We start from the raw sequence: 144,179 nt of genomic DNA on the forward strand, positions 1-144,179 counted from the left end.
GAACTTGGTTTTTCTATAACTTATTCCATATAAAAGTTGATATAGATTGTTCAAATTATAATTATACTGATTACTTTATAATCCAAGAAATGTAGTCCTGGAATATCCTGGTTTTGAACTATATAAATGGCCCCTACCTAGACCTAGTCAACTCTCAATATAGTCAATATGTATCTGACTAAACGTCACATTTGTTTTGTTTGTGTTTTGATGTTTATAATTGCAACAAATCGTTCAACATAGATCTATCTTGTTGATTCTTGATTTGTTAGGAATGAGGATCCATCATCAAAAGATTGCAAATTTTCATCAAAAAGTTGGTCGTTTTTTCTGTTTATATTTCATGATTCTTTGTCCATTTATGTATACGTTTAATTTGTACAATATACATGAAATGAGAAGGAATAATTCTAGTAGATGTATCCATTGTCGTTTTAGATTGTAGACAAGCATAACAAAGAGAATCTGACTTGTAGTTTTGTTCCGAAAACAATGTACTTCTACGGGGTGTGGTTCAGGAATTTTGGTTGTGAATTGTAATAACCTGACTTGCAAATTTAAAATTTAGTTATAGAGTATTACTTATGCATCCTCTAATTTGGATTATGCAACAATAATACTACCATTTATCCTCTTGGATAGAGTAATTTTATTTCATTCAATATTACAAAAGATAATATTCAAATGCAGGAAGGACAAGTCACGTTGCTTATTAGATAATCCTGTTATCAAGTAGAAATAAGGCTATAACTTGCAAGCTTTGGATACTGAATCTAATTACTATAAATAAATAGATCTCGTCGACTTACTATGTCACCCTAAGCCCATGGCACCTATTATCTGCTCTGGTTGTCCAACAAACCTCACAGATTTGTCCCTTAGGCCACATCATTATCGAGCTCAAAAGCATGTGTGCCATGCAATGTAGTCCTTCCGGATCAAAAAGAGTGTCCACTTAGCCATTTGCACACCCCTTCAGAAAATACTAATTTCTTTGAATAAGTTACCCCTCATTAAATCGGTGTTGGGGATTGGTCTCCTAACACTTAATAAGGGCAAATTTTAAAAAATAGAGTTAATTCTTTCTTGATTTGAACAATCTTTTTTAATCAAAAAATAAAGGCTAAGTGGACTTTTTTTTTTAATCCGGAGGGAGTAGTATTATGCCTTATAAAACTATTCATTTTTCTATCAGATCATCACGAAATGAGATCTGCTACCGCGCATGCCAACCTAAAAGTCTGTCAGTCATTCTTTATGACCCACCTTCGATCATGGGTGTCACAACTTATAATTGAGAAGATTTTTGTGGCATCTATGTCAACTGAATGTTGTAATTCGATTGATGGGAAAAGCGAGAATAAGCAAATTAAATAATATAAGCTGAAGATAGTAACTAAAATATAATTTAAGCGCGTGAAAATTCCACAATGATACTTTATACATCTAGAATTAAAATCTTGAATCATATGAAGAGGTGACAAATGTGCAAAGGCGTTTGTTCATATTCCAATAAGTGCTAATCTAAACTCCAAAGTGGTAGTATTACCTGTATTCCCATAGCAGTGGAATAACAATTCCCTTTTCAATTAATTCCGATTGACTAACTTTATATCGAAATAGGGATTGACTAACTTTATATCGAAATAGGGATTAAAAGATTCCATACATTATTTACCTAACCAAGGCCCTATAAAGTCCATAGGGGGAAGACATGGTATTTTTTTGACTAAGGAGGAGGAAGAAACTATATTATATACAAGTTCATGGACTTTGGAGCTAATTATTTGGACTTTTTTTATCTAGAAGTTACAAATTTGGTAGTTACTATTTCCTGCTGGTGAAATCTTGACGTGGGATGGTGACTTTTCTTAAACTAAATAATTAAAAAATTCACTAATTTCCTTATCCTCAAGAAAAGAAACAAAAGAAAGGTGGGTGAGAAGCACGTTATTGTTAGAGGATTTAGGCGATCTTCAGTAAAAAGGACAACAATGGTTAAATAATTAGTTAAAGTAGCTTTACAAAGTGCCTAACTTTGATTAGTAGTATATGATTAGGTTAACATTGGTAACAATAATTTAACTAGTTAGCAGTACTCCAAAGTCCAAAAGGTGAGTTTCTGAAATCGAGAAAAGGTCATAAATAGTCCCTTATCTATAAGACTAGGTTTAAAATGATCCATTAACTATATATTTACCGATTTTAGTTATTTAACTATTTAAAAACTTATTAAATTTGGTCTTCATCTATTTTTTTATACAAACAGCGTACAAATTCATAAACCTTCGTGAGATTAATCGTTAAATCATTCCTCAGACCTATATTTCTCTCTCCCTGTTTCTTTTTCCTCAAGTTCATTCTTTAACCTCAATTTTTTTCCTCAAGTTCTCTCTCGTGTTTCGTAACCAACGGACTGCGTCGGTTAAAACCGACCCAGTCCGTCCGATTTGTTAAAAAAAAAAAATTAAAACTCACGTCGATTTTTTTTTTTTTTTGAAAATTAAAGAATGAAATGTAGGAACTTGGAGTCAAACCCGGCTATATTCCTTGGCATTAAAGGGCTTTACCACTAGACCACTGATTTTTTTGTTCATATACTTACATTAATTTAATTTATACTGTTTTTTCACTCTAAAAACCGACGGACTCCGTCTCCGTCGGTTCTTTTATAAAAAAATTAAAAATAAAAATAAAAAACCGACGGACTCCATCAGTTTATTTTAAAAAATAATATAACAAATAATTATATTTTTTTGCGCATTTTTGTGCAAAAAATAATCGACGCAGTCCATCGGTTTTCTTAAAAAAAATATTTAAAAATATTACTGAAAAAACCGACAGAGTCTGTCCGTCTTTTCGTCGGTTTTTTCCATCGATTTTTTTTTCTGTCGATTTTTACCAGTTTTTTTTTTTGTTTTTTAAAAAAAACAAGAGGAGCTTGAGGAAAAAGAATCAGGGAGAGAGAAATATAGGCCTGAGGAATGGTTTAATGATTAATCTGACGAAGGTTTATGAGTTTGTACACTGTTTGTATAAAAAAAAGACGGAGACCAAATTTAATAAGTTTTTGGATAGTTAAAGGCCTAAAACCGTTAAGTGTATAGTTAAAGAATCATTTTAGACCTACTCTCATAGATAAGAGACTATTTATGGCGTTTTCTGTTCTGAAATCTGTCATTCACTCACATCTCCCTAAAATATCACATTCCAAAGATTTTGACATCAGCAAACGGCGATTGGAAACTGTGATTTTTTATTTTTCTTGTGATTTTCTGGAGTTTCTTGGAATGACCACACGTGACTGTCGTAACTTATTGACTCTTGCTTTGGTGATTTTTCAATTTTGGGTCTAAAATTTTATTTAAGGATAGTGCAAGGAAACTTTTCCCTATGAAATCACTTAGAAATAATTCTATGCAATTTTTTTTTTACAATAAGTGAAATTAAGTAACTAAAATCAGAGCAATAACATATTGCTACATGTTCATATACATCAATAATGTGAAAATTCTTTTATTGATAGTGTATACAGTTAAATTTTTTAGTGTTTAGGGAAAGTGGCAAGTATCTCGTAAAATTATTGAGTTGATTTCTCAGAAGGTCACTCAACTATCGTAATTGTAACACAAAGTCACTTAACTTTGTTTTTTAACTGAAAAGTCACTTAACTTTCATCTTTGTAACTAGAAAACCACTCAACTTTCATCTTTGTAACACAAAAGTCATTCAACTCATTTTAGTCAATATTTACTGACGTGACATTTTTTTAAAAGTTAAATTCTTATTTAATATAAACCCACCCATTTTTACCATTTAGTGATCCACTCCACTAAACTGACCGGCTATCCAATTTTTATAACAAAACACTAAGGACTGAAATTTTACTAGTAATTTTTTACTGGTAATGTGGCTGGATGCCTGGATTCCCCTCCCTACTAAGGCCTTCAAATTTTGCCTCAAGTTCATCTGGTTACTATGACACTGCTGCTAAGCGATCTGCAAGTAGTAACAGTTCTTCAAGGAAATTTATACATTCTATTCACAAAATATTACGCAAATCGACTGAGTCTAATTGTACCTTTGTTCTTCTTTTCATCTATGATATATTCAGAATACAATTTACACTACTGATTAGGTCTCAGATATCCTCACCAAGTCCTACACTAAATTCATTGGTTAGCGGGTCAAGTTAGTGGGCCGGGTCACTAAATGGTAAAAATGGGTTGGTGTATGTTAAACAAGGATTTAATTTTTTTAAAAATGTCACGTCCGCAAAAGTTGACTAAAATGAGTTGGATGACTTTTGTGTTACAAAGATGAAAGTTAAGTAACTTTTCAGTTACAAAAAAAAGTTAAATAATTTTTGTGTTACAATTGTGATAGTTGAGTGATTCTTTGAAAAATCTAACTCTAAAATTATTTGGTATATCCGCAAGTTGATCCGGATAGCAAGATTATAAGAAAAAAAGTTAATTTCAAATTTATTGTCTTTTTTTCTATTATTTTCTGTTTTCCACTGTCAAGTCTTGTAAAACTGCTCTTTTTGGGAAGGTACAATCCCACAAGACAGCTGCAGAGAAGTTGCGTGTCTAAGTTACTTGTCGGAGATGGTTACAAATTACACTTTTAATTATTAGTTAAAGGTTAAAAGGGATTAAGCAATGTTATTCCACTAGTAATTTTAGGTTTGCTTATTGACTTTGGATTGCATGCACAACGTAACTAGACAATTTTCTTCCATAACTTTTTCTCGATCAGTAGTCAATTTGCACTTTTTTTTTTTTGTAAATAATCTTTCTCTTTGCATTTCATTTCATTTTTGATAGAACGGTTTAGACTGACATGATTATTAAGAGGAATTTCGAAATTAAGTGTCGAATAAATTATTTAGTAGGTAACATGACGAAATACGAGCTTTAGTACTCTTTATGTTTTTGAACTATAAAAACATTTCTAAAATAAAAAATGTTTAAAAAAATGAAACCTATAAAAAAATATAAAGAAGATATTGACATAATATAAGCCAAATAAATAGGTGGAAGAAGTATTACTTTTAAAAAAAATATATTTAAACTACTTAAGCTATAATTGATTTGTCATTAAAATTAGTGAATGTCTATTCACCATATAAAATTTCCACGTAACTGCTGATGTAACTCAATGAGTTGCTTAATTATTCAGCAACAGAATCCCACAAATTAAACAATTTGAGCTGATATTTCTTCGAGACTTGAAATAAACCATGCACCTTCCAATCTCTTAACACGTCTGGAGCATTACTTAAAGGCTGCAGTTGCATTATTGCAAACAAAAATAGCACTAATGCAAATAAAAATAGCAGCATCAATCGAGACTTTCTTCCAGCACTAAACAATTTGTACTTCACAGATAAAATTGGCATGACCGAGACTAGGAAAATTAGGATAAATACAAAAGGGGGAACTACAATTTTTATAATAGACTTAATAAATTTTTTTACTTATAGGGGTAAGGTCTGCGTATACTCTACCCTCCCATAATCCACCCGATGGAATTATACTGGGTATGTTATTGTTATTAAACTTTTTTTGAAATTAAAATTAAAATTTGACATCATTAAATTATTTTGCAGACCTAAAATAAAAAGAAAGAAAGAGAGCATAGAGACAGGTTCAAGATTTGAAACGAGTTCTCAGATCCTAGTTCTCTAAAATTATTGAGTTTTAAGTTTATAATTTATACATATTAAATGATTTTTAAGACAAGTACAAAGAGAAAGAGGTTTTGTGGCACAAGAATAATCTTGACTTTCTTTAGACTTTATAATATAAGGCACTTCAAATGAATTGTTATGGAGGCGGCGATCAACCATCCACTCTCGAGATTTATATTGATCAATAGATCTCTGCGTCCTGCCAGTTCGGTAAGTAGACTCACTCTACCGAGGGGCAACAAAGGCTGGAACTCTATAGTTAAAGTTGGAAAGGAATTTTTATATTTTAGGCAAAGTTGAAGGGGGGGGGGGGGAATTATTTTCACCAAAATTTAGATAATTCTATTTGTCCATATATTTCTAAATAATTACATCTCAAGCTAGACTACGAACTCCAAGGGCTTTTTTGGTACGAGGGATAATGATAAATAATCCCGAGATTATATTTGAGATGAGTTTATCCCACGTTTGGTTGAGATAAAATCACGATATAAATAATTCCGGAATTAATTATCCCGAGATTGTAGTGTTATTTTATCCTTGTGGGAGGGTGAAACAACTAATCCCGGGATAAGATATCTTGGGAACACTTGTTTCCAACCAAACGACCCCTACGAATTTAATACTCCCTCCGTCTCATAATAAGTGTCACCTTAGTAAAAAAAAATTGTCCCATAATAAGTGTCACCTTAAGAAACCAAGACATAAATTGACTAGATTTTTTCAATTCTATCTTTAGACAATAAAGTAACATCTAAATGATGATTGGAAAAATCACATAGTAACTTGGTATTGTTGGATTCCCAATGTCAAATGGTTTACTTATTGTGTATGCTCTAATCAAAAGGTAAAAGTAATTTATTTTTATTATATAAGGGTAATTTGGTAAATTTCACATTGATTTATTAGTTTCTTAATAGGGAGAATAACCTATATATATGTGTATGAACAGGGTATATTTATAAAATATTACAATATTTTTCAGTTTACAAAACATAGCAATAGATTTCTTACAAAACATATACGAAAATTTTGTGTATGAAATGTGTATATCGCGCTCAAAGCTTAAAATTTTCGCTCAAACTTTTGTGTATGAAAAATATACTATGAAATATGTATAACTTGCTCAAAGCTTAGAATTCTCACATTTTTCGTGTATGAAAACTGTATAAAAACAGTATGAAATATTATATAACTGTATAAATTTTGCATAAAGTTCATGTTAGGTTTTGAAAATTTAATAGAACTGCAATAATATTTTGTACAACTTTCATACAAATTTAACACAGTTTTGTATCTCGCTCTGAGATTCGGATAATACAAACGGAAAATGAGCATCTTCATAAATGTAGATACATAAACCAATCAATGTCAAGACAGCCTCTTGAAAGAAAGATAATTCCAAAGAGTAGCTAAGGTATTTACATGGTTGGTTAGACTTATTTACATAGTACCGTTCGTCTGCATCTTCAGAAGGATCCAAACGTATTCTCGCTAATGTAGGTCATGTACAGGAAGCCATCCTCATTCTTGTGTTCTTCATAAATGGCGGATATCATGGCAGCGGTAACAATGAGGAAGAACAATTAGGAATTATTCGAAACATAGTAGCAGATACTCCTTGCGTGGTTTTTTTTTTTTTTTTTTAGATCTGAGCAGATTGTGATAGAGATGGGAAGGGAAGGATCGGTTGTTTTTTCCAGATCTGGGCAGATTAGAGAAGGAAAGGAGAAGGATGGGCTTTTAATTTTTTCAGATCTGTTATGTTTTGTAATTAAGTTGATATGTTTTGTAAATACAGAAAAATATTTTTACATTTTGTAATATAGAGTCTTAAGTAGTAGTATTAGGTCATTTTCCCTTCTTAATATGTATATTTTTGGTATGGTGATACTTATTATGAGACGGAGGGAATATTACAAATTATAGCTTTAAGGTTTGATAATAATTTTAAAAATTATAAGGTCTAGGTGCTACAAGTGAAACAGAACGATCAGAAAAGAACTGACACGTATTTCATAGACATACTTATTAGATAGTCTTAGTCTAGCTCTGGCTCTAATGCTAGGCCTATAGTAAATGCTATGAGTAATAAATATTTTAAAGACTAATTAATGACTCAAAGATCAAGATTTTTCACACAAATGACCATACTATTTCCCTACAATAGGGTCTCTTAGCTGTAAATTTTTCCTTTTTGTACATAAAAACATTTAAAATTGCTTTTTCATACTTGCAGTTGCAGCAGTTCCTATAAATCTACTTCCCCTACCTAAATCATAGCAAGAGGCCAGTATTGATTGGGATAATGATGCCAGATTTTTGTTAGAGTTGAGTTTTTTTTCCCGGTAGTTTTCAATAATTTTGACATGATAGGTAACAATTGCATTATGATTTTCAATTTCAGGCTTGTTTGTAACTTACCAATTGTTTTATTGTTACGTAAGTTATTTTTCCTATTGAACTTTTGTATAGTGTTGTTATTAGTATTAGTATTAGTACTATATAGAAGAGTGAGATGCAACTCACTTTTCGTCATCCGTTTCCAATTTATAATAAAAAAAAAATTATGAGCCCCACCTATATATCTTAAACAATAAATAATATAAAGAAAAATTATGGGCCCCATAATTCTATGATATATATATATATATATCCATTCCAACAAACAATATAAAAAAAAAAAGTGGAGACTTTGTATTCATAGCAAACAGTAATATTAATCGTATTTTGAACATAGTTTGAACATAGTATATATATATATACGGAGCACAAACTACAATGTTATATTAATCGTGTTTTGAACATAGTATATATATACATATTATATGCACAAAAATAGTACAAACTAATAATGTCCCAAAAAAAAAAAAGTGCACCCCATAAAGGGTGGACCTCACTTTTCGTCGTCCGTTTCCAATTTAATTAAAAAAAAAATTGTAGGCCCCACCCATATATCTTAAACAACAAATAATATAAAAAAAAATTGTGAGCCCCATAATTCTATGATATATATATATATCCATTCCAATTTTTTTTAAAAATGTGGGCCCCACCAATATATCTTAAACAACAACTAATATAAAAAAAAATTGTGGGCCCCATATATATTAAACAACAACTAATATTAAAAAAATAGTGCAAATTAATAATGTAAAAAAAAAAAAGTGCACCCCATATTAAAAAATCAAACAATATTCATATAATTTTCAAAGTATCTCATTAAGTCAATAATGATGGATTCATTGCCACGTGCGTATTAGTAGCAAACACTAACATAATAAAGTGTTAAATACGGAGCACAAACTACAATGTTATATTAATCGTGTTTTGAACACAATATCCCATATTGACAAAATCAAGCGATATATATATATAAAATAATTTAGCCCAACCGGCTCTTCTTAATAGTAGAAATATAATAAAGTTTTAAATACGGAGCACAAACTACAATGTTATATTAATCGTGTTTTGAACATAGTATCCCATATTGACAACATCAAACAATATATATATAATAAAAAAGTGAATCTCATATTAAAAAAATAAATAATGTCAAAAACAAAAAGTGCAAAAAACAAATTGTGGGCCCCATAATTCTAATATATATATATATAGTGCAAATTAATAACGTCAAAAATAAAAGTGCACCCCATATTAAATATATATATATATATATATATATATACGGAACACAAACTACAATGTTATATTAATCGTGTTTTGAACATAGTATATGTATATATATTATATGCATAAATATAATACAAATTAATAATGTCCAAAAAAAAAAAGTGCACCCCATAAAGGGCGGACCTCATACTAAACAACATCAAGCAATATTAAAACAAAAAACAAAAAAAAAAGTGAAACCCACCATCTCCAAACTCACTATAAAAAAAAAAGTGGACCGCATGTTAACAAAATCAAGCAATATAAAAAAAAAAAAATGAATCCCATATTAAAAAATAAATACTGTAAAAAAAAAGTGCAGACTTTATATTCGTTGTAAACACTAATATAATAAAGTTTTAAATACGGAGTACAAACTACAATGTTATATTAATCTTATTTTGAACATAGTATATATATATATATATATATATATATATATATATATGCATAAAAATAGTGCAAATTAATAATGTCAAAAAAAAAGTGCACTTCATATTAAAAAATCAAACAATATTCATGTAATTTCCAAAGTATCTCATTAAGTCAATAATGATGGATTCATTGCCACGTGCGTATCAATCCATTAGTGGGAGAAAATAAAATTACTTTCCTTCAAAAAGTTAAGTAGTCAAACCATACAGTTTTCTTTCTTTTTTATATTAGCCTAAGATCTAATCTAGATATTAAACTGTTGTATTTGCTATTCCACCATGTCATTTATTTGTTATGTTCACTAAAATAAATATACTTAAAATATTTATATTTTAAAATAAGATAGAATTTAATTACTTTTTTATTTTTATTCTTACTCTAATAAATGTGAAAATAAATTAATGTCGTAAAAAAAAATATAAAATGAAGATCAAATAATGAATAAAGTAAATTAGTTAAATTATAATTCTAATCAACGTTTTCTTAAAAAACCATCGAAAAGACAACATGACAAGTAAAATGAGCTAAACCGAGAACATTTACCAAAAATTAAAAAATAGTATTTCTTCGTTTAAATAGAAAATAAATTTCTATTTTATTTCGTTTTAAACATGTAAAATTAATTTAATAATTGGAATTAGAATTATCCAAATCAAAATTTAATAAAAAATAATAAGTATTTTACACCTTTAAATTAATCGAATTAAAATTGAAAGTATCAACTGATGCTTAAATATTGCTATTGTTTTATCTCAAAGAGAAAAAAATATTTTCCTTTTAAACAAGTCTTCTCTTTTAAAAAATATTAATAAATTTTCCGATTTTGTATTCGTAGCAAACATTAATGTAATAAAATTTTAGATACGGAGCACAAACTACAATATTATATTAATCGTGTTTTGAACATAATATATATATATTCACTATTGAAAGACAACTACATACATAGATGCACTATAATATAAAGTGTAGGGCCCGATAGGCCATCTAGTTATTATTATATTGAGTGATTTGTTGACTAGTAAAAAAGATTGTGCAGTTATTGGTGGCTATCATTCTAGAGCAACTAAAAATTAGATATGGATTAAAATTATAATAAAGAGGAAAAAATATTTCGGATTAATGTATACAAAAAGCAGCTCTTTCAGAGCCTAGCAACTTCTTAAACATCTTCAAAATATTTTGCGAAAACCTCGAGAAAAAAAAAAAGTAGCAAGATCTCTTGGAGTTTATAAGTCGATTTCTACAATCTTATCGGATTTAGAACCTTTTTTTTTTTTTTCTACTTCTGTTTTTATTCTTATTAACAAAATTCTATAAATAACAGTTGCCTGTTCATTGGTAGAGGCGAATATCGAAGCTGAGATCATTATTCCAAAAGAACTCGAGCTACATGATGATTGATGGAATAGTGTCCAATCCATACAAAAAGTACCAGAAAATTATTTTATTTTATGAATGAGATTCTAATGTACTTAGATCAATGTGACATCACAAGATGGAGTATCATTTAAGGACGAGCGTCTTACTAATAGCCTGTTTGGTCAAACTTCTAAAAACAGTTTATTTTAAAAAGTATTTTTTTTAAAAGTACTTTTCAAAAAAGTATTTTTCGCTAAAAGCAGTTTGTGTTTGGCCAATTAATTTAAAAAGTAATTTTAAACAGCAATTAGTGTTTGACTAAACTTTTAAAAAATGCTATTTTCCTCAAAAGTACTTTTCAAAAAAGTACTTTTGGTCAAAAATTATTTTTTTTAGCTTCTGAAAAACTGCTTCTGCTACTCCCCAAAAGTACTTATTTTCTCCTAAAAGCTTGGTCAAATACATCACTTTTTTAAAAATAAATACTTATTGATAAAATAAGTACTTTTGAGGGGAAAATAAGCTTGGCCAAACAGGCTATAAAACTCATCCAAAATCACTAGTGATTATTGTGTTAGTAATTTTTCACTCGCATCAAATGAGTTAGCAGTTTCCACCCACTTTCCATTTTTAACAAGCATATGTTATATCTGGATTGATGTTTTTGCCTAATATGTTGATCTATCCCTATGAATTTGTTTCTACACGAAAAAGAAGAAACGATTATGTGGCATTAATAAATATATTTAGTTAACTATTCCCTCTGTCCCAAAAAGATTGTCTCCTTTCTATATTTAGAAATAATTTAGCTTTATGAGATGATTTACAACCACACAAATATCTAAGGCTTGTTTTGGATCACACATTTCAAAAGTCTTCTTTTATTTCTTAAACTTTGTATCAAGTTAAAAGAGGACAATTTTTTTTGAAACGGAGGGAGTATAATTAAGAGCTACTTTGATCAAAGAAAATCTTATCCATTAAATTCTAATTGTGTATAGGGCACCTAAAAAGAGAATATAACAGGAGTAGCATAGCTTGCAAAAATAAGAAGGCATTCTTAATTAGCATTATTAATAAGGAAATTGCCGAAATTTGCCCCTATACTATTTGAATCGCTCATCTTTACTTGTCATCACACTTTTGATATATTCCAACTTTTACCGTAAGCAAATCGTCTCGAATTAGTTCTTTCCATTAACAAAGCTCCAACATAAAATAGGTGGAATCCATTTATCCGAATTCTTTGAAAAAGGTCTAAATTATCCTGTAACATTTGACTGTTGCTTAAAATTACTCTCAAGTTGGAACACAATGAGGATCAAGTAAACAAAGCGAGACTATTTCTTAACGATACGAGTAATATTATATCAAAAATTTAATGAAGGACAAAATTCAGGAGCAAATTTGACCCTTAAGTTGAGAAATATCGAGATATAAAGTAACATAATTCAAGTGTCTACTCTTTTTATTAAGATCGTTTTTAATCTTGTAATCTTAAATTAAAGATGGTTATGATGTATCAAATGTCTTGTAAACCTTGTGGTGTTAAACTTGACACGTGTGGTGAGCTTCAAAAAGTTAAGAAGATTAGGAGTGTGCAAAAACCGGTTTAACCGATAAACCGAACCAATAAAAATGCTATTGATTTATCATCATCGGGTTATTAGGTTAACGGTTTTGTAATTTTTTTTATCGGGTTATCGGTTCGGTTTCTCGTTTTAACGATTTAGTTAATGGTTAAACCGATAACCCAATAAGCTTATATTAATTTTTTTTATCCCTAATTATATAATAGTGACTTTAAATTCTAATTATTTAAAACAAGTTTGTTTTAGCAAATAGCAATAACGTATTTGAATTTGCTTCTACAACATCCATGTTGGCTACTTAAACGTGAAAGAAAAGAAGTTTGTTTTAGCAAATAGCAAAATTTGAATTTGCTTCTACAACATCCAAGTTTGCTACTTAAACGTGAAAGAAAAGAAGTTTGTTTTAGCAAATAGCAATAATATATTTGAATTTGCTTGTAATTTGTGTAGACTTTTACTCGGAAACAACCATCCTACCTTGGTAGGAGTAAGGTCTGCGTACATTCTATCCTCCCCAGACCCCACGATGTGGGATTTCACTGGGTTGTTGTTGTTGTGTAGACTTTTAATCTTTTATGTATGAAGGCAGTGTATATATGAACAAATGCAAAGAAGAGATAGCAAAAAAATTAGAGGGGCATTTTCTTATCGGTTAAACCGAAAACCGACCGTTAAGGACCAAAAATCGATAAACCGGAACCAATAACAAATATCTTATTGATTTGGTTATCAGTTTAGCATATTTAAAAATCGAAAATCAATAGACCGAATCGATAATATACAAAACTGAACCGAACCAACCGATAAGCACCCCTAGTTAAGATGCATAAATTGAAATAGAGAAAGTAACAATAATATGTTTCAATGTTACCTCAATTTCATAATAATAAATCCTGTCATAAATGTGAAATCAAGAATTTCATGTGTTTAATCATATGGACCTCTTAATCATGATAAGATTAGAATAAATTAAGTCATCTTGGAAGAAACCGTTGACCTTAGGATCCAAAATAATACTCCAATTCTGTTTTCACCGCTCTTTATTTAATGCATATTACTATTATTTTCAAATCCAGATGCCAAAAACCAACCAAGCACCAGGTAATTTTCTCCTCAAAAAATAATTTACCATATTCCAAGGAATATACTTGTATATATAATTCTTACAACAAGACTACTCAAAACTCTCCCATATGACACCAGACACATAGTGCAAGAGAAAGAAGAAACAGATCTCAAGCACTTTATAGATGCAGCTATCTTTTTGGGTCTGATAGAAGCAAAATATTACCATTCAGAGTTAAGAAAAGGCTCTGACTATAAGTCTGAGCTGAGATTTCTATATCTTCAATTCCACCTCTTAGTTTCTTTGTCTCTATCTTTATCCTTTTCATTGCCTTTCTCAATTGAATCTTCTTACTTCTTATTACCCTTTTGTCTTCTCTGTCAACTTATTCAGATCCATCCCTTATTTCACTTTATAACAATATATTACTATAGTTTCTTGAATCTTGAATTCTTGGAAACATTTTTTTGAGAAATGGGGACAGGTTGGAGGAGAGCATTTTGCACAGCAATCCCAAGAGATAGAGAACCTCAGTTTGTAGATAAGCATGCACAAGATTCACAACAAGAAGTCCCAAGTCCAAGTCCTAGTCCAAGAAGCTGTGCAAAGCTTAGTTTTTTATCTAGTAGTAATCCTTCTACTCCTCGTTTGCGTTGCAAAACTTATAATAAAGCATCCTCTAATGACATTAACAGCCTTATTAGTCCTAAACTCCATTGCAAAACTACACCAAAATCCAACACTAAAAGCCCAAAAACTCTTCTTGGTTCCAATCCATCTTCTCCAAGATCTCCATTTTCCATCCTCAAGAACACCCTCCGTCTCTCCAAAGTAAGAATCTTTTTCTGCATTTATATTCCATTTCTATGTTATTTTGTAATTATACGTATATTTGCATATTAAATGTATATTTTGTGTATATTATATGTTTATTTATAATAAGCTCCCGTCTGGCCAGAGATTTTGATATTAAAACTTCTAAGTTGTGATTTTTGGAAATTGAAGTTTTGTTTGGACATGCATTTTACGAGTGGAAGTGAAATTTCTCCTAAAAATTGAAATTTCAAAATATTGTGAAGATAAAATTTTTAAAATCTGATCAAATTTCATGGTTAAAAATCTAATCTTTTTTGTGTTTCTATTATTTGCAGCATAGCTGTGGAGTCTGTACACAAAGTGTAAAATCAGGTCAAGGAATGGCTATATACACAGCAGAATGTTCACATACTTTCCATTTCCCTTGCATTGCTTCTCATGTTAGAAAAAACAGCACTTTAGTTTGCCCTGTTTGTCACTCCACATGGAAAGATGTACCAATTTTAGCCATTCACAGACTTCAACAACAACAAGATTCGCAAAAAACCCACCAAAAACAAGAAGAAGAAGAAGAAGAAAAAGAACAAGAATCATATCCCAATACACCCAACAACAAAAAACAACAAGAAAAAAATGAAAAAACACGACAACCTTTGTTACCAAATGTGAAAACTTATTACAATGATGATGAACCCCTTGTGACTCCCAAAGCCGGAACTAAATTTGTTCCAATACCCGAAGAAGAAGAAGAAGAAGACGAAGAAGTTGAGGAATTTCGTGGGTTTTTCGTTAATCCAATCTCAAGTGACGACTCTTTTTCCAGAGATAATAACCGAACCGTTGAAGTCAGTTTAATGCCTGAAGCTGCCATTATCTCCGTTGGAAAAACACACGAGACATACGCTGTCGTTTTGAAGATCAAAGCTCCTCCTCCACCACCACCAAATACCGGGTCGGGTCAGTTTTTTGACCCGACCCGGCGTGCCCCGATTGATTTGGTGACTGTATTGGATGTGAGCGGTAGTATGAGTGGGGCAAAGATACAAATGTTGAAGCGAGCTATGAGGTTAGTTATTTCGTCGCTCGGCTCTGTTGATAGGCTTTCCATTGTGGCTTTTTCGGCTGCGCCGAAAAGGTTACTGCCTCTAAGGAGAATGACCCCACAAGGACAAAGATCGGCTCGGCGTATAATTGATCGGCTTGTTGTTAGCCAAGGGACATGTGTTGGTGAAGCTTTGAGGAAAGCACAAAAGGTGCTTGAAGAAAGGCGTGAGAGAAATCCAGTGGCTAGTATCATGTTATTATCCGACGGTCAGGATGAAAAGATCCAGGGAACTAGTAATAATAATAATAGCCACAATCGACGGTCTGAATCGCCTCATGTGAATTCGACCCGGTTTGGTCATATTGAAATTCCGGTTCATTCGTCCGGGTTCGGGAAAAGAGCCGGGTATAGTTATGAACCGGCTGAGGATGCTTTTTCGAAATGTGTTGGCGGTTTATTGAGTGTTGTGGTTCAAGATTTGAAAATCCAGCTGGATTTTTCATCTGGTTCGGACCCTGCTGAGGTGGCAGCTGTTTATTCGTATAATGGTAGGCCAGCTGTACTCGGCTCAAATTGTGTTCGGCTCGGGGATTTATACGCCGAGGAGGAAAGAGAGTTGTTGTTAGAAGTAAAGGTACCAAGAATGACTAATGGTGTGGGGTCACACCATGTGTTATCCGTTAGATGTTGTTACAAGGACCCCGCGACTCAAGAAGCAATATACGGGAGGGAACATTCTTTGTTGGTTCCAAGACCTCAAGCCGTTCGATCTTTTGTTCCGAAGATCGAACGGCTTAGGCATCTCTTTATAACTACTAGGGCGATCGCGGAGTCTAGGAGGTTAGTCGAGTATAACGAGCTATCTAGCGCGACGCATTTGTTATCGTCGGCTCGAGCTTTGTTGATACAGTCCGGCTCGACTTTTGTGGACGAGTATGTTAGAGGGTTAGAAGCCGAGCTGACCGAAGTGCAATGGAGGAAACAATATCAACAGCAGGTAGAGCAGCAAAAAATAATCCAACGGCAGAGAATGAACGAGAGGGAAATGAACTTGTTCGTCGATGAAAATGGCGAGCCGTTAACGCCTACATCGGCTTGGAGAGCAGCTGAGAAGCTAGCTAAAGTGGCTATGATGAAGAAGTCGATGAATAGAGTCAGTGATCTACATGGCTTTGAAAATGCTAGATTTTAAAATATATTTGTTTTCTCTTATATTTTGTAATAATTTGGATAGATTTTAAATGAAGGCAACGATATGGGGAGAGGCCCATGGGCCATGCATATAACAGTGACTGTTGGTCAGGCCCTTTCTGCAGAGTGTGTCTCTATAGGGTGGAGGCCCACTTAGGATGGATTAATTACTGGGCCATAGCTTTTGTCTAGTACTCTAGTTCTTTATTGAGAAAATTACTTGAAGGAGATTGCTTTTGCCTTTTGTATTGAACAACGTTGAAGGACAACTAATGTAAATGCAATTCTCATATGGCATATTTAATTTTCATGCATCATCCTTTCTCTTTCCATGCTATTATTTTCCTTTTTGCTTGAAGAACATTTTAATGTGCTACGGCCTATTAAGATAAGTTTAAGATCTGCGTACACTCTATCTTCCCAAGTCCACTTGATGAATTACACTGAGTATATTGTTGTTTTGTTGGTAGAAACTGAAAATAAAAATAAAATGAATTAAGAAAGAGTTTATTGAGTTCAAGACCAGAATAAGAAATTCAAAGACAGTCTAAACTTGAAAAAAAATTCTCTTACAACAATAACTAGTCTAAACTAATCAATTTTAGCAGAGAGTAATTTAAAAAATAAATTATGAATCTCGATTCCTGATCCTTTTTAAATAAAGAACAAGAAGAAGCGAAGACTTATCGCTTTTCTTGTGTGCCTAAAAGTAATGATCGAATAAAATTTAAGAGGTTTTTATTGCACTTATAGTGTGGCAGCTATGGACTTGTCTCAATCATCAAGTAAAGATTAAACTCTACTTTAAAAGTTAGGTTAAGGTTTCATTAGGTACTATTTTTGTTTCCTAGTTAAATTAAACCACCAAATTGCTCGTATATATTAATCTATTATTAGGTATTTGGTGACTCTTACGGATGGTATCATAAAATTTAATTCTAGGGGCACAAAAATTTCCACATCTTGAAATAGCAATTCATATCAAACTCATTTTTGCTATACGTGTTTAAGAACATGATCTTTTACTCATTCAAAGTTTTGGGGTAAAAGACGAAGGAGCTATCTATTTTATTTCTTTTATAAGGACAACAGGATAACTATTGAAATATATCTCAATAAACTCATTCCACGCCGGCATTGACATATCTAGCCAAAACTTATCGCGTTTCTTAAATACCTAAAAGTAATGATATATTTCTTGGTTAAAAATCTAACCAAGAAATAAATTTATCTTTTAACCTTCACGTCTATACTTTTAGGAGGGAAAATTACTTTGTGGATTAGGTTAAGGTTTCATTAGCTAGTAGCTACTAGTTTCGGTATTTAAATTGTAAACCACCAAATTGCTCGTATATATTTAAGGATGGTATCATATACTAATTTAATTTTAGGAGCACACAAAGTTCCACATCTTGAAATAGCAATTCATATCAAAGTCATTTTTGCTAAACGTACGTGTGAATGACATGACCTTTTATTCATTCAAAGTTTTGAGGTGAAAGATGAAGGAGCTATTTATTTTATTTCTTTACATATCGCAATAACCTCATTGCACGCTGGCACTCACGTCTCTAGCCAAGACTTATCGCCTTTCTTGAATACCAAAAAGTAATATAATGATAACTAGAATTTGAGAGATTTCTCTTGTATTTTTTGTATGGCAACTATGAATTTATCTTTCAACCTTCATCCGTCTACACTCGTAGAAGGTAAGATTAATTAAATTCTACTTTGAGGATCATGTTTATGTTTTTATTTTTATTTTTGAAAAGGAGGATTAGGTTATAGCGGCTACTATTTTCGATATTTAAATAGTAAACCACCAAGTTGCTCATATGTATCAATTTATTAGGTAGTCGATGACTTTTAAGGATTGTATCATATAATTTAATTGCAGGGGCACATAAAATTCCACATCTTGGAATGGCAATTCATATCAAAAGTCATTTTCGCTAAAGGCGTATAGAACATGACCTTTTTTTCTCATTCAAAGTTTGAGGTGAAAGTTGAAGGGAGCTGTCTGTTTTACTTCTTGTACAAGGACAAAGAGACATGAAAGATGCTTCTCAATTTACAGATAACCAATTGTGCAAATAGAAAGTGACAATGTGTCCTCAAACATAGGCTAAATAGGGGACCAAAGTCTACGTTTTGTTTTCAAAATCGGAAAATTTCATTTCCAGATTTCTTTTCAGTCTCTTCTATCTCTTGCACTACTTGAAATTGATGGGAAAAAAATCTCTTATTTTTTCTACTGCCTCCTTTTCTGTTTTCTTTGAGCTGAGGGTCTCTCGGAAACAACTTCTCTGCCTTCTCAAGGTAGAGGAAAGTTTGTGTACACTCTATCCTTCTCTGACCCCACTTTTGTGGATTACACTGAGTATGTTGTTAAAATTCATGAAAATATCACTTGATCGTTGGTGTATCTAGTAGGCATTTTTTTCATGTTTAGTATGTTATAAGGATTAAATCAAAGTTTTGGGAGTAGCAGAGCTTCTGATACAGAATACTTTTCTTTTTAGTGATCTACACAACGTGAATTCAAATTAATTCTCCCAGTAAACATTACACAATAGTGATAGGTATGATTGTTCGAGTTTCAGTTGTTGTGTAACAACATAAGGATGATAAACTGTTTAGCCTTGTCTTCCTTCCTTTTTGTGTTTTCAAGATTGTCAGTACAATTTTGTGTATTCTATTGACTCTTCTCCGATTCCCTAAATTTTCTTCCTGATTTGAGGGTAGTTAGTATGTGATTTGAGTGCCGTTACTAGCGTATTTTCCTCGAACATAGGATGATGCGGACCTCCTTGTGAAATATTTTACGCCAAGAACGTCGGCAGTACTTCGATGTTCGAGTTGATCATCTTGAGTAAGAACGCCTTTTGATCACTTCGACTTTGACAAACACAATAGTTGATGTCTTGATCTCTTTGTGAATGCCCAAGAGCTTATAGGATATTCGAGATGCCTCTTCAATGAAATATGTACCATTTTTATAGGTGTAAGCTATGATTTAGGATGGAATAGCCTCCAAGAAACTCTAACGGAACTTAGTATTGAAAAAAATGGATTGGACTTTTCAATATGGATTGGACTCGTCTTGTAAAAGCGCATCTTAAATCTAGCAAAATTTTGATGGCTATGGACATAAATATGGTAAATTATGTAATAGTTATTACTAGTTATAGCGTTTATCCTAAAGTTTTGAGGTATAGAATATGGGAAAAGAAATGCTCTTCCCTTAATATTATTGGACCAATTCCTAAGCCTTTTCTACTTATCCTTGTTGATGTTTATAGACTAAATTAATATTATCTTGAAAGAGATACATCTGAACTTAGTTTAAATAGTAGTAATGATTATAGCTAGAAGCAACTATAGAGAACTAGAATTAACCAAAGAAGGTGATATGATATATTTTAATTTTAGGGGCGGACAAAGCTCCAAATCTTGATATAACAGTTCATATCAAAAGTCATTTTTGCTAAACGTGTGAAGAACATGAACTTTTTCTCATTCAAATTTCAAAGTTTGAGATGAAAGTTGAAGGGAGCTATCTGTTTTATTTCTTGTACAAGGACAAAGGAGACATGAAAGATGCTTCTGAATTTACTACGTACCAACAAATAGTGGTAAACAGAAAATAACAATGTGACCTCAACCATAGGTACGAAACGGGGCCAAACTCTACGTTGCGTTTTCAAAATCGAAAAATTCCATACCCAACTTCTTTTCAATCTCTTCCATGTTTTGTACTACTTGAAATTGATGAAATATCACTTCATTCATTGAGGATCTATTAGGCATTGTTCCGTGTTTTAAGAAGTTTTTGTAGGGAACTTTTTTCCTTCAACAGGCCCTACGCGATGTGGACTCGAATTAAAATTTTACCGGATGGTTAAACTGGCAAAAGTGATTAGATCAAAGCCAATATTTGAAACTTTTCTACCCAGTACAAAATAAATAATGTGTTCCTTTTTCTTTTCTTTTTCTTTTTTGCGTAAAATAGCACCTACACCTTTCTGCCATGTACTTGAAAAAAAAAATCATTATCCTAGAGTTTCAAATTCTTGAAAATCGATCAAATTATCTATAGAGTTTTCTTTGTGTATTTTAATCTCCAGGGCAGTTTTTCTTTAGTCGTAAAAACTTAAAATTGAATATAGATGCCCAGAGCCGGCTCAAGGCCAAAGCCACTGAGGTAATGGACTTAAGCCCCCAAATTACTGGGGCCTCATTTTTGTAATACTGAATTTTATATTAAGTTTCTGAAAAGTAATGAATGTTTTAAAATAAAAATTATAGATCTTTATGTAAAAGTGACTAAATAGTGATCATTTAGTAACCTATATTTTGTCATCGATATACTTGTTCTTTTTTTTCTCCGATCTGATATTAAAATTTATACTTTTACTTTTTCATTCTTTCCCAAGTTTTTAAGCGTTAAAGCAATGGAATTTATTTTAATATCAAGTAACTCAGCTTCTAGAATGATGCTTTATTGTTTTCATTGTCTATTATCTTTTTCTTTTAATTTGACATTCGTTATTTTTACCTAATATAGGTATTGTTTCTATATTATATATTACTGTAGAATTTAAATTTGTCAACTTGAAAATATCGATGAGATTACTTAATCACACAATTGAAAAAAGAAAAAGAGAAAGAAGGATTGAAACGTTAATACAAACCTCAACATGGAGCTCTTTAAATAATGTTTCAAAAAAGGATTAAATATATTGACGGTATTGTCAATTGATAAAGAATTATTAGAAGAAATTAATTATAAAAATATTATTAACCACTTTGCATCTCGAACAAGTTAGAAAAATAGATTTTACATAAAAATATATATGATTCTTATTTCAGAAAAGATTAAACACCTCTAAATAATGTTTAGCTTTAGGTCCCCTAATGTATTAAGCCGCCTCTATTAAGATGCCATACATGATACATGTAACGACTTCAAAAGCATGCGAGTGAGGACCATTTACTATATACATAGTACATAATATTAAAGAACAATCACGCCCATAATGTCCGTAAAAAGGGATGTTGAAAACTTTGCACAAGTGATAGGTATGATTGGTAGAGTTTCAGTTATTGTGTAACAACATAAAGATGGTAAAGTATGTAAAAGTTATTATTAGCTCTAGGTTTATCCTCAAGTTAAGTACAATATGATTGAACCTATACTCTCGCCTTTTCTTCCTTTCCTTTTTGGTGTTTCTACTCTAAATTGTAAGAAAGAAAAAAATCATTATCATGAAAGAGGTACCTATGTACTTACTCTAAATAGTACTAATAATTATAGCTATCAGCAACTCTATTCGATTATTTTCTGAATGCTTGTTATAATTAAGGCACTCCTTGATCCTTATCGAACAAGAATTAAACAAAGGAGGTGATAATGTGTTGAAAGTATTTGCAAATCCAATGGTTAATTGTGTCCATTTAACTTTATCGAATCACAATAATTGAATATTTCCAGGAATTCAATTAAAAAAGTAACCAAGAAAAAGGGAATTCAATTAAAAAACCAAGGTAAATGTACCTCTAGTAGTAGATGATATAACAATAATTTTAAGGAATAATATGTGGAACGAAATAATTGCTCTTGAACAACTAAGCAAGGTGCTACATTCGCACAAGAAGTTAAAATTGTCAGTGGGTTTTAACCCCACCAGGGCATATACCAAAATTTTCCTATGGATTACTACTGTCCGAGCACTGTACCAAAAACGACATCTTTACCTAAGGTTTCACCAAAGAAGATAAATGACCTAAAATCTCAAAGTTCTATCATACCACAATTTTACCTAACGTTTCACCAATAATTGGTGCATGATACAAACAATGACAATGGATAAATCATAAGAGTTTGTGTAAAATACGGCTCATTGGCAAATGCATTCATGTGATTTATTTGGGACCACATACCTCATTAGTTTTCAAACAAGACCATGCAAGTTGAAGGATGGAAGCCCTAACTCCAACCTCCACTCCGAACCCATGGGCGGAGCCACGTGTTCGAAGGGTTCAATTGAATTCCCTTTAACGAAAAACTAACGCCGCAAACAAAAGTAAAAATAATTTTTTACATACATTACATTAATTGTTGAATTTTCTCGACACAAGTGAATCTTCTAGTGCAGCTTCAAATGTGGCTTGAGGTTGCATGTTCAAAACTCAGGTGTAGCATTTCATTACATTAAATTAGAATTCTTGGCTCCGCCATTACTCCATGCCCCCACACCCTACGCTTCTCCCTAGCCCTGACCCCCCTCTACTCAGTACGGATAAACATAGCTCTATTTTTAACTTATATAACCAACTAACATATTTGTTTTCTAGCAAATAGGGAATAATATAGAGCAATAAATGTAAAAGTTTTCCATATTTTCAATGATTACTGTCTTGTCAAGATTTCATTTGATCCTTCATACACATGAAGCCTTACAAGATCAAGCTCTTCCTATGCTTCATTTTTGCACTATAGTTGGATTAAATAGATGACACGTTGTTTTTTTCTCATTTTTATGGCATTAACTCTCAATTCTCACATGTTTCACAAATGTTCAGGTCTAATTACTGAAGCTATGGACTTATACATAAAGCTGGAGGTATGTTTATGGCCATCTGCACTTGCTTGTGAGTAAATGCGTGTGGGGCTAACTGGGATTTATTTAATGTTCATGAACTTGAAAGAGCAAGAAGCATGAATGCATTATACACATAACACAAGTATTCCCTAACTAGACTACAAAGATAAGGGGTGATATTATACGAACCAAGAAAGGACACAACTTAAATGAATAGACAAAATCACTGTACTGGCAGGAAGAGTGGGGTGGGTGGGGTTCATTATTGATGACTTTGGAACTGATGCTGTCTTTGAATTGCGTATTCTCTCTTATTCATGGCTTGGTAGCAGCTACCTTGTTTCCTCATAAAATAAAATTTTAGTACTTGTAAAGTCTGTTTTAAACATGAGTATTTGCAAATGTTGAACTTCAGTATCGATAGGTGTTATATTGAAAACTTGTTTGAAGAGTATTTCAAGTAAAATAATGGTTTCTACTCACGTATCTTGGATTTTTTTCATAAGTGAAATTCATGTACAGATACAACTTCAACTTCCAAAAGGTTTATAGGAGCCCAGTTTCATGTATAATCTGATCATTTTGTCGTAGCTAGAATAGTAAGTTTTGTGTTATAGTACAACAACTATGCTCCGTCTCAAACAAGTTGAGATCGCCTATATGACTCCCCACTTCTCCATTTAAGCTCATTTCGGACCCGTTTGGCCATAAGAATTATTCACTTTTTTCCGGATTTTTTTTTCACTTTTTTCAAAAATTAGTGTTTGGCCATGAAATTGAAAAACAAGAAAAACTTGTTTTTCGCAACCAAAACAAGTACATTTCAACAAAAAAAAATACTATTTCAAAAACTATGGCGAAACACGACTCCAACTCCAACTCCAAAATTCCCAAAAAAGTAAAAGTTTTTGGTTTCTATGGCCAAACGCCTACTTCATATCATCGTCATACTAAATAAAATAAAAGTGAAAAATAGGTTAAATATATATATAAATAATACTCCGTAATAATTAACATTAGACGTTCTCTAACTGTCTAACAGGTCTAAAACCTATTCTTAACTAGTAGTTCCATTGTTCCCAATCTTTAGCTAAGTCTGCACTGCTATGCTACCATAAACTCAGCCTCGCTTTACATGTTGAGGAAAGTTCGAAGAAAATCTATAATAACAGTACTGACTGGATAGAGCTTTGCAATTTCAGCTATGGGACTGACCTTCGGGAGGATCGCCCTCCCAGTTCGAAGTTTTTTCCTGGATTTTAGTTGTGTAGGTTTGATATGCAAAATACAGATGGTCATCGGCTAACAAATTTGACAGGTTCTGAAGTTTTTGGTACTCCAAAACCTAGTTGACCATTTTATGTTTCTACCTGCTTTGCAAAATCATTAGGGTATCACTAGTTATACCAACTACTTTTATATCTGAGGCAAATATAGCATACGAACTACAATGTGAGACCAAGCTGTCTCACAGAACACTATCTTGTTAGCATGATTCTGTTGAGTAGACGAGAACGGAGCAGCATTCCAGTAATCAACATTGTTGCATTTGACGATTACACTGCAGGGTTCCAAAGTGAAGGGAAAACAAGTCGAATGAAATTAATACATCAACACAATAATCATAATAGTAAATGAATCGGTGAATATGTTACAAGGCTAGAACTGTTTGTGGAAGCAGTATATGGATCTCTCCCATGAATAATTCATTACAAGGATCAAACTTCCAAGTAATAATGTCTAAATACAACAGCTACATACAAAATGTACTCTTAAGATACGAGAGGAATCCGCAATCAGAGTGTTTGCACATGTATTTTTCTAAATTAAATCAACAGGAAAGATCTCGATAAGGGATCATGTCATCCATTTCAATGAGAATTTACAGTACCGCCAACAGAAAATACAATTGAGGAATTCTTCCTCTTATTCAGTTGAGGCTCTGAGAGAATTTTCAAGGAAAGAAGTTTCAGACAGGCACCTTATTTTTGAGTTTGCTCCACTTTAGCTCGGATTTTCTGTTCCAATACAGATATATCTGTCTCAAGGCTGAACATCCTATTTAAAGCATGCATATTCTCAAGGGTCTCACTCAATGTGCGGCTGTCACTCCCATCACATCTTAGGTGTTGCATGGGACCATGAAGGAGCTTGTTAACTATACCACGACTAAGATCATCAACAGCCTTCTTTGTCTTCTTTGAGACATCATCGCCCATTTTTGACATGCACTTCTCCAGTTCAGCAAGCCTTATTCTTTCCACATAAGCCCTCAGTTTCTTGATGGTTGGAACAGTCTCCAGCGAATCCCTCCAAGCTTCAAATTGTTTGGATTCTTCAGAAATAATAGCTTGAGCTTCCATTGCTTTTCGAAGACGGTCCTCCTTATTAGCTTCCACAACCTCTTTCAGATCATCTACATTGTACACTCGCGCATTCCCTAGCTCATTTACACAAGCACCAACATTCCTAGGAACTGAGATGTCAACGAAAAGCCTTGAACCCCCAACACCTGGACCAACAGGTGGAAGATCCACCACATGCTCTTTCATAAACAGTGGGGTTTCTGAGGCGGTGCTTGTGAAAATAACATCAGCTTCAGCAGCACAGTTAAGCATTTCACTGAGGGGCTTGTAGATTATCTCGACATCTTTCATCTCTTCACGGATGGCAGAAACTCTATCCTCACTTCTGTTTACAACAACCATCTTTGTGCATCCCTTGGCTACCAAGTGCTTAATCACAAGCTTCCCCATCTTGCCTGCTCCAATAACTAGCATCCTAGCAGTAGCTTGGGAGGATTCCGGAAGCTTCATCAGAGCCAACTCCACAGCAGCTGAACTAACAGAAACTGCCCCTGCTGCAATGTTTGTTTCAGTTCTAACCCTCTTTCCGACTGTGATTGCATGCTTGAATAGTCCACTAATGTTTCTTCCAAAGCCTGTAACTCCTTGGCCGACCTTGACTACTTGCTTGACTTGAGCAAGGATTTGACCTTCTCCTAAGACCAAGGAGTCTAGCCCAGCTGATACTTCAAAGAGGTGCTGCGTGGCATCATTATTATACAGTAGAAAGCGGTGCTTACAAATTTCTGTAACAGGGACTCCACTTTTCTGCAAAAGAAAAGGACCACTGCTTATCAGTTTGATGGTTATACCCGTTGCGAAGAATGCAAATTTCATGATTGTTAGCAGAGAACCACAATGTTGATATACAGGGTGCGTTCGGTATGAGGAAAAATAAGTGGATCTCTTACTTATTTTCTTGTGTTCGGTATGTAAGCAAAAAATATTATCCTAAAAGCATTTATATATAATCTAGACAAATACTATGGGAAGTAGGGTGTGGAGTGGTGGGGGATGGGTGAAGATGAGGTGTGTTGGAGGGTGGGGAGGACACAATCAGTGTGGATTGCCACTTGTGGAACTTGTTTTCCCTAATTCCATTAAGGAACTTGCTTTCCCAGATAAAATGTTTTCCAAAAATTTGACCAACCGAACATGGGAAAATTGGAAAATGTTTTCCTCCATACGAACACACCCAATAATGTAAAAACACATGCTGCGATATTTTTCAAGGGGGAAATTCAGGAAGTATTCTATTATGTTTTATTAGAACCACGAGTAGGATGTACGACTCATAATATTATCCCCTTCTCACCAAGAAAATGACAATGGATAGTTGCCCTTTACTTTTTCTAATCATCATCCAAAGTAAAAGATAGCAGATGATAAAGCTACACAATCACATAGCAAAGTTCAAGGGAAAAGAAATACCTTTGACATCCATTCGGTAACTTCTTTAACACCACGATGTTGAGAAAGAGCTACAACATAAATCTCCATCCTATTACAGGTACTAAGAACTGCAGCTTCTTCAATATGATTCAAATTGCAGATGTCCCCAATGGCTCTCGGCCAATCTGCTTCAGGAATTGCCAATTTTTCACGTACTTCAACAGGTGTGGTGTGGATACTGAGCCCAATGACAACAATACTGCTCCTTTCCTTAGTATATCCTGAAGCATATTAAGATAAAAAAAAATTGGATATAAGGGAAAAAATTGATGTTCACTTCTTATTGAGTGTACATTGATTTATATTCAACAAGGGAATCCACGCGTTACAACTGACATTTGCAATAGTGAGTACCTTTTTTTTTCTTTTTCCCTTATATTTGCAACTAAGACCAGCACAATGATATTATACATTAATATAAGAAGATATCACGTTGTCTATATTGTCAAATCAACAAGAAAATTTAAAGGACTGATATGCCACCACATGCAAAGTAGAAATCAGGATAGGCCAAAATGCTATCAAATATTTGGTCAGGATGCAAAAACATAAGGTCCAACTCGCACACTAGCAGCCAATGAAAAAAGAAGCCAACTGATTTCTTCCATTTGCCTAACTCTTGATAGGCAGAATTATCGATAACCATTATATAAAAGAAACATGAGGTTCAACATCTTGTTGCAGTATTTAAATGATGATAATGTTCCAATCTATCATGTGACAGGTGAGCAGCATAAGCAAGAACAACTCCTGGCCTAAACCTCTACGAAAAACTAGTAAGATAACAATATCCTCAATAAACATAAAAATTGACTAAAGACCACAATTCCAACACACGCTTATCAACTATAAGACAAAGTAAAGTCTGCAATGCATAAAGAATAAGCCTTGATCAAACAGGAGAAATTACTCCAAGAAGAACAAAAGAGCAGAATAACAGAAAATAAGATTGATTAATATGGAGCTCATGAAGGAATGAATCAGCTTTGTCAAAGGCGAGGCGCAAAACATGTTGAGTGCTCCACGTTGCTTAACGTGCGCTTCAGTGTTGTCATCAAGGCTCTAAGACATACTTTTCCTTGCCAATAAGTGTCTCCTAAAGAGGCGATACTAAACAATTGACACTTAAATGTATCGTGATTTTTTTTTTTTCAATTCTTTGTCCATATATTTGTTATTCATGCTTATTATTATTATTATTAAGTCTTGGACTAACCATATATATTTGTTTAGAGATTTTTTGCGCTTTTCGCTTTTGATAACATTGGGATGCAAACAGCTAACATCTTCAGCTCATTGATCAAATAGAATCATTGAGCTGCTACATAATCACATCACCATAGCTAATATGAAACACAAAAATCAACCAATAAAAACAACAACAAACCACAAAAAAACCCAAGATTCTCAAAAGAATCATATCAAAGAGAACAAAAAGACAGAATCTTGAAAATACATACTGTCAGCAGCTGATGTCTTGAGTTGTTCAAGAGCAGAAAGACTGGAACTTGGAGTCACATTGTTCCCAGAACTTTGATCATCAGATGATGCTGCAACTTCACATCTGATCCCTGAAGAATTCAACAAACCCCTTTGGATTCCCAATCTCCTGACCCGACCCGGATTGCAGAACAACCCAACACACGCTGCAGAACCCGCTGTTACGGATGATGATAAAGATTCAAGCTTGGCACCTGAAAATGCGGTTGGAATTGCCATAATTTGAGCTCCCAAAAACCCTAACCCTAAATTTGGAATGTATATGAATTGGGGGTTTTAGGAGCTCTTGTGGTTAGAATTGGCAGAAAGGCGTGTGGTGTTTTCAAAGGAGAAAAGTTTCTACTTTTAGAGTTTTTTCTTCTGTTTGTAATTTTTCTAACTCTATTTCTTGGAAAAAGTTTGTAATTTTTGGGTTTGGTTGACCAGCGATGATATTAAGGCTTGTTTGGGATTTCTCTCTAATCTTATTGGCTGTGGTTTCCACGTTTTATCCACACTCACTAACTCCTATCCACCATCTTTTTTTTTTCTTTTTTGTGGGGTTTTATTTCTTTTCTTTGTTCTTTTTTATATTATATTTTTTTTTTGTATTTTAAAATATATTTTTTTTTGGTGGCATGAATTTGTATGGTGAGAAAGAAGGAGAGTACTTAAATAATGTAGAATGACTTTTCTAGACTTTTAGTCATAATTTACTAATATTTGCTTGAATTCCAAGTTCATTGCTTAGTGTAATCTTGCAAATTAGGACTTTTGAAGACTGATAATGTCAATGTTTATTGTATTTCGATACTTATTCGAAATTTTCTTTCCGTTTAGCAGTGAAATGAACTGAGCATAAGCGACGAAAAATTCAATTGTAGAATAGATGATTAAATTGTACGTAATCAATTTTATTCACGCTCTAATTAGAATGGAAAGTTTGATTAGAGCCATATTATGCAATCATAAAATTTTCTCATGATAGGGCATGCAATTTTTACTTCAAGGAATCTAAAATTAAACCGTGTTAAATCTTAGAGTAATGTTTAAATAACAAATTGAAATTTACAAAATTTCATAGAATACATCAAGCAAATTGTACTCGATGTTTCTAACTTTAGTAGATACAAAGAAGCAACCACCAAGTAAAGTTAAATGTGTATAAATCTTTGACCCAATCTATAAGATGAATATGAGAATCATTATCTTGGTTTTGGCCAATGAAAGGCTAAAGTGGAGATGCTTCTCATCGTAAATCATCTATTACCTATTTTATCGGGAAATTTTGGTTTGATAGGTTATTATAGATTATTGGTGACTAAGGTGATTCTTAATAGCTAAGTTGATTAGCTATCATGTGAAGGTCTTCCCCCGTCTTGTAATTCCCTCAACTGTTTCCCCTAATCCTTAGCCCCAATTTTTTTTAAAAAGTAGAATAAGGCGTTATTTTTTCTATTCAAGCTATAAATGGATATAAGAGATCATTTCGTCAGTATTTTTCTTCTCCTAGTTTTGAATTATTTGACGATTAAACAATTTTTTTTAGAAGATGACAAAAGAAGAAATAGTCCCAATAATATCTTAGCTCACATAGAAAAGGATAGTAAAATAAAAACGATTGGTGGAAAATGATAGAAGGAGATCTTGAAAGAAAAGGATAAGATGAGAGAGGGGACTGGTGATTGAGATTTGTTCATAGGATCTTCAGGGGTCTTTTTCTACCACAATTTTCATTACGATATAGTCGTGGAGAGTCTCTGTACTCTCATCATTAGATATGCACACATTTTGCATCTTGTGGCCTCCACAATTTTATACTCAACTCAATAAAAATGCAATTTACTAGTATTTGTTAGCATTCATTCGATAAAAGGTAAATTTGCAAAATGAAAGTTGGCAAACTTGATGTACCGAAAGAGATCACTTATTTCTCTCATAAGCCTTATTTCGTTTAGTTGAATAAAAAAAGCTGACGAGTGTCACTTTTTTTACAACATTATAATTACATTTTAGTATCCCTTTATGTTATTTGTAAATAATAATGTGCACTAGCTGGTGAAACTAATATAGTGCGCTAAGAGATCCGTGATCTATAATTTCGGAAAAGAAAGTTTTTTATAGAAAAGGAAACTAAGGGAGAGAGCGAGTGCAAGATTAGAAGCGTTATAACTTATATAGGATAAATTATTCTCCAATTGGTTATTCTCTTAATACAACTTGTAAATTATTCTAAAGACAATTATAATTTAAAATTTTAAGTCGTTAGAGATGAACATCTATATTTTTCAACATCGTGATACACAATTACGGTGTGCTAATGTTATAAGACGTAGAGTGTAAAGTACCAAAACGTTTTTTCTACTAAATAACTTGACATGATGATATAAATTTATTATTCCCACCATAGAATAGTGGGAGAAAAAAACTAATATACTCACACAAATCTAATGAGTCTTATAAGCGAGGATGCCTTGATCGTTCAAAAATGAGTCTTATATTCCCACCAAACTTATGCAATTTGCAAATCTTTTAGAGGAGCTCCAACCACTAACAAGTAACAAGTTGTAATACTTCACATTTTCCAGCAATCTCTTTCTTGTTTGGGTAAGGCTTTAACTTGAAAAGAGCTTCATTCCTTTTTTGGGCTGCGTCCAACTAAACCTATCTAGTGGGCTTACCGGCACGTTAAAGGCTTAGCCCATAGGCCACAACTTGGAAAAAATTAGTTGGGTTGGTCAATTTTTAAGCGATCAATTAAAGTTTGGCAACCGTTTCAAATGTCATTAGAGAGTAACCACTTTTTAATGCAAAAAATAATATCTAGAAAAATATCCCAAGCTAAAAGATGGAACATTCTTGTTAAAGTTCAAAACTTTGAAAGTTCCTGGAGTTTGAAACGATTCATGGAATTTGAACATATAAAGGTTCAAATCCAATGATTTTTTATGGGGTTTGAAATCGGTATCATGAGCAAATAATGGTAAAGTTTTAAAATAGATATCACGAATGAAATAATGATAAGATATACTTCCTTCGTTTCAGTTTAAGTGTCTTACTTTTTCTGCCTCTTTCTATATTTGGTAGCTTTTTAATTTTAAAATTCTATATGGCATATTTAAGACCACAAGATTGAAAGAACATTTTTGTATGTTACAGTTTCACACATCTTTAGTTTAAGACCACAAGATTCAAAAGTTTCTTTTATTTTCTTAAAATTTATGGCTAGTCAAACTAAGACATTAAATTGAAACAGAAGGAGCATAAGTTTTCAAATATGTAGCATGAGTGAAATATGCAAGTGAAATAATGTGAAAATGGTTAATTTTGTCATGGTACTTCTTTGGACTTTAGGATGATGTTTTGGAGTTAAATTGAAACTTCATGATTGTGTTTTCGCGTTCAAACAAACCTTGCTATAAAAATTGCAGCATAAAATTTTGTTTCAATAAATGGGTTGATGAGAACTCCAGCATAGTATGGTGAAGATTCATATAGCCGATCTCAATTTTTTTGGAACTACAGCGTCCTTGTTGTAACTTCCCTTATTCCAAGCGAAGCATAAGATTTGACTGGACCGACCCAGTTCAAAGACACTTCTGGCCCATTGCAGGGCCCAAATCGAAGAGAGCCAAGTATCCAACAGCTTCTTAACATGAGAATGAGATGGGCTACCGCAATACAGGTTTGCTTTACTACATGGCCCTGCTGCTCATCAGCCCTGTATCTGAGTTGATTACTTGGCTATATCATATTGGGCAATTTGTGGTCTTTGATTTTTGGCCCTCAAATTGCTGGTCTTTAATTTTTACCCTTCGCATAAAACTCCTGGGCTCCTGGTTAGAATTTCCGCTCAGTCAAAAAAATTTTAAAAAAAATCGCAAGGCAGAGTTTGACTGCAAACTCTACTTAAGGCAGAGTTTTGTCTTCGGGCATAAGGCAAAACTCTACCTTAAGGTAGAGATTACTTAGCTGAAATTTTGCAAAACTCTGCCTTAAGGCCTAACTTTTGCCCGAATAGGCCTAATTTTGCTACGAAACTCTGTCTTGCGATTTTTTTTTACTGAGCCGGGGTTCGAACCCTGAACCTCGGGGTATTAGGCGAAGGACAATTAAAGACCACCAATTTGAGGGCCAAAAATTAAAGACCACTGCCTTTGAAGGACAATCCGCGCAGAAAAAATGTTTCATCTTAGCCTATTATTATGAGGATCATTCGCACAAATGCCCCTACAATATCTATTGATCAAACTTTAGTTCAATAAAAAGGAAATTTAACATGCATAGTTATGTAACTACTCTTTAATATAATCCTCACACATGGTACGAACATAAATAATGGTTGGTAGAAATTAATGAGGTTAGTAAATGGTTGGTGGGAGTAATTGTTAAAAATATCTAACTTATGAGTTTTTTTTTTACAAAATATAAACTTATGGGTCAAGTTTTACATTTAAAATTTTTAAAATCATGATTTGAAGTTCCAAATCATGCCTTTTTGGATGATTTGAAATTTCATCTCATGGGATGAAATCGCATGTCCTAACACCTACTTAGGCAGATTTCATCTCATGATTTCAAATCATGAGATGAAATCGCATGTCCAAACGCCTACTTAGGCACCTTGTCTTGTCACATTTGAATTTTCTTGTCATGTTAGATAAGTTTGTTCAATGAATCAAGGTAACGGTTTGTCATAAGATTGAATATCATAGCCAACTTCACTCTGCTAGTCTGCTATCATGTGTCGCGCATGTCTGGCACTCACCCAATCTAATTTGATTTTTGTCTTATAACGTGTCAATATGACGTTTCAAACAAGGATAGGAGATATTAGGAATCCCTTAAATTTTAAGAACGTAACGGAAAAAAACACGACAAGTTTGAGGGATCCTTATGTATTATCACATATATGTTGTACTATATATCAATGAGCTCTATCGACTTTTGATTTGTTTCTACAATGCTCTTGTAATTTCAACTCAAATTAGTCAATAATACACAAGATCGAACAATAGCCAAGTGCATTTTTTCAACTATTGGGCTAGAGTTTGCAAATTGATAAAATTGACTAGTTATCCATCTCTAAGGATGAACAACTTAATTTCCTATTTGAAAAAGAAAAGTTTCATCTTTTTTGTGCATTGAATAGTGTGGCCTAGACCCCTAGTACAAACCTTTGAATTTAGAGTTCGAACAAAAAAAGAAGAAACTTTGTTTGAAACTTTTGGTTGTGAAACTATTAAATCTTATACAAAACTCAATATTGATTTTTTTGTACAACTCACAAAATCTAAGAAACTCGTGATGTAATATAACCGTTCAAAATTATTAAGGTTACATCACGAAATATTTTACTGCCCATATTATATTTATATGAAGTTATGTTATATGTGTATTATAAGAGAACCTAGTTGACCTTACCTATCGTTTTCTCAAATTATTTTGAAATTTGTTCAAGCCCTACATTGTGTTTTATTTTTAACACCCAATGTATGCAATATACTTCATTTTTGTCTATTATAAAATGAATGATAAATTTTTATATTTAAGAATAATTTAACTTTCAATTTGTACGATATATATTTTAAATCACAAGTTTCAATTTTTTTTTTTAACTTCGTGTTCAATCAAACATCATAAAAAAATAAGAAGGACTAGATATTGACTAACAAATAACCATGTACTTCTTTCTTGTATCTTTTATGGTGAATGGGGAAGACTCGATCTCCTATCTTTTGGGGGTCGTTTGGTTATGGGGATTAGGATATTAATCCTAACATAAAATTTTGAAATGACATTTATTTCGTATTTACTTATTTATAGTAAATAGTTGATATGAACTTTTTTACCAAAATCTTCGTATAATATATCTCAGAATATCTCTGTTCCCAACCAAACGACCCAATAGTGCAGCAGGTTAAGGACTGAATTAAATGACTGGAAAACCCTCTATTGTCTACAAAATCATTTTAAAGCTAAGACACATGGACGGCAATTGGCACCTGGTTAGTCCATTTATGCATGGTCATTCTCGAGCTCATCCTAGCCTTCGTTGCATCAGTTAAATTTTACTTATTAGCCATCTGATTTGGGATTTTCCTACGAAATGCTTCAAATTATTCCCTCGGTCACAAAATAGTTGTCATGTTTTATTTATTGAGGGTCCATTTAATCAATTTTTGAGTTAAATTAGAACACCAACAATAACATACACAGTGAAATCCCACAAAGTGGAGTCTGGAGAGGATCAGTGTACGCAAACCTTACCCCTACTTTGGGAGGTAGAGAGGTTGTTTCCGGTAGACACTTGGCACAAAGACAAGCAATTTAAAGTAGTGTAAAAAGCAATGTCAAAATACAAGGAAGAAAAAGCATGATAAAACTGTCTGAACTACCACAAACTAATTGTAACACCCCAAAATTTTCTTTTTTGAAAGTAACAACTCAAATTTTTTTAGAAGAAAAAAAATATTTTTTTTAGTTATGTTTCGGGTGACCTGACTTCGGGAGGTCGTAAACCCATCCGAATTTGGGAATTTGGGAAAACTCATAAAATGAAAGTTGTAGATAATTGAAATGCCTTTCCAACCATATATTATGGTATTATAGGTGACATCTGGATAAAGAGTTATGGACGTTTTAATGCAGAAAGGTCAAGCTGGACAGCAAAATTCGGCCCAACCCGATTCCAAGTCGGGTCAGGCCCAACCCCTTAGCCCATTAAGGGATATTTTCAGCTCCCTTCTTCATTTCCAGACCAAGAATTTCCAGAACCTCCTAGAGAAAGAGAGAGAAGAGAGTAGAGAGAAAAAAACCAAGATTTGACCAAAATCGGAGCCCCGAATTCCGAAGCTCGTGAAGAGAAAAGTGTTGTACGTTGCATTGCCTTCATTTTGAGCCAAAAATCAGCTAAGAAGGAGAGTGGTGACTTGGTTGCTGCATACTTAAGGTAAGATTGAGGTCCCCTTTTCATTGTTAACAAGTTTGTTTAGAGATTTAACGGATTAGAACGGAGAAAATAGCATTATAAACTCGTTTGTTGCCTTATTGCAATTTATGGATTGGGGGGCTGTTTTGTTGGATTTAGATGGGTGGAATTGGTTGAGTTATGATGTATAATGATTGTTGATGTTGTTGATAAGTTGCTGTTTTCGAAATTGGGAGAATAAAGTGTATGAAAATATCGTATACAAAGCGTATACTGGGCTGTTTTGTATGATTTTTATGGCTGTTTTGTGATAATATTTTGGGGCAGTTGATATGATATTTTTTGTGGCTGTTTATGATAATATTTTGGGACTGGTTGGTGGTTGTTTTGAATTGTTTTGTGGGCTGGAATATCAAGGGAGTTGCTGCCCAGATTTTTGTTTTGCAAACCCGTTTTTGGATTGGGACTGCTGTTAGTGTTTTTAGCATAACTCCTTGTATACTGCTCCGTTTTGAGCGATTCAAGATGTTCTGGAAAGCTATTTCATAGAACTAAAACTTTCATCAAGGCTGTAAAACCCAGTTTTGCCTTTAGCTACCCAAAAAGGGGTGATGAAGTGCAGGGGGGGTGCTGTCCAGATTTCTGTTTTGAACATTCTACATGGACTGCTGTTAGTATTTTGAGCATATCTTTTTGTACAAAATTGTTGTAGGGGTGATTCGAATTTCTATGAGACCCTAAGACATATATCTACAACTTTCATTGAGGACACAAAGTCCAGTTTTTCCATTTACCCCTTCGAAACTGAGCAACAATACAAGATAGTAGCGTTGTCCAAAATTTCTGTTTTGATAGTTTGGGCTGATTTTCGTTGATTTCGTGTTTAGTTGTGATGTGCTGGGACTTTTGAACTTAAGTAGATATTTATTTGTGTATTTAAGGTATATATGCTCTTGTACAAGCTAAGAGGAATTATTTGACGAAGTGGACTTTGATTGGTCTATGGCGTAGATGATTTGAACTCCTCGAGTTGTGGTAGAACTTGTTGTGTGGTAAAACGCCAAGGTTTGTGTATAAACTTGAACTTAAAATATCCTTATTTTTCTGGAATTTTGAAGTATCTTGATGAGTTATATCTTTACTCTCTATCTTATATTATGGTATGATTATTGTCTCAAGTATTGCAAGACTTTTGCTAAATCGCCCACTTGTACGAATTGCTTGATCATTTTGCATTCTTGTTGGGACCTTGTCCTTCTTGTTATGGTGACTAGTCATCGATATTGGCATGGCCCTCGATTCGGATCTTGCCCATCTTGACTTTGGATTTACATTTCGTCTTGACGATGGATTTTCGTCCATTTTCGAGTACGAGTGGAAAGCCACTTTCAACATGGTTCTTGATTCTCTTGATATTGGGTGACGACCCTTCTTGATATGGGCTTCGGTCCTTCTTGATTTCGGGGCTTCGGCCCGTCTTGATATTGATTGTGCGTAGTGTGATGGCATGACGTACATATTGGGCGAAATTGGTTATTTGACAAATTCTCTTGAATTGAATTATAAGCTTTCTTGATACTTGAGCCTTAGAATATTAGTATTGATATTTTGAAACTCTCCAAGGTTTGTATTCGATACTTTGATATACTTGTTCACTTGGGCTTATTGTTACCTTATTGAGCCACCTACGGCGAACAAGGGAATTGGAAAATTTAATGGCTCCAAGCCCAAAGTTTATACACCACTAAGCTTCATGCTTAGCGATAGGGGTGTACAAAGTAAACCGACAAACCGCACCAAACCGATAAACCGAGTCAAACCGAGAAAAAAACCCGACTAGTGGTTTGGTTTGACTTGGTTTGGTGTTGGAAAAAAAAACCCGACCATAATTGGTTTGGTTTGGTTTTAACTAAAAAAAGTCAAACCGAACCAAACCAACCCGACATTACATGTATTCAATTTTTAAAATATTTTATACATAAAAATATTTATTTGTAAAGTAATTTATAAATATTTCTTAAATGTTTTCGTAATTTTTTATCTATTATCATATTATTCAAGCTTGAACTTAGAATTTTGAATGTCAATAAGTTTTATATCCTATGGATGTTAGTAATTCAAATAAAGTCCAAACCAAAACCAACTCAACACTAATCCTAACAAAAGAAATTCAATTTACCACTAGAAATGACAATAATGTTGGATATCTATCCTTTAGTTTTGCATAATTGATTTAGAGAGTAAAAATACATAACTTAAGTTTTTTTCTTTGTCATATAATTAATACTTATTTTATCATGACTTAGTATTTTTAGATTATGGTCATTTTCTTTTATGGCTTGTTAATTAGCAATATTTATTTTAACCGATTATATTAGCTTTTGTTGAATATTTTAATACAATGTCATCACTCTTCTCACATTTTGTGTTATTTTCTTAAGAAACACTTTAATTACATAATTGTATCTTACTAGGACTAAAGAAATATTTAAAGTAAAAGTTATATGTTTTGTATCAAGACTATTCCGAAAAAAAAATCCGAAAAATCCGAGAAAACCGAACAACCCGAACAACCCGAGAAAACCCGAGGTTGAAAAACTCGAATTTTATTGGTTTGGTGTATAAATTTTAAAACCCGACGCAATTGGTTTGGTTTGGTGTTTAAAAAATCCGAACCAACCCGGTCCATGTACACCCCGACTTAGCGATAGTTGTTTTCTATCGTAGGTAATGCGCGAGATGAGGTATGAAGATGACCAATTGGAGTAGACTTTTTGGAAGCCCTTGTGAAGATCACATCTGCATATGCATCTAGTTTTTGTAAATTTTTGGGGGCTTGTACATGATACATGTGTGGCACTTACGTATGAAATTTTGAAGGCTTGTGGAAAACAAGACCATTTGCTTGTAACTTAAACTTGATGACTGGTTTTGCTATTTTAGGGTGTGTTTTTAACCCAAGTTATGTCATATACTGAATTTGTATTTTGTCTTGTAATTATGCACAAAGGATGATAATAGTTTTGTGAAAATCACTAGTTTGAGTTTTGTGCATATTATGGACCCGTAATGGTGTTGATTTGGAAATAAAATTTTAAAACGAAGCTTCTTAAATGTGTTGACTATTTGAGAAGGGAATTACCATTTTAAAATGATACTCTGCTATTGTATTTCATCTAAGAAATTTTTCGGGGAGCGCAATGAAAAATAATAAAAAAATAATAATAAAAAAAAATGTCGTACTTTCAAATATTTTCGCATGGGCCTTTTTCCGCTATTAAATATATTTGTGAATATCTTTTGGCATAAGTTTTTTTTTTATAAACGACGTAAGTGTAAAATTAGCTTTTGTTTCGTAAGTGGTATCCTCCCAAAGGGGATGCTACACTAATACGATAATTGAAGTACAACCTTTTTATTTTAGTTTAATTGATTTAAATTAATTCAATATTTAAAAATTAAAATTTATATATTCAAAGATCTCACCAGAAGTACTATAAGTTGTAATATTTCTCGTATCAATATGGTGAAAAAATGCATAATAAAAGTTCATAGAGCTTAACTCTCAAGAAATAAAACATAATAAGTATTTTGAGATGGAGGGAATAAGATTTTAAATGCGGAGACCAAAAGAAAAGAGGAGAAAAGAACTACAAGTACTACTTTTTCTCAATTTGGAAAATGATTGCTAATATAGGGTTTTTTTGGTATGACGAAAATTGTTTTCCAAGAAAATATTTTGTCGGAAAATAATTGGTTTTTCTATTCATTTTTTTGTGTTTGGTACGCAAGTTGGAAAATGTCATTTTAAGAACATTTGCATATACTCAAAGAAAAATCACTATGCAGTTTTTGATTTCGTAGTGCAACTTTTGGTGGCGGGGAGCACGGGGTGGGAGGTGGGGATAGAATGGGAGGGAGTGTGAGGGTGGGTAGCTTGGGGTGGGGTTGTGGGGGTGGGTGGTTTGGCGTGGGGTGGTGGCTTTGCTTTGTGGTTGTAGGGGAGGGAGTTGGGGGTGGTGGTGTGCGCAGGGGGATGGGTTGGGGAACAAGTTGGTGTGATTTTATTAATCCGGAAAAAAAAATTCATCAAATTATTATGAAAAATATTTTCTTCTATTTTGAGAAAAACATTTTTCCAGATCCTAAATGCAACCAAACAAGAAAAAATAGAAAAATATTTTCCGTCATACCAAACACACCCACAACTTGAAAAAGAGAAATCAGAAGATTCAAATTGTGAGCTTTCTCAATTCTAACTTAGATTACACATATTTTTGTTCTTTCCAGGCTCTAGCTAGTATCCAACGAGTGCATATATTGGCTTCAACTATATCTCGTGGAATTTTTATTTTTTTCAACTAGCCTTGCGTACCTTAGACTAATTCAGAGTAATATTCTCTCATGGTGTTACCAACTCGAGCATCACAGTTGACATCGAAAAAATGTTTATTTGAAAATTTAAACGATAACTCTGACCTGATTATTTTCTTTTTTGGGACCAAATATGATCATAGACTAACAAAAGCATTACTAAAAAAACGTAAAAAGAGGGACCAGGCCACTAGGGAAGGCAATGATAAAGATTGATGTCCAAAGTCCAAACCCTTTGGGAGAAACTATTCCTAGTAGTAGGGCCCCACATTAGCATTTAATTGGGTCTGTGATTGTGATGTCTACTTCAAAGCCAGTCACTCTCTCTTAATGGAGGAAAAACAATCTCCATTCTTGGCCATAACTCTGTTCCATATTTCTGCTATCTTTTTTCTCATGATCAATTGAAATAATAAAGAAGAGGAAGCACTCCACAATATCTTTATCTCCATATTTAAAACTCGCCACAATTTTTTTGCATGTCTTGTTCAATCATGTCCATGTATTGCCAGACTGATAAAAAACCTATTTCGGATCTAATTCAATCCGAAAAAACTAGCTTATGGAGTGGGGATTGTCAAGATTTTATAAAGAGACCAAATCTCCCATTAAGAACATACCGATATGGGAAATTCTGACACCCTTGTACGCCTTGGCTTGCAAGTACGGACAACATAATTTGAGAGTCTAACATCGAGTAAATCAAGAATTGTAATGAATCTAACTCCGATACCATTTTAAAAATAGACCTAATACCATGAATGAAGAATTGTAATGAATTTTTTTGGTGGATAGAGAAAAAGATTATGTTGCTTGTCCTTTTTATTCGACAAACATATACACCCTCCGTCCCAAAAAGATTGTCACGTTTCGAATTACGAGGGTAAAACTAATTAATGTTCATGGTGAGAATCTTTAATTTCTTAAAAATAAAAATTATATATTTAGGAATTAAATAAAAAGTACTATAAGGCACAATAGTTAACAATTCAAAAATACTTTTAAAAAAATATGATCAAAGAAAATATCATTTGACTATCCAAATTGTAACTATGACAATATTTTTGAGACAGGGGAGCAGTAAAAACTTGTTTATGGTTATTGAACAAAAAACTCTAACTGTTTGCAATAAATTTTCTCAAGTACGGGAAATAAACTGCAATCACAAAATAAACAAAAAGAGTGATTTCATTTATCAAGATTGTGAGTACCAATCTGTTTATTCCCTTGATTCTTCTGTTTATTCCCTTGATTCTTCTCTCCTGATATTTCTCCATGATTCGAGGGCCGTTAGTAGCGTATTTCTCGAACGTAAGAAGACCTCCTTGTCATGTATTTGATCTCCAAGAACAGACGAACAATTTGATAAAGGCGGTATTTGATGCCTTGATCTCATTGTGAATATCCCATGGTTTATGGGATTTTTGAGTTGCCTTTTCAAGGGAATATGTGGCTCTTTATATAGGCGCGAGCTAGGGTTTAGGGTAGAGTAGCCTCCAAAAAACCCAATAGACCTTAGAGTTTGAAGATGGGTTGGATTCTTCTTATAGAGTCCTACAAAATTTCTATTTCTACAAATGCCCCTTACTTCAAGGTTTGTCGGAGTGTAGACTGACCGAAACTCAAAGACGAGACTTGAAGTACCCATAAAAATGGAGCTTCCATCTTTGTATTTTTGTGGCTCTACATCTGGCATATCTGATTTGTGAGAGAAGAGATGAAGGCCAAATTTGGTCTCACTAGGTGTGCCAATTTGTTTGCAATAAATTTTCTCAAGTACGGAAAATAAACTGCAATCACAAACTAATAATAAGAGTGATTTCATTTATCAAGATTGTGAGTACAAATCTATTTATTCTCTTGATTTTTCTCTCCTAAGATTTCTCTGTGATTCGAGAGCTGTTAGTAGTGTATTTCGAGACCTCCCTGTGATGTATTTGATCACCAAGAAAGGCCGGACAGTTTGATAAGGCCGTATTTGATGCCTTGATCTCATTGTGAATATCTCAGGGTTTATGAGATTTTTTAGATGCCTTTTCAAGAAAATATGTGTCCCTTTATATAGGCGTGAACTAGGATCTAGATAGAGTAGCCTCCAAGAAACCAACAGACCTTGGCATTTCAAGGTGGGTTGAATTTGTCTTATAGAATCCTACAAAATTTCGACATCTACACTAACTAAAGGGTGGAAGAAGTGGAGCTTTGCCTACTTTGGGTCAACAGAAAATTATATTTCACCATGCGATGGGTCTATGTTGGTATTATTAGAATTTAGAAAGTAGATACATCAATAACTATTTTTGGTCAATCTACTTTAGTTTGTAACTCTGCTTTGTTCCTATTATTTTCTCTCAGCTCGTTGGTTTAAGCAAAAATGCTTAACGATCTGTTTGTGCAAGGAAATTAGTAGATATCTGCTGCTATTATCAACTTTTAGCAGTTCAGAAAACGACATTATTTTTAGAAAAATGTACATCTCTGACTCTGACCAAAGAAAAAAAGCAACTTTATAACAAAACATGATGAACCAACTTGTAGTATGACGCGGAAAATTATTTTCTAGAATTTCTAAATATAACGGCTCCCATCGCTCTCTAGCTTTCTTATTATTTGCAATTTTTGTTTTTATTTTTTGAGTTCTTTATGATATCTGCAAAGTACAGAGTAGAATTTGTATATATCCGTCAACGTCCATAGCAGCTAGGAGGAGGAAACTTCATAAAACTCCCCCTTTGCGTTAACCAATGGACGTCAAACGTGTTTAATTTAATTATTTAGGGATAATTATATAAGGCAGGGCCATTTAAGTAGTCCAATATCTTAACAATTATACTCCGTGGTGCGTAAATACATTATAGTCCTGGATGTGTCGACATTTTAATTTATCCAAAAACTTTGCAAATTTTCTTACAAAACCGACATTTCCGATTTTCTAACATGAGAAAACAACTATAAAAGACAAGGAGTATGTATATGTCTTTTCTGTATAACCCTATACCAAAAGCTCAGTGTGCAATTTGCATGAAATCGATTTTTCAACTTCAAACTAGTAAGTGAGGTTCCATAAATCCGTAGCCAGAAAAAGAAATTATTGCTTTTTCTTTTTTCTGGAAAGTATTTTCTTATATTCAATTTTGTATTGGACAAGAAAGGAATCTTATTGATTTTTGGAAGTCAAATCATTTCACGGGCCTGGTGAAATGAAAAACTACAAAGAGGAATTTACAAATTAGGAAGGGCCTGCTGTATTTGTGTACAAGCTAAAGTTTTTTAAAAAACGAATATCTTTGGTCACTTTCATTGTCAAATAGGCTTTTCCTTCTGACTCCATAAATTTTAATTTGTACCGTGTAGGGACTAAGGACGGGACCATAAAGGGAGAGTCGCTCCCTAAGTCCCTATCAGAGGCGGAACCTCCTTGTCCAAAGAGTGTCAATTAACATTCATTATGGTCGAATCGGACGCTTAACACCGCTCCCGACTATGGGGTTCGATTACATTACTTGATTTAATTGGGTGAACAAAAAGGATAAAAGCGAGTTAGTGTTTATTTCAGTCCTAGCTGTTCTTGAGTGACACTAAAACTTTCGGCTATTGGAGTTTTGCCATCTAGGGGTGCAGCATTCATGTTGCTTCAACGTCCTATAAGAGAATGTCACGCAATCAAAATAGCCTTTACTATACAAGGAGGACTCGCGGTGGTTGGGAGGAGTCTTCCCCTAGGGAATGAGTATTGACATTAATGATCAACATTTACACAGAAATGAAGAAGATGAAAGGAAAGGAAAAGAGAAGACGAAAGACGGAAAGGAAACGAAACGATGAAAGAGACGATGAAAGAAGATATGAGTTCGTTGTACTCGTTGTACTTTGTGTCTGAAGAAAATTAGGGATTTGGTCTGAAGAATTAGGGATCATTTTCTTCATATAGTTCCGGGCCTAATATTCTGGGCTTAATACACATTTGGGTCACAATGCATTTGGGCCAACTCTCATCAGATTTACAATGGACCAACATTACAATATTTAGGTCGCATCTCAACAACACAACACTAGGCCCAAGTGTATCAGATGAAAACAACAGCCCAAGCCTATCAGATAGGAAAACAACAAAATAGTAGTTGTACACAACCTGTATAGTATTTTGTATTTACATTTTATTTCTAGTAGACACTTGTAAATAATTCATTTGGTTTGTTAGACAATAGCACATAGAATAGAGACAGGTGTAGTAGTACATAGTACATTATCCTATTGGATATTTTTAGAGGCTCTTAGCTAGTCTACAAATACATAGCCTTGTACATATTTGAATTCAAGGAAAATACAACAAAATTTCTACTATCTTCTTTGTTTCTAATATGGTATCAGAGCAGTGAAGCTCCTGTGACCCGAATCATTTTCCCTCTTTCAAAAATCTCACTTCTTTGTTTCCTTCATACTCTCTGAAGCAATGGGAGACAACACTGGAAATGTTGCAGTTGCACAAACTGGAAATATTAACCAGATTGACCCTTGTAACCCACTCTATATCCATTCTTCTGATTCACCAGGTATGAGTTTGGTGAATTTTATATTTGATGGAAGTGGTTTTTAAGGATGGAGGAGGACCATCCTTATTGCTCTTTCTGCCAAGAATAAACTTGGCTTTATAAATGGTACCTGCAAAATGCCAGATGTAGATGCATCAGATTATCAAGCATGGAGTACATGTAATGATATGATAACTTCATGGTTACTTAATTCTCTATCAAAGGACATAGCAGATAGTGTCATTTACTCTAAGACTACTAAAGATCTTTACACAGATCTGGAACAAAGATTTGGACAGTCAAATGGTGCTAAACTCTTTCATTTGCAAAAAGAGTTAAGTGACATTGTTCAGGGAAACACAGATGTGGCAGGATACTTCACCAAAATCAAAAGGCTTTGGGATGAGCTAGATTCATTAAACACAGACAACAAATGCAATTGCAACTGCATCTGTGGGGGAAAGGAAAAGCTAACTAAATCTCTAGAAGATGAGAGATTGATTAAGTTCCTCATGGGGCTAAATGAAACCTATGGTCCAGCTAGGAGTAGTATCCTCATGATTAAGCCTTTGCCCAATCTCAACCATGCCTACTCATTACTTTTACAGGAAGAGAACCAAAGAGAATCATACATCAATGCTAATGTATCTACTGGCACTGTGTCTTTCATGGCAGGAAAACAAGCATATGGAACTAACCAAGTTTATGCAGAAAATCAGGACCATGTTACCAATCATGTCTATGCAGCCCAGAGAAACAAACCATCTAGTCAAGGGGTTTGGGAAAACAAATCACAAACAAGGTTTCAACAAAAAAAAAACAACCTGTTCTGTACCTACTGCAAGAAAACTAATCATACCAGGCAAGGTTGTTACAGATTGATTGGGTTTCCTCCTAATTTTAAATTCACAAACAACAAAGGAAAGAAGAACCAATCTGAAGCATGAATTAACTCAGTTTTAATTGAAGAGACAGAGATGATGAGTCAAGACACAAATATGGGAAATAATGTAGGAAACAACATGAATCAGCTAACCAAAGAGCAATACAATCAGGCTGTTCAGTACTACATAGGAAAGAAAATGGGAGAAGGTTCAATCTCTGGAATAGCACCTGAAGGGACAGGAAACATAAATGTTGTTGCTGGTATAACTTATACACTTTCACTTACCTTTCTAGCTTCTAAAAATTCTAGTTACTGGATCATAGATTCAGGAGCTTCTGAGCACATGTGCTTCAATCCTAAAGTTTTCAGTTTCTTGACTCCTCTCTCTGATCCTATGTTCATCATTTTACCAAATTCTTCTAAGATAAATATTACCCATAAAGGAAGTGTGTCTATTTTTGCTGATGTTGTTCTAGAAAATGTCCTATATGTTCCTTCTTTTAAATACAATTTAATGTCTGTTGATAAATTTGTTAAACAATTTCAATCAATCCTTTTATTCACTCCTACTGGATGTCTTTTGCAGGCCCCTTTTATGAAGAGGCCACAAGTTTTTGGTGAATCAAGGGATGGACTCTTTCTTCTCCAACCTCATAGTACAACTAGGAGTTTTTATTTTAAGGAAAACAAAAATGTAGTAGTTTCAGAGGCTACTCCTCAGTCTGTTGCAGTTTCTTTTTCTATTTAATCAAAGTCTAATGTAAATCTTTGGCACAAAAGATTGGGGCATTTGCCTATTCATGCAATGAAATACATTAGTTCTTTCATGTTTCCTTAAAATTCTACATGCACTTGTGATGTTTGTCCCATGGCAAGTCAGTCTAGGTTATCTTTTCCTACTAGTCATATCAAATCCAAAAGGATTTTTGAACTAATCCACATTGATACTTGGGGTCCCTATAAAGAACCCACACATGAAGGTTTCAAGTATTTCCTCACTGTTGTTGATGATTATAGTAGAGAACCTTGGACTCATTTATTGAAGACTAAAAGTAATGCTTTTCCAGTTCTACAAAATTTTATATCTATGGCGGAAAGACAATTTGATCTTAAGGTTAAAATAATAAGGTCTGACAATGCTTTTGAGTTGGGAAAAAGCACAATGAATTTTGATTATCTAGCTTCTAAAGGAATAATCCATCAGACTTCCTGTGTCTCTACTCCACAACAAAATGGAGTTGTAGAGAGAAAATACAGGCATTTATTAGAAGTGGCCAGGGGATTATTTTTTCAGTCTCATGTTCCTGTGAAATATTGGGGAGAATGTTTGTTGACAGCCACTTATTTGATCAATAGAATACCTTCCAACGTTCTACATGGGAAAACCCTTTTTGAGGTTCTGTTTCAAAGAAAACCTGAGTATGAAAGACTTAGAGTGTTTGGTTGTTTGGTTTATGTGTCTACTTTACCTTGCAACAGGGGAAAATTTGAACCTAGAGCTAAGTCTTGTGTCTTTCTAGGGTACTCAGATAATCGAAAAGGTTATAAGTGTTTGGATTTGGAAACCAAGAAAATCATTGTATCCAGAGATGTGAAATTTCAGGAGGAGTCTTTTCCTTTTGCTACTTTTTCATCAACTCCATCAACTATCTTTCCTCTTTCTCATCACTACAGGATACTTGATAGTTTACCAACACTTGACTCTACCTCTAGTCCACAAAACAACACTGAAGATAGCTCCCTTATTCCACCTAGACTACCTATCAGCCCCACATCTTCCACCTCACTTTTTAATCGTACTGATCCTACATCTCCCTCTCCTACATCTCCTTCCACTAATACTACAAGAACTTCTTATCCTATCCCTACTGTTTCTTCCACTTCTCTACCTAGGAGACCTGTGGGAGTTACTAAGATGCCTAGTTACTTAAATGACTATATATGTGATGACATTATTCTCACCAATGTCTCTAGGGCCTGTTTTACCACACCAGTACAGCCTCCTACTTTTTCTTTCTCAGCCTTGTCCCCACATAACCAACATATCCTCACCTCCATTTTTGAGATTTCAGAACCTCCAAGCTACTTTCAGGCTGCTAATCATCCTGGCTGGAAATTAGCTATGGACAAGGAAATTGAAGCCTTAGAAAACAATAAGACTTGGGACATAGTTGTTTTACCACGGGGAAAGAAGGCCCTACCTTGCAAGTGGGTTTATAAAGTTAAACATCAATCAGATGGCACTGTTGAAAGGTTGAAGGCCAGGCTTGTTGTTAGAGGTGACATTCAAAAGGAGGGAATCAACTATAATGAGACTTTTTCCCCATTTATTAAAATGACTACCATTAGATGTCTTATTGCAATAGCAGTTAAGAAGAACTTGCCTATTTTTCAATTAGACGTCAATAATGCCTTTTTACATGGGGACTTACAGGAAGAAGTCTACATGAGGTGTAACGACCCGTTTGGTCGTTTAGCACTTTTGGACTCTTTTTCGTTAAAATACCATTTTCGTAGCTTTAAATGGTATTCTTAACTTGTGGGGATAGGGGCACGGTTATATAATTGATGGGTAATTTTTGGAATATATTTATTTAATGTGTGAATAGCTTATTCATAGGAATTTTATTTGCACTTATATAGGTATAAGTTGGGGAGTAATGTAATTTACTAAATGGGTTAAAATTTTACCTTATACATATTGATCGAGTAAAAAGGTTACTTTGGACTATTATTTTAGTTGGTGATTAATGGGCCAAGCCCATAATTTATTTAATACCCCAGGTTACACGGCCATATAAAATGGATTAAAGTTAATAGGGTTTGCACTTTTAAATCATAAGATAGAAAAATTACCGGGCGTTTTCGGCAAAAAGACACAGGTACGAGCTTGCAAATTTTGTGATTCATTAATTTCTAGGAATTGACATTAACTATGGTATCTTTTTCCACCAATGTTAAGTTCACTCCATGATTCACCAACTAGACATGTAAATTATTCTAATAAAATAATCTGATAGATAGTTTATTCTTTATTTTCAAATTTCTTTGTAGTTCTCCATTTGTATTGACTATTGAGGGTCGGTAACAAAACAATATTTAAAGAAGAATTATGGGACACGAAGATACATCGATGTATTAGGTGGAAATGCACTTGATTTGTAATTTAGTTTCCACTGTTGGTGGTTAGCCGTATAACACTAGAATATAAAATTGGTGGTTCAATCAATTTAAGGATGGGTTAATCATTGGGTAATGATTACAAATAATGATAGAATTGTTGTTGGATAAATGGTCACTGTACGTTTTCTTGTTCAATTGGAATCACAGTGTCCGTATCTTTCTTTTAGGTTTGTAATACTCTTATGTTTATCATGTTCAACTTTAAGTCTAATATATAGGGTATATTGTAATTGGATATTTTGGTATCAAGTTATATGTACACCTTCAAATTCATGGTATTTGAGTGGTGAAAAGTGAGACGTTAATCATACGTGAAGATTTTGGGGTGATTAAAGGTTTTGAGCCCTAGTCTTAAAAGATGAGATTTATAATTTGAGAGTCCATTTGTGAATGCAATTGACTAATTTTCTAGATATATGACTTATGGGTAGATGGATATTTAAATAAAATTCCAATTTTGCCCTTGTGGGCCCAAGGCCACTTTTTGGGGTGCATTTTTGGGTTTCGAATATAAATATATCAATATGGGTGTTCTTAGATTCGTATTCTAACGTAGATCACATATTTGATAGGCTTCGATCGTTCAGAGGCTCTACGCAAAGGGAAGCCATTGGTTTGATCGTTCGTGTCAACCGCTCGACATCGAGGTAGGTTATGGTCTACTTTAATTAGACTCTGATTAGAGAATCGTATGTAGTTGTAGAAAGTGACGGGGATAGCATGATAGGCCTTCGGGCATGAAGTGGAGGTGAATTCCAATTAGGTGGGTTTTGTCAGCTGTTATGTGGGCTTGTCGCCAAATGTGTTATTTATGTGATTATCACTTGTTTGTATCTCCGTCACATACTAGTTCACTCATCACATGAAAAGGAATGGTAATATTGATAATTGGATAGTGGACAATAATATGACTTGTACTTGTTGATTTATATTGGTGATACTGTTGAGACTGATATCATGCATGGCATACTTTCCATATTATTGTTGTGTTGATTGGTGAGGTGAGTGATTGAGAGACTCCGAGGTTTTGGCCGGAGATGGAGAGTGACAGAGAGACTCCGAGGTCGTTGCCGGAGACTGAGAGTGATTAATAGCCTCCGAGGTTTCTGCCGGAGAGCACGAGTGGTACATGGACTTCGCGGGTCCCCCATGGGTCATGGCTTTGAGGCACTGCCCTTAGCATGTGTGTACGAGAGTGGAGTGAGAGAGGTGACTATTGCATTGTATTGCATTCATGCACTCATATATTTGATTGATCATTTGGTGAATTATATCTGTCTTGGTTGATTTCATGATTCCTTTACACTTTACCTGTATATGATTCGTGACCATACCTGTTTGCTCTATGTGCTACTTGTTGGTTTCAACTTCTTCATGCGTTATCTAATCATTGTCGGCCTATGATGCTTACCGGTACAAGTGTTGTACTGATACTACTCTTGCTGCACTTTTGTTGAGTGCAGAGTACGATCCAGGTTCCAGTTCTACACCCCGTGGCTGATACGCGAGGGTGACATCTTTCAGTTATTCAGGGTGAGCTACTTGATGATCCGTGGCCCCTGAAGGACCTCCTCTATTTATTTCTGTTTTTGTATTCGACAGACAATATGTAGCCTTTGGGTATTTTCAGACTTCTATTCTATACTATGTTAGCGCTCTTGTACCCTTTGACCAGATTTTGGGGTTGTCGTGACAATTCTAGTTTTGATAAGTATTTAAGACTTGATAACTTATTCTTATTTAATTTTCCACTTATTTAACTAGTTATTAGTAATGTGGTTCGCCTACTTGGAGGGATAGTGTAGGTACCACCGCGACTCGCGAATTGGGTCGTGACATGAGGTTTCCCAAAGGACTGCCTTCCCCAAGTCCACACCATGTTTGTAAGCTCAGAAAGTCCCTCTATGGTTTGAAGCAAGCTTCGCGGCAATGGTATGCTCGGCTTGCAGGTGCTCTTAGTTTCAAAGGGTACTCTTCTTCATTAAACGATTACTCATTTTTCAAGACTTCAGATGGGTATGTTACTCTAATTGCAGTTTATGTCCTTGACATTGTGATCACTGGCAATCATTCACAAGAAATTGCAACACTCAAACAGTTTCTAAATTCAGAGTTTTGCATCAAAGATCTAGGGAATCTACATTATTTCCTTGGTATTGAAATATTAAGAGAACAACATGGATTGATTATGAGTCAACGAAAGTTTACCTCTGAGTTGCTTTCGGAATTCGACTGCTCCCATCTTGCCAAAGTATCTTCCCCTTTGGAACCTTCTATCAAATTAGGGCTTGATTCTGGACCCCTACTAGATGATCCCACACTGTACCGACGTCTGGTGGGCAAACTCAACTACCTTACTCATACGCATCCAGATCTATCTTTTCCTGTGCTGATACTTAGTCAGTATATGCAAAAACCCCATCTTGCTCACTACTCTGTAGCCTTTAGAGTGCTTCGATACCTTAAAGACAACCCCAATCAAGGTCTTTTCATGAATTCCAAACCATCATTTGATCTACTTGCTTTTTGCGATGCCGACTGGGCCTCATGCCCAGACTCCCGTCGTTCAGTCAGTGGTTTTTTTATAAGTTTGGGGAGTTCACCTATTTCATGGAAGTCGAAAAAGCAAGACTCTGTTTCCCTTTCATCTGCTGAGGCAGAATACCGTTCCATGCGCCGAGTAACCGCCGAAATCACTTGGCTGACTCGTGTCCTTACCGATCTGTCAGTTTCGGCACCCTTACCAGTTCCCGTCCACTCCGACAGTCAAGCAGCCCTTCATATAGCCCGGAACCCCGTTTTCCACGAAAGAACCAAGCACGTCGATTTAGACTGCCATTTTGTGAGGCAACAACTCCTTTTTGGGTTGATTTCACTCACTTTCGTTCCATCCAAAGCTCAGCTTGCAGTTTTCTTCACCAAACCCCTATCTGGGGTATCACATCGATCTGTTTTGGACAAGTTGGGAGTCGTTTATCTCCCCTCCAACTTGAGGGGGGTATTGACATTAATGATCAACATTTACACAGAAATGAAGAAAACGAAATGAAAGGAAAAGAGAAGACGAAAAACGGAAAGGAAACGAAACGATGAAAGAGACGATGAAAGAAGATCTGAGTTCGTTGTACTCGTTGTACTTTGTGTCTGAAGCAAAATAGGGATTTGGTCTGAATAATTAGGGATCATTTTCTTTATATAGTTCTGGGCCTAATATTCTGGGCTTAATACACATTTGGGTCACAATGCATTTGGGCCAACTCTCATCAGATTTACAATGGACCAACATTACAATATTTGGGTCGCATCTCAACAACACAGTACTAGGCCCTAGTGTATCAGATGAAAATAACAGCCCAAGCCTATCAGATAGGAAAACAACAAAATAGTAGCTGTACAAAACAACAAAATAGTAGTTGTACACAACCTGTATAGTATTTTGTATTTACATTTTATTTCTAGTAGACACTTGTAAATAATTCATTTGATTTGTTAGACAATCGCATATAGAATAGAGACAGGTGTAGTAGTACATAGTACATTATCTTATTGGATATTTTTAGATGCTCTTAGCTAGTCTATAAATACATAGCCTTGTACAGATTTGAATTCAAGGAAAATACAACAAAATTTCTACTATCTTCTTTGTTTCTACTAATGAGACAGACCTTGGAAAGTTTTAGTATAAGCAAGAGGGACTCACATATATTCTAGACGTAGAGCATGCAGGGGTTCAAGTGTAGATAGGTAAATGGTATTCTTTTTTATGTGTATATATGTACTAGTATATGTATATCCATTAACTTTCTTGTATATTACTACTATAATATAAGGGAGAATCACTAACTTTTGTAGTCCTCACATGATTTTTTTTGTCCATTTTAATCCCAATTGAAGCTTTAATTACCTTAAAAGTTATCACTTATTAAGGTAAATATGAATAACTATATGGGCTTTTTAATACTACAAAGAGTGATGATGTGTAAGAGGTGATAGTGACACTACAAAAATCTATTTTTCAACCAAATTTAAATATTATTATCCATTTACCCCTAATCAAGGCTTTAATTACCTTGCAAGTTCTCACCTATTTTGGCAAATTTAAATAACTATGTGGGCTTTTTTATGCTACAGGAGTGATGATGTGGAAGAGGTGATAGCGACACTACAAAAAAAAAATCTATTTATTCAATCAAATTTAAAATTGATCAAAAAAATTGTCTTTCTTTTATGTGGAAATAATTATTAAACTTGTTTCAAGTTATTATATACCTATAACATTTATTATAGACAAGTAAAAAAATTATCGTGACATTCTTTTTCTACTTTAGTACATGCTAATTCTTAAATTAAAGATTATTTGTATATACAGCTAAAAATATTTGAAAAAAGTAATACATACACGTTTAAGAAATTATAATATAATGTTTTTAAAAAAATAAAAAAAATACGTCATTTCTTAACATGCTTTTTTGTAAGGAAAAGGAAATATTAAAGTAAGAAAAACAAATAATTTCATTAACTTTTCAATTCCTTTTGTATTATTTAATTTGAAGGAATATTTACAAAAGTATTTCATCACATCAAGATTTTTATTTATTTAATTTTAAATGCTATTTTTATTTATAAGTTAACTTCATTGACGTCATCATATAACAATTTGTAGAATCAAATATTTTTATACCCGAATCCATAAATAATTTATTTTCCCCCAAAATGGGTTAGCCAATATAAGTTTAATTGAGGAAAAAATAAATAAGTTACTCCAACATAAGGTAAAACTCAATTTGAATCATTAAAGACTTTAACCCAAATATTTCAGTATAATATATTGGAGAACTTTGGTGCATGCATTTGTTTGAAAACAAAAAGGAAGTCTAAATATACTCTAAGAAAAATGATGTTTTCGAACTTAGAAAAACTTTTATGTGATTCAATTTTTTGAAAACATTGAAAAATTATCAAATACCTTTATAGCTAATATAGTGTTAGAAAAAAAAAAAAAAAAAAAAAAAAGCAAGAGTAGCCAAAAAAAAAAAAACGCGAAAAAGATTGTAAATATACATTTTAAATGTGGTGACACTAGTTTACTTTTATATATCTTGATTTTCTTCAGTGAAAATCTCACTCTGCCATTACTTCATACCAGGAATTTCTTCATTTTTTGAGTTTGAATTCAAAACCTATTAAGGTTTGAACTCAAGAGCTCTAATGAAGAGGAGAGTGTACCATCTGTTTCATCGTAGTCCTTGGTGGTTAAGAGTATATTCTAGTCCAGTTCCCATTGAAAATTTGGCGTAAAAGTCAGTCTAGTAATTAATGTGGTGTTGCCAAGTCCTATCGTTCTCATGGCCGTCTGTGTAATGAGTTTGAGTCACAACTGTATTTTGCTGTGATGGAATAAGATTATTTACACCTTTTTTTTTTTTTAGCCTAAACGTTTTACCAAGTAGAGTGTGCAAATATCTCAAATGAATAGATGTATCCCAATATAATTGAATAACTTGCAACTTGTGCCTAAGGAAGGGGGAAAAAGGGCTTACAAATTGTGCCTTAATGATCAATTAATTCACTGGATTATTTGAGAACAAGTTCAAACAATTTGTAACAAAAATTCAGATTTGGTGGGGTCCAAAAATAGAAACAAATAATTTAAAAATATATCAGCTGAAATTGGAAGGTGTGCCCCTTTGGAGAAAAGTAAACAAAGCAATGGAGAGGCACAATCTTCAATTCTTAGATCAATCTTCTTCTTTGGAGAAAAGGTCATCAAATAGCACGTGTCTATTGCCTCACGGTCTGTCCCTTCGCGCTTCACGATTTAATCCTATGTTTCTCTTTGCGCTATCCTTTATAACATGATGTTTTTGTGATAATCTTTATTCGAACTTTATGGATCCCATTAATTCAATTTTCGTTATATATGACACATTGAAGCATTATTTATCATTACCTTTTTTGAATTCGAAAATTTATAACATATTCTTTTTCATTATAAGAGTTTTCAAATAAATTATTATCACGCTCGTCCACACACACACATATTCAGTGGCAAGATTAACCTAATATCGAATTAATGTTATTTTGGTTTCCTTCTTATTTCTCTACCATATCCGCATTCAGTGTACAATGTTTTTCTTTTTCTGTGCTTCTCTTATGAAAATCCTACACTAAGTAAATACAGTACTCCTGTTTTAGTAACATATATTCATGCGCTTGATCAAAGTTGAGGATGTGAGTGTAGACATTAAGCAACTACGTAAGGGACGTAGAGTTTCACTGTCTCAGCCAGTGGCGAATTTAGGACCTTTTTTTGGAGCACGTGAACACATAGTCTCGCCGAAAAGCTAGGTATTTTATGTATATATTTTCTAAAATTAGTATAATACTACCTACGGGAACACATACTACAAAAGACTAAATGGTGCACTTGGTTGAAAATTGAGTGGTGAACCCATGCTCCAGAAATCCTAAATTCGCCTCTGGTCTCAGCACTAGGTGCTTTTGCTGTTACCATCATCAATTTAGGTTTAATTTTATATAAACTATAAAGTAATAAATTGAAAAGATATATCTATAGTAATAAAGTCATGTCCATTATTAAAGAAAAGGAATGTACACATGCACAGTGATACTTCATTCCCATTGATCTAAACTCTTAAATGAGTCAATGAAGAAACAGATGCATATAGTAACTCTGTATAAAAGTTACATCGGCTTAAAGAAGCATTATAAGTGGAAAATTAACAATTCAAATTGCAACGGCATTTTGGTCCCACCAACACCAAAGTTCAATACCCTGTTTAAAGCATAGAAAGAGAGAATATCACCAGGCCAACTGTTATTTTAAAATAAGTAATTTAAGTACAATATTTTTAAAATTTATTATTAATAACTACATAATAATTTATTCAATATTAACTATTGCATATGTCAAATGGTTAAGTCCAGTTGGGGCTTTACGTTGTACCTCATGTAACTGATAATAGTTGTGTGAGAAGTTTTTTTATCTTACAAATAAGTGAATTCAAATCTTATACATTTTTCAGTCTATAGAAAAAATCTCACACAATAATCGTCAGTTGTGTGACGCGCAAAATAATTATTTTGCTGTGATGGACGTAGATTAAAAAAAATTACACAATTATCGTCAGTTGTGTAACATTAGTAAATTTTTATATTGGAGTATTTGAATAAATAGTGGGAACCTACTTAAGAAGTTTCTTGACCACTTTCTTCTGGGATTCGTGTGGTTAACAACCGTAACCAAGTAACATTTACCCCAGATATAGCTTTACCATATAGTCAAGTGTAGCTGCAACTAAAGAGAGCATTTCTTTTTTAAAAGAGTCTAATAAATGACTTGAAAATTTTACAAGTTCCCAGATTTGATTCCTTAAACTAAGGATTTTGAAAGCTCTGTCTCTTATTACCCTAGCGCTTTTTGGTTAACTTATTGGAGAAGTGGGGTAAGGTAAAAAAAAAAAGGTGTTTCCTAAGATGATAATCTGAGTTCCTGCTGAATACTACTTCCTACATTTTAATCCTTACTTTTCTTTTGTCCGTTTAAAAGAAAATATCATTTCTTATGTTTAGTAAGTTTTTAATTCTTACACGTCATTTTAAGAACATATCATTCAAAGAGTATTTGAATACATTAAAAACGTCTTTAATTTAAGATTACAAAATTTAAAAATTATTTTTGTTTTCTAAAATTTTTGTATCTAATCAAATATGAATACATATAAAATAAAATGGAGGAGTTGTTTTTTTACTCTTTTTTTCCCAGAGATCAACGACAATTAACGAAGGTTCAAAATTTGAAACTTATGAATTTCTACAGCAATCTTAAGATTCCACTATAATAATTGAGTCACAATCAAATAGTCATAAATATTTAACAACAACAACAATTCAGTGAAATCTCACAACGTGGGTCTGGGAAGAGTAGAGTTTACGCAGACCTTACTCCTATTAAGGTAGGACGGCTATTTCCGAAAGACCCTCGGCTCATAATTCATATTCAAGATCTAGATAAAAACTAGTGAAGTCAAGTGAACCAATATACTAACATGTTAGATCCGTCGTTGCTTCACTTAGGGGTGTCAAATAAGTGAGGATGACTCCAAGGTGTCGAATGATATTTAGGCAATTTAAAACGGGTCAAATTCAATAAATAGTTTGGATCATAATTCATCTATTATTTGGACGACTCTTGTTCAGTTGTACGTTATTCCTCTTATTCAATTTTTCCTTTTCCCTGTTTATTACTGTATTTAAAAGATAAACAGTGATTCTACAACTCATTGCTTAAAACATGGGCCTAATACGTACAATTTAAATTACAGTAAAATTTGCTGATCATGAGATGAGGATGCTAGTTGCAGCCACTGCTAATGCAGTGAATAACAGATATAATAAATAAAGAAAAACAAACGCCGATTGTCAAATTTTGGCTTTGTGATTACGCCTCTGACGTGTATCCTACCCACCCACCCCCACCCCCACCCCCAACCGGTCAATACGACCCATTTCTTCGATTTGCACCGCACACTTTCTTACGTAATATTTGTCTACCCCAATATGCCACTTTTATTAATTTCCCTAACTGACCTTTTCTATTCTTATCCCAATTTTATTTTAGTTTTTTGGTTTTCTCTTATTTTAATTTGATATTATAGGTGTTATTAAATGGACGAGTTAGACTGAATTTGAATAGGTTAAAATGGAATAATTTGTAAATGCGCGATTGATAATCCGTTAAAAAATTATTTGGGCGGAAATGTGCTAAACAATGAGTTATAGCTAACCTATACAACTCTTTCGATAACTTTTAATTTCTTTATTTATTTTCTTATAAATATTTAAATGTCTAATAAGCTTTTTTTTTCTATGATTATATATGACACATCAAAAAAAGTATTTTGTTAAAAATATTTTAATAAGGTTTCTCATGTGTCATTGAAAGGGAAATCAATTCCACTTTTATATAGACTGAATTAGGCGGATCAAAATAAATTTTATTATAAAAAAGTAGGTTAATGCCTAATTTATCACCCCTCTTTGATATAAGAGAATGGGAAAAGTAATTATCAAACCAGCTAATTTTGCTAGCAAAGTTCTACTTTATATGATTTGGAGTTGTAGTATAGTGATCGTAACTCTATTTTACTGAAAACGTGTATAAGCCACTAAATACTTTGTCCAGCTTCTATCTCCCCTCCATTTCTTACGGACCGAATTCAGAGAAATTATAGAAAAAGTACCTATATTATAGTTGTCCACGTAAGATACAACTAGATATGATATACGCTAAAAAATTGTATGATCATTTTTTAGTCATTTGACTGGATCTTTACTAAAAAATTAATTTAAAAAAATGAATTCAATTAAGTGCAATTAACTCTGTTTCCAGTGTTGGTTCCTCCTTTGAAATTTCCGATTAGCAAGTAATTCATCATGCATGTACTTGAGTATTCATATGGGCAAATTAACTAATTGCATTACTTGTCCATATTGTCTTTTCCCAGCTATTTAAAATTATTTCCTTTTAAGTTACCAAAAACCTTATCTTGACAACTTCTTGGGTTTATCCATTAACCATGGTTAGCTGTACCATAGTTGGAAGCGTGTGACAAACCAAACGAGGACACTATAAATTCTGCAGCTCAGTTGCCCAAAAGAACACATCCTTTCATTTCGTGGGTTTTTCACATTAGTTCACTTCAATTACGTTGTATGGTTGAATCCCTTGCTTAGGGTTTATTTCTTCAAATTCAGCTTTTCGTCAATTTCATCATCATCTTCCTCTCTGATTCTGGTAATTATTTCTCTTTTTCATAAGTGCTCTGTTTTTGTTATAGGCTAAATTTCGTCCTGAGTTCCCTTTCCACTTTAATATTAAAATGTATGCATATTCGTCGTTCATGAATGTGATTTTTTTTCTTCCTAACAGAATGTTGTTATTCTCAAATGATATTAAAAAGCAATCAAAATTGCTTACAACGAGCAAAAAATTTGGGAACAATAAACCCAAATTTTGGAACTACTCATCCAGAGCGAGAAGCTAGATTTTGCTTAAGACAGTTCTTATTTCTTGGTTTCCGGTGTTATGCCTAATTGCGCTGTTAAAAAAATCACTATTTTTTCAGTGAAATCGCACAGATATTTTAATTGAATCAATGAGAAAAGAAGAAAAAGTAGTAGTTTCACGCAAAAAAACTAGAAAGTTTGTCAGCATTTGATCAATGGACCTATTACCCACCATGTAGTTGGTTGGGTGAAAATGAGATGAAAAAAATCGTATTTTATAATATAAATTTTCTACTTACTAGAGAGTCACGCTAAAAATAGAAATTTAATGATTAATTATTTATTTTGCAGGGATCTTAAGATGGCGTCGAACGGAGGGGGAAATGGAGAATTCAGTTTTGATAGCAAGAGGAAAAGTGGATTACCTAAGATCCAGACACAGAAGACAGATGATGAAAACGTTGTTTGCCATGACGACAGTGCTACGCCTGTGAAAGCTCAGACGTTGGATGAGTTGCATTCTCTTCAGAAGAAGAAATCTGCACCCACTACACCCATCAAGTCCCCTCATGTTTTCGGTGGCGTTGCCGTTTCTGAAGAAGAACGCCAGACACAACAGCTCCAATCCATTAGGTAAATCATATAGTAATAACTATTAATTGAGTATAATTATTATTAATTGAGTGACGATCATGACAAACATACTCCTCGATGTTTAGTCTAACGGTGTCGTTCTTTTGCTGAAATGTTTCTGAAAAATGACAAAAAGATCGGATCATTTTTGTCCATCACGAAATTAGTGCCATGATATTAATACGTAGGGCCTTGGCCCACGAGTCCAAGAACCACGTAATATTTACTCAACTTTAGGTGAGGTTAATCTCCCTAAGAAACTCCTAGATCTCTTCCTCCACTTTTACTCAAGAAGACAATTTAATTGAATTGTAAATTAGTAAATTACTAATGTCTTAATTTGTCATCTCACTTGGAGGTAGAGTTGGCTCGATCAAAGATCTTTTTTACTGTCACGGACTCGATCTTTTCTAGAAGATGACAAAAAGTACAAAGAAAAAGAAACATAGCATAGTACTGCTCCACTAAGTTTGTACTATGCTATGTTTTTAAGTCACCGTGACTCCTTTTATTTCTCCCCACGCTAGGGGTCGATTGTCAGGTGTATTAGGTAGAATAGTGCTGCTATAAAATTTCGGTACAATGTTTGGTTGCCTTTGACATATATACAACTAATAAGAGTATCATATATACACCTAGTTTGGTTGCCTTTGACATATATACAACTATTCAGTAGTATTATTTTTATGCATAGTAAAACATTAATAATATTAGTACTATTCTTATAGTTATACATCATACTATTCTTGACATGCAATACATATTATTTTTAGTACAACAAATTAAACATTAATAAAAAATTACGTCAGCATAATTAATTCCAAACATTACTAATCCCATTACTATTTGTCTTCAAACCAAAGGACCCCTTAAAGTTTCAAGACGTTAATCTTTTTCCCCTTTTGTTGTGTAAAAAACAGTGCATCATTGGCGTCTTTGACACGAGAGACAGGACCAAAAGTAGTGAGAGGAGACCCTTCAAGGACGGAAACGCCCAAGGTGCAAAAGCCGGCTCACCACGTACACCACACCCCTGTCCTTAACATTAGTGACAGTGGCCTCAAGTTCACTCACATTCTCTACAATCTCTCTCCTGCTGGTAAATAATTTTACAATCCTTGTATATTTTTACTTTTTTGTATCGAAAAATCCCACTTAGGTAATTAAAAGCATTAAAGTGCTTCTACCGACCTTTTATTACTCTTACATCAGTATGACTCATCTCTCTTGACTTGTTCACATTTTGTTACTCTAATAATAATGCCTAGCCATTCTCCATTTTACATTTATGGTCAATGATTTAATTAAAACTCTTGTGCTATTTTCAAATTGTATGATTGATCATTACGTGTTACATTTTGTTTATTATATAGATTTTGATGTTCTATACCGTACAAATCTTTTCTTAGTCTCTTGGAAAAATTCTTTTGTTATAAGACGCAAGGCGTTTGACCCTTTTTTTTTTTCTAAGTCATAAAAAAGGGCTATTATTGTTTGATTAGATGTTTAATGTTTTGACAATATATTTTTACTTTTCATAGAGCTGTATGAGCAAGCAATCAAGTATGAAAAGGGATCATTCATCACGTCAAGTGGTGCTTTGGCCACACTTTCCGGAGCCAAAACAGGGCGTTCCCCTAGAGACAAACGTGTTGTTAGAGATGAAACTACTGAGGATGACCTTTGGTGGGGAAAGTAAGTTTCCCCTATTTCCCTTTCTTAGGACGGCAATTAATATTTTCAACTCAAACTATATATACACACACATATGCGCATATACGCACAATAATTGCACGTACTCCAAATTAGCTGACTAAAAATCGTAGATCTACATATGTGTCTAGCATATGTTGTCATTTTTGCTAATTCTGTTTAATTCGTCAATTTTTTTTATTCCATAAAAAAAAATTATTTTTAGTATCTAGTGTCACTTTCTAACGTCATGATTGTTATGATATATTTTTTTGGAAAAAACAGGGGCTCACCCAATATCGAAATGGACGAGCAGACTTTCTTAATCAACAGAGAAAGAGCTGTTGATTACCTATGCTCTTTGGAGAGGGTAATTTACCTCATTTTAAACAATATTATCATTTCACTAAAGTCTACTTTCGTGATCATTTTTAACATGCATAAAAGATCTCTTATCCATATCCCACCAAGTTATTTAATGTCAACGGTTGTTGAAACTATGCATATGCTCCCCCCTTGCTTAGTGCTGCCGCGTCATCATCTACACCACCACGTTTATTTTCCTGACTTATAGAACATTTAAGTACCTCATTAAAATAATGTCAATACGTCAATAAATTAATTTAATTCCAGAATTCGAGGGCATAGAGAATAGTCCATAGTCAACTAGTCATTCTGCGATAATCTAAAGGCGTGTGTTATTTCCCATGTAAATAAAATAGTAATATATGTATAGGGTGACTACTTTTAATCCCTTTATTTATTTAATTTTGGTTTTGTCGTGGTATATGAAATGGCTACAGTTGCTACTACCTATGTTACATTGTCTCATGTTACGTAAGATTATAATAACGACAAGGGTAGTATATTTCCTGATTGTTTCTTGCAGTATTGATGTAATTATTTCTTAGTCCCATTCATTCCTGTCATGATTCATGGGCCTACGCATGGCCACAAGACACTCCTGTTTATGGTGCAACATAATCTCCTCATCTTCCCTAGGATCGTAACATATCTCTCTACCCTCTAATGAAAATGTACACATGTTCTACAACAAATGAACTGATATTGATTTTTGGTCCCAATATGGAGGAAAATATCTTTGGATTCATATCTACTACATACAATTATATCCAAATATTTTTCGTAAGCTATCCAAAGATTGAGTCCGCGGGTAAAGTTGTTTTGGTATTGACCTATTAGTCACCGTCTTAGGAACCTTATCATTGCCCCTGCTTTTGGGTCAGTCATACAGATCATGGATGGTGAGACCTGTAATCAGGGGCGGATCTAGCCTATTAAGTGGGGGTTCAATTGAACCCTCAACTTTCGACACGGAGTATAAATTTATGTGTAAAAAATTATTAAAATTGTATATATAGTAGATATGAACCCGTAACTTTAAAAATATAATGAGTTCAATACTAAAATTCTTAAGATTGAACTCACAGAATCTAAATCCTGAATGTAATTAATTGTAATTGGAACATTACCTGTAACTAAAAGATTTGACAAGTAGAAGAAGCTCCTTGCACATATAATTAAGAAGCCTGATAATCAACTTTATGGTGATGAAAATACTATCTCTTCTGACTTTTGATACTACTTGGATATTTCAGGTGTACGTGAATGATCAGTTCCTCAACTGGGATCCAAACAACCGTATCAAAGTTAGAATTGTATCTGCCAGAGCCTATCACTCCTTGTTCATGCACAACATGTAAGACACTGATCATGATTCTTTTAAAACTCTCTGCTTTTACATTCTCATGTTTTACAGGTCACCAGATAAGTATCCTCTACTTTTACGTATGCACATTTTCTGTCTTTAGCTTTTGCAACCATTAAAGAGCCTTAGTGAATTAAAGGAATACAAAAAGATCATGTAAAACATGTTAGTCAGTGCAATTCAATAACCGGGTCGGTGACAGGTGTATCCGACCCACTCCAGAAGAGCTGGAGGATTTTGGTACTCCGGACTTCACAATATACAACGCTGGTCAATTCCCATGTAACCGTTACACCCACTATATGACTTCCTCTACTAGCATAGACATCAATCTTGGTAGGAGGGAAATGGTCATCCTTGGCACACAGTATGCTGGGGAAATGAAGAAAGGTCTTTTCGGCGTAATGCACTATCTAATGCCTAAGCGCCAAATCCTCTCTCTACACTCTGGCTGCAATATGGGAAAAGAAGGAGATGTAGCCCTCTTTTTTGGATTATCAGGTATAGTGTAAAGGGATTGGTCCTCCCTTTATCGGAGCAGCAACAATATGTGTCCTCTTATCTTTATATCTCACAGCAAAATTTGACATCGTTTCTATATACTTCGATGCTCATGTTTCTCTTTCTGCACTTGGTTCATATTAGGAACTGGGAAGACAACACTGTCTACTGATCACAACCGATACCTTATTGGAGATGATGAACACTGCTGGAGTAATCATGGTGTCTCAAACATTGAGGGAGGTTGCTATGCCAAATGCGTAGACCTTTCAAGGGAGAAGGAGCCTGATATCTGGAATGCCATCAAGTTTGGCACTGGTATTTTCTGATTCCCACTTGATCATGTCTTCACGTTATTTTCTGTCAAGTTACTAGTGTGAATCCAAATTTATATGAATGTTTTATCCAGTGCTGGAAAATGTGGTTTTCGAAGAACATACCCGAGAAGTGGATTATGCAGACAAATCAGTGACAGGTAAATTTTATTGAATCGAACAGAGATATTTCATCTCTGGCCATATGTATGAATCAGTTGATGTTGCTTCATGACTTTAATGGGATGGTTTGATTGCAGAGAACACCCGGGCAGCATATCCGATCGAATACATCCCAAATGCTAAAATACCATGTGTTGGTCCTCATCCAAAGAATGTCATTCTCCTTGCATGTGATGCATTTGGCGTGCTTCCACCAGTCAGCAAATTGAACTTGGCACAGACAATGTACCACTTTATCAGTGGCTACACAGCTTTGGTATATATATACACACTCATGAAATCTGTTCCCTCACAGATTACATATGAACTTTCGAGATAAGATGTAAAGACTATTGCTTTGACTATTCACAGGTGGCAGGAACTGAGGATGGTATTAAGGAGCCTACAGCAACATTTTCAGCATGTTTTGGTGCAGCATTTATCATGCTTCATCCAACAAAATATGCAGCCATGCTGGCTGAGAAGATGCAGAAACAGGGAGCTACAGGATGGCTTGTGAACACTGGCTGGTCAGGTGGAAGGTAAGAGCACTCGTCCACAACATGAATCCAAATGATGTCACTCAAACTATGAATGTAATGAATCTCTCTGTTACGACCAGTTATGGATCAGGCAGCCGAATTAAGTTAGCTTACACAAGGAAGATCATTGATGCCATCCACTCCGGGGCGCTTTTGAAAGCGGAATACAAGAAGACCGACGTATTCGGGCTGGAGATTCCAACTGAACTTGAGGGAGTACCTTCCGAGATTCTGGATCCTGTGAACACTGTAAGTTAGCATACACCGCAGCATTGCCTAATTGTTACATTATGTTAATACCATTATGTTAATGTAATCTCATCTGCTGTAACAGTGGCCCGACAAGAAGGCCCACAAAGATACCCTGTTGAAGTTGGGAGGCCTCTTTAAGAAGAATTTTGAGGTGTTCGCTAACTACAAGATTGGAACTGATAGCAACCTGACTGAGGAGATCCTGGCAGCTGGTCCAAACTTCTAATTGAAGAAGAATTTGCCTGAAGTGATGGTTGGGGAAAATATGATCATATATAGAGAAATAAGATAGCCAGAAAACATATGTAATATTATTCGTGTGCTACATTTTATGTGTAATTTGCCAGGAAGGAGTTTCACATCCATGAGTCATTGTTTCTTTTGTTTCCGTTTCTGGGGTTGTGTTTGTTTTCTGGTGAGGTTGAGGCGGAGGTTGTATTTGTAACTTAATTCACTTGTGCTGTAATATCTTCAGTCAATAATGAAAGCTTCATTCCCAACTATTTCTTCTCTGTTGAATCTCAGAACAATCTTTAAAATAGCACTTCGATAGAGCAACTTAAAATGTCAAGCAGGACAAGGAAGGAAAGAGAAAACTATCATTTTCCCTTGTTCCATCCATCTAAGTAGAAGAAAATCGACAAGGTTAGCTATAGATCAAGGGCTTGAGAAGTCACAAAGTAACAGGAGACATCTTATGAAGTTTGTCCTAGATATTAGAGCAGCTACACGCAATTAAAATGGATTATCAGTTAGATATAGGTCAACATCTTCCCCCGAGTCTTGGTCATCTCTTTTACGGTTAACCAGAAGCTCCTTAGCAAAAAATCAGCAGGGTTGTTCTGAGAGAGCTTCTCTATATCTGTTTGTCGGAGATATAAAATCTTATCCAAAGCCTAAGAGTTGATTATCCACCAGCATACTGAATCATATTCTTGTTTTCACCTTCTGGGACTTTTTCTTCCACATGAATCGAATTTAACAATTCACTGGTTCTATCTGCTTCAGTTTTCATTGCTACTTGGTCAAACGTTGTATACTATTTGGATCGCAATCCCCTCTTCTTCTTTTACATCTTTTTGGAGAATAACAATATGCTTAAGCGGGCTTGAACTTATTCAAGAGAAAGGTTGGGAGAAGCATTATGATGTGACTAAATGAATGCTGAGGGCGCTGCCAACAAGTTCTCCACCAACTTGATTTTGTTCTGTAAGACGGAGGATAAGGCGACACAACAGAGACATTAAGCACGCCAGTTAAAGAGAAATTATATGCACCCTGAGGCATATTAACATGAGAATACAGAAACTTCAATATGACACTGTTTCTCAAGGTAGACACACAAGTCTTATTAGTTAGACTAGCTTTGATTGCCTTGTGTTTGGGGCAATCTAGTTACGAGACTCTGCAATTGTTTGATTACATCTTCTACAAAACACCAACTCTTACAGAATTGCTCATTCTTAAGTCATCGACTGACACGCAAGGCAAGCAACAGGTACAACGTAGTAACTAGCAGAGAAAAAGACATTATTTGACTCTTCAACTTGGCATGAAAACTCAGTTTGGCAACTAAATTTAACTTGTATTTGTTTACCCCGTAACAACTTTCATCTTAATTAAATACAACCCCAAATGCTAAAGTGGCAAAAAAAAGTAAAAAAAAAAAAATTAAGAGAGTGAAAAATATAAAAAGGTGGGCCCGCTGATATATATATTATTATATAATTAAAAAATAAAATAAAAATAATATATAATTAAAAAATAAAATCAAAATGCACCGCCCACCCCCACCCGCTCCTCTCCACCCCACCCCACAACCCCGCCCCCTCTTCTTCACCAAACAACCCCGCCCCCACCACCTTCTTCTTCTTCACAGCCCCCCACCCCACGCCACAGCTAATAAGGTTTTAACGAGACACATCATCTATTAATGGATATCCAAAGGGGAGTGTCAAAAATATCCCAAATAGTGGATATCCAAAATATCCCAAAATATCCCAAAATATCTCAAAATATCTCATGTCCTGTTTCTCTATAAATAGGATGCACAGATGCAATGTTGAAAGAGCAGAAGTAATATAAACTGATATCTCTCTACATATTCTCTCTACATATTTCTTCCGTATATTTACTTTATAGTTATTATTTTATAACACGTTATCAGCACGATATCAGATTAAATTTCATCAAGTAATTATTCTACGTCAACATGCTTTAAGAGACGTAGAAATCAAATCCTCACAACCTTATACAATATTGTGCGCTATATTGTATATTGTCGACAAGATATCATGTTGTATCGGTTCGCAATTCGACATAACTTACTGAGATCTCATCACTTCATTATTTTCAGGTACCTGAACCTCCCATAAGGTTTATGAAGTGTTATGTCGTAGCTCTTCAAGAGCACATTGCCTTCTTAATATGATCATTTGCTCCTCCCTTTTTCAAGGATTATTATATTTGGAACCGATTGGTCTACCATGCTCCATGCACGCTGTATATTTTGTCCTTCAGGGACATTAAGAGCATTTCGTCTTCTTCACAACCCCCACCCCACGCCACAGCCCCGCCCCCACCACCTTCCTCCTCCTTCTTCTTCTTCACAAATTCCTCTTTCTCTCTATATTCTCATCATTCTTTTCTTACCATTTTCACCATTTTTTGGTTTCTTGATTTTGATTTTTGTTTTCTTTCAAAAATAAAGTTATGGAATAATGATTATGGAAGAAATGGAGTTGCTAATAATAATAATAATAATAATAGTCAACAATAACAATCAAAATAACCAATTTGGACAAATTTGAGAAGAAATTGGATGAAATTTGGTGGGGTGATGATCGTGGTGGTGGGTGTGGGTTAAAGATGACAATTCGATCAACTGAAATTCAGGTCATTTTCTTTTCTTTTTTTCAGTGATTTTTGAAGTAGAAAATGTGAATATACATAGAGGTGCTTATGGGTGTATATGGGTCACCTTCATAGAAGAAATAAATGTATTTCAATTTGGTGTTGCTTCTGGGTGTTGTTCTTATGGGTGGTTATGGTAGGATGAGGAGAAAGAAGAAGAGAAAAATAAAAAATGAAGGGTTGGTAATTTTTGACGTGGTGAGGATGACGAACTGAGCTATGTTCAATCATGGCGGCGTCGACGGCGGTGCGGCGGCAGCGGCGGCGGAAGTGTGGCGGCAGCGGGGGTTAAAGAGAAAGAAGAAGAAAGAGAAAAAATAATAAAAGAAAACAAAAAATGAAGGGTTAGTAATTTTTGACATGGCAATGACGTGGCAACGATGTGGCAATAACGTGGCGCGAGTGTAATACACCTCCCATTGTGAGAGTGTTATTATTTTTTCAGGGTGGTAAATAATTGAAATGAAAGTTGTTAAGAGAGATAAATAAATACAAGTTAAGTTTAGTTGTCAAACTGAGTTTTCGTGTCAAGTTCAAGGGTCAAATAATGTATTTTCTCTAACTAGTACCAAGAATTGTAGGTTTCCAGCAGCCTTCAAGGAGCTACAGTGCCTCACATTTGAAGCAATGTTGGCACCACTTGATCTTGGAAGATCATTTGTGCTAAACAAACACCATGTCGTGGTCCAAAGACAACATAAAACAGAAAGGTAAAGGCCAGCAAAAAAGTAATCGCGCAAGTCATGTAGGAGTCCGGAGCCAAAATGACTTATTTTTGCAGCAATTAGATCAAAATAAGGTGTCTTTTTTTTTTTATACCATAATGGGCATTTCGTTGATTATTCAACGAAATGCCCAGCATTTACTGTTCATAGCCGCAACAATTTTTTTTTTTTTTTTTTTTTTTTTGCAGTTCGTGAACTGCTTAACGAAATAGCATTTTTTTATTTTTATTTTTTTTGCATTTCGTGACACAATCAACGAAATAGATGTTTTTTTTTTTTTAATTTCGTGAATAAAAACGAAAACTGATTTGTTTTGTTTTGTTTTTTTCCGCATTTCATGACACAATCAACGAAATAGGGTTTTTTTTTTTTTTTTTTGTATTTCGTGAATAAAAAAAGAAATAGGAAATTATAAATTTTTTTTTGGGTGGTGAAGTTATATATATATATGAATGAAATAAAAAATATATATATATATATAATTTCCTATTTATATGTAAAATATATATATATATATATATATGAATGAAATAAAAAATATACATATATATATAATTTCCTATTTTTTTTATTTCATTCATATATATATATATATATATATATATATATATATATATATATATATATATATATATGAATGAAATATATATATATATGAATGAAATATTTTCCTATTTCATTGGTATATAAACGAAAATATATATATATATATATATATATATTATTTTATTTTTATTGCATTCATATGCCAATGAAATAAGATGAATATATATATATATATATATATATATATATATTTTTATTTTTTTATTTCATTCATATGCCAATGAAATAAGATGAATATATATATATATTTTCATTTATATACCAACGAAATAGGAAAATATTTCATACATATATATTTCATTCATACATATATATTTCATTCATATATATATTTCATTAATATATATATATATATATATATATATATATATTTCATTATATATTTCATATATATATATATATATATATATATTTTATTTCATTCATATATATATATATATATATATTTTTTTTTATATATAAATAGGAAATTATATATTTTTTTTTTATTTCATTCATATATATATATAACTTCACCACCCCAAAAAAAAATTATAATTTCCTATTTCTTTTTTTATTCACGAAATACAAAAAAAAAAAAACACCTATTTCGTTGATTGTGTCACGAAATGCGAAAAAATACAAAACAAAACAAATCAGTTTTCGTTTTTATTCACGAAATTAAAAAAAAAAAAAAAAAAAACTGCTATTTCGTTAAGCAGTTCACGAACTGCAAACAAAATAAAAATGTTGCGGCTATGAACAGTAATTGCTGGGCATTTCGTTGAATAATCAACGAAATGCCCATTATGGTATAAAAAAAAAAAGACACCCTATTTTGGTCTAATGGCTGCAAAAATAAACCATTTTGGCTCCGGACTCAGTCATGTAGTGCCGTCAGTTCGCCTAATTTTGGAAGGTTGGGATAGGCAGATGCAAATTCCAAACATTTGTAGAACGATTATATCCATAACAAGGTGCTAAATGAAAAACCAGGATGCACACCACAAATCCAAATAAATTTGAGGGCATAAAGAACACGTTAAAAAGCTAAGCAAATAGGACAGTTGTAACTCAAAGTTTAGGTTTCACAAGGCTTGAATGACATGAAACATTGCCTCCTTGAAATGATTCATGAATAAACAGGAAGCACAAGCTAGTCCAACAAGTTTAAAAGGGAATAGAGCACACATTCAAAGACTGAAGCAAATATGATACATGTATCAGAGTTTAGGTTTCATGAGGTGAATTGCATGCAACATTGCTGCCTCAAAATGTGATTCATGACGAAACAAGACGAGCATCACAAGACCAAATAAATTTGAGGGATAAAGCACACGCTCAAAGAACTCAGCAAATATGACAACTGCCATGGTTTCAGTTTTCTTTGAGCTGTAATGATCACTTCTGGTAATAAAATATTTCAGTTACCAAAAAAAAAAAATGACAATTGACTCTCCGGCGTCACAAGGCTTGAATAGAAATTCCCATCTCAATATGAATAAAAAGCAGGAAGGGCAACAGTAGTCCTAATAAATTTGAGGGGACAAAGCACAAGTCAAATAACTTCGCAATTACAACACTTGTATCTCAAAGTTCAGGTTTCACAAGGCTCTCATAACATGAAATTTTGCAGCCTCAATGTGATAACTGGAAGGGCATCACTAATCCAAATAAATCTAAGATGTTCAAAAACACAGCAAATAACAGTAGAATTTCAAAGTTGCTGTTTCACAAGGCTTTGACACCCTTTGTCAAAAGAAAAAAGGTTCTAGAAAACAAGAAATTTTGTCTCCTCAATATTATTCATGTAAAGAAGAATGGAACCACTGGTCCGTACAAATTTGAGGGCATAAAGCACATGAAACTTTGACTCCCCAATATTATTCATTTATGATGAATTTGAGGGGAGAAGTACACTTTCAAAGACTTGCATAAAGTTTACAGTTGTATCTTGAGATTAGCTTCGTCATTACTTAAATTTCATCTCCTAGTCAAGATTCACTGGATGTGGCCACATCATCTTTGTGTTTAATCATGCCAGAACCAACAAGAACAGGAATCTCCGCTGCAAGCCATGGTGCAAGACCCAAACAAAGCGCATGTGCTATGCCAAATCTGGGGCTAAATGAATACAGAAAGTTAGATTTAAGTAGAAAAACACTTTCAGTTCCAATGTACTGAAAATAAACTAGGACAAATATGAAGCAAAGAGTACTCCTCTATCTACCAAGGCTAACATAATCATATCTTAGACAAATTATATTCATTTAATTCAGAATCTACTAAGTTCTCAGTCAACCGAACATTTGCCCTGAAGCAAAGAGTACTCCTTTTAACTACCAAGGCAAACATAAGCACGTCTTAGAAAAATTATATTCATTTAATTCAGAATCTACTACGTTATCAGTCACCCAAACATTTGCTCCTCACTCAACCAGAACTTGATCATACTAGCAGTCTGGTCATTCAAGAGCTAAACCCAATTCAAAGAACCAGTTGATCAATTACTAGTACTCAATCCATAATCAAAACCAGTTGGGAGTATGCTTATTAATCTTTAATATATGTTACTCTCTATTTGGGCAACCCAACATCATATTATGACTATATTAAAACAGATTGCTAACCTACTCTAACCATCTTCCTTTATCTTGGCAAATTCCCAATTTTAAATACCACTAACGTAGTCCTTATAATTAAACAAATGTTTGAAGAGTGTAGTCATGTGAAGGAACATGATATGTCGAAAACAATGTGGTAGATCAACACATACTATCACGAATTGACTAAAATTTCATAGTAATCAAGCTTAAATTCAAATCAAAGAGGAGAATAATTACCAATTCTTAGCCCATAGCGGCTTGAAATGCACTGTCAAGCATATTTTCCCTCCTCTGTACATCTACATAACAAAAAACAATAATAATCAATCAATCAACAAACTACGCCCCAATTTCAAACTAATTCAATCAGATATATGAATCGTATCTATCTATTCCACACTATCCAGAGCAATTTCATTTAAATATCACCAAATAATTTCCTTTTATGATAAAATTAGGGTTTTGGTAAATTATAAGTATAACAACAATTACAACACCATAAGCCAATCACAACAGCAAAAAATCATATATGATCAGAGATGATAGGAACAAAAAAAAAAAAAAAAAAAACTTTTTCAATCAGATATATCAATTAACTACACACCCCAATTCCAAACTAATTTGAGTCAGATAAATGAATCTTATCAATCAATTCCAGTCTATTCATATTTCATTTCAAAACCCGGTAAATAACTTCCTTTTAAGATAAATTAGGGTTTTCCTAAACTACAGGTATAACACCAACTACAACACCATAAACCAATCATAACAGCAAGAATTGACCTTTACAGTATACATATGATCAGATAGATGAAAGGAAAGGGAAAAAGAATTCACATTTCCAGAGCAATAAGTAGGGTTTTGCTAAATTAAAAGCGTAACAACAACAACATAAACCAATCATAACAGCAAGAATTCACCAATCTAAATATATGAACAACAGATGAAAAGAACTAACCTTTTCTGTCTCGCCATCGAGTTCAGAACAATTATTAAGGTTTTGCTAAATTACGAGTATAACAACAACAATTACTACACCTTGAACCAATCATGACGCCGAGAATTCAACATCCTAGATTGGTATATATGATCAGAGAGATGAAGGGAGCAAAAAAAGAACGAACCTTTTCAGTCTTTCCATCGAGTTCAGATATATGATCTTATCTATCTATTCCACTCTATTCAAACCCATTTCATTTAAATGTCAGTAAATAATTTGCATTTAAGACGAATTAAGCTTTTACGAAACTTCAAGTATAACAACAACTACTATTACGCCTTAAACCAATCACATAAGCAAAACTCACCATATAAAGAACATATGATCAGACAGATGAAGGGAATTCCATAATAAAAAAATTATAGTAATTATCAACTAATCGCCCCCAATTCTAAACTAATTCAAGTCAATTCCTTTCTATTCAGACCCATTTCATTTTAATACCCGTAAATAATACTCCCTCCAGATTAAAAAAAAAAAAAGTGTCCACTTAGCCTTTTTTTCCTTGGGTCAAAGAAAGTGTCCACTTATTAAATCAAGAAACAATTAACCTTATCTTTCCAAATTTGCCCCTATTAAGTGTTATGTGATCAAATCTCAATGCCTAATTAGGGGTAATTTAGTCAACTTACATTTTTTTTCCTTGGAGTAAGTAGTTTCTTAAGGTGTGAGGGAGTAGTAAACATATAACCAGATAGATAAAGGGGACAAAAAAAGAACAACGTTTTCGGTTTCTCCATCGAGTTTAGAACAATAATTAGGGTTTTGCTAAATTACAAGTATAACAACAACAATTACTACACCATAAACCAGTGATAACAGCAAGAATTAACCAATCTAAAGATCAAAGCAACGAAAAAAGAATTCACCTTTTCAGTCTTGCCGTCTAATTCAGGCAACTCAAGTTCAGGTGCAGTAGCAGGATAAGTAACAGGTATATCAAACTGTAGATCAAACTCATACTTTAACAAATTATGCACATACCAACACTTCCCTTTCCAGCTTGTACCTTCTGGATTTGCTGCTGATATACGAAACCAATCATTATCTTTCGATTTATTCATTGATGTGTACCCTATTAGGGCTTTATACTCTTCCTTCAATCTCTGTGTCCATAACGCCCCGTCACGTGGACCCGCTTTGATTGTCAATAACGGGATCTGTGTTAGGGTTGATTTCGTGTTTGGATCCCAACCCTCCATTTTCGCCTGAGACAATTCTGATGACAAAATTTTATACGAGTTTTATTGAGTATACAGAATGTGCGTTATTTGTACGAAGTGTGAATGAACCTTTTTTCCTGTTAGAACCGGATGCGCTAGGGTCAAAAATAACCCCCTCTACTTTAGGAGCCGTTTGAACATTGTTTGAAATCATATTTGGACACAATTTGAATTTTTTAAGTTATATTTTTTTTTTATAGATATAAAAAATTTGCAAGTGGTAAAAACTATCAAAATATTCTTAATTCTTATATAATTTCACTAAATGAACAAGTCATAGTTCATAACAAAAATAGTGTAATAATTAGTGAAAATATTCCAAACTCATTTTTGGGGAATTTTCATGACTTGGAAACATAGTGAAATTAATTAAATGAAAAGGAGGGGCAAAATTGGGTGTCAACACCTACTAGTAAACATGTTCGCGCTTCGCACGGTAATAAAAAGTAAATTCAATTACAAATTGTTCTTTTATAATGTCTATATATTCTTCCTCAAAATCATAAAATTATTTTAAATAGCGCAAAATAATTACTTCAAAAAGTTTCTCCTATAAACATATAATAATATGATAAGAAAGGGGATGATCTCGTGAGGAAATCATAAGAGCTTAGATCGAAATTTCAAGCTTCAGAGCCCGTTTGGATTGGCTTACAGCTTAAAGCTGTTTGCAGCTTATAAGCTGAAAAAAATAAGTTGGGGTAGTCCAACTTATTTTTTTTGGCTTATAAGCTGTTTTCAGCTTATAAGCTGCTTTAGATAAACTAAGTCAAATGGGTCCAATTATTTTTTTGAGCTTATTTTAAGCATAAAATGACTTTAAGCTGGTCAGCCAAACACTCAAAAAAGCTGAAAACAGCTTATAAGCCAACTTATAAGCCAATCCAAACGGGCTCTCAGTCCCTTTAAATAACAACAGCTACAAAAGAAGAAAAGGAAAGAGATGAGTTTTGCAGGAGTTACATTTTTAGCAAGGGCAATTTGCACGATTGCCCTTGTTCGGGGGTGTTCTTTAATTTTTGTGCTTCGCTTTAGTCAAAAATTAAAAAAAAAAATAGCAAGGTAGAGTTTAAATTCGCAAGGCAGAAATTTGCCTACAAAACTCTGCCTCCGAGCAGAAATTTACCTGCAAAACTCTGCATGAAGGCAGGATTTGAGGGAGAGTTTTGAGACAAACTCAAGGTAAAGTTTTGCTTTTAGGCATGCCAACTCTCCCTTAAGCCATAGTTTTGAATGCAAAACTCTACGAAACTCTGCCTGAGATTCAAAACTCTGCCTTAAGGCCTAATTTTGGCCCGAATAGGCTTCACTTTGCTACAAAATTCTGCCTTGTGAAATTATCTTTTTTTTTACTGAAGCGGGGTTCGGACCTCGTGATATTAGGCGAAGGGTAAAAATTAAAGACCACCAATTTGAGGGGAAAAAATTAAAGACCAGTGCAGTTGAAGGGCACTCCGCACAAAAAAATGACGTATTATCTTAAGTCCATACAAATTAAGAGCCCGTTTGGATTGGCTTATAAGTTGTCTATAAGCTGTTTTCAATTTTTTTGAGTGTTTGGCTGGCCAGCTTAAAGCCATTTTGTGTTTAAAATAAGTCTAAAAAATTAATTGGGTTTGTTTGGCTTAATTTATCTAAAGCAACTTATAAGCTGTTTTCAGCTTATAAGCAAAAAAAATAAGTTGGACTACATCAATTTTTTTATTTATTTTTTAGCTTATAAGTTATTTCCAGCTTATAAGCTGGTTTTTTTAAGCCCATCCAAACAGACTCTAAAGTAGCATTGTTACTTATCGCATAGTTCATCACATACCGTTCCTTTTTCTTTCTCCTGTTCTTTATTTTCATCAACCTTTACTTCCTCCTTTTTTTCCCTACACGACCTAAATATAAATTATCATATCAAAATCATCAAAGAAAGAAATCAAATAAAAAATAATTAAAAGTCAAGGAAAAAATGACAATAAGAATGTAACATGAATTATTTTCAAGATTACAAATCTCATATTTTAAATAGGATTACCTATATATATAGTTTAAAATCTTAAGACTTTAGTGCCAGAGGAAACATTAATTCGGAAAAGTGTTGGAATTATCTATTTGTTTTTCCTAGTTATCCTTCTTACTCATCATGGAGGCGAATCAAGTTGTAAAAGAAAATTACAGAATAATTTATACCATGCAACCAAGTATTCCAGGAAAAAGGCGGTGTAATGACTCATAATGCAGCTCCAAAGAATCAACCAAGAGGAAAGAAAATCCAACTGTAAGAAAACAAATGAAGAAAACAAAACATCGTTCTAACCGCACACAACTACCTCTTTTACAATCTCCACCAAAAATATGAGGCATGAGCCCACATTTTACAGTCTCAACCCTTCTACTTCTTGGTCCTCTCTTTTTGATGGATGAGTCCTTTATATTTACAATTTCAAATCTTCTTGCGGAGCTTTCACTGAAGAGAATAGTGTCCATACATAAGAATTGTGCCCATATTCAAGCTGACACAGATTTGTACAGGAATGTTGTACTATGGTGTCCTTGTGCTGCTTGACATTTTTATCAAATAACATTTTTATCAAATAACTTGCAACTTTGTACAAGAAAAGATATGGTACCCTTTTGTCGTGGAGAAATTTCTTTTTCCACTGGACCGACGGATACCACGTGATGTGTACCATTTCATATGCCAATATTACTCCACTTTTTGGTTTAGTTTGTCGAGATTTCCCATTGAGAGCCAAAAAAAAAATCTTGCTTGGAGAGATGTGAGACAACATTGATTTTTATAGACACAAAAGAACTGATTAGAACTAAAAACGGACAAAAACAACAAATCATGACTGACAATTCCATTGATTACAAAGATGAAAAAATATAAAGGAGGATAAGATTACGATACCTGAATTTTTTTTAAGAGTCAATCCGCTCAGATTTCTCTCTATTTCTTCAAGAGACCAACTTTAGAATTTTGAGATGTAACAAATTGACAGTCATAGAATGAATCTCTTTGATTTATTGAGGAAAAAGAAAAGCTAAAAGTCTTTTATTCTCCGAAATTAACCATTATCATCCTGACCCTTTGTCTTCATCCGTTTATTGACTAATTAAGGATGGACTTAAATTTTGATTAATAAGAGAGAGTAAAGAGAATCTAATTAATTGAACATTTTTGGAGCAAAATGAGAAGGGAAAAAATTTAAAAAATGAGAAAAAAGATAAATAATATTTTAGTTAGGTGCCACATCTATGCCTAACTTTATATAGATATATAGATCTTTCAGAGCAACACACTATTTCATTAGGCATATAGTCCTAGAGTTGGGGAAATAACATTGTGGGACAATTTAGGCCTATTATTTACCCGAAAATGGCCCATATTTGTTTTCTTACCTGCTATGGCCACCATTTGATCCACCGGTGGCGTCTGTTGATTGGCGTCTTAACACGCCGCAAGTTGAGTCCGTGAGTACCACGGCCCACCACCGCCACCATCACGGTACTCGTTGTCGTCGGCGTCATCTTTCAGCCTCTGTAGCAGTTTGTGCTTTCCATCGACTGGAAGCATCTCCTCACTGGAACGCCGTCGCCGGCGACTGGAAGTTGGATCAGCGGCAACAATGGAGAAGCAGTGCCATCGCCGTCGCCGATGACTCTGCACTTCTGTTTCTTGTCGTCGCTAGATCTAGCCGGTAAGTGTTTAAACACCTCATATACACCATTATACACTTTTATACTGTGTAGAAGTGCGTATAAACACCCTTTATACATTATGTACAAGCCCCCTCATGTATAAACACCTCTTGTATAATATTGTATACTAGTCTTATACATTATTATACATTTTTATACAAGATGTATACATTGTCTACAATATGTGTATAAAGTTGTATATTTTGTTGTATAAAGTTGAATATTCAAGTTAGGCCAAGAAATGTTGGGCTGTAGGTTTGTAATTTAAAATATGGGCTATGACTATGTAATTTTGACCCATAAATTGTTTATAAGTGAAATTTCCCCTATTTTTTCAGTAGGCGTGTCTCTATCACTTTTTAAGTTGGGATTATTATTTCAACAAAATATTCTTCAAAAGTGATTATATTACAACTATATATAAGCGAGGATGTAAAAGTTTTATCGTCCTCACAAAACTTTTGATCCTTTGATAAAGCTACACGTGGAGGATGTTGTCTTTTCCTTTGCCTACTATTTTTTGCATCTAATATTTTTTTCTTGTGTCCTCTCTATACGGGCCTCTATAATTAATGTATGTTGGCATTGTAGTAATTTTTTGTTGAAATCTTTTCTTGTCCTTTATATTCTCCAATTTATATTATATTGTTTTTTTAGGATTTATATTTAATTTGAGTAAAAAAAATTTATATAATCAAGAAGGTATTATAACTTTTTAATTATTATGAGGGAACTTATGTATTATTTTATGCGGGGTTTAGTTATTCATGTATTAGTTATTCAACCTGTATATCCTGCATAAAGCAATACATAGATTCTCCCATAACTTATACATGTATTAGTTATACGGATTTTTATATTGCAAATTAAACACCTACAAATATATATAAGCGAGGATGCAAAAGTTTTGTCGTCCTCACAAAACTTTTGATCCTTTGATAAAGCTACGTGTGGAGGATGTTGTCTTTTCCTCTGCCTAATATTTTTTGCATCAATTTTTTTTTTCTTATGTCCTCTCTATACAAGCCTCTGTAATTAATGTATGTTGGCATTGTAGTAATTTTTTGTTGAAATCTTTTCTTGTCCTTTATATTCTCCAGTTTATATTATATTGTTTTTTTTTAGTTTTTATATTTAATTTGAGTAATTTTTTTTTATATAATCAAGAAGGTATTATAATTTTTTTTATTATTATGAGGAGCTTATGTATTATTTTATGCGGGGTTTAGTTATTCATGTATTAGTTATTCAACCTGTATATCCTGCATAAAGTAATACATAGATTCTCTCCTAACTTATACATGTATTAGTTATACAAATTTCTATATTGCAAATTAAACATCGTATTAAGTTTATACGTGAATAACTTACCTCCTAACCCGCTACCAAGCGTGGTATTACTTATGCAATATTTAATAACTGCATAATTCACGTGGTCTTAAACTAAAGATATGTAGAATGTACCAAAAATGTCCTTTAATTTTGTGATTTTAAACATGTCATGCGGAAAGTTGGAACTAAGGAGTTGCCAAAAAAGGAATGAGACATTCTTTTTTAACCGGACAAAAAAGGAAAATAAGACAAAACAAAGTGATACAGAGGGAGCATTGAATATCTATACGAAAAGTATTATAAATTGCAATTTTAACTTAGAATTAATATTTTTAAGTATAAAATATATATATATGAAGAACTAAATTGATTCTTGAGATTCATTTAATGAATTTAGTTCCCCCTCCCCGCCCCCCCCCCCCCCCCCCTGCCCCCTCCTCCTTTTAGTTTAGTATGAAAGTAAGTTTAAATGACCACATTTAACTAGCATAAACTCTTGCAGCATGAAATATTATAAGTGAAATTAAAACTTTTTAAATATAAAAAAAAACTATTTCTATATGTAAATACAAAAACTATTAATAAAAATGCTATATTTTTTTTCACCGAGTTTTAATTATTTTACATAATTTAAATCATGTTATTTTACAGAATGTTGAGTCTATTGTGTCCCTTTGGTATTTAATAATTTTTCTTCCAGACTTTTTCCCCCGTAAATAATTTTTTGTTTAAAAATTATCTATAACTCAGTGATTAGAAAACTTTAATAATAACGAATACTGTTTAACCCGGACCTCATATAACTAGTTTTAAACAAAGTTCTAAAAAAGTGATCATACGGCTGCAAATCGTCATATTTTATGAGCCGCGTGTCCACTTATATAAACCCGGCCCAATATCCGCTCCAATCCCCAATTTCCCTCAACAAATTCAAAATCCCCAACTGATAAAAATAAAGACTTTAACCTCCAAGCACACACTAAAATGGTTACAAATCTCCATTTATGATATCTTACTATCATCCTTCAGGCCAACGCATTATTTCATCCGTATTCGGAACCCTACACCGGCGGCGGCGGAGTAACGGCCGGACGAATTCAAAACCCTAAAAATTAATAAACCCTAGCTATCTACATGGCCGGAACAATTAGGGAGCAAGCGTTGCCGTTAATTGCGGCGGCTAATAACCATGGTGACGTGGCAGTAAAGCTGTCTTCGTTGATGCAATTGAAAGATATATTGTTATCGGTAGAGCAATCTCAAGTTGCTGAGCTTCTTCCTTATTTAATTGACCTTCAGTCTTCGCCTGAAACTCTCGTACGCAAATGCCTCATTGAGTAAGTGAAATTGTTACCTTTTTTGAGAAATAGTTGTTGTAAATTGTTGGAACAGTGAGTCTCAGAATCACAATTGTGTTAATTTCCAGCGAAGAAAATCAAAATTTGCACCTTTTTTTTGTGATTGAATTGGTTATTAATGTTCTGTTTGGATGGTTGTTACATTATTATTTCATAATGAATCGTATTATGTTGTATTGTATTGTAACGTTTTAGATAGATTGTATCTTTTCTGTCGTTACATAATGTCACACAACAGCAATTTAAACCAAGAAGAAAGTCTAGTACGCAAATGCCTCATTGAGTAAGTGAAATTGAAACCTTTTTAATACATTTGTTAGCATAAGTATCATGTAGAACATTCGTCATTGTTGGACCTTTGACCAGTGAATAGCTAACTTTGATTGTATTGCCGAAACATGTTAGAAAAAAACACAGACAACTATGCATTACAATATCAAGGAGGATATATATGTTGACTCAAATGCTTCATTGAGTAAGTTAAGTTCAAACTGGACTTTTTAGTATAGTAAATTGTACAGTAGTTAGCATAAGTAGCATGAGCACATTCGTCATTTGTTGGACCTTTGACCAGAATTAGCTAACTTTGGTTGTATCGCCGAAACATGTTAGAAAAACATAGACAACTATGCATTACAATATCAAGGAGGATATATATATTTTGACTCAAATGCCTCATTGAGTAAGTTCAATTGAACCTTTTTATCAAAATATTAGTTGTAATTGTTGGAACAGTGGGTTCCTGAATCACAATTGGGTTAATTTCCAGCTAAGGTAATTAAAAGTTGCGCCTTTTCAGGATTGAATTGGTTCTTTAGATTTATATTAGAAACTTCTTTGTATATATATATAAGACTAAATAATCTGTTTCAAGATGTGTGGAAGGTGTTGCATTTTGTGATTCTCTTTTGTGATAGAAAAGGATTGAAAATTACAGCTTGGCACCTTCTTTTCCACATATAAAAGGTAACAACAACAACAACAACAACATACACAGTGTAATCCCACAAGTGGGGTCTGGGGAGGGTAGAGTGTACGCAGGCCTTACCCCTACCTTGGGAGGTTGAGAGGTTGTTTCCGATAGACCTTCGGCTCAAATCAAAGCAATACGGAAAAAGAAATGACGGAAGTAAAGAAGTTATGGCAAAGTACTATATAAAGTAGTCTGAAAAAGGAACAATAACTACCACAAAATCATACGCTAATCGAAGTAGGAGAAACAATAGATAGTAACAGAAACACATATAACAGGTACGTCCTGTTAAAATTTGGTTACTCCCTTGACATGAGAGGGTTGCTCTAGCGGTTAGAGCCATCTACTTCTTACCAAGAAGTTGGGAGTTCAAGGAAGCAAAGGGGGAAAAGTGGGAGTACCACTATTGATCTCTGGATAGGGGATATTTTTTTGGGTGGGGCGGCGTACCGAACAAAAAAAAAAAACAAAACAAAAACACAAAAAGTGATTACATGCTGTTTCAATCAGTAGTTGATAAGTTGGCATCAGCTGATGCCAGAAGAGGGTTGTAAAAGACGTGCTTGCATGCTTTTTGTATTCTGATTTTACGTGCACTTGTTTCTTTTCCATATTGTTTTCATCATTCTAACTTTATTCTGTACGTATGTCAGGGTAATTGAGGCGGTTGGGATGAAAGCAAAGGAACATTTGTTGGTGTTAATGCCCGTATTGTTTGCATGCTTAAGAGATATGAATTCTATGGTGGCAAAGCAATCAATTATATCTGGCATGAAAATCTTTTCTGGCGTGTTGGAGGAGTTATCATCTCAGGTTACATGCTTGTTCATGATTTTGTATTTGCTGTATCTTGTTGACTGAGCCCTTATGCAACATAGGCTTGTTCCACTATAATCATAGTTGTGAATCTTTTGAGGAGATCTTTGGTTACTTTTAGCTCTTATCCCCAAAAAAAAAAGTTCGGTCTCTTCGGTGCGAGTCTTGTGCACCGGGCCACTTCATTTATTTTTTCTTACGTTACGTTTACAGGTCTAGATTTGTTAGTATTATAAGGCCATAATTGCATTTGTTGCTCAATCAGAAGCTTGGCTTATACATTTTGGTTACGGATGATAGGATTTAAAGAAGGTCGAAAGCTAATTTTGTTGGCTCTAGTCCTAGTTTGGAGGCACAGTGTTTGGTTCTGAGATTTTCTTTTGCTAATTTTCTCTGAAATCTTCTAAAACAAAAAAATGTGTCTTTCATCATCAAAAAAAAAAAAAAAAAACAAAAAAATGTGTCTTTCATCATCAAAAAAAAAAAAAAAAAAAAAACAAAAAAATGTGTCTTATGTTGCCATAGCTAAACATCTATATTTTATCCTTCAGTAGTATTCCCCTTTGTTCATTTAGTAATTATTCATTCTCTCTAAAAAGGAAGGTGAAATTTGTTTGGTTGGTTGGCGGCGGACAAAGTGATTTTCAAAACTAATGCCATCAGTGATTTCTTCAATACAGAGGGTTGCGTGGGGTATAAAGAACATGTAGGCAGGGAGGTTGAAGCTATAAATGTGCCTCTAGTACCTTAATGCTTCATGCCTATCTTGTCAAGTATTTGAAACTATGCTAAATTTGTTTACGGCAGAATACATAGTTTACCCCACTGACCTTGAGGCCAAATCCCTGTGACACACCCGCCCAACACGGGCAACCCTTTACAGCAACCTTTTCCAGAGTACACACCATTTCTTGCTTGACCAGTTTTTCAAAAATATGTAGTGTCACTCACCAAAAAGGTCGTGACATGTGTCACTAAATAAAAACAAAAAGATAACCTTTAGAATTATAATCATGTTCCATTTTCTTCATCTTCCCCACCATGAACTGCCATTACCATGCTTCCATTTCTGGAAATTCACCCATTTACAAAATTAAATAAATGTTCTCATTTGCAAAAGCTTGAGCTAAGCTTTAATAGTTGGGGCTAATTTTGAAAAACTCACCCTTTCCGAATATTCGACTTCGCCCTGGCAAAACCAAACTAAGCTTCTCTGCCAAAAAAAAAAAAAAAAAAAAAAAGGAAAGAAGAAACTTCTCTGTAAAAGCTTGAGTGGCTTCAATGGTTGCGGGAGCTACAAAAAGCTTTAATTGTTGAGTCACAATTTTTCAGCAAAAGATCTTACATAAAGCTGAAAACTAATCAACGAGGATAGATATGAGAAATATTGGTGGGTCTATTTGAGAAGGAGGAGATCGGGTGGTGGAGAGATGTGTCTAAGTGTCAAGGAGCCGCCATGGCAGATTAGGTGATTTTTTAAACAAGGAAGAAGATGGCCCAATTTAACATTTTTGTAGAACTAAAAATATTTGGACACCTGTCCCTTAAATAAGACATTTGATACAAAGATTCTCCTGTTTACACGCTTATTTGTTGGTAAAAACACGCTCTGACCACAACACTTTTGGAAAGGCTAGGTGTGTAAAGGGTTGCCAGTGGTGGAGAGGCGTATCACAGGGATTTGGCCTCAAAGTCAGGGGGGTAAACTATGTATTCTGCCGTTGTTTAAATAAACTTCTCTGTTTGTGTTGGATAATGGCATTGTAGATATGGCGAATATATGAAATTACATTATTCTTTAATCCACTATGTAGTTAGATGATCGAGACAGTATTTCTGATGCTGATCTTCTATAGAAGTCCAAAATTTCAGTCTCCTATGAACTTGAATTTGTACAGATACGTGGAAAAAAGTTAAGTTAACTCATTTTGAGTATCTCTACCGGGCTATTATTTAAATGATCTTGTACGACAAGTTCCATCATATCTTAATGTAGAGGAAGGTTCTGTTTGTTGGTACTTTAAGATTTTCTTCCGTAGCACCTCTGTCTGTCATTGTTGGTATTTGGCTATGCGTTCGAACTATATTTGTATTAGTACCTATTCTGAAAATAAGGGTAAGATAATTTTTTTTGGATGTTTCTGGGGGTTACCAGCTGTTTTGTTGTTTAATGCCACTCGGAGAATATACCCATTGAATGAGACGACTATTTCTCCGCTGTCATTTCTTTGTGGCTGGAGTTCCAAGGGGCAGATGAGTGTCTGGATTCTGACGTTCATGTGGCCTATTGGTGGTTGTTAGAGGAGACTACAAACATGTTCACTTTGAGTAGTTCGGTCTTTTTTTTTTTTTTTTTTTTGAGATAGGGAAGTTCAAAATAATACTTGCGAGCATTATATGGTAGTATAGGGTTGAGCCTGACAGGGACTGCATAAAGCCATTGCACAGGTCTTGGCAAGATGGGTTCTGGTGGTTGACATATACTATGCATAAGCTAGTGATATTGTATTGTGTGGATGACTAACCAAGGATTTTTTTTAGTTGATACAAAAGCTGGAAATTTGGCATGAGAAGTTCAATCTGAGTAAACCAGTTTTCTTAATTGCTTAGTATGTGTCAAGATGCACTGAATGACTAGCTCGTAATTGCTCAGTACATGTCAAAGATGCACTGAATCACTAGCTCTTAATTGCTCAGTATGTGTCAAGATGCATTGATTCACTAGCTTGGATTTTTTAAGTTTTATCCTCCCTATCCCTGTGCACTTTCTGACATACCATCTGTAGCATTTTTAATTTATCCTTCTTTCACAATAACTCATTTTCTTCTCTAATACATTTGAAGTTCTAAATCCCTGTTTTATAAATCATAGTTTCACCGGCATGGTATAGTTGAAAGGTGGCTTGAAGAGCTCTGGACATGGATGGTCAAGTTCAAGGATGCTGTCTTTGGCTTTCTTTTTGAGGTATCTTGTTCTGCTCATGTAGTGGGTACTTGTTTGCTAGTGAACTTAACTATGGTAATCAATTCGGCTGTCACTTGGTCTTTGGGAACACATCACTTTTTTCGAATCCCTCCTCACAGCAATGTGCAAAATGTTTGTTCTGAAACTTACCCTTTCTAAAACGGTTCAGTTTTTCCTTGTTAGTGGTTCTGGTAACTTCATATTGAAAATAAATAGATCAAAATATTTTGTAAGTTATAAAAGTGGATCTTGATATGTTGTGAACTTATAAAAAAGTACTTCCTCCATTTCAATTTATGTGAACCTATTTCCTTATTAGTCCGTGCCAAAAAGAATGACTCCTTTCTATATTTGGGAATAATTTACCTTTATGCAATGATTTATAGCCACATAAAATATATGTGACTCATTTAACATCACAAGTTTAGAAGTCCTCTCTTCTTTCTTAACCTCCGTCCCAGTCAAATAGGTTCACATAGATTGAGATGGAGGGAGTATGATAATATTTTGTGAATGTTTTTCAAACACTATGCAGGAATTTTCGGCTGTTGGATATGTCTATTCTGATGAGAGGATACTTCTTTTTATAGATGCTTTGATCTCTATCTATTTATTTATTCTGGTTCGGGTGGTGTGGGAGATAAATTTTTCTTTACCGTATGTGACTACTTACTAGGCTACTACACCAGGACCGTCTATTTAAAGAAGGAAGTGTAAGCAAGACAATGTCCTGTTACTCGCTTAGCTTAACTGTCTGATTTTTCATCCTTATGAAGCTTGGGACAAAGCAGTGACTTGTGAATTTGTTTGAAATGACTAGTCACACTCTCCCTCAAAGAGACAAGAATATTTTAATCCTCATTTAGTAGCCAGTTTTGGAAGTACTGCATTTTGGTAATAAAGAGATGAATGGATATCTATGAGCACGAGGTATACTTATATATATATATATATATATATATATATACACACACATATATATATATATATTATGCAGTCTTGAACTTTGAAGTGTAGTGTTTCATGTTGTTGTCTTTGTGAGATCTGCGTCCAAAGATTCTCCTAATCTAGACTTCTATTTCTTGTCTTCTGCTCTGTTAATATATGGGCCGCAGGAGGGCATATAAAAAGAAATAGAAGAAACAATAAATCCATTTTCAGGCCTTGCTGATATGTTTTAGGGATGTCCCTCTGCTCATTGTTTGGCGTATACATACAACTGTTACCTTCTCAAAAAAATAATAATTGTTTGGCATATACAAATCACATGCTTTTCTTGGATATGTTTTTACAGGCAGGCCCTATTGGTACGAAATTGCTGGCGTTGAAGTTCCTTGAAACATATATTTTACTTTTCACATCAAGTGATTCTGAAAATTCTGGAGCTCAAGGTAATTTTTTGCAGGACTTCAAGGATGGGAAGATTCTGAGTACAGGAGATTTTCATGATTCACTATTATATAAAGTAACTTATCAGAAAAGAATCACTATGAGAATTTTATATTCATCAATTTGCTTTCCTTTTTTCCAGTTTGCTGAGTCTGATTTTTTTTTTGTGCTTTGGATGTATCTTATCTTTATACCTGCAGCTAAACATGGATGGACTTTTAATATTTCATGGGTAGTTGGTCATCACCCTGTTCTTGATCCAGCTTCACTTACATCAGATGCAAAAAATACCGTTGGCACTCTATTGGATTTATTGCGCTCAGCTAGTTCTCTCCCTGGTTTACTAACCATTTCTGTCATTAATAGGTGAGCTTTTTTCCGTTTTACACAAAAACCTGTATTATTCGTATGGGGTAAGTGCTATGTTTGATCTCCAGGGAAGATTCTAAATTCATCTAGGCTCTTGCTAGGCGAAAGCTTTTTGCGCATGATTCGTCTTTTTCTGTAGGTGAGGAGTCTTACTTGTGAATGAATATAGTGGTTGAGAAAATAGACTTGAAGAAATTAGTGGCAGTACAAGTTTAGATAATTGCATGAGTTGCATTGTCAGACTGAGGGCTGTCTTGGAAAGATCAACTTGTAAGTTTCTAGTTAGGGTGGGGTGGTGCCGATTATTTGTGATTACGCTGATCACTTTGGAAACAGCCAGGGGGAGCATTTAATTCCTTTGCATCATACATAAGCCAAGTTATTCTTCTGCAGAATTATAGGGAGCATATTTGAATAAGATCTGTTTTGTGAGCGTGCTTCTCATGTTGAAGTTATCTATTTGGAGGTTTTTGAGTCTCTATGTAGATTTTCTGCCACAATGCCCCGAAGGAGTTTGGGGCACGGTTACTTAGAATAGTAATTTCTGCTGAATTGTGATATTTCTGCAATATTTTTCTTGATCAAGGATATTCCTGCAATATGATATGCTCTTCTAGGATATATTAATTAATAAATTGTTTGCAGAATATTACTCTTTAGTGAAAATTGCAACCCCGCTAAATTAATTGTTAAAGATTTGTCCTGTATGTTTTTTTTCTTTTTTGGTTTAACATTCCTCGAGTAGATAGGTTTTGACACCAAGTTGGTGTGACATCAAAAATGATATTTTATTTATCATGAAAAAATGGTTTGAAAGAATCAACTGCTTAAGAACAAGGCACTTGTTATTTTATGATGAATGAGTTAGTATCCTTCTTCCTAGGGAAAGGCAATCTTCATGGTAGTTATTCACATCATTATTAGCAAATAAGTGTCCTTCCTCAACTTCTCTGTCCTTATTTTTGGGTGTCCAGATGTGTGAAATATGTTGTACTTCAGGGTGATAGGCAAAAGTCATCTTTCGAGCTCGGTACAAACACGCCTGTGTTCCATCTGTGATTGTGCAACTGTATTCTAACTTTTCTTGTATTCCTAATTATCATCCATTTGAAGTTGTTACGGTAAAAGAACTTCCAAAACCCTCAGGGGTTGGCCTGGTGGTAATTGGCTTGAGCCTTGGGGTGCTCCCTTTCAAGGTCTCAAGTTCGAAACCCACTGGGTGCAAACAATTTCTGAGGGCCATCGGACTGGGGTAAAACCCTGAATTACCCGTGGTGCACTTGCGGGAAACTCCTTGCCGAGGGCTTGTGCACCCCCGGGATTAGTCGGGGCTCAAAGAGACCCGGACACCCGGTGCTTAATAAAAAAAAAAAGAACTTCCAAGTATGGAAGCAAATGAAAAGAGAACAAAAACTTTTGGAAGCAAGTGCTTATTATTAGGAGGCGGCAGATTTGAAATTTATGTCAGATCATTCTACTGTTATTATCCGCATCAAGTCAGACTAAGAGTATAAATATGGTAAAGCAAGAGCATGTTCTGGTGTTCTAGTCATTGTTTATGTTAGACTAACATCACATTATACATGAGTAATTGTGGTGTTGATATTTTCCAACTATAATTTATTGAGAGGTGTCACTGGTTGCTTTCATCAACAAGGCATACAACATCACTGGTTGCTTTCATCAACAAGGCATACAACTTGTTTCTTATGTCTATTTAAAATGACTTGAGACGGCATTTACTTGCGTATGGGAGGAACTATCACTTGTTCTAGAAGAAATGAAACAAAAGATATACAATAAGTTTATGTGTTTTTGGGATTATTATGGTAGCTGATAGTCTCGTTCTTTGTTTTCTGACAGTAACTGGCAACTATGCCATCTCTGCCAAAAGTTTTTGTTACATTTGCCAGAAAAATCTATGATGATCCCTTGTTATAACCTCTCAGTAAATCCCATGGTGTCCCAGCTAGATAAAACTTATTACTTTTGGACTCCAAATTTTGGTGGTGATTGCTGTTTTATGTATTATTTTGAATTATGGAGAGTTGACAGATGCTTGGTAATGGCCATAGTTCAAGTTCAACTGCTTATTTTTGCTGTTATTGCAGCATGAGCCCAGCTTTTTAACGTGGAGTTAAACTGGCATTTTGCTTGGAATGCTGAACTGATGGTTCAGATAACAGATGTAAAAGTTAGCTGATTTCCACAAGATTGACAGATGGTAGGCAGATTAAGCGGTGGATAAATTGGTCACGTCATTTGCGATAAGAACTGTTTGGACAAGCTATTAACAAAGCATTGTACATTTTCGGAGACAACATTAAAGTTTAGCAAATTTTTAATCTCTTAAATTGTACATACGACAACATTACCTTGTAGTGTCTGAGACTTAAAAGTATTGGTATAATGTATTGCTATTTTTTGTAACATTGACACACTTCTTATTACGCAGATAATCTTATTTTCGACAGGGTTTTCCCCCCGGATTAACCTTCTGTTCTTACTTCCGTCTTTCTTTTTGCTGCTGTTACATTGTCAAGTTTACTGTATGACATGCTGTGTTTCACATTAATTTTGAACTTAGAAAGTGGTGATACTGTACTTAGCAACCTTTTCTATAGGCAATTGTAATTCTGTAAAGTTTTCCTACATAAAAAATCCCTCAAGGAATAGTTTTTCATGTCTGTATGGTGCCAGTGAAATTTCTGTGGTATGAGCACTTTTTCTTCATCTTGTCAAATATTTAAATTCCTCCCAAGAGTGGACAGTGTTTTACCAACTGATATGCATACAGCGGCCCTTCCCCGGACCCTGCTAAAGCGGGATGCTTTGTGCACCGGGGCTGCCTTTTTTTTTTTTTTTTAATGTACATAGCAGAGCTGCTGTAGCATGAGCAAATCCAGCAAATATGAATTGGCTCTTTGCATTGTGTCAAACAAAACTACATCATTATATTGGTAAATAAGCAAAGTGTAAATTAAAAGTTTTCTACTTAATGACATTTTGAAATCAGAAACAGATAAAAAGCTAAACTGGTTTTTGAATGAGAAATCCAATACTCTGGGAAAGGCTGCATGTAAATTGTTATGTTCTGTTGGAAATTTCCCTGCTTTTATGAGCACCTTGCTTTAGTGTCTTGGTTTGATATCAACTGTAAAGCAATGTGAACCAAGTTTTGCAGGGCATTTCTTTCCTTCAGGATGAACACTTATTTCATCAACAGCAGGACATTCTGTTCTGTTCTCCTTCTTCCTTTCCTTGAAATGACAAATTCTGACATGTTGTGATCTTAAACATGCTTAAAGCTTTTTCTCTTACCAATCAGAATGTTTTAGCTGTTTTCGAAGATGAAACACTGGACGTCCATTTAGTTTGGATAGTAGGGTAGCACAGTGTTTTCTTTGCATCTCCTTGACACCATGTATATAACAAGTAGCTTGATGTAACAGACTTAAATGATGAAATTAATGGCTTTCATTGTAGCAAATTATCAGGTTAGAAAAGAAATTGAGGATGATCAACTCGAGCTTATTGTGGTTATTTGATAAGGAAATAACTACTAATTCTAAGTTGTCCTCATTATAATTTCAGATGAAAAGAGATACTCAAATTCATGCCCTTATTGTATTGAAGTTTGAGCATGTGAAACTTGATGTATGCAAGATGGAACAAGATCTTGATAAGTTGTGCCAGGAATGTTCCAGAAAATTGTGCTTCTAGACGCTTAGCATTATGCTGAAGACATTTGAAAAAAATGTTGCATGGTTGTACATAGATTATTTTCTCTGTTTTTCATCTTTTGTAATGGCTTTGCTGGCTACTTGCCTTTTGGAAGTGTAGGTATTCTAAGAATTGCATAAATATGTCGTTTTAACACTTGACAATTGTGTTTACTTGAATGCATATTTTCTTAATTATGATAGTGGTGTCCAACCAATCTGAACTTAGTTGTAGTAATCAAGATAGGATAAGATTAGGGTCAGTTGAATTCGCATCTAGTGGGGTTGAAATAGATCCTCAGAGCTGTTCGCTAGGTAATCCTGTCGACCTAGATTGGAGCAGATGGGCTTACACTGAGTGTTATAGTTGGGTTAGGATCCCTGTGATCTCTGCTTTTTTCTTCCTATGCCGCAACTACCAAGCTGTCCCCTTGTTGACCTTTTGGGATTGTTTTTTGTTTCTTCTCTTCTTCTAGGTAACATGGCTGATATGGTGTACTCCTTGATTCATGTTTGGATTTGTTTTGGGTGATTGGTCTAATCAAATTACTAATGGTGTGATTCATAGTCAGAATATTTCTAAAACTCTAGTTCATAGCGAGCTTTAGAATTCATGCTTCCTTTGTTTTAAAGGATGACATCAATTGACATAGCTAATTCACTACACAGTATGTCTTTTTAGAGTGCCTTGCTTTGGGTGTTCTTGAAGATTTAGGATTTCTGCTGATAATCTTCTTTTGCTGAGGACATTGTATTTCTATGGATGTAACAACTGATTCAGTATATATATGTGTGTGTGTGTGAGCGCAAGCGCGGACGTCTGCATGTGTTTATATAAACATATATGTCTCTTAATATATACACACAGACACACGTTGCACCTCCAGTTTTAGCTTATGAGCTAATTTACAATGAAAGTAATGTTTGAAGAAAATTGAATAATCAACATTGTCAAGTATCAACCTTATCCCGACACTGTTCACTTCATGAACTGCTTTCTCTCTTGCAGCAGATTATCTTTGGGGGGGGGGGGGGGATATGCGTTTGTTAATTGCATGCTCTGAATTTGTTTAAGATAGGGTAATAAGTGCTGATCTTGTGAAAATATCTTGCATCAAGAAACAATGCTTGTACAATCAAAAGCGAAAACGTGTGAAATTTCTTCGAGCTAACGATTGATGTACATTTTCAAGTACGAAGTGCCTCAGCGAGTAAAATGTTGGCCGTGCCATTTAGCTTTCTTTCCTAATTTTTACCGAAGAGTTGGCTGAAATTCTTATAGAGTTGCGCTTCATCTTTCTCCATATCTCAAATTATTGTTCGACTCTTCAATATTGATTGCAATAATAGAGGTGTTTGGTTTCCTTAAAACTGATTGTAGTGGATGGATCTCGCGTATCAATGCAATAACTGAATGATCCACCTGCAAACAGGGTAGCGAAAATGGTGGCACAATTTAGTCTAGTTGCCAACAGTGGGCAGTGTATATTGTTGTTGTTGGCAGTAGTGAGCCTAAGTTGGTTCTGGTACTCCTGGTTTGCAGTTAAACTTCAATTGGGATTGTTCATGGTCATTGGATGTTGCTTGACCCATTGTTGTAGCTGATCTAGTTTTTCCGTTGAACCTTGCAACTCTAATGTTCTTGTAGAGAAACCAGCTTGCTGTATAACATCTGAAGATGTGGAATTATTTATATGGTTTTGTTCTTAAAGTCTTCTGCTGGCATACAGATAGTGGTTGTGCTTGTAAAGGAATAGATAAATGTAGGGGCTGTGATAGGGTATAGATCCGTTAAAAAGCGATGGGGTTTATGTTCCTAGTGAATAATGTGACCTTGCTGTAGAGGTATGCATATTAAGGTTTCTTAACGTGTAATGGTATAATAAGCATGCAATGTGTGAGTCTTGATGGACACTTTTATCTCGTGTGATGTGCGCAATATAAAGATCTTAATGTCGTGTTTAACATCTTCTCCCCCAACTCGGTACTCTTATTGAGTGTTGGTTTCTAAAGCATTTCGGATATAACATAAAAAATTATCCAGTAAAATTTCCTCATAATATGAATCATGTATTCATGCTTTTACTTGCTTGTTTCTTTTGATGCTTAAGTTCTGAAATGTGTCAAAAACAGTAAATTATGCGAAATAGCAAAACCATGTTGTTGTCAGCCTTTCAAATTGGTCCACAGCAGTAATTCATGCTTCAACTTGTGTAAAAGCTTCTCTTTGATGGAGTGTTACTTGTCTCAAGAAGATATAGATATGGATAGTGCTCAGAGGCAGTGTTTGGTTGAGAAAAATGTGCGTGCTAGTAGAAGGATAAAAAATAAGAGAGTACAGCTACACAATTGCATCCCATTCTTTTCATTAAAAAGTCTGTTGTCTGAATTTCCGAGCTATAGATATGTCTCAATTTCTCTTTTGCCTATACTTCCATCTTCCCCTACTGCCTCAACAATTTCGAGGACTTCCTTAACTGGAGTTATTACTTTTATTTTCTGATTGGTAATCTTCTGCAATTTTTCTCCATCCAAATCTTCTGCAATTTTTCTCCATCCAAATCTATTATACAGCAACAGCTGGCATCAGGTAGAGAAGGAAGCTGTTTTCTCTAAGATCAAACATTTATCAGATGTAAAACTGAAGATAGTAAAGAGTTGAATAATGAACATGTATGCTGATCTGAGGGATACTTTATCCCACTTTGCGGGCACTAGGCTAGTAGAAGCACTTATCTGTGCTTATTTATGGGTTTGGGAACACTTAAAAAGTGTCTTTTGGTTGGTAACCTGGTAAATTTTGTTGTGTAGTTTATGGGTTACTCTGCCTGCTGTCTGCTTATGATAGACCACAGTGGTGCTTTGGTTGGTTTTATGATAAAAGGTGTACAACTGAAGCAGATTTAGTAGTTCTCTATGTCTTAATACTAGTTCATCTGTGGTAGATTATTGAGGTGAAGCTGTTACCTAGTTTGATAAGCTCAGTTTGTTTCGTTGTTCTGTTTTCTATTTTCTTTCCCCATTTGAATTCGTGTTTATAATTAATCTTCAACTTGTATAATTTATTTGTCTTGTTTTATAATGTATCTGATAACTCGTTATTGTTTCCAGTTTGGCAGTTATAGCAAGGAGGCGACCTATCCATTATAACCGCATTTTTTCAGCATTGCTTGATTTTGATCCAAACTTTGAGATGACAAAGGGTGGACATGCTGCCAGCATTCAGTATTCTCTGAGGACTGCCTTTCTAGGATTCCTGAGGTGTACACATCCTGCCATTTTGGAGGTATATTTGACATGTCATATTAGAGCCTAATAGTTCTTTATTTATGCATTTCCCCGTCTTCCAATTTCTGTCTCTTTTCAGGGCCTCCACCACTGCAACCTTCTTTCTAACTATTTTTTTGGTTATTAAACATAAAATGCGAGAAGGCTGAGATGGTTTGTTCATGTTCTGCATTGACCTACAAATGCATCGGTTGGTCCATAGGCGTGAAACTATGCTTAGTGAAGGGATTAAAAGGGTATGGGGTAGACCTAAAGTCACATGGAAGGAATTTGTCTCAAAAGACGTACAAATGCTGGGTATCGATGCAGACTTAGCTAAGGATAGGGCACAATGGAAGAAAAGATTCATATAGGTTAAACCTACTAGTTAAGGATAGGTTTTAGACTTGATAGAGAACTTCTATTTATTATTATTATTGTTGTTGTTATTTTAAAAATATTTTTAACTTTTCTTTCACTTTTATTTTATTTAGTATGATGATATGATATTTGCTTAAATGAAGAAATGAGGTTTCATATAGTCGACCCCAACTTGTTTGGGACTAAGGTGTAGTTGTTGTTGACTACTCTTGCATTTACTCATTCCTAATTCTTGTAGTAGCGAACTATAAATCAAAAGGTATATTCTTTTCCTTAAACTTCAGCTAAGGGTGGGTATTTGACTTTCTTATACTTTGAAGAGCCATATTTACTTGAAGTTTAAAGACGCAATAACAGGACTATATTAAAACACGGTTTGATTTACTGTGATGAGTAATGCAAGACAAAATTGTATAGCTTCAAAAGATCTCTGTGTTCTATACGGTATGAGAAGTGCTATTAATATCTTTTAACTTTAGGACTCCAGAGATTTATTACTGATAATCTTTAATTAAAATTGAGCAACTGCTTAAGTGTGTTTGTTTTTTGAATTTAGTCAAGAGAAAGGTTGTTGAAATTGTTGCGAGCAATGAATGCTGGTGATGCTGCTGATCAAGTTCTTAGGCAACTCGATAAAATGATGAGAAATAATGAGCGAGCTTCACGTGATTCTAGATTGAACAAGGTAATTCACTCAGTAACAGAGTCCGCTCTATTTGTTATTGAAGACTAAAACTAAAGTATCAGTACTTCATGTTGTGAAATATATTTTTCAGAAACCGTTCTCAGAACTTTCTGCTTTCTTTTTCAGGATGAACTGTCATCAAACCACTTGCCCATTTCAGGTGATCCAACAAAGAAGAGGTCAACTCTATTAGATAATGAAGATCCATCTAATAACTATGATTTAACTTCAAAAAGGGTTCACTATGGTCCTAATAATCACAATCACACAGCTCCTCTAGTTGAGAGAAATGAATCTGGGAAGGAATATGTCAATGGGGTGGACCCAGCGGTTGCACAAATAATTGGCATGATTGGTGCTTTGCTAGCAGAAGGAGAAACGGGTGCCAAGTCTCTTGAAATTCTAGTATCCAAGATTCCTCCTGATTTGTTGGCTGACATAGTCATAACCAATATGAAGCACTTGCCTAAAAATCCCCCTCCTTTGGCACGATTTGGAAGCTTTTCATTAGCTCGGGGAAGTGATTCTATTAATCTATCCCAAATTATGGCACCGATTGATTCCTCATTAGGCCAACAGGCATGGCTTCCTGGATCCCAGACGCCCATCTCTTTATCAACTGCCACAAGCAGTTCATTATCAGAAATGCCTACTTCTGCAAGTCTCCCTTTAGATTCAAAACGCGATCCTAGAAGGGTGAGAAAAGCTAAATTATTTTAAGTTTTTTCTTTGCTGTTTGTACTCTATTCTCTCACTAGCTACAGTATAGTAATAAACTGTTTTCCACATCATGATGCTTCACAGGATCCACGCCGCCTTGACCCAAGGCGTACAGCTGTGGCTGTTGAAGTATCGCCGACACTTGTTGCAGAACATAATACAAGTGCTATGCAATCTGCAATGCTGCAATCTGAAATCAATCCTGCCAGTTCATCTAATATTGACATTGCAGTACCCTTGATGTCAAGTTCTGAATGTATGCCAATGGCATTTCCCAAGATGGAAACTGACCCTATCACTGGTGAAAGTTCACTAGGACCAGGAGCTAGTCTGTCAGCCCCCAGGGAGGAAGTTCATGATGAAGACCTGAATGAAGCTATCCCTGATCGCAAGTTGGATGCTGCAACACACGTTCCAGTATCATCTCCTGGCAAAGTAGAACAGGAATTGGTGCCAGAAATTCCATCTGAAGTTGGAGTGACAAATGAACTTTACTCTCCTTCGTTAGAAACAGATCAATTTTCGCCCCCTATTTCAACTGCCGCAACTCCTGAAGATGCATGTGAGGACTTGCCTACACTTCCACCATTCATTGAGCTGACTCATGAGCAGCAAAGAAATATGGGAAAACTGGCTGTTGAACAGATTATTGATTCGTACAAAAAATTGAAAGAGACAGACAATAAGCATACAGGAATGGCATTACTTTCTCGGTTGGTTGCCCAGGTGGGGTCAAACTTTTAGATTTTGACTATTTGTTTTTGGTTTTATCATGGGGCTACTTTTGTTTCATTGAGTTACAACATGTTGGTTGATGAATAATTGAGAACTTCTTGGTGATAATCTACCCATTTGTCTCGACTGGAGTAATATAATATAATATTTCTTTTGAGGGGCAACAAGCTATGCTATTCAGTTGAATAAAGCGCAGTTTGCCACTTTATCACCCTTGTAGATTTCCTCTCTGAGACTCTCATTTGTGTCATACCTCTGTTGGTATACCACTTCATTCTGGCGCCCTCTTTGCTGAAACATTATTTGTTTATACCGATCATGCGTCGGAAGACATTTGAGTTTTTTTTTAAGAAATCTATATAACTCAGGATAGTTTGTCCTTCCATTTTTAGTTTGGTGTTGAAAGTCACTTGCGAAAGACACCTTCTACCTGTTGGACCAATTCATCTTTCAGATATATGATAGAGTTTCAGCACAACTCCTAATGACTTCTCTTGCATGCCAAATCATATGATAAACAAATTAAGCAGTAGAAGCTTAGTAAGATCTAGGAAGAACATCTGTTGGCCAAATAATTGCTTTTCCAAATTTACTTAACCCATTTTGGAACTGGGGATGGTCAGGATTATGGTTGATAGTGCAATGATAAGTAGCTGAAATTGGTATCCAATTCGGGATCTTTGTTTTTAGAGCAGGTTGTGTAATTGTCTGTTTGTAGCCCTGTATTGTTCTGAATTCTACTTGCAGTTGGGCGTGGTAAGTACAACTACAATACTGTATATTCAAAGTGAATTAGTAAATAAGTTGATGCATCGTTGATGAGTTACCCCTGGATATACTCATTCTAGTATTGTGCTTGTCGAATTATGATTATTATATTGACATAGATAACGAACACGGTCAGACATAACCCACCAAAAATATCTGTCATTTTGAAAAGTGATTTAGGTAGATGCTACTTAGATCTGTTTATGGAGTCAAAGTTATTTTGGTTCAGTATAGGAATTAAGCTGATGCATGGTTTGAGTAATGTTGGGATATTAGCTTGAACAATGGAGATATTTGAGGAATACTTCCTCTGCATCTTGACGGAATAAGTCTCCCACATAATTGTCTGGCTGATCTCCCTAAATTCAAGTTTGAGTTGACAATGATCGCCAGAGGTTCTTCATAGAACTGCTTATAGGTTCTGCAGTCATGCCAAATTTTCTTCTGGGATAATCTGCAATCATTGATTTTCTGGAGTAACATCTTGACAGCAATGGTTGCAGATATCCCAAAAGAGAAAGATGTTATTCATTTTGGGATACAGTGAGTGAGGAAATATAACAAAGAATGATAGACGTTATTTATGGTGAAAAGGGGTGATGCTGATCAAGGTACTAATGAAATAATGAGCCCTTAGGACATAAGCCAGAAGGATATAAGGTGAACTCATCATGTTGATCAAGCAATCTGGTATGGCTAACCATATTTGTATAATTAGAAGTGTACATACTGATATCTCCTTTCTAAATAGGAGTTTCTCACAGTTGAGGAGTAGCCTCCGCTCTCTTATTTACTTTTGGTGTAAACAGGAAGTTCCTATTTTAATAGAGGATTTGGTGGAGTTTGTAAAGAATCATATTTTGTAGATTCTTGATCTTTTGGTATACCCTTTGTATACGATCGTTGTGGCAATGTTTATGTATGAAAATACTTCATTTGATCAAAAAAATCTACGTTACGATTTTATGTGCTTAATTCTGTTTATAAGCTGATATACAATGAATAGGTCAAATTATTTAAATGGGATGGTACAGTATTTATTTACCTTTTGCTTTGTTTAACCCTGCAGATTGGTGCTGCTGACGCTGATGCTGATGTAGTTGCGATTATGCAAAGGCATATTTTCTCGGACAACCAGCACCAGAAGGTATCTGCTTTCTCTCTTACTCTCCGAGTAGCTTATGCTAGCGTCATTGCTCAAGTTCTGCAGTCAATTAACTATGACTACTTTCTCCTTTTGTGTTGGTAAGCTTGGTTTTAAAAGTGTTCTAGAATCATGATTTCAGTTAAGTGGAGGGTATATTCTGCCTGTTTATATGGCTTAAATGCCTTTGCTGCCATCCAAAAATCTTCTCGGAGTGAAGTCTTTCCAAATCGTCATGTAGTTGTTGTATATAGAATTAAAACAAAGATATTCGTCTTTCGGTGGAAGTCAGTTCATATCTACACACTGAAACATATCACAAAAACAGAAACAGCTTTTATGTAGTGTACATAATTTGTAAACAGTTCTGGAGCTTCATGCATGCATCTTTCTTCAGAAGCTTTGATCCTCTCCTGCTTCTTGTTGTCATGAACCCCCTTTATTGTTCTGTTTCTCAGTTTGGGCTCTCTTCTTAATGTTTTGTACTTGGATTTGATTCCATATCCAGCAAAGGAGCGTAAACTGATATAGTTTTTCAACGACAAATTCCTTTTTACGGCTTTTGTTCTGCTGTATATGTTTCTGCAAATGAACTTTCAGTGGAAAATGCAGTTGCAAGCTAATAATATGTTGATTTGACCCTCAGGTACATGAGCTTGCAATGCATGTACTTTATCATTTGCACTATCTCATGCTATCAGATTCAGATGAAAACATTTCACCTGCTGCTGCTCTATATGAGAAATTTCTCCTCAGTGCGGTAAATACATTCATTTATTATCCTTATACATCATGCCAAAAGTTCCTTTAGTAAGTTCTTTGTTTGTAGGCAAAATCATTGCTGGATTCTTTACCAGCACACGACAAGTCATTTAGTAGGCTCCTTGGTGAAGTTCCATATCTACCTGACTCTGTGATGAGACTGCTAGTTGATTTATGCTCTGAAAATTATCTTGGGAAAGATGGTCGTGATGGTGACCGTGTAACTCAGGGCCTTGGTGCAGTTTGGAGTTTAATTTTGGGGCGTCCGCCTAATCGGCAATCGTGCCTGGATATCGCTTTGAAGGTATATAACAATAAAATGTTCCATGATGATGTTTTCTATTCATTTCCGCAGTTGCAGGTATTAGTTGCCTAAGGAATATCAGAAGGCGCATGCTAAAGCAGCATTTTAGGAGTTGTTAGAATTTTGGAAGAAAGATTTAATAAGCAGGCAATTTAATCGAAGCAAAATAACTGCTATGCAGTTACTTGTTTGACGTGTTTATGACCTTAAGAAGACTATGCAATTGGAGAAGTGCTGGTCCCATTCTCAATTATGTTACATGGACTCCAGTATGAGTATTGATTTCAAGTATCTAACTGAAGTCCTAACTCTCTCTTAAGGTTCTCTGTGTATTTGAAGGATACAAACAAAATTTCATTTCATTTGTAACCAGTTGGAGACAGACTTACCAAGGCAAAGCATAGATTCGAGTAATATTGATTTCTTTTAATCAGTAGGGTCCCAGTACTTTTGATTTTTGACACCAATTTTTTTTTTTTTGAGCATGATGGTGGAGACAGCACGAAAATAAGTAATCACTAGCTATAGAGAGATAGAACAATATCAAGGGTTCGACTCCTAAATGTGTTTCGGGGAGATAATTGGGGCACAAATACAGATGTAGGTGGAGAAAGGGTGGCTTTGATACCATAGCTAGCCTGTAGGTTGGGTTGCCAATGGAGGATTATTACTTATTAGTATCATGGGATGAGCTGCAATTTACATTTTGTTATAATGTTGTGCCGTATAGCGTATTTGGTTTTATTAATATTAATGTGTGTGTGTGTGTTACATATCATTCTGTAAAATGTGGCTCGTTTTTATTTTGAAAGGTTATTTGTCAAACTTTTTCTTGCATTGAGTTGTTTGATTGTGTGGTTATTTCTCATGTAATATGGAATAATCTTCTTCACGGAAAATAGTAAACACTGTAATATTTGGTTTTTAGTATCTATCTTGATTTTTTTTTTGGGGTGGGTGGTGGGGGGTGGGGGTGGCATGTATGGAGAGAACACAGAGGATGAAGAGTTAACGCCCTCGTGAGATTTGACCTTGTACCTAAATGGTGCAGGGTGGAGTTGCAACTCTAATCTCGGGTTTTAGTATCTATTTTGTTGTTTATTTCTTTGTTTAGTAATTGAGGGACATCTTATTCAGAATTGTTATCTGTTGAGTTCCATGATACCAAATATGCGCAACTCTTGATTGACTGTCCTACAATTTTGCATAGTAAAAAACAAAAGTAGTGCTTGCCTTTGGCAGAATGACATTATAATGTTCTCATTAGAGTTCATGCTTTCACGCAGTGTGCTATTCACCCTCAGGACGATGTCAGAACAAAAGCTATTCGCCTGGTATGCAAACTTGTGACTGTTTTGTGTTGCATGCTGTGGGTTTTCATCTGCTGGTGATCATTCACTATGTTTCTAATCTATGGATTATTGTATTTGAATCTCTTAAATGTTGTCAATCTTGATAGGTGGCAAACAAACTTTATGCGGTTGGTGACATTTCAGATAATATTGAGCAGTTTGCGAAGAATATGTTCTTGTCAGCTGTACACCAGCATGTCACAGATGCAGAATATTCCCAGTCTGGAATCTTGGTTCAGAGAACAGGAGAGGTGTGTTCTTATTTTTGTGTTTCGCCTTTAAATTCTCTCTGATTTTTGCTTTATTTAATATCTTCGCGAGCACATTTGTTCCTTTAGTATTTGATCTTGAAGTTGTTGCTTGAGGACTGATTGGCTTAGACGGTTCTGGTCGTTCCTTTTTGGAAATTGTTTGTGGTTGGAGCTCATGTTCATGTTTGAATCTCTTGTTTGGTTAGTTTCACGCCAGCTTGACCAGATTGCAGTGACTTGAACTTTTTTTTTTCTTGATTAATAATATTTAAATATGAGTTGGGATGTGATTCCTGTAAACAAATTTGATAACAGAATAAATGTACTAGAAGATGAGACCTTTTACATTGCAAGAATATTTAAAGCTTGTCTGCTAGGTTGGGGTCGAAAATAAATGAAGTTTGACTAGCCAAAAGTGAAACAGACATGCAATTTTAAGAGGGTATGAACATTATTTTACATGTTTCACCTTTATCCTTGTATAACTAAGATATTTTCTTTTATAGCTAAAATACAAATTATGTAGTTTAACTGATAATCCCTGACCTTTGAGATAACTTAGTTTTGGAAGTCTACTAAATTTTGTGATTCTATTTCAAAGAATTATATCCAAAGTATTTAGATTAGCTATTTCATTCGGAAGTAGCAATAGTTGCTAGGGACTTAAAAACATTAGAACTTTTGGTTACTGTGTCCCTATGAGGAGACATGTATATTCTAAATGTTGTTCTGTTAAATGCGTGTTGTTCTGTAGTTAAACATTAACAATTGCTCAAAATGGTGTTGGGAAGGCAATCCTGTTTGTCTTGTTTGTTTAAGAACCCCAAATATATTCGTGGACACATCTCAGCTAGTAATATTATTCATTGATAGGACAAAAAATGCGACGTGCTTACAAGGTATTTTGTTAAGAATTACTCGAGTCTGTCCCAAAAAGAATGTCACCTTTCTATAATTAGAAATTTCAAATTTCCCCTTTTACACTTAATGAAATGATTCATAGCCACACTACTGTCTATGGTTTATTTTAGACCACAAAATTTTAAAATCTTCCATTTTTTTCTTAAACGCCTGGTCAAACGGTGCCACATAAATTTGGACAGAGGCAGTATCTTTTAGAGTGGAACTCGTTCACCTTGACTCTATCCAGAGATAATTTTAAAATCTTGGATGTTTTAGATGTGTATCAAAATCCTGAAATGATAAATTAGCTTTTATGTTGCTGTAAGACTAACTTGGTCAGTGAAGTCCAATATATGGATTGAAGAAAGAGAAATTTGTTTTTCTGGACTTCAATAAATTGAGGAGCACTTACCTTCTGATTTTTTTTTTGTTTAAACTGTTCTTTCTGTACCGTTTCTCCTCTCTATGTTGCTAAATTCTTCTTAACCTAAGAAAAATATCTTTTTTTTCTTCATATGAATATTAATCTAAGAAAAGCATGATTATCAGACAGGAAATCAGGAAGCCTCAGTTAGTGGTTCTCAGATCTCAGAGTCAGGATTCCTTGAAAATGATTCTAAGTGTGCAGCATCTGATTCTCAAAGTGATTCAGAGTTGTCTTTAGCTCAAGCACAGCGGCTTATCTCATTATTTTTTGCTCTATGCACCAAGGTTTGGACAATTTGATAAGTACAAACCTATCTGTTGAACGTGCACTTGTGATAATGCTGACTGGGTAACTTTTCTTGCAGAAATTCAGTCTTCTCCACCTTGTATTTGATACCTATGCACGTTCTCCTAGGGCAGTTAAGCAGGTCTGTTTCTTATTGTGCCCATCTTTTACAATACTACTAGCCGACTTAATGGTGGTTTTTGAGAGGTGAACTAATCATTCACCCTGATAGAACTATAAATAGGCCAGCAATAATTTCTGTGTCAAATGTTCATTTTTTAAATTTTTTTTCCCTCTAGTTTTCGCGTATTTCCTGGTGGACAGCCTTAATGGCTGGCGGTATCATTGTGTTTCGCCGTGTCTTTTAATTCTGTATCGTCCCCCCATTTCCACGCTTTTGGTGAATTTCCTCTACCACCTACCCCTCTCTTTCTGTCCCCCCAAAACTTTGCCAGCCTTCCATTCCTACTCGCTACTCTCGGTCAAGCAAATCACATGAGACTAGAAAGTTTCCCTTAATCTGGCCGTTAATAGAGCTGGGATTACTTGAAAACTATCTTAAACATCAAGGTAATAAGACAATATTACCACCACATAACTACCTCTGCATCCTTAACCAGAGGTCTCGGGTTCAAGGGAATGGAGTCACCTTTCTTAGGGAGTGCTTTACCCACCAAAGAGGGACTTCCCAGCACGAATATGGATTAGTCGGGCCCCAAAGTGGGTACCAGATACCGGGTGGAAACCAAAAATAAGTACGACTATTTGTTTTGAGGATAGAATCACAACTTTCTTGAAAGAATATGTAGGATTTTGATGATCTACTCTCAGTTTATTTTCAAGATAAGCTTTAACGAGGATCCGCATTGCTCTTCAGGAGCACTCTTTAACAATTTTTCATTAACTTGTACTGAACTGCTTGTATTACTCTTCTTGTTCTACGCATTTCAGTTTGGTTGACATTCCTTTTATAAATTTTTGATCTGGTACAGGCTGTTCACCGTCATATGCCTGTTCTTATTAGGGCTATAGGCTCTTCATGTACTGAACTGCTTCAGATAATATCTGATCCACCTCAAGGCTGTGAGAATCTTTTGACACAGGTAGGTTCCTAAGCCTCACATTTTAAATATTGCTTTTCATCTTTAACTCTCTTCTTTATCATGGTGACATTCTTTTGTTCACTGCAAGGTGCTTCAAATTCTCTCTGAAGGGACAACTCCTCCGCCTGACCTAGTTGCAGTTGTCAAGCGGTTATATGAAACTAAACTGAAGGTTTAGCTTCTTCCTTTTTGTTTTTTGTTTTCTGTTTTTCCTTGGCTCTCAATCAGAAACTCTGCAGTTCCACCAGTGATCCCTAAATTGTTCTGCAGGATGCAAGTGTTCTTATTCCAGTGCTTTCCTCATATTCAAAGAGTGAGGTATTCTTCAGAATTTTTTTTTTTTGTACACACATTTTCAGTCCTTTTTTCCCTGTGACCAAATAATGATATGTGATATATCTCCATCTCACTAACCCTGCATGCCATCTCTCTTCCTTTGGTTCTCCGATTGTTATCCTTTTAACGTGACTATAATATATCACACTATGTCATTTAACTTAGCTGGCTCAAAGGAAGTTCCTGTCTATGTCTAGGGTTTTCCTGATAATGATCGTTGTCTGGTTAACTTGGCAAGCCTTAGGGCTTTGTTGATGTCTAGGTTGTAAATGATCCTTTCTTAAATAAACATTCTATTTGTGAGCAAAGCTATACTTTTCCTTTCTTAAAAAAGTATTTTAAATTTAATGTTTGGATTCCTCCTGATGAGATATTGAAATACTTGTTATCCTTACTACAGCACTTAATTCGGGAAGACTAGCTTTTGATGATTCTTTTATTTTTTGTATTAGGTTCTACCTATTTTCCCAAGGCTAGTTGCTCTCCCACTGGACAAGTTTCAGATAGCCCTGGCTCGGATATTACAGGTTTGATGGAATTTACTTTCAATAAATGTTTTACTTTTCTGTAGTTTTTAGGTACATTCTAATTTCTGGGTGAATGACTTTTATGTTCATTCTATTTAACCATGATACTCTTCTTATTCATTGGCGTGTTCAGCTCTTTCTTCTGAATATCATGCTCATTCAAATTACATTATGCGAGTTTTTTTTTTCTTAGGTAAATTATTTTGTGGTTCTTTAATCAAAGTCCACAAGCATCATTATTGTTTAATAATCAGATGGCAAAAATTCATCACCCGATGCCATTGCTAGTAAAGAATTCCATATTACCTATTGTAATCTGGAACGCGTTGTTCATTTGTTCCGGAGATAGACAAAAAATAAAAGGTCCTTTACATAATTCATGGCAGGGTTCCGCCCACTCTGGTCCAGCACTGACCCCAGCAGAAGTATTGGTTGCAATACATGATATAAATCCCGAGAGAGATGGCCTTCCACTAAAAAAGGTATGCATTCTTCCAATCTTATAAGTTTGTCTTTGGCTTGATGGTTGTTGCATGTAAACTTATTGCAGCATGTAGAACTAGAAAATCCATTGATAGCTTGCCCTCAGGTGCTTTGCCGTGTATTTCCTCAATTGCGTGATTCCTTGTTTCGTGTTGAATTCTGTTTTTCTCCCTGTTCCTTACAGATTCAGGATATAGTAAAAATGCCTTGGCAGAATTACATACTGATTTTGTGATACTTTGATGCTATTATCTTTCAGATAACAGATGCTTGCTCAGCTTGTTTTGAGCAGCGGACTGTTTTCACGCAGCAGGTCCTGGCGAAAGCCTTGAGACAGATGGTATGGAAAATCTGCAAATACATAGATAGAGACTGCATGGATAATTTTCTAATCTCTGCAATATTCATTTAATCAGGTAGATCAGACTCCTCTCCCGATGCTATTCATGAGGACAGTGATTCAGGCCATTGACGCCTTTCCTACTCTGGTAAATCAACAGTCTGTTACTACGCTTTTGCTAAAATCAACGTATACTACCAAATAAACAGAAAGATATAAAGCTGAGTATCAGTATGAAGAGGGATCTGCTTAGCTACGAATGATGCCAAACTATTCTATTACTATGCTTTTGCTAATCCATGCTTGAGGAGAATGTTTTAAATCTTTAGAGATCTGTGCAACTGTCATAAATTTCACCAATGAAACCCTGCAATTGCTCTATATACGCCTCATCCAAGAGATCAACATGAAGAAAGACATTCTTGAGTGATATAGAATAGCTATCTCTTAATAGATGGATATAGGAGATAGCATTTGCATAGTTTATTTGCGGAATCTTCATGTCCATTTGTCTTGATGGTTATAGATATAATTTATTAGATTAAATTCTTTGGCATATATCCAAGCCGCCCAGTATAGGAAGGAGAATCCACTAATCATGAGAATGCTTCCTAGGAGATTAGTAAAAGCAGAAAGGGTAAGAGGAGTTTCTCATCTGGCGGCAGAAATATCGACATTTATGTCACTTGATCTGCTTTCCTTGCGCATTCACTATTTCAGATGACAAGCAGTGAAGATTATGTTTAAAGAACATGGTACTGCTGATTATTTTGTTTTAGTGGCAAAGATTATGTTGCCACCTTGAAAGAAACTCAATAGTATGCGTAACTTCTCTTTGATGTGCTATATTCCTCTTTGCTTTCTGGAATAATGTTTTATTTCTTTTGTAAGTGCATGTCCAAATTGGCTACTTCTCTTTTCTCCTGTTCAATAATGTTTACATGCATATACACATAAGTTAAGTTTTAGTTTGCATTCCTTCGGCCTACCATATTACACGTGAAGGGACAATGTTGAAGACATAATTAAGTGAATAAAAGCGTGTTCTCTTGAACAACTCAAGCTTTTAGATGAGATGGTCACACACCTCTACACCTTATGTATGTGATTTATTGGTCTTGGGTTTTGAAAACTATAATCCAAGATATGTAACCCGTCCTCTCTCTTTCCTTCTTTCCTTTTGGTGGTTGCTATGTTGCTCGGACTCTTCAAAAATGCCGATGGGTGCATGTCGGATACTCCAAAAATAGTGTACTTTTGGAGAATCCGACACGGGTGTAGCAACATTTTTGGAGAGTCCGCGCAACATAGGGTGGTTGGGGGGTTGGATTCCTGGATGTTTATGAACTAGGTCTTATATTGTAATAGTACTGCAGAAGCATTTCATCTAGATGTTGATGCAGCTGGGTAGAATTAGAATTTTAAAGTCGACAACAGTATGATGCTAACTGCTGAGCAATTAGCATGGATATTTCTTTGACAGCGCTTCTTACTGAGCATATATTTTGTGTTGATGTGGAAGGAATTCAGTCAATTTGACATTATCTTTTTTTTGATGTCTAGGTTGATTTTGTGATGGAGATACTCTCTAAACTCGTGATTAGACAGGTATCTACGCTTAGATTCCCCCCCTAATCATGAACTGTCATTATTGGTCTACAAGTGAATGGTCATCCCATTACATGTTGGATGCAGGTATGGAGGATGCCAAAGTTGTGGGTTGGATTCCTAAAATGTGTCTCACAAACGCAACCACATTCCTTTCCTGTACTACTACAGGTATTATTTGGTAATTTATATTTTATTTTATATATTGAGCATGGAGGCTCATTAACTTTGTTGCTGTCTTTTGTCTTAAAATGCTTGCATCTTGCTTGCAGTTGCCACCACCACAGCTTGAGAGTGCTCTAAACAAATATGCTAGTCTTAGAAGTCCATTGGTTGCCTTCGCAAATCAGCCAAATGTTAAAACTTCACTTCCTAGGTATATTTTATATCTGATCAACAGTTACGTTTATGTCCCCCCTTGTTAACATCTTCTTTCTCTGCATTGTGTCAACCACCTCAATTGGTTTAAGTTAAGTTCTTCACGGCACATGCGCTGCGTCTATTGTTTGAGACATATTAGTCTATGTTTTAGTTATTAAATACACCAAGTAGAAATTCAGATTGCATCTTTATGTGAACCTAAAAGAAGAGCTAATTGCATAAGTTGTCACCAATCTATGTCACATACACTGTTTAATATGCTCAAAAAGTTTCCTCGTGATTTACTTATCCGAAAAAAGAAATCATGATTTTTATAAATCAACTAGTCTTTGTGGTCACTTGAGTGGTTTGGCATTGTTGCAGATCAACCTTGGTACAACTTGGTCTTTTTAATGAACCAAGCTTGCAGCAATCACATCTCTCATCTACTGTGCGTGCCTCAGAGACGGGTGCTTCCGTTCATGGAACAACATTAACGTGATAGTGCAACTTCTTAAAGCTGAGGAAAGAATCAGTGGAATACACGGCGTAGGCACACCATTACTAATGCAGCCCCTCATTGCAACAATGTGCTATGATTCTCCAGGGTCTGCGTACATTGTGGCTAGGATCTGCGCCCGTTAGAAGTCGGGCACAATCTGCTGGCAACAAGATGGCTCATGGGATGGCAGTGCCCAAAGATTATGAGGAGAAATCTCCCTTTGGAAAATGTATCATAAGATGTCAATTTCCCTCGCGGTCTCTTATCAGCTATCCATTTGTCATTCATTAATTTGTTGCTTTAAATGTCTGCCTGCAGGCATCTGTTGAGTTGTCTGGCTTTATGTAGTAGCATAGCTGGTAGGTCAGGTTCCTTTTAGCCTTTTGTATGAGGGAGGCGAGCCGGAAGTGTGTAATTGTACTATAGTTTTATAGCCCCAACCCACTTCCCCCTCCCCCTACCCACTTGCCTCGCTTTTGGTTCAAGTAAATGGGTTCGCTTAAGTAAAAAGGATAAAGAAAAATTAAAGGATGCCACTTTCTAGTTTCTTCAGAGAAGCTCTCTGAGGAAAAAAAAGGATTAAAAGAAGAAAACAAGAGTTTATTGGTGAATGGGGGGCTGATTTGGAACTTTTTTTAAAGGCAAGTTGACCGATGATTAAGTTATTGAGCTGTAAATTTATATACGGTAGCCAGTTCTAGGATCAGTGATTAAACCAGTGTTAGAAATGTAACTGGAAAGTAAGTTTTCAGTCGCAGAAACCTTCCTGCCCTTATTTGCTTCATATTCTCTGTTCTTCTGGACGATATTCTAGAGTTTCATTTGTAGGAATTGAAACTTCATGAAAGTCTTGGAGTTCTATTTTTGCTATTTGTTTTATTTTAGGAAGTTACAATTGTTAGATTATTAAGTTTCTCAATTTGATTATGTTCATGGAATTTGAACATATACATTGTTGAATTAATCCATTGGTGCCTAGAAATAAGTCTAGCGTAGCATATAGAATTTTTATTTACTTGAAACAGGCTTAATTTGGAGTTTAGAGTACTAATATAGTGAAATAGGATAAAAAAAATTATGTTAGCAGCATCGATCAATATCTGTTCCTCGATAAAGACTCACCTCCAACAATTTCAGTAACTTCATGGCTCACATCTATTTTCGATTGGAAATACGACCGTAACTCTTGGACTCGTCTTGCCAAGTGAGACTCTTTTCGACTGTCTTGGGTTTCTTGCACTTCTCTGTCGTCAGGTGAATAGTCCAAAGTGAATTCTCAAAAACAACAATTTCAGTAACTTCATGGTTCACATCTATTTTCGATTGGAAATACGACCGTAACTCTTGTACTCGTCATGCCAAGTGAGACTCTTTTCGACTGTCTTGGGTTTCTTGCACTTCTCTCTCGTCAGGTGAATAGTCCGAAGTGAATTCTCAAAAACAGTCTCGAGTTCAAAAAGGAGATAGTTTAAAGTTTCAGTAAACTTGTCCACAGTGCCTTTATCAACGGTTTAAAATGTGTTTTTATCTATTTATTTCATTTGAACGTTCCTCTACACACTGCCGGCCTGTCATAAGTTACATCTAAATTATGCCGCAAAATTTTGCTTGGTGATTAGTTTTACTCAATGCAAAATCAGTTGAGTTAGATGCTCTCTGACCTCTGAAAATCCTGTATTTACATTAGAGCTAAGGTCGAGCAAAGCCTCTTTCGTCATTGACCATTTACTTGAATTTGTGCCGGCTGTAAACGACAGTATGTAGAATACAGCATAGGCTGAAGTGACAAATCAGGGTCGTTTGCGCTGAGTAAATTAGGGAGAGCCGCAACAGCTTGTGTTATGTTGAAAAGCCCAAACAACTTCACTATTCCTAAGGTACTATTGGACATTTCAAACGTCAGGGATGGACCAGGTCTCTTCTATTTTACAAATTCACCTAGGATATCGTCTCCAATCTTTGTGCATCTACTTTTCATTCATTACCACACCATGTGTAGAAATAAAGTGACTACAGAAGTTCAAACCTGCATAAGTAAAATTCAATGGCTCAAATTTAATTTGCAAAAATTTTATGCAATAAGAACCTTTGCACATCAAGGGAAAAAAAATGCAGGTCATGTATAATAACTGTTCTGTCAGAATCAGAATTGTAAAAGATTACAATTTGAACTGAGCGTCACTTGCTTCCTGCTTCCGAGGATGATAATCCGCAGCCATTCAACTCTACAGCACGCACGCATTCCGCCTTTAGTGACAGCAGTGGCTCCAATCTTGGAATGGAAATTGAAGACACCACACCCCTCACCTTGGAAAAAGTAGCAAAACTCACAACACAACGACTTCTGATGTGGTCAAAGAATATTTTTGAGAAAATAAAAAAGAAAATCAATTACTCTTTTCTTTATAGCTATCCTGCCATTCAAGGCATGCATTGCTGCTTCGACTTCGGCACTCAAGTATTTCCCAGATCAGCTTGAAAATGATAGCTTCCTATTGGGATTAGCACTGGCCTGTCAAACAGAATTGCAGCTGAGGCGCTGTCTTTTTTTCTTTGCTCAGGCAAACTAAATATGGACACAATCGCAGAAACAACAATAATTCCAAAAGGCTCTCTGAATTTTAGCAACAAAAAGGCTTTGACATGAGATACAGAGTGCCCTTAACCACCATGATGTGAAATGCTACAGTGGATATTGTTCGGTGTCCTAGGAAATGCACAAGTGATTAAACATAAACAAATATGTTCCAAATAGGGAGCAGGGAGAATGAACCTTTTCATTCTGGGTCTAAAATTTGGCGAGGCTAATTAAGAGAAGCTATTCCTCACCCCACCAATCCCTAGTTTACTCGTTTTGCATTTGGCTCTTTCTTTACAAGACAAGGGAAGTTGTAGGTTTAGATGCACTGACCTCCTTCATGGACACCAGTTAGAGACTTTGCACTTTGCTTGTGTCCTCATGTGGTAGAGAAAACGGTATCAAGGTTCTTTTGAAGCAGCCAGCCTCTTGGATAGACAAGTCCACGAGCTTCCAGATGAAGGTGCCAATTCAATACCCTTGAGCAACCAGGAGGGATAGCCTCCATTTGGCTTTCGTCTTCAACAATTTGTTCTATGAAAGTGGTCTCCTGCAAGTAATCACTGTGAGTACATTTCCAACTTCAACCTGCTCACACAAACCTCTATCCCCAAAGTAAGAAATCAAGGATTTAAAAGGAGGAGGAATATGATGCGTACTTGGAAACCCTCCTTCACCTTGTCCAACTGTCGAATGGGATCCGAAGTTGGTCGATGCCATTTCTTTGGATCCCATAATATAGTGCTATTGAAGGCAAAGCCAGACATATCGACATGAAATCTTCTAAGTTGCTTACTCTTCTCATTAGTGTGCCACCCAATAACTTGACTTCCATTGCACACAGGACCCTCCAGTACTGCTTTGCTTTTGCTTTGTGCCAGCATAGCAACAGGCCAAGTGCCAAAACGACTATAAAGAGGAGATCACAAGAAAATAGAAGCAGATTAGAAAAGAAAAGACAAAAAAGAGAATGTTCCAACAATGACGTCAAATCTGCAAAAATAATTATGCTCTCCTTCCAGAAACCAGGGTCCGGCCATACTTCCGAAATATTGCAAAAAGGGCTGTAATTTCTACTATTCGGTGAAAATTAGGTTTGTCATGGTTGGTTAAATTGGACTAATAAGAGGGGAATGGGGTAATTAAAGGGGGTTCCTATACTTGTGAGGTGACGAACACTTGTATTGGATACAACTTATAGCATCTAAAAACAGTCATAATCACAGGAAACGACACACATACTACCTCTCATACCAACAATGACATAGAAAGTTACTCATGTCCTAGTTCATTTCTTCACCATGCTTCCTAGATAAGTGCGAGCTTCACTGGTACTTCACCAGAAGTGTGTCCAGAAGTGGATATAAGTTTATTCTATTGAATAGTTGTGCTTACTTTAGTATAAAAAAAGTGCTGTAGCATCTTTCCACAACAAATTTAAATAGCATGGAAGAGTCTAGGATGAGTCTACTTTGTTCAAGGGAAGTGTCCAGGATCTGGGAACAAACAAATAAATTAGTTACTTCAATACTCAGGAAGAATCTTAATTCATGCAGAACTCTAAGCATGGTAATCTGTCACTGCGAAAGCTCAATCCTTCCAGCAAGCCTGTTAGATGATTCTATTCGAGTAAATGCTAAACTGTCGATTCAAAATACAATAAAGATATCTTATGTTGCATTGGTTTTTATTATACCTTTCCAGCAGCACTCACTGGTCCTCACGAAGAAGGAATAGTTTTTTTTTTTTTTTAAAATCAGATGTGCCCGAAGGGACACGAAGAAGGAATAGAATATGACTAAATCATGGACAAAAAGAATCTGTTGGCCATTGCTGAGGAAATTCTCCAAGGTTTATCGAGCATATTTCAGCAAAAGCAATGAAAGAACAGGGGCACCAGAATTACTGTTCAACGTGTCACTGCTCAAGCTACAGTATATTAGATTTTATTTATTTTGCTAATGTCGTGGATTGCTGCCAGTGCAAGCAGAAAGCTTATATTTTCTTCGGATAATGACAGCACTCAAGTTAGAAGGATCCAAGGATTGGAGGTGGCATTCTGGGGGAAACACAGTAGTGATCATTAAATTTGCATCTTATGGGAGAGGAATACACAAATATTCAAAAGTCTAAGAAGATTAATTGAATTGTCTTCAAACAAGGGTTTGAGGGAGCAATAAAATTTGGAAACCTCAATTTGCTACTCGTTAGTCTTGTCAATTGTGGCAGAGAAACAACTATCTTATCCTCCAAAAATTATGTTGTTGGAAGAATTTCATGAGCTTTCTGGCAAGAATTACAGCCACCTGTGAGATTTTTTTTAAATAGAGGAGACATGTTTACCATTTAAGAGTCATTCTTGGATTACATTGTGGGAAAAGTGGGGAATTGGACTGATCTATTTCTAACACAGTTCCTGATGGCCAAAAGGAAGTTGCTGGGCGGAAGTATTTGTAACCTACTTTATTACATGGTAGGTGATCACACAAAGAATGGAGTTTAAGTTTGCTCAAGGCTGAAATTGTGTAAAATGAGGATGCAACAGAGTGACCAAGTTTTCGACTTACTAATAGAAGGTAAGATTTCCTAAGGAATCTTATCACAACTTTTAGGTCGAAGAAAATTGGTCCATGTTAAAGCATTAAAGAAGATCATATCAAATGCTAATGCCCTGGAATTTGCCTAAAGGCCTGAAAAATAGTCCAATCTTTCAATTACCAATTGAATGAATTTAATCCAATAATATCTGAGAACAGCTGCAAGATCAGCATGGGATGAGCACAACCTAGACCTTTTGGGACAAGGCTCAAGAGTATTGAGTTTGAAAGAAGTAAGTTCTTGAAGCAGAAATTTCTCTCATCTTTTCCTCATTATGCAAACAAAGCAACCAGAAAATACTTGGATCTCAGAGGTAGAACTCAAGAAATTGGATCTGAGCATGTATGAAGAGTTTAAATAAAAACTATCATGAGATCCAAGAATTTTCAACATGGAGGTGCTGATGCAGGAAGAATAGAGAAGAATCAGAATGCTGCAATTACTAAATAACTTCTATCTTGAATAGGGAGTGGGCAAAGACACGCAACTTCTGCTTTTGGGGGCACAAAATCACGTACTGAGCTTTATTCACGAATTGAGTAGCATTCCAAAAAAATGCATTGCCTCTTTCAGTGAAGAAGACAACAGCCTAGCATTAACATTCCTGACCCATGTTCGACATGAATATACTATTTGCCAGGAGCATCAGGAGTAGTTACTGACTTGTCTAGTATGCTTTTTAATCAGTACTGACTTGTCTAGTCTATGTTGTTATTTGAGCTTAAATTGTATTATGGATTTAATTCCTATACCTATAGTTGGTTCAGGATTTTAGAATCTAGTCATTTCTTTTTCAATAACTACTTAGAATATGAGTTCTAGTTTTCTAGGATATGGGTCGGGCTTAGACTAGCTATGTATAGATAGTCTTACATTGTAGAAACCATCTCTTATTTCAAATATTACTCATTCAGTTATAGCAGGGAAGCTCGTCTCTGGCATATTATTTGCACCTCTCTTGGTTGAGATTTAGCTTCCTCAATCCTCCTTTGCAAACTGCTTTTACTGGAAGTTATGGGAACCTCTGGGCTATAAACGAGGACTTTTACAATTATAAACACAGTATATTTTTTATTAGGGTTCTGATTGTTGACTATGATGGCAAGCATGCCATACTAATTATGATAATAAAATGTAGTATGACATTTACATTTCAAAATAACAAGAAAAAAGTGGAAAATTATTAATAAGGAAAGTATTTGGACTCTCAGAATAAAGATGGAAAGATTAGATGTTTCTTTTAGACCCCTTGAAAAGAAGATAAAGTAGATGAAGGCATCACAAGGATTTTCTATGAAAAAAGTGAACGACAAAAGAAGTGGATGAGAAGTGAAACCAATGTATCAACGTTAGGGATTGAGCAAGCAATCTTAAGTTGGAAGGGGTGTTTTTGCAAAGGTAAATCAGTGCCCTTAGCATCTACAAAAGAACGGGTGGAAGAAGTCCGGTGCTAGTTACTTCTTTATCTAACTTCTCTGTTCTCTTATTTGAATTGAAGGAACTCTACCAAAAAAGGTTGAAGCACATCTGTCAATCCAAGCTTTTTCTTTGACATCAATTAAGAACAAACAAGCACATAACCCCACTAATGATGAACATGTTGCATCTGGTGGGCATGACAGAGTTGAAGCCCTTCTGAAGGTCAATCATCCAAAGCGCATAATTCTTTTTGTCCGCTAATCAAAATGCACACAATCTATATTTTACCAGAAGAAGGGGATTCCATTATTCACTAACAAGGTGGTCATTTTCTCAGCTTCTAATATAAGGACTGCCATCTTGAAGAAGAATTGAGATAATATTTGAAGTCCAAAAATCACACAACCAATGGTCGAATCTACAACTGTCCTTTTTAGAAGCTATGAAGAGTGATAAACAGAGAAGGATACCAGGAAAAAGAATTTGTTAGTGAAGTCGTAATGAAATAGGAAATAGCTCCAGACTATGCACCTATTTATCAACTTGAATATCTACATAAAGCGCATGACATCATCCTAAACAACGTTCACAACAGGATAAAACAAAGACAAGTCATGTAAACAAGAATAATGAATCTCAACTTACTTGATCGATCTAATGCTCTCAAACAACTCAAGCGAGTAGATATTATCATCATCTGCAAAGTAAACAATCCCATCAAGCCTATGACGTTCAATATGCTCCAACGCAACATTCCTCTGATGCACCCCCCGGTCTTTTATATCCGTCATATTCTTAGAACACACCAAATGCCGATACATAACTCCCGTCTTCCTCAAAATATCCGCAGTCTCTACAGACGCCGCATTCATCTCAACCACAATCCACAACAAAGGCGATTTCACGAGGTTCAACAACTCACTCAATCTATTAAGATAATAACCTTGAAGCGCCCTATTATAAGTCGGTGTCACCACAATCAACAATTTCCTCGGTACAACATAAACAAAATTCACTTCAGGTAATTTAACCGAGTTAACCTTGTTATCAGGTCCCGGTATTACCACATCTTTCATCTCCTCCTTCTTCACATTAAACGAAAAATCACGGCTTCTCACATCATCATCAAAATTACCACCAAATGGTGCCATACCTAATACAAACCCTAACACAAAAAATATCAAACACCTATAGAACAACTTCTTCCTACTAGATATGTAATTTTTTCGCGACGAACTTTTGCCGTTAATAATGACCTGCTTATGAGATGGCGATTGAACTGAATATTGATTTCCATTCTGAAAATGCCGTTCGCTATTATTCGGTGACAATGTTCTTCGAATCGACGCCATTGATTAAGTCGAAAATACTCCCAATTTACATCAACAAATACGTAATTAACCAGAGCTTAACGTAGAACAAACAATGTAAAGGATCATACCAGCATAGATGATTGAGTTTGAAGCGAAACTTTACAAATGATTACACTGAAACCCTAGAAATACGAACATAGCCTATTTTTTCTGAATCAATGTTTACGATGAATCAAATCTGCTTGATTTAGTAGTAAATAAAAATGAATGAAATCTATACTGAAACACACCACAATTTCAGTAGAAACTTTCAGGGATTCCACGTGTCAGAATCGGATAAATTCAGTGAGATATTTTCAGTGAATGGCAGCTAAGCAGATAATTTTTTTTCCGGCGGAATTTGAGTGTCGGCTGAGAAAAGAGGCATCAAGTGGGATGGGTGCCAGATAAGCAGAGCTGGGTGTTGGTTGAGGCTAACGTGCGCCAGGTTGGTGGGCCCATATAGGAAACTGACGCGTGGCTAGCTGTTTCATGGGGAAGCAGCCTTGCTATTATTGTCGGACACAAAATTACTATTCACTCTAATTAATCATCCTGATTACGACTTTCTTTAACTAACACATTGTTTTGGACCGTCTGGTGAGGTTAATCATGCATGTTATTTTATGTTTAAAATCTGATACATATCGTACAAGAATGGTCAAGTCCATCACTATTCGAAACTGGGAAAATTTAGTGAATTCTTGTAAGCGGTTGTACATATGTATAGGTAGATAACCTCACTTTGTGAATTTCATTGGGTATCTTCTTCTTGTTGGTGGTGGTGGTGGTGGTACATATGCATATGAATGGTTACTGGCTATTAGACCTTTGAATTCACAAGCACAAAGTTGGAACATAAAAATTTATAATTTGTTACGAAGAATGATTGATGTATTGCACATAAAACAACTACATAAGAGTCCATCATTGACCTCTCCTTGTTTTTTTTTTTTTTTCATTCGATACTCGGTACCCGCATCGTAGACTCAGTTAATTTGGAGTCGCGTGCATTGGGGAAGCGCTTCCTAACAAAAAAAATTCACACCCAGATATCAAATTCAGGACCTCCAATTAAAGATAAGCGAATCCTATCCATCTTACCAATTCTTAATTGTGAATTGACTTCTTTCCCTCTCTTTCTTACCGCATGAAATTTACAAACATCAATTAAAACATCTTAATGTATAAAAGCAGTTATGACGTTTGCTTGATACAAACAAAAGCCGCATATAATGTGAATAACCCTAACATCATCAAAATTTACTAATTGAACTAGAGAGAGTGATATAATGATCTTGTAATTAATAACTTGACCAGTAAAATGACAATTAGATATACCTTGTTGAGGTACGAGGTAGGCGTGCATACTTATGGTTTATGATTCAATTTGATTTTTGAGAGTTTTGTAAGTCTTACACTAAAATATAAAGTATGATATGCAAAATGAACCTTCGGAAAGGTATTCAGTGGATAATGATAGCATGCAAACTACAATGCTGTTATTAATCAATTTGACACCTCTGGTTGTGTTATATTTGAGACCGATGTAAGGACCAGTTTCTATGATCGACTGCAACGGTTGTATGTGGCGGCAGTCATGCGGGCGCATTCGTTTCTCGCCGAATTTTCTGAAAAGTAGTTCGTTTCCTACATGGAAAAGTGATCCGATTACTATTGGGTTTAGGGCTTCGCAGCCTATCATGTAAATACATCTTCTTTCATTGAATATTACGAATGATGATGATCCTGATTTTAGAATTTTCACGTTAAATTTTTTGTTCTTTTTTTTCGTTATTATTGATCTAATTCTTATTGTCTCATAACAGGTCATTATCTCGAGTCGAGCACTTTACTTAAAATCAACAAAGTTAAACTATTTCACTCAGTAAAAGGTAGTTGTTTATGTTATCAAAAGCTTAGGCTCTTTGGGTGACAACTAATAGTCAACATGATTCAGACGACTACGGTTTGATTGAAATAATTTTGGTATAAGATTTTGTATTGCTTTACCTATTGTTTGGGTTGAAGTATAGTTCGTCGATTCAATATATCTTGATGGGATTTTTTGAGTAGGTAGCGAGAAGACTAGTAGTATCAACTAAATCATTATTCGGATTTTTTATTTTGTTTTAAGACTCCATCGATGAAAGAACAAACCGAAAAATAGTAAATTTGATGAATACTCATTTTATACCATCTCATCTTTATCACACTTCTTTATCTTCCAATTCATTGTCTTTGAATTATACAGAGCTAATCATATTGCTCTAAACTCATCTCATGGAGAAAAAAGCAACCTATATAGGTGAATAAGTAAAGGCAAGCAGTTCCTTGAGTTTGTTCGTCAAGTCAATAGCTCTTGCAAATATAAGTGTGGAAAAAATCATATTCAGACTATCAAGATTGACTAAATAAAAGGTTAAAGAGAATAACTTTATGAAATTCTCTCATTTCTAAAGTTGCGCAAGGTGCTTCACGAGTAAGTCTGGACGGAGTTGTTTCAGCTCTTGGGTTGAGAGTTGCACTTCTCCATGAGTTCTCACTTACAGACGGATGGTCAAATTGATGAGAAGGTAAATGCCATATTTGAGTTCACTTGGGCGCTTTTCTCAAGTCATTTATCGACACCTTCAATTTTACTAAGTTTTAAAAATAAATTCATATTTTACACGTTATATATCTATATGTAAGTATAGAGAACCAAGTAAGTGCTTTACGTTATATTGCTTGCATTACTAATTAATTTCTGTATACATATTTGTTTCTTAACCAAACCACTCGTTAGGACAGTGAATCTCAAACTTCTTGAGTAAAGGTCTTCATTTCCAGGCTCATTGTGAACTTGATCTATCAAACTTTCGGATAAATTGCATCTCATTCTTTTCGGTTATTGAAAAGAATATATAACAAGGGCAGTAAAAGTAATTCAAACATCTCGCAACAATTTAACTTCGTCGTCGTTCAGCTTCAGCTGATAAATTATTGTGTCTATTCGCGCACCAACTATTTTATGGGGAAGAAATTATAGTACAGAAATGCTATAAATAACCTTTATTTTATTAAGTTCTTGAGAGGTTTTAGTAAAAATCAATGCATGTATCTATTTATATGTATATATATAGTATTATAAAATGAGATAGGTTGGAGCAGCAACTATATGAGGGGCTGAAGTGTATAGAATGACTCTTGCATGCACTGTCTATCACATTTGGCAAGAAAGGAACAACCGAATTTTCCGAAGGAAACAGAGGACTAGCTACCAGTTGATCAAAACTATTATTCAGGAAATCTTCTGCAGAGGAAGCAGGTGGCCAAGGTTATCAAAACACTTAGAAAAGTTGAACTTCTATCCCTAAAGTTCTGGACTGGTTAATGGTAAAAGGGTAGATAGATGCTGTAGAAGTTTAGTATTCAGATCAACTTGGGGCTGACGTCCGAGTGATCTTTCTGGTTTATGCTTTGTACAATCATCACTTTGGTTAATAAAAATCTTTATTTGCCAAAAAAAAAAAAAATCATGAATATTCTGAGTCAAATGTTGATAGACGAAAATAATACAGTACCTTATGTTCCATAAACATATACTCCCTCAGTCGCATATTAGTTGTCCATATTACTTTAAATATCCGTCCCAAAATACTTGTTCATTTACAAAATCAAAATAGAATTAATTAAGTTTTTCCTACTTTGCCCTTAACATTAATTATTTTTTTAAGTAATCAATATTAATTAGAGTGCAATTAATTAGAGAAAGGTAAGGGTAATGTAGTAAAAATACACTTTATTTATGATTCCTTAAAGGGCGTGTAAACGAGAAAGTGGACAAGTAATATGGAAAGGAGGGAATACGTTTATTTGGTGACATTATTGTACAAAACCGTTCATGGAATATTTACGGTTGCCTTAGAAATTACTCCCTCCGGATCAAAAAGAGCGTCCACTTAGCTTTTTTTTTTCTTTTTTTTTTTTGTCAGAAAGAGTGTCTACTTATCAAATCAAGAAAGAATTAACCTTATTTTTTTAGATTTTCCCTTATTAAGTGTTATGTGATCAAATCACAATACCTATGTAATTAGGGGCAGTTTAGTCAAGTTACTTATTTTTTTCTAGGAGTTAGTTTTTTCTTAAGGGGTGCGCAAATGACTAAGTGGACTTCTTTTTGATCCGGAGGGAGTACCAAATAATTATTTTGGTGTATATATCAAATTATTTTGACATCACATTTTCCAAAACTAATTTTCACAATTTCTATGTTCTAACTTATCGTTTTCGTCTTTGCAAATTCAACTTTTCAAATTCCTAATTAATGAATTGTAGATGCAACCTTTTAGTATCTTATAAATACAAAATTATTTTAAAATAATTTCAGGAGATAGACATAGTAGTATTTATAATCTGAAAATATTTAAATAGCTATCGTCAGACCAGCTATATAAATTACAAGTGAAATGATCCGCGCTTCGCGCGATAGCTAATAAAAATCAAAATATAATATAATATTAATGTCATAATAGTTCATTTACAATCATCACGTGTGAATTTGAATAAGAGAGAAAGTAATGGAAAAGAGAAAAACAATAATGTTAAAATTAAGGGATGTAAACAAACGTCCATCGTTTTCTCTTTTCTTATCTAAGGCCTTTTTTTGTATTTTGTTTCTTAGCGTGAAACCTTCTTCAAAGTTCCATCTAATGCAGCCATGCTGTGTTTTAAGTTAATTTTGCCGCGCTTATGAAGGAAATAAAAGGAATGAATAATTAATAAATATCATGTTTTATAATAAGAATCACGCTTGACTAATTAAATAATCAACCTAAAAAAGAAATGTCATTTATGAAGTTAAAATGTCCAACAACATTAAATATTTTGGTTATTTATTGTCCATTATTTTGTTACATGGTAAGGTTTTGTTATCCATTGTTGGTACATATTTATCGCACTTTATTTGCATAAAGAGGATAAAATTCTTTCACTCCCTCACGTTATTTATCGCACCAACAACTATGGAATCATTAAAGTCTTATCAAATTTTACTTTAAAAATCCCAAAAGTTCAAGTCAAGAAACTCAAAAAAATTACCTTACTTCTCATTGAAACATATCGCCAAATAGGGTATGGTAATATTTTGTTTTTCCTCTTAATCCTCCTTTTCTTTTCTTTTACTTTTTTTAAACTTTCTCTTATTTTTCTTAAATTTATCCATTAAAAAATTCAGTTATTCCAATTTTAAAAATACTATTTCGACAACTAATGCACCTATATTAATTATATTACAACAACTCAATATACAGTACCTTACTCCTTTTATTTTGTACTTACTCATAAGTTACCGGTTGTATTTGCTTTCATAGTAAAAATTATTATCCCCTCCATTCCGAAATAATTGAATTTGGGGTGTGGCACATCCATTAAGTAATCTAATTAATGACATTAATGAAAGTATCATTTGACCAAATTATCCTATGTCTTGCCTAAGCTTTTATTAAAGGTTGAAATAGTTAGTGTTTAGGATTTGAAAAAACTATTAAAAAGAAGGGTAGTTTTGGAAAAATTTAATTACTAACTTTTTAGACGTTGAAAATTCACTTATTCACTTATTTTGGACGAAAGAAAATATCTCAAAAATTCATATATTTTGGAATGAATGGAGTATGAGTTTTCATAATCTCAATTTTCAATGTCATTGATAAAACCGTTGCAGACATGCAGTATTTCCACGGTGGTTGAAGGTGAAAGTTTATTTACTATTATGACTTGGGACAAAAGAAAGTTATAAATTTAGTGTGACATTGCTAAATTATTTTAGGTAAAGAATAATCCAATTTCACCTATTGTTATACTCCATTTTACAGTGTTGTGCTTTTAGTAAAACTTACTATCTTCATTAATTTATCATTGAATATCCCAAGTCTGTCATATTTTATTCACTTAATTTAGTATGACTTTCGGTAGAGTATATTTACAAATATCAAATTCAGTTATCGAGGTAAAAAAATTAGAAATAACATGCAATTCATTCATGAGTCTTATATCGATTTTAAAGCAAATCACGTAAACTTGAAATTTCTCTGATAATTAATTTCTCAAATGATCGCCTTCATAGTCTCAAAGACTGAAATCCATGCCAGTTTTTAATTTCTACTATTTCTTTCTCTAAATCTGAGAGACTTAACAAAAGATATTGAACCGGGATAAGAGAAAGAAAGGATGCAAAAGTGAAGTGGAAATGAACATTGCATAATTAAAGAGGAGGACAAATCACAAAATATTTGTAATAGAAGAGGAAAAATTATTTCTTCATTAACAATACAAAACTGATGTCAATGTAGAATCAAAACTACCATATATTTACCACAAATTGAAACAATACCATGGAAAAAAAGCTTGTCACCATCAATACTAAAACAGCTACGGTAACATTTTTACATACTTGATACTATAAAACATCTATTATACAATCAAGCCCACCCAAGAAAAATCGATAAATTAAATATACCCAAAGCTTAGAAGTGTCGTGTATTGGCTTGAGAGTTGAGAGTTGAGAGTAGATGGTATTTCTCGTCTATTTGAATCTTTTTTTCATTTTATACATGAATAAGATCTCATAAAGTAAAATTCACAATTGTGAAGAATTACCATACTTTTTTCCTTGATCCCTTGATGACCAAGACAAGAGAGAAAAACACACACCCTCTATCCTCACAATATGCATCCCCAACCACTGTCAAAAAGAAAAGAGTTTGAACCACCGCTCACTTCTAAATTCAAATACAATGCCTCTATTCGTAAGACTAGGAATAGCAAATGATGTCATGAACATGGTCTATTAATTATTCGGGGTTATGACAATAAAAAGTTGTGGGAATAATAAAAATGAAGGTCATTAATTTTTTACATTAAGAATATGAATTAATGGAGAAGTAATAATTGACAAATTTATTCTTGTACAATAAAAATTAGAGAAGTAGGAAAACTTGTCAAAAAAGATGAATAGGAATGGAGGTCATAGAGAGGTGTCACATCACCTTGTCTATCCCTAGCTTTATATTACATGTAGATATAGATTATACTATCAAGCAGTCAAGTTATCTTCCTTTCACCCCATTAATATCTCTTCACATTTATTGAAGTAAGAGTAAAGGTGAAAAATAATTATGGGGAAAGAACGCTCATGCTCACTAAACGCAAAATAATTACCTTTTCATACCCCCAACACTATTTACCCTTAATACACATTATAACTTTTGTGGGTGATTGTCTCTTTTTTCTTCTTTTCTTTTTATTTCTCTACTTCTTATCTTCTTTTCTTTATTTTATTCTTTTATTTTTTTCTCTTTTTTGTTCATTTAGTTTTTTCATATTATATTTTCTTTTTTCACCATAATCTTATTCCATATTTAATTCTAACTTTTTTCTTTTCATTTTTTTTATTTCTTTATTTCTTGTTCCTTTTTTTTTATTTCATTTATTTCTTCTTTTTTTTCTTTTTTTATCTCCATAATCTAGTTTCATTTACCTTTATGCTATTTTTATTTGTTTTTATTTTTTAATTTCAGGTGATTTTCATTTATTTTTTTCTCCTTTTCTCATTTCATTTTTTTTCCAAATTATTATTATTATTATTATTTTCATAATCTAATTCTACAAACCTTTTGGCTCCTTTATATTTTTTCAATTAATATGATAACTGATATATTATCTTTTCTATTTTTTAATTTTTTTATATCTCAAAAAAAAATTATTCTACCATATAGTATATCAAATCTGTAGCAGTTAAAGTATACCGTTACAGTATATTATGATACCCACATGGTATATATATCATATACTGAGAGGGTATCATACATGACTTGTGGTTCATTCCTTCAAGAAAAGCACTTAGTCCTCTATGATACCAACCAGATATATATCATATACTGACAAAGTATCATAGAGGATTGATTAATCCCTTCAATAAACACACAACTCAATCATCTATGATACCCACATGGTATAGATCATATACTGACATGGCATCATAGGGGATTGATTCATTCCTTCAAAAAAATATTAATCAGTCCTTTATGATGCCCATATAGTATATCATATACTGAGAGGGTATCATAGGGGATTGGTTCATTCCTTCAATAAAAACACAATTCAATCATCTATGATATCCACATGGTATATATCACATATTAACAGGGTATCATGAATAAATGACACGCATGATATATACCGTGATGATATCATGAAGGACTGCTGAAGTCCTTAAATGAAACAGTCTCCAGTCCTTCATGATACCGTCATGGTATTAAAATATCCTCAGATGGTATCATGCAGACTGTTGTAGTCCCTCAATGAAACACTCTTCAACAGTCTTCCATGATACCATCATGGTATAAAAATATAGTGAGATGATATCATGCAGGACTGCTACAGTCCTTCAAACACTCTTCAACAGTCCTTCATGATACTATCATGGTATAAAAATATAATAAGATGATATATATCATATACTATATACTGACAGGGTATCTAGAGGAATGATTCATTCTTCCAAGAAAAATACAATTCTAACCTCTACGATGCATACATAGTATGTATCATATACTGACAGGATATCATAGATGAGTGTCCTACATGATATATCATATTTTCACAAGATATCATAGAGGACCAATTTATTTCTTAAAAAAAAGAGCTCGGTCATCTATGATACCGCATGTTATATATCATATACTGACATAGTATCATAGAGACTAGTTCATTTCTTAAAAATTTAAAAATATTTCTCAATCCTCTATGATACCCTCATGGTATATATTATGTACTGATAAGGTATCATAGGTCCTTAAAAAAAACTCATCGGTGCTTTATGATACCCACATGGTATATATCATATACTGATGATGTTTCATACCGAACTGCTTCAATCCTTAAAAAGAAAACCACTAATCCTTTATACTCACATGATATATATTATATACTGATAGAGTATCATAAAGGAAAAATTCATTCCATCAAGTGAAAAAATATATATAACAAATCGTGTTTAAGCCCAATTGTGAAAACATATCCACTCGTGGATTTAACTTCAGACGATCCAGTGATCCAATTTGCATCACTATATCCCTCAATCACTTCGGGATATTTATTATAATGCAAAGCATAGTCTTGAGTATGTTTCAGATACCCCAAAACTCGTTTCATTGCCATCCAATGTGTGTAATTGGGATTACTTGTAAACCGACTCAGTTTGCTAATAGCACATGCTATATCCGGTCGTGTACAATTCATGATATACATCAGACTTCCCAACACTCTCGCACAGTCCCCTTGTGATTTACTTTCACCTTCATTCTTTTGAAGTGCGTAACTCACATCAATTGGAGTTCTGGCAATCTTGAAATCCAAGTACTTGAATTTGTCAAGTACTTTCTCTATGTAGTGAGACTGTGATAATGTTATACCTTGTGGAGTTCTATGAATTCTGATTCCTAGGATTACATCAGCAACTCCTAAGTCTTTCATGTCAAATTTGCTAGCCAGCATGCGCTTTGTAGCATTTATATCTGCCATATCTTTGCTCATTATCAGCATGTCATCAACATACAAACAAACAATGACTTCGTGGCCTGGAGTGTTTTTAATGTAAACACATTTATCACACTCATTGATTTTAAAGCCATTTGCCAACATGGTTTGGTCAAATTTAGCATGTCATTGTTTGGGTGCTTGTTTAAGTCCATAAAGAGACTTTACAAGTTTGCACACTTTCTTTTCTTTACCAGGAACCACAAAACCCTCGGGCTGTTCCATGTAAATTTCTTCCTCCAAATCACCATTTAAGAAAGCTGTTTTAACGTCCATTTGGTGAATTTCAAGACCATACACCGCGGCCAGAGCCACTAACACCCGAATGGATGTTATTCTTGTTACAGGCGAGTATGAGTCAAAATAATCAAGACCTTCTTTTTGTCTATAACCTTTGACTACAAGTTTTGCCTTATATTTGTCAATAGTGCCATCAGCTTTCATTTTCCTTTTAAAAATCCATTTAGAACCTAAAGGCTTGTTTCCAGGAGGAAGATCAACCACTTCCCATGTGTGGTTATCTAAGATTGATTGAATCTCACTATTGACTGCCTCTTTCCAAAATGCTGAATCAGAAGAAGACATCGCTGCTTTAAATGTTTGAGGCTCATTTTCAAGCAAGAATGTCACAAAATCTGGTCCAAAGGAAGTAGATGTTCTTTGACGTTTGCTACGCCTTGGATCCTCTTCACTTGGTGTCCTTTCCTTTGGTTCTTCCCGCGGTCGTTTGGATCTTTCACTTGACGACTCACATTCAATCTTATACGGATAAATATTTTCAAAGAATTCAGCATTATCTGATTCAATTACCGTATTAACATGAATTTCAGGATTGTCGGATTTGTGAACCAAAAACCGACAAGCTTTGTTGTTTGTAGCATATCCAATAAAAACACAATCCACAGTTTTTGGTCCGATTTTTACCCTTTTAGGTAAAGGAATTTGTACCTTTGCTAAACACCCCCACACTTTGAAATATTTCAAGTTGGGTTTTCTTCCTTTCCATAGTTCATATGGAATGGATTGTGTTTTGCTGTGGGGCACTCTGTTGAGTATTCGGTTAGCCGTAAGGATAGCTTTCCCCCACAAGTTCTGCGGTAAACCGGAACTTATTAGTAAAGCATTCATCATTTCTTTCAATGTCCAATTTTTCCTTTCCGCAACTCCATTGGATTGTGGTGTGTAAGGGGCAGTGGTTTGATGAATAATTCCATATTCTAAACATATCTATGCAAAAGGAGATTCGTATTCTCCACCCCTATCACTTCTAATCATTTTTATCTTTTTATTCAATTTATTTTCGACTTCATTCTTATATTTCTGAAATGCTTCTATTGCTTCATCCTTACTGTTTAGCAAATAAACATAACAATATCGAGTGCAATCGTCAATAAAAGTTATGAAATACTTTTTCCCACCGTGAGATGGTATTGACTTCATATCACAAATGTCAATGTGGATTAAGTCTAAAGGATTTGAATTCTTTTGAACAGACTTATACGAATGCTTAACAAACTTTGATTCAACACATATTTGACATTTAGATATATTACACTCAAATTTAGGCAATATTTCAAGATTAATCATTTTCCGCAAGGTTTTGTAATTGACATGTCCTAAACGAACATGCCATAAATTATTTGACTCCAATAAGTAAGAAGAAGCAGATTTTCCATTAATACTGGCAACAACCATTACATTAAGTTTGAAAAGGCCCTCGGTGAGGTAGCCTTTTCCTACAAACATATCATTCTTACTAAGTACAAATTTATCACTAACCAGCACGCACTTAAACCCATTTTTCACGAGTAGTGCGGCTGAAACTAGGTTCTTCCTAATTGATGGAACATGCATGATGTTGTTGAGAGTCAGCACCTTGCCGAATGTCATCTTCAACAGAACCTTTCCATATCCTTCAACTTTGGCTGTTGCAGTATTTCCCATGTATAGCTCATCTTCGGGTCCAGCGGGAGTGTAGGTTGTAAATGCTTTCTTAACAGCCACCACTCCTTTGGGTTACCAACCAGGTTGCACTCAGACAACATTGCACACAGGTCATCAACATCTTCCACCATGTTTGCCTGACCCTTGTTTTTCTCTTTGTCCTTCTTGGGGGCACGACAGTCGGGAGCTTTATGGCCTGCTTTATCACAGTTATAACAGTTGCCCTTGAACTTTTTCTTGTTAGGGTGCTTCTCCTTTCTGGAATGCCTCTTCCTTTTATTGTTCTTTTTCGGAGCAGCATCTTCAATGACACTTGCCCCTTCAATTGGTGAACTCTTACGGTACCTCTTCTCAGCGGTTTTGTTATCTTCCTCGATCTTGAGACGAATCACAAGATCCTCCAACTTCATTTCCTTTCTCTTGTGCTTAAGATAATTCTTGAAATCTTTCCATGAGGTTGGCAACTTCTCAATCATTGCAGCCACTTGGAATGCTTCATTCACTACCATACCTTCAGCAATAAGGTCATGGAAGATAAGTTGAAGCTCTTGAACTTGGGCTCCAACAGTTTTTCCATCCACCATTTTGTAGTCTAGGAATTTGGCAACCACAAACTTCTTCAAGCAAGCATCTTCGGTTCTGTACTTCTTTTCGAGTGCACTCCACAGTTCTTTGGAGGTCTCTACTGCACTGTAGACGTTGTACAAATCATCTTCTCAGGCACTCAAAATGTAGCCTTTGCACGAAAAATCAGCCTGTTTCCAAGCCTCGGTAACCATGAACTTCTGGTTGTCAGGCATGTCGGCGGCAGGCACGGGAGGGTCCTCATTGGTGAACTTTTGCATACCAAGGGTGGTAAGCCAAAAGAACATTCTCTGCTGCCATCCTTTAAAGTTGGCACCGGTGAACTTCGCAGGTTTCTCAGCCAGTGGCACAGCGGTACGGGTTGTCGGAGTAACCACTGGCTATGTTGCTCGGACTCGGGTGCGGGTGTCGGATACGGGTATGGATCTAGAGGTCGGACTCGGCATGATCTAAATTTTAAGATTCGTGGGTACGGATCCGGGTACGGATACGGGTGCGGGGATTCGACAAAAATAATTCAAAATTCTAATAATATAGCTACAAGAATATGCCTAGATTATGAGAGCTTTTTGTGGAAGCACTTACATGTAGTTTGTACGAGACATGTGATTCAATCTTCCATTCTACTAGGTGCTAGACTGCGTGCTCCGAGATGGACAATATTCCATCCTTTCTCCTACAATTCACACAACAAAGTAGCAAACTAAATATTAAAAACATATTAAAGTATAACAAAGATAATTAAAAGAAATTAACATAAAACATAAGAAAACTTATCTTCCAAGAGTTGCATAACTCTTGATATTGCTCCACAGCTTTGCCTCTTCAGTCTTTAGTAATCAAGATGCAGAAAATAACTTTGGAAAGTAAATGGGAGTAAAATAAGCCAATTTAAACAAAGTAAGATCTGAAATCTTATATGTTTAAGACATCAACAGAGAGACATGCTCAAAAAGACTTATACATAGAATCTAGTCATGTTCAAAAAGACTTATCACTTATATTATATACACTTCAAGTCATGTTCAAAAAGACATAAATAAAGAGTCAACTCATATTCAAATCAGCTTTCTTCTTCCATGTCTTCAACTTCCTCCAAGTCTTCAAATTCCTCTCCAAATATCACCCCTTCTAATTGTGGTTCATTCATCGATAGCTCAAGTAAACTATTAGAAGTCTCATCAATATCAATATCGACATGATCTCCACCTAGAACCACATGAAAATGAATTAGAAATATTAAAATGTTTCAAAGGGATAAAACTTATCATACAATAAATTATTTAAGAAATTGTACACATACCCAAATCCCAAAACTTGCTTGGACCACTCGTATATTTTTCTTTCTTGCGAGAGAGAAAACGTATGTTATAATGTACAAACACCAAATCTTCAGCTCTTGTAGTTGTTAACTTATTTCTCTTGATATTGTGAATCATAGAATAAGTGCTCCAATTTCTTTCACAACAAGAGGAAGAAGCCGGTTGTGAAAGCAATTTGAAAGCCAACTTTTGCAAAAGAGGAGCCGAAACGCCGTGATTCGCCCACCAAGAAAGAGGTTCCTCATACATCATAGCTTCAATAACATGAGGCTCACCAAAATAACCACTACCGCTACAAAAGGCTCCATATTCTAGAGAAACTTTTTTGAACTCATTTGAATTTCTAAAATATCTCCGGAAGCACTCTACCCTATTGAAAGAAATCTCACTATCTTCATTCGGTGGAAATCTTCGAATCCCATTTTCACCTTTGAGCCATGTTTCATGATAGTACTTTGGAACCAAAGAATGTGCCATGCAATGCAATGGGGTATTGCTTTTATTCCATCTAGCCTCAAGAATTCCGTGAATTGTATCAAAGAAATCCGATTGACCGGTAAGGAGATCTTTCCCCTCATGCTCAAAAATAATTTTCTTCACTTTCTCGGTCATTGTGTCCCACATATCATATATAAGGTGTAAACTTGGACAATCAAGATCGACATTTCTAAGCATAGATAAAATTGGTTTCGTAAATTCTAAAAAGAAGTCAACTTTATCCCACCATTCATCTTTCATTATAAGAGATTTAATGTCACGTGTTTTGGCTTCAATTACCTTATCTCCCTTGTAGTGCTTCCATTCGTCGTCCATCACCATTTGCTCTAAAAACTTCTTCACTTTTTGAAAACGATCAGCCATGATAATATGTGAAGCAAACCTTGTCTCAGCAACTCTCAACATACATAAATCCGAATATTTTTTAAAGATAGAATGAGCGATGTCATGATTCACCACGAAATTTTTCAGATTGTTCATTTGACTAATCAACTCTACCATCCACTTGCAATTTTTATAGTGAGTTGATTTTTCCGAAGGTTGACACATGCTTTTCAATGCTAGATTTAAACAATGAACTACACATGGTGTCCAAAAGATGTGAGGAAAAGATTGCTCTACGATACTACCGGCAAGTTTCATATTACTTGCATTATCTGTTATAACTTGAACAACATTCTCCGAACCAACTCCTTCTATTGCTTTAACAAATAGATTAGCAACATAGTCACCATCCTTCACAATTCCACTTGAATTAATGGAATTTAAAAATATTGGTCCCCCGCTAGATGCCGCCATTATATTTATCAATGGTCGTCTCTTAACATCCGACCATCCATCGGAACAAATTGACAACCCTTTCTTTTTCCATGAATCTTTAATTGGCTGCAATTTTGTCATAATGTTCATCTTTTCTTGAGATAAAAGACTCGTTCTAAGCCTATTATACGTTGGAGGAGTATAACCAGCTAAAGGATTATCTGCTAGAAACTTTGAATACTTTTTGAAGTATGGAGAATTTGCTAGATTGAATGATAAACCTGATGCATAGAACATACGGGCTGCCAATTTGTCCGCCGTATTTCTTTGATGAAGGTTGAAAGCTTTTTCAATACCTCCACCTTCTGCACCTTTCCTTTTTTTCTGTTGTTCTAAATCAGAACCTTCTGGTAGTGAAATGTAATCTGATTTTTTTCTAGCATTTACTTGGATGGATAATTTTTTACTTTCAGCTTGCTCATGCTCCAATTTTAAAACCGCGTATACATCACTACTTATTTGTTTGCAAGCTTCAACCCCATGATTTGAAAGCTTTAAAAGATGTCCTTTGACTTTATAATATGATCCAGTAACCTTTTTGTTGCAATAGTTGCACAACCAAGTCCTATTTCCACCACCACCAGCAGCAAGTTGAATAACTTTCACATGATTCCATAAGGGTGTATCATCAAAGTTTTCTACGGTCTTTGATGGTCTTAGAAAAACTTTTCCTTTTTGTTTTTCAGCCATAGATGAAGAATTTTGAAATAGATTGGAAAAAAAAAACCAGTGAAGGGTTGTTCTTGTTGCCACCGAAAAATGCTTAGAATAGGAGGAAGAGAAGTCTTCTTTCTTTGGAGGGAAAACAAAATTTGGGGAAGTGTGTACACAGAAATGAGTACACTAGTATAGTAGCCTTATGGCTACCTCTGATATTTGTCTTTGGACTAAAATGACTGTGTATAGTATCTTTTTTGGACTATAGCATTAAATGAGATTGGATGAGTCATATGTGTTTATTATATTAATTTATTACTTTAAGTTATGGAGATTTGACATTTACGTTCATATAAATAATTACATTACAAGTCTTTAATACTCTTTAACTAAGTTTGGAGGATTAATGTGATTTATTTAAAAATTATATAATCATAATTATTAGTTATGTAATGTTAAGGGTCGTTTGGTAGCTGTTTAGAGTTATGCAGGTATTTGTTATACATGAATTAGTTATGAAGAAATTTATGTTTTATTTATGTAGGTATTAGTTATGGAGGGTTTAGTTATTCACGTATTAATTACTCCAACATTTACTATGCGTAAATTTCTCCATAACTTATATATGTATTAGTTATGCTGGTTTCTAAACTGTAGACCGAACATCGTAACTAGCTACCAAACACGATACTTATGTAAGATTTTAATATATGAATAACTTGTCTCTTAACTAGCTACCAAACATGGTATTGATTTTATATTGATTAACTATATTATGATTGTGTATATTTCTTGTTATAGTCATTGGACCTAATCAAATGTATAATTACATTTTACTTAATCGAACTTACATAAAGTTTTGGTAGTTCATATATCTTGTTATTCTCCAAACCCCAAACCCCAAATTCCAAACCCTAAACCCCAAACCCAAACCCTAAATTCTAAACCCCAAACCCAAACATCAAATTTCAAACCCCAACTCAAGAACTAACTAGTAGATTGAGCATATTGTGTTAACAACTCTTGTTATAATTCTTAGTCCCAGTCAAATGTTTACACTCTATATTCGATAATTCAAACTTATACTAACGCAATTAGACAAATATTCCAACAAGTCTACCTGATTAATGTTATAAGCATTATATTATTTAATTATATTATAATAGTGTATATATCTTGTTATAATGTTTGGTCCTAATTAAATGTATAGTTACGTTCTACTTATTCAATTACCTAAAACTTATACTAATGGAGATAAACAAATAGTCTACCAAGTTTACTTGATCATGTTATAAGCATTATAATATTTAATTATATTGTGATCGTGTATATTTCTTGTTATAATCTTTAGTCCTAATTAATCAAATGTATAATTACATTGTACTATTCAATTGTTGAAAACTTATATGAAGTATTTGTGCATATCTTTAGTACTTATTTATATTATATATAATACTCATTTGCTATTAGATATTTATAGATTTTTATTTAAGTTCATTAATATTATAAGTAGAATAATATTTTTTTATAAATTTTTCACAAATTTAATACTTTTTTTAATGATTGTTATTTTAATATTAAATGCATTAAACATATATATGCACATACACGTTTGTGTATATATTAAGCTCACCCCTCTTGAACAGGTTATGGTTGACACTTGACACTAATCTAATATTTTATAAATTATAAATTAAATTTTATTTACAATATAAATAGATAATACTTTTAGGAATTTATTATAAAATATTTATTAATTATTTTTGTATCACCTACATTATTATATGCTTAAAAAGTTATTATTATTTGTTATTTTCACTTGAATAAATAGATATTGGAGTTTTAATTATTATTATCTAATAAAAATATTTTCTTTTACGTTGCTCATTTATTTCATTATGAAAATGTCATTAGCTTATATACACTTAGTATTTTTCACTTTTCTCTTCTCATGTCGAAATTAATATTTAGTTTTTAAATAATTTTTTGAAATATTAAAAAATAAAAAACAGCATGATTTTGAAGAAGTAAAAGATTACAAATGTTGATAATGTTAAGAGTAAGATAAGCAATTTAAAAAGTCAATTAGGATAAAGGGAGAGAATATCTATTATTCAAAATTGAAAAGAGAGTTTAATTTTTAAAGCAAAGTTGAATAAATAATTTTCACCCTATAAAAAAAAAAAATCTTATAACAGTGATTTGACAAATTTGAATGTACTAAGCATTCCAATTCTTGGCAACTCTTATGATAATTTTTTAATTTAAAAGTTCAATTGGGTATATGCAGGTCATTAGTGGATTTTTTTTATTTTTAAAATAAGGGACAAAATTTGGATGAAATAATATTGTAAATAATGTGCACGTGGACATTATTATAATTTAAAACTAAATACGTATATTAAATTAATTGTATTATAATTTTCATATGTACAAATTTTTGAGAATTAATTAGGAGAAAGAAGCATATTTTAATTAGTTCAAAATGAAAAGAAATTAGGATGATTAATTCATCTACATAATATTGGGCCAATTCCCTTCTTATCCAAATTAAATCAGCAACCCAACAAATCTGTGGCCCAAACAAATTCAGCAGCCCAACCAACCGACTCGGCCCAAACCCCACTTAAAACTAACGGCCCTTTCTTCTTAAATCAACAACCCTAAACGTTGGGTTCCCCTCTGCTCTCTCTTCAACAAACCATGGCTGCCACCCCTTCCACCTCGTCACTTCCATCACTTCACCACCACCACGCCCCTATCCCCAACGGCAAGTCGACCACTCTGCTAAGCAAACAATGTTGAAGACATCTGAAACAGAGATAGAGAAACTAGTTAAATTTTCTACATAATATTGAAGGTATGCCATCTCATGTCTTCAAATCTCTACTTTTTGTTATCTTGAGAAATCATAATCTCAATTTTTTTCTTTAATTTGGTCATGAATTTCGGTCAAAGTATCCGATCTGTATTGACCAGATCTGACACGAATTCCGTACCCAAACCCGTGTCCGTGTCGTGTCGACACGGGTACGGCGGCAAAAGTGCCGGGTCCGAGCAACATAGACCACTGGTGCAATACCCGCAGAGGGAGTTCTAGTCGCAGAGGGAGTTCCAGTTGCAGAGGGAGTTCCAGTCGCAGAAGGAGTTCCAGTCTCAATTGCCATTATTTTTTTGTCACTGTCAAATGGACAAACTGTTTAGTTAAGAAAACCAGAATAGCAATTAAATCACAAACTTAAACGATGAAGATTTTATTTCTTCAAATTGCAGTATAATTATGAACTTTGGTATTCCAACGAAGTTTTTATATCTTCGAGTCAGAATACAGATTATATGTAATTTCCTTAAGATTGTTGTCAAAATAATCTGTATAGGTTTAAATAAAGTTTCAACACAATCTGTAAAAAACACTTGGTAAAACAGATTACACAGTATAACAGTAAAATACTTAAAAACCAGTAAACGACAGAAACTAGAAAATGAACAGAAGCAGTGTTGGAAAAAATAAAAAATATTTTTCAGAATGTAATCGAGCCCACTTAGTTCAAAGTGTGTCCTTAAGGAAATTATTCCCCTCACAGTACTCGAGGTTGATGGAATATTCCCTCCCAGGATAGAACGATTATTTACCAGAATAGTAGTACTCCAAATTCCGGCAGCGGCGAACCACTCAACGGCAGTTTATCACACAGAATAAAAGAAAAGAGTTGTGGAGAGAAAGATTAGTTGTTTTGTTGCAGAAAATTTTCGTTACTGAATTCTGGAACAAAAACAGGAATTTATAGTTGTTGGAGGTTCTGATTTTGAATGTTTGCAACCATTCAGATCAGTCACCAGGTTTTTGGAGGGAAATTCAAAATTATCCGGGAAGGGGAAAAACGGACCGGGTCGGTCTCAAGTCGCGGGTCAGGGCCCGCATTGGATTAATTAATTAATTAATTAATTAATTAATTAAATAAATAAGTAAAGAAAAGTTTGTCCGAAGCCGAAGCCGAGCGAGCGACGACGACGGCGCGAGGGGTCCTTGCCCCCTCAACCCTTTTAGCGACTAGAGAAGGTGTAATGTAATATATACACCTCTTTTTTCCTTTCTTTTTCCTATGTGGGACAGATGCTTTAACCAAAGCACAAGGGACCTTTTACATTCTTCAAAGCAAAAGGGACCTTTTATATTCCCTTCACTTTTTATCCCATCATTTCACATTCACCAATATCAAAACCCAACAAGTTGTTCATGTATAAATTTAGTATGGTGTTTGGTTTGCAATTTAGAAACCCGCATAACTAATACATGTATAAGTTATGAGAGGCTATGTATTATTTTATGTAGGGAAAAAGATGAAAATAGCTAATAAATGAATAACTAATATATGAAATGAATAACTAAATCCTGCATAACTAATACCTATATAAAATAATACATGAATTCCCTCATAACTAATTCATATATTATTAATACATGCATTACTCTAATCAGCTATCAAACGACTTGGGTCACAGGAATTCAATAAGTTTTGCTGAAATTTTGTATAATATTAAAAAATTATTAAATATACATATTATTAAATATATATTAATTTAAAGTCTTTATAAAAATTCATAAAAAAATTGGAATAACTATTACATGTATAAGTTATGAGAGGCTATGTATTATTTTATGTAGGGAAAAAGATGAAAATAGCTAATAAATGAATAACTAGTATATGAAATGAATAACTAAATCCTGCATAACTAATACCTATATAAAATAATACATGAATTCCCTCATAACTAATTCATATATTATTAATACATGCATTACTCTAATCAGCTATCAAACGACTTGGGTCACAGGAATTCAATAAGTTTTGCTGAAATTTTGTATAATATTAAAAAATTATTAAATATACATATTATTAAATATATATTAATTTAAAGTCTTTATAAAAATTCATAAAAAAATTGGAATCGTGAATCCCGTGGCCGTCATCTTGAGCATATTCTGTCAAGCTAATTAATTGCATCTTGAGCGTAAAAAAAGGAGAAGTACAAAATGAACAGTGCAAAGCGCTAGCTGGTTAAACTTCCAAGAAATACAACAGTGAATAAAATCGGAGAATCCAAAGCTTACTGATATATAGCTAGTTAAACATACACCCTAGTCCCTATAAATACTACGAAAATTTTATTCCGTGAGGGGCACACCAAACACGTGGAAGACAAAATTTGGGTGAGACTCCACTCATATTCTGCGTGAATTAACGGGTCCCACTCTCAGGAAAATGGAGCAAAGTCCCGACTCTCACTCTCTCTTCTCTTCCAAAGCTTGTTTTTAATGATAACAATCTGACAAAGCTCAACTTGCTTTTCCTTTTTTTGTTTTCTGTTTGTGCAATTGCTTTTTCAAAATTTTCTAGATCCTTATCTTAATACTTTCTCCGTTTCAATTTATATGAACTCATTTGACTGGACATAACATTTAAGAAAGAGAGAAGACTTTTAAAATTTATTGTTCAAAATAAGCCTTGAAAATTTGTGTGACTGTAAATCATTCATAAAGTAATTTGTTTTCAAATAAGGAAAGATGTCATTTATGTTGATACGAATTAAAAAGGAAATAAATTTAAATAAATTGAAACAGAGGGAGTAGTATTTTTATTCACCGGAAATATGGAATTCAATATTTCTCGCCCAACTCGTCCTATTTATAATAATATTAACACTGTAAAATTAATCCGTTCTCTTAGCAATTCCATAATTTTTTAAAGCATTCAAATCCATCAAATCATTATTATTGATCTAATTCGTATTGTCTCATAACAGGTCATTATCTCGAGTCGAGCACTTTACTTAAAATCAACAAAGCTAAACTATTTCACTCAGTAAAAGGTAGTTGTTTATGTTACCAAAAGCTTGGGCTCTTTGGGTGCCAACTAATAGTCAACATGATTCAGACTACTACGGTTTGATTGAAATAATTTTGGTATGAGATTTTGTATTGCTTTACCTATTGTTTGGGTTGAAGTATTGTTTGGGTTGAAGTATAGTTTGTCGATTCAATATATCTTGATGGGATTTTTCGAGGAGGTAGCGAGAAGACTAATAGTATCAACTAAATCATTATTCAGATTTTTTATTTTGTTTTAAGACCCCCATCGATAAAAGAACAAACCGAAAAATAGTAAATTTGATGAATACTCATTTTATACCATCTCATCTTTATCACACTTCTTTATCTTCCAATTCATTGTCTTTGAATTATAAAGAGCTAATCATACTGCTCTAAACTCATCTCATGGAGAAAAAAGCAAATCTAGTTATTTGTCACCACCCGGTAAGCTAATCGTATCCCAAACCTATATAGGTGAATAAGTAAAGGCAAGCAGTTCCTTGAGTTTGTTCGTCAAGTCAATAGCTCTTGCAAATATAAGTGTGGAAAAATTCATATTCAGACTATCAAGATTGACTAAATAAAATGTTAAAGAGAATAACTTTATGAAATTCTTTCATTTCTAAAGTTGCGCAAGGTGCTTCATGAGTAAGTCTGGACGGAGTTGTTTCAACTCTTGGGTTGAAACAACTTCAATTTTATTAAGTTTTAAAAATAAATTCATATTTTACACGTTATACATCTATATGTAAGTATAGAGAACCAAATAAGTGCTTTACGTTATATTGCTTGCATTACTAATTAATTTCTGTATACATATTTGTTTCTTAACCAAACCACTCGTTAGGACAGTGAATCTCAAACTTCTTGAGTAAAGGTCTTCATTTCCAGGCTCATTGTGAACTTGATCTGTCAAACTTTCGGATAAATTGCATCTCATTCTTTTCGGTTATTGAAAAGAATATATAACAAGGGCAGTAAAAGTAATTCAAACATCTCGCAACAATAATCCAATTTCACCTATTGTTATACTCCATTTTACAGTGTTGTGCTTTTAGTAAAACTTACTATCTTCATTAATTTATCATTGAATATCCCGAGTCTGTCATATTTTATTCACTTAATTTAGTATGACTTTCGGTAGAGTATATTTACAAATATCAAACTCAGTTATCGAGGTAAAAAAATTAGAAATAACATGCAATTCATTCATGAGTCTTATATCGATTTTAAAACAAATCACGTAAACTTGAAATTTCTCTGGTAAATCATTTCTCAAATGATCGCCTTCATAGTCTCAAAGAATGAAATCCATGCCAGTTTTTAATTTCTACTATTTCTTTCTCTAAATCTGAGAGATTTAACAAAATATATTGAACCGGGATAAGAGAAAGAAATGATGCAAAAGTGAAGTGGAAATGAACATTGCATAATTAAAGAGGAGGACAAATCACAAAATATTTTATTTGTAATAGAAGAGGAAAAATTATTTCTTCATTAACAATACAAAACTGATGTCAATGTAGAATCAAAACTACCATATATTTACCACAAATTGAAACAATACCATGGAAAAAGCTTGTCACCATCAATTCTAAAAGAGCTACAATACCATTTTTACATACTTGATACTATCAAACATCTATTATACAATCAAGCCCACCCAAGAAAAATCGATAAATTAAATATACCCAAAACTTAGAAGTGTCGTGTATTGGCTTGAGAGTTGAGAGTAGATGGTATTTCTCGTCTATTTAAATCCTTTTTTCATTTTATACATGAATAAGATCTCATAAAGTAAAATTCACAATTGTGAAGAATTACCATACTTTTTTCCTTGATCCCTTGATGACCAAGACAAGAGAGAAAAAGACACACCCTCATCCCCAACCACTGTCAAAAAGAAAAGAGTTTGAACCACCGCTCACTTCTAAATTCAAATACAATGCCTCTATTCGTAAGACTAGGAATAGCAAATGATGTCATGAACATGGTCTATTAATTATTCGGGGTTATGACAATAAAAAGTTGTGGGAATAATAAAAATGAAGGTCATTAATTTTTTACATTAAGAATATGAATTAATGGAGAAGTAATAATTGACAAATTTATTCTTGTACAATAAAAATTAGAGAAGTAGGAAAACTTGTCAAAAAAGATGAATAGGAATGGGGGCCATAGAGAGGTGTCACATCACCTTATCTATCCCTAGCTTTATATTACATGTAGATATAGATTGTACTATCAAGCAGTCAAGTTATCTTCCTTTCACCCCATTAATATCTCTTCACATTTATTGAAGTAAGAGTAAAGGTGAAAAATAATTATGGGGAAAGAACGCTCATGCTCACTAAACGCAAAATAATTACCTTTTCATACCCCCAACACTATTTACCCTTAATACACATTATAACTTTTGTGGGTGATTGTCTCTTTTTTCTTCTTTTCTTTTTATTTCTCTACTTCTTATCTTCTTTTCTTTATTTTATTCTTTTATTTTTTTCTCTTTTTTGTTCATTTAGTTTTTTCATATTATATTTTCTTTTCTTTTTCACCATAATCTAATTCCATATTTAATTCTAACTTTTTTCTTTTCATTTTTTTTATTTCTTTATTTCTTGTTCCTTTTTTTTTATTTCATTTATTTCTTCTTTTTTTTTCTGTTTTATCTCCATAATCTAGTTTCATTTACCTTTATGCTATTTTTATTTGTTTTTATTTTTTAATTTCAGGTGATTTTCATTTATTTTTTTCTCCTTTTCTAATTTCATTTTTTTCCAAATTATTATTATTATTATTATTATTATTATTATTATTTTCATAATCTAATTCTACAAACCTTTTGGCTCCTTTATATTTTTTCAATTAAAATGATAACTGATATATTATCTTTTCTATTTTTTAATTTTTTTATATCTCAAAAAAAAATTATTCTACCATATAGTATATCAAATCTGTAGCAGTTAAAGTATACCGTTACAGTATATTATGATACCCACATGGTATATATATCATATACTGAGAGGGTATCATACATGACTTGTGGTTCATTCCTTCAAGAAAAGCACTCAGTCCTCTATGATACCAACCAGATATATATCATATACGGACAAAGTATCATAGAGGATTGATTCATCCCTTCAATAAACACACAACTCAATCATCTATGATACCCACATGATATAGATCATATATTGACATGACATCATAGGGGATTGATTTATTCCTTCAAAAAAATATTAATCAGTCCTTTATGATGCCCATATGATATATCATATACTGAGAGGGTATCATAGGGGATTGGTTCATTCCTTCAATAAAAACACAATTCAATCATCTATGATATCCACATGGTATATATCACATATTAACAGGGTATCATGAATAAATGACACGCATGATATATACAGTGATGGTATCATGAAGGACTGCTGAAGTCCTTAAATGAAACAGTCCCCAATCCTTCATGATACCGTCATGGTATTAAAATATCCTGAGATGGTATCATGCAGACTGTTGTAGTCCCTCAATGAAACACTCTTCAATAGTCCTCCATGATATCATCATGGTATAAAAATATAGTGAGATGGTATCATGCAGGACTGCTACAGTCCTTCAAACAATCTTCAACAGTCCTTCATGATACTATCATGGTATAAAAATATACTAAGATGATATATATTATATACTATATACTGACAGGGTATTTAGAGGAATGATTCATTCTTCCAAGGAAAATACAATTCTAACCTTTACGATGCATACATGGTATGTATCATATACTGATAGGATATCATGGATGAGTGTCCCACATGATATATCATACTTTCACAAGATATCATAGAGGACTAATTTATTTCTTAAAAAAAGAGCTCGGTCATCTATGATACCGCATGTTATATATCATATACTGACATAGTATCATAGGATTACTAGTTCATTTCTTAAAAATTTAAAAATATTTCTCAATCCTCTATGATACCCTCATGGTATATATTATGTACTGATAGGGTATCATAGGTCTTTAAAAAAAAAACTCATCAGTGCTTTATGATACCCACATGGTATATATCATATACTGATGATGTTTCATACCGAACTGCTTCAATCCTTAAAAAAGAAAACCACTAATCCTTTATACTCACATGATATATATTATATACTGACAGAATATCATAAAGGAAAATTCGTTCCATCAAGTGAAAAAATATATATAACAAATCGTGTTTAAGCTGAATTTTTATATCAATTTTATCAAGTTAAATTTTAAAAAAAATTACAAAAAATAAAGTCAAAAATAAATACAAGTTTTATTTTATTTTCAAAAGAAAAAAAATCATAAGAATATATTTTCTATTAATTTAAATTTTAATAAATAATTAGTAACTTTAGCATTTATCTGAATTACTTCTTGTTGTGGTCTAATTATTTAATTTTTTATTTTATTATTTTTTTAAAATTTTTATATTAAAAGAAAACAAAAACAATAAAATTAAAAAACAAAACTAGAAAAAGAAAAAATAAGAAAAGAAGACAAAATTAAAAAAGACAAAAAAGGAAAAGAAAACAAGGCTAAAAAGGAAAAGTAAACAGTGACGTCAAACAAATTGTTTGCTTCAGTCAAAAAGAGGGTGGAGGCACTCAGATAATATGTTTGTGCCTCATGGGTAACTTCAACAATTACTTGGTACGGGGGCACATACGGGTAATTATTTTAATTTCAAGAGGCAATTTCTGTGATTTTCCCAATAATTAATTCTAACTTGATTTTCTAAAATGACAAAAAATTTAATCAATTATATTTAATAATCACGACAAATAAAATAAATCGGAGGAAGTAGTAATGCCATGAAAACTATTAGAAAGAGCCACAAACTCTGCTGCTCACACAATTTTTCTCAGCTTCAACCGGGAGTCGTTAGGTAGCTGGTTAGGAATAAGTTATTCATGTATTAAAATCCTGCATAAATAATATTGTGTTTGGTAGCTAGTAATGAGGTGAGTTGTTCATGTATAAATTTAGTACGGTGTTTGGTTTACAATTTAGAAACCCGCATAACTTAGGGCTGGGCATAAATATCGAAAACTGAAAAATTGAACCGAAACTTCAACAACAACAAACTGAACCGAACCGAACTAGTTTGGTTCGGTGTTTGGTGTCCATCGTCAAAAAATCGAAACCAAAATAGCCGAACCGAAGTTTGATAAAACCGAACCGAAAAACCGAACGCGCATCGAAATTTAATACATTGCCCAAAAAAATTAAAACAGTCCAGGCCCATTAAGTTTAAAGCAAAAAAAACCCAATTGTAATATGTCCTCTTTTGCATTTGTATCCATAATTTTCCACTTCAATTGAAAAAATCAAATATCCTTAACAAAGAAAGGTAACTATCATGTCTCTTTAGGATTAATGTATGCCCTTTATGTGTTTTCTTAATTATTCTTACGGTATGTATATAACACCTAGTAATCCTATGTCATGATTATAATTTTCTGTTCTTGTGTATCTTGTTTGTTTGATTTTGATTTCAATTTATCAGTTTTATGTTTTATTGCTTTTGAGAATATGAATTAGTGTCAATGGAATCGCTTCTAATAGTATATTAAGAAAACCGAATTGAAAAAATCGAAACCGAACTTTAAAAAACCGAAACCGAAAGAACCGAACCGAACTAGTTGGGTTCGGTGTTTGGTGTCCACCTTCAAAAAATCGAACCCGAAATAGCTAAACCGAAGTTTGATAAAACCGAACGCCCACTCCTAGCATAACTAATACATGTATAAGTTATGAAAGGCTATACATTATTTTATGCAGGGAAAAGGATGAAAATAGCTAATAAATGAATAACTAATATATGAATAATTAAATCTTGCATAACTAATACCTATATAAAATAATACATGAATTCCCTCATAACTAATTCATATATTATTAATACATGCATTACTCTAATCAGCTACCAAACGACTTGGGTCACAGGAATTCAATAAGTTTTGCTGAAATTTTGTATAATATTAAAAAATTATTAAATATATATATATATATATATATATATATATATATATATATATATATATATTAATTTAAAGTCTTTATAAAATTGAAATCGTGAATCCCGTGGCCGTCATCTTGAGCATCTCCTCTCAAGCTAATTAATTGCATCTTGAGCGTAACAAAAGCAGAAGTACAAAATGAACAGTGCAAAGCGCTAGCTGGTTAAACTTCCAAGAAATACAACTGTGAATAAAATCGGAGAATCCAAAGCGTACTCATATATAGCTAGTTAAACATACTCCCTAGTTCCTATAAATGCTACGAAAAATTTTATTCCGTGAGAGGCGCACCAAACACGTGGAAGACAAAACTTGGGTGAGACTCCACTCATATTCTGCGTGAATTAACGGGTCCCCACTCTCAGGAAAATGAAGTCCCGTCTCTCACTCTCTTCTTTTCCAAAGCTTGTTTTAACGATAACAATCTGACAAAGCTCAACTTGCTTTTCCTTTTTTTTTGTTTTCTGTTTGTGCAATTGCTTTTTCAAAATTTTCTAGTTCCTTATCTTAATAGTATTTTTATTCACCGGAGTGGAATTCAATATTTCTCGCCCAACTCATCCTATTTATAATATTAACACTATAAAATTAATCCGTTCTCTTAGCAATTCCATAATTTTTTAAAGCATTCAAATCCATCAAATAATTGCTTTTATTATCCTTAAAAGGAGTGAGAGATGAGACCTTGCTCCATTTTTCTTAGAGTAGGACCCGTTAACCCACTTGGCAAAGTATGAGTGAAGTCTTACACAAGTTTTGTGAGTCTTATCAGGTGGGGTCCGGAACTATAATAGCTCTATAAAAATCATTTTGAATCAAAATACCCAATAAAAAAAAAGTTACAAAACTATCTATAACGTAGTATTTTACTGCGCTATAGCAATAACGGAGACGGAGCCGTTAATTGCTATAACGCAGTAAATTACTGCGCTATAGTGTGTATACACAAGTGCTATAGCGCAGTAAATTACTGCGCTATAGTGCGTTTTTGTTTTCCAACCCTTTTAGTTAACCATTCTTCCATTGTCTTTTTAACGTATTTTGACCATAGATTAATCATGCTTCGCGACCCCGAAACATCAATATTTTATATAGAACCCTACTTATTTTTGTGCGATTAATAAGGTAGGATCAATACATAAAGGATACGCAAAAATTCGGATGGCCGTTTTAGTTGCTGAAAAGTGTTTGAACGCCATTTTCGTTTGAAGGTTCGGCGACATTATCTTGAAGTTCTTTGCGAATACATAAATTTGTTCATCAATAATTAATCAAAAGTTTCTCAAAATGACAACATTCATACAAAAAAAATAAACTTAATTAAATTGCACCATTCATTCATAACCTTGAGTAGATGAAAATACTTAACATACTAATATTCTTCAAAATAACAGCATAATCATAAATTAAACTTAAAACTAAAATCACAACATTCTTAATCATCATCAGAGTACAAGTCCTCAATATCGTCC

At 34.1% G+C, this 144,179-nt stretch overlaps 8 protein-coding genes and 1 long non-coding RNA gene across 12 annotated transcripts; 5 read left to right on the plus strand and 4 right to left on the minus strand.

Annotated features, from left to right (window-relative positions):
* Window positions 1-13,838: 13,838 nt before the first annotated feature.
* On the plus strand, window positions 13,839-17,191 carry LOC132627676 (E3 ubiquitin-protein ligase WAV3). Its single transcript, XM_060343152.1, has 2 exons — window positions 13,839-14,653; window positions 14,974-17,191. Exons 1-2 carry the CDS (start codon window positions 14,297-14,299, stop codon window positions 16,873-16,875), a joined length of 2,259 nt encoding a protein of 752 aa, XP_060199135.1. The 5' UTR covers window positions 13,839-14,296; the 3' UTR covers window positions 16,876-17,191.
* A 7,885-nt stretch (window positions 17,192-25,076) lies between these two features.
* Window positions 25,077-29,207, minus strand: LOC132627677 (glutamyl-tRNA reductase 1, chloroplastic-like). The gene is made up of 3 exons (XM_060343153.1): window positions 28,737-29,207; window positions 27,256-27,497; window positions 25,077-26,592 (listed from the first exon to the last, which is right to left on the minus strand). Exons 1-3 carry the CDS (start codon window positions 28,993-28,995, stop codon window positions 25,462-25,464), a joined length of 1,632 nt encoding a protein of 543 aa, XP_060199136.1. The 5' UTR covers window positions 28,996-29,207; the 3' UTR covers window positions 25,077-25,461.
* Window positions 29,208-35,529: 6,322 nt separating this feature from the next.
* LOC132623147 (uncharacterized) lies at window positions 35,530-38,944 on the plus strand. The gene is made up of 3 exons (XR_009576107.1): window positions 35,530-35,707; window positions 36,628-36,751; window positions 38,414-38,944. It is a non-coding gene; the product is annotated as an uncharacterized LOC132623147 (long non-coding RNA).
* A 5,569-nt stretch (window positions 38,945-44,513) lies between these two features.
* On the plus strand, window positions 44,514-45,539 carry LOC132629043 (uncharacterized). Its single transcript, XM_060344787.1, has 2 exons — window positions 44,514-44,613; window positions 44,659-45,539. Exons 1-2 carry the CDS (start codon window positions 44,514-44,516, stop codon window positions 45,537-45,539), a joined length of 981 nt encoding a protein of 326 aa, XP_060200770.1.
* A 12,781-nt stretch (window positions 45,540-58,320) lies between these two features.
* On the plus strand, window positions 58,321-65,018 carry LOC132627678 (phosphoenolpyruvate carboxykinase (ATP) 1-like). The gene is made up of 13 exons (XM_060343154.1): window positions 58,321-58,478; window positions 59,042-59,323; window positions 60,244-60,422; window positions 60,865-61,018; window positions 61,301-61,385; window positions 62,635-62,735; window positions 62,947-63,245; window positions 63,390-63,563; window positions 63,655-63,720; window positions 63,820-63,998; window positions 64,094-64,263; window positions 64,344-64,512; window positions 64,598-65,018. The coding sequence occupies exons 2-13, from the start codon at window positions 59,052-59,054 to the stop codon at window positions 64,739-64,741; spliced, it is 1,992 nt and encodes a 663-aa protein (XP_060199137.1). The 5' UTR covers window positions 58,321-58,478; window positions 59,042-59,051; the 3' UTR covers window positions 64,742-65,018.
* Window positions 65,019-70,425: 5,407 nt separating this feature from the next.
* Window positions 70,426-73,634, minus strand: LOC132627679 (ubiquitin-fold modifier-conjugating enzyme 1). Its single transcript, XM_060343155.1, has 3 exons — window positions 73,214-73,634; window positions 71,582-71,643; window positions 70,426-70,862 (listed from the first exon to the last, which is right to left on the minus strand). The coding sequence occupies exons 1-3, from the start codon at window positions 73,544-73,546 to the stop codon at window positions 70,733-70,735; spliced, it is 525 nt and encodes a 174-aa protein (XP_060199138.1). The 5' UTR covers window positions 73,547-73,634; the 3' UTR covers window positions 70,426-70,732.
* Window positions 73,635-79,472: 5,838 nt separating this feature from the next.
* On the plus strand, window positions 79,473-108,333 carry LOC132627680 (uncharacterized). 3 transcript variants are annotated; one of them, XM_060343156.1, is made up of 27 exons: window positions 79,473-79,929; window positions 81,577-81,736; window positions 84,612-84,704; window positions 85,999-86,095; window positions 86,294-86,459; window positions 93,296-93,470; window positions 94,389-94,517; window positions 94,644-95,213; window positions 95,322-95,963; window positions 97,810-97,887; window positions 98,531-98,644; window positions 98,714-98,950; window positions 100,237-100,284; window positions 100,410-100,553; window positions 102,006-102,167; window positions 102,248-102,310; window positions 103,161-103,271; window positions 103,360-103,443; window positions 103,542-103,589; window positions 104,060-104,134; window positions 104,521-104,616; window positions 104,877-104,957; window positions 105,034-105,105; window positions 106,521-106,565; window positions 106,653-106,736; window positions 106,838-106,941; window positions 107,310-108,333. In XM_060343156.1, exons 1-27 carry the CDS (start codon window positions 79,727-79,729, stop codon window positions 107,425-107,427), a joined length of 3,999 nt encoding a protein of 1,332 aa, XP_060199139.1. In that variant the 5' UTR covers window positions 79,473-79,726; the 3' UTR covers window positions 107,428-108,333. The 3 variants fall into 3 exon arrangements, with proteins under 3 accessions (XP_060199139.1, XP_060199140.1, XP_060199142.1); XM_060343157.1 differs by lacking the exon at window positions 79,473-79,929 and adding an exon at window positions 80,160-80,233; XM_060343159.1 differs by lacking the exon at window positions 79,473-79,929 and adding an exon at window positions 80,624-80,632.
* A 1,169-nt stretch (window positions 108,334-109,502) lies between these two features.
* LOC132627681 (probable beta-1,4-xylosyltransferase IRX9H) lies at window positions 109,503-115,946 on the minus strand. Of its 2 annotated transcripts, none has more exons than XM_060343161.1 (4): window positions 114,668-115,946; window positions 110,665-110,914; window positions 110,339-110,555; window positions 109,503-110,134 (listed from the first exon to the last, which is right to left on the minus strand). In XM_060343161.1, the coding sequence occupies exons 1-3, from the start codon at window positions 115,372-115,374 to the stop codon at window positions 110,385-110,387; spliced, it is 1,128 nt and encodes a 375-aa protein (XP_060199144.1). In that variant the 5' UTR covers window positions 115,375-115,946; the 3' UTR covers window positions 109,503-110,134; window positions 110,339-110,384. The 2 variants fall into 2 exon arrangements, with proteins under 2 accessions (XP_060199144.1, XP_060199143.1); XM_060343160.1 differs by having other exon boundaries at window positions 109,503-109,939; window positions 114,668-115,944.
* Window positions 115,947-128,545: 12,599 nt separating this feature from the next.
* Window positions 128,546-130,811, minus strand: LOC132629044 (uncharacterized). The gene is made up of 2 exons (XM_060344788.1): window positions 128,786-130,811; window positions 128,546-128,691 (listed from the first exon to the last, which is right to left on the minus strand). Exons 1-2 carry the CDS (start codon window positions 130,809-130,811, stop codon window positions 128,546-128,548), a joined length of 2,172 nt encoding a protein of 723 aa, XP_060200771.1.
* Between the last annotated feature and the right edge of the window lie 13,368 nt (window positions 130,812-144,179).

This window comes from Lycium barbarum, chromosome 2 (genome assembly GCF_019175385.1).
Source record: "Lycium barbarum isolate Lr01 chromosome 2, ASM1917538v2, whole genome shotgun sequence".
Lineage (NCBI taxonomy): Eukaryota > Viridiplantae > Streptophyta > Magnoliopsida > Solanales > Solanaceae > Lycium > Lycium barbarum.

Coding starts and splice junctions, on each gene's coding strand:
- LOC132627676 (XM_060343152.1), top strand. CDS start 14,297: ATGGGGACAGGTTGGAGGAGAGCATTTTGCACAGCAATCCCAAGAGAT. Junction 14,654..14,973: donor ACACCCTCCGTCTCTCCAAA/GTAAGAATCTTT, acceptor TATTATTTGCAG/CATAGCTGTGGAGTCTGTAC.
- LOC132627677 (XM_060343153.1), bottom strand. CDS start 28,995: ATGGCAATTCCAACCGCATTTTCAGGTGCCAAGCTTGAATCTTTATCA. Junction 27,498..28,736: donor CAAGACATCAGCTGCTGACA/GTATGTATTTTC, acceptor AATATGCTTCAG/GATATACTAAGGAAAGGAGC. Junction 26,593..27,255: donor TTACCGAATGGATGTCAAAG/GTATTTCTTTTC, acceptor TTTCTTTTGCAG/AAAAGTGGAGTCCCTGTTAC.
- LOC132629043 (XM_060344787.1), top strand. CDS start 44,514: ATGGGAGACAACACTGGAAATGTTGCAGTTGCACAAACTGGAAATATT. Junction 44,614..44,658: donor CCATTCTTCTGATTCACCAG/GTATGAGTTTGG, acceptor GTGGTTTTTAAG/GATGGAGGAGGACCATCCTT.
- LOC132627678 (XM_060343154.1), top strand. CDS start 59,052: ATGGCGTCGAACGGAGGGGGAAATGGAGAATTCAGTTTTGATAGCAAG. Junction 61,019..61,300: donor GATGACCTTTGGTGGGGAAA/GTAAGTTTCCCC, acceptor TGGAAAAAACAG/GGGCTCACCCAATATCGAAA. Junction 62,736..62,946: donor TCCTTGTTCATGCACAACAT/GTAAGACACTGA, acceptor GGTCGGTGACAG/GTGTATCCGACCCACTCCAG.
- LOC132627679 (XM_060343155.1), bottom strand. CDS start 73,546: ATGGAGGGTTGGGATCCAAACACGAAATCAACCCTAACACAGATCCCG. Junction 71,644..73,213: donor TAGACGGCAAGACTGAAAAG/GTGAATTCTTTT, acceptor TTTGTTATGTAG/ATGTACAGAGGAGGGAAAAT. Junction 70,863..71,581: donor CCGCTATGGGCTAAGAATTG/GTAATTATTCTC, acceptor GTATTCATTTAG/CCCCAGATTTGGCATAGCAC.
- LOC132627680 (XM_060343156.1), top strand. CDS start 79,727: ATGGCCGGAACAATTAGGGAGCAAGCGTTGCCGTTAATTGCGGCGGCT. Junction 94,518..94,643: donor GTGATTCTAGATTGAACAAG/GTAATTCACTCA, acceptor TTTCTTTTTCAG/GATGAACTGTCATCAAACCA. Junction 100,285..100,409: donor GAACAAAAGCTATTCGCCTG/GTATGCAAACTT, acceptor CAATCTTGATAG/GTGGCAAACAAACTTTATGC.
- LOC132627681 (XM_060343161.1), bottom strand. CDS start 115,374: ATGGCGTCGATTCGAAGAACATTGTCACCGAATAATAGCGAACGGCAT. Junction 110,915..114,667: donor GAGAGCATTAGATCGATCAA/GTAAGTTGAGAT, acceptor TCCTCTTTATAG/TCGTTTTGGCACTTGGCCTG. Junction 110,556..110,664: donor AGGTGAAGGAGGGTTTCCAA/GTACGCATCATA, acceptor GATTACTTGCAG/GAGACCACTTTCATAGAACA.
- LOC132629044 (XM_060344788.1), bottom strand. CDS start 130,811: ATGGCTGAAAAACAAAAAGGAAAAGTTTTTCTAAGACCATCAAAGACC. Junction 128,692..128,785: donor AAGCAAGTTTTGGGATTTGG/GTATGTGTACAA, acceptor ATGTGGTTCTAG/GTGGAGATCATGTCGATATT.